Source organism: Eubalaena glacialis, chromosome 6 (assembly GCF_028564815.1).
Source record: "Eubalaena glacialis isolate mEubGla1 chromosome 6, mEubGla1.1.hap2.+ XY, whole genome shotgun sequence".
NCBI classification, from domain to species: domain Eukaryota; kingdom Metazoa; phylum Chordata; class Mammalia; order Artiodactyla; family Balaenidae; genus Eubalaena; species Eubalaena glacialis.
The window spans coordinates 91,072,720-91,216,898 of record NC_083721.1 but is presented as its reverse complement, the minus strand read 5'-3'; positions in this window follow the sequence as shown (position 1 = coordinate 91,216,898).

Below are 144,179 nucleotides of genomic sequence, written 5' to 3'. Positions count from 1 at the left end.
ATCAACACTGTGAAAATGACTATACTACCCAAAGCAATCTACAGATTCAGTGCAATCCCTATCAAACTACCAATGGCATTTTTCACAGAACTAGAACAAAAAATTTCACAACTTGTATAGAAACACAAAAACCCCGAATAGTCAAAGCAATGTTGAGAAAGAGAAACAGAGCTGGAGGAATCAGGCTTCCTGACTTCGGACTATACTACAAAGGTATGGTAATCAAGACAGTATGGTACTGGCACAAGAACAGAAATATAGATCAATGGAACAGGACAGAAAACCCAGAGATAAACCCACACACATATGGTCACCTTACCTTTAATAAAGGAGGAAGAAGTATACAATGAATAAAAGACAGCCTCTTCAATAAGTGGTGCTGGGTAAACTGGACAGCTACAGGTAAAAGAATGAAATTAGAACACTCCCTAACAGCATACACAAAAATAAACTCAAAATGGATTAAAGACCTAAATGTAAGGCCAGACACTATAAAACTCTTAGAAGAAAACATAGGCAGAACACTCTGTGACATAAATCACAGCAAGATGCTTTTTGACCCACTTCCTAGAGAAATGGAAATTAAAACAAAATTAAACAAATGGGACCTAATGAAACTTAAAAGCTTTTGCACAGCAAAGGAAACCATAAACAAGACCAAAAGACAACCCTCAGAATGGGAGAAAATATTTGCAAATGAAGCAACTGACAAAGGATTAATCTCCAAAATTTACAAGCAGCTCATGCAGCTCAATAACAAAAAAACAAACAACCCAATCCAAAAATGGGCAGAAGACCTAAATAGACATTTCTCCAAAGAAGATATACAGATTGCCAACAAACACATGAAAGGATGCTCAACATCACTAATCATTAGAGAAATGCAAATCAAAACTACAGTGAGGTATCACCTCACACTGGTTGGAATGGCCATCATCAAAAAATCTACAAACAATAAATGCTGGAGAGGGTGAGGAGAAAAGGGAACCCTCTTGCACTGTTGGTGGGAATGTAAATTGATACAGCCACTATGGAGAACAGTATGGAGGTTCATTAAAAAACTAAAAATAGAATTACCATACGGCCCAGCAATCCCACTACTGGGCATATACCCTTAGAAAACCATAATTCAAAAAGAGTCATGTACCACAATATTCATTGCATCTCTGTTTACAATAGCCAGGACATGGAAGCAACCTAGGTGTCCGTCGAGAAATGAAAGGATAAAGACGATGTGGCACACATATACAATGGAATATTACTCAGCCATAAAAAGAAACAAAATTGAGTTATCTGTAGTGAGGTGGATGGACCCAGAGTCTGTCGTACAGAGTGAAGTAAGTCAGAAAGAGAAAAACAAATACTGTATGCTAACACATATATATGGAATCCAAAAACAAAAAAAAATGATTCTGAAGAACCTATGGGCAGGACAGGAATAAAGACGCAGATGTAGAGAATGGACCTGAGGACACAGGGAGGGGGAAGGGTAAGCTGGGACGTAGTGAGAGAGTAGCACTGACATACATACACTACCAAATGTAAGATAGATAGCTAGTGGGAAGCAGCCGCATAGCACAGAGAGATATGCTCAGTGCTTTGTGACCACCTAGAGGGGTGGGATAGGGAGGGTGGGAGGGAGATGCAAGAGGGAGGGGATATGGGATTACATGTATACATATAGCTGATTCACTTTGTTATACAGCAGAAACCAACACACCATTGTAAAGCAATTATACTCCAATAAAGATGTTATTAAAAAAAAGAATCTATAGGAAAATTACTAATAAAGCTAACCCTTGAGTTCCTCACATGTACAGGTGAATGATAACAGTAGCTGTTTGGGGGCTAGTACGTATAAATCCTTTAGCATGATACCCAGCATATAATAAGTGTTTGATAAATGACTAGACAGTCTTAATATTTAGTATGCTACCTTGTATTTTTATAATAGAATTGGGATCATCACATATATGATTTTATAGCCCACACCTTTTAACATTATTACCATCACTTTCCCATGTTATTAACAATTCCTCAAAAGCATTATTTGTAATCGTTGCATAATATTCCATCCTGCAGATACACCACATATTATATCATCATTTTCTTACTTTGGATATTTAAATTGTTTCCAATTTATAATTGTAATAATGTGGTAATGAACATCACCAAATACAAAATTTTTTCTACATTTTTAATTAAAATTAAGATGGATTGGCAGAGGTATAATCATAGGGACCAATGGTATGAAAATTTTGAATTTCTTAGTATGTATTACGAAACTGCTATCCACAAAGGTGGTGTATGTGTCATTTCTACCAGCAAGGTTCACGTTTATACCAACATGGAGGTAATTTTACTGTCTTACCCTTTCAACAAACAGCTCTTTGAAGGAATTTGCCAGGCCAGCCATCTGAAGGAAATTAGGATTTGGCTGAGCACCTATTAAGTGCCATGCCTGAAACATCTTATCCAATTACATTCCCACAGTAGCCCTGTGAGACGATTAGCATTGGCCCTATTTTGCACCTGGCAGGCTGAGTTGAATTAGGAAAGCAGGTTATGTAGCACCCAGCACCACACTGCTGTCAGCCTACTACCTCCATCCCTCCACTGCATCCCAAATGCCTTGAGATGTGTTCCCACACTTCCTGAGACTGACCTCCCAGTGTCCCAACTCTCCATAGAGACTATGACCACAAATTACTCTCTGTAGCTCATCCTGAAATAAGAACAAGTATACAAATATATGTTTTGATACGTTCTATATGGAAAATTATGATGTTTGAGATAGTGCAAAAGGGAGACCAATTCTGATGGGGAGACTAGAGAATACTTTCTGAAAAAGTGATATTTGTCCTGAACCTGCCTTTGTCCAGCAGGTTCAATGGCTCTGAGACCATTCAAGGAACAGAAAAAAGGCCAGTACAGAAAGGATCAAGTGAGCAGGTAGAAATTTATGAGTAGTTTGCAAAGTAAGAAAACACCAGGTCATACTGGCTTTGCAGGTCATACTACAGAACTTGGATTTTTCCTTATTTGCAAAAGAGTGATTACACTAGCTCCAATATATCTGTAGTCTCCTCGTTTGTATCTAGAGAACAACAGGGGAAAAAATGAAAAATTCTTCAAGAAAATATCTGCATAATAATAATGTTTCCCCTAATCTTCACTCAATAGAGCAGTTCTTGACCTTGGAAAAAGATAAGGAGAACTCATTATTTTACTGGTCCATCCTATAGCAACATCCTGCCAGCACCCATTTAAAATGAGCTCATTTATGGATTCTCTAAAGAAAACTTTTCTCTACCAATTATTTCATGTGATGTCCCAAAGTGGCTTAGCTTCCCTGAATTTTTATTAATACCTGCAATAATTTTTAGATTGCATATGCCTGCCAGCAAAATTCCTTTCCCAACCTGGTGCCAGAAAGAAACTAAATCATTAGTCAAGCAACATTTCCAGAAGGCCTACTGTGTACAGAGCACTGAATTTCTCTCTTCAAGGCAGATAAATAGGCTAACAAATTGCTAAACCTCAAGGCCACACATGCAGTGAGAGTAACAACAGAATTTTCCTGCCTTTGCCCACACCTGTCTGGAGGAAAATAAGACTGAATTGCCAAAGAGAGTCTACTTTTCATTCAGAGAAGCACCCTGTGGATCACAGAAAATATCTCACCACAGAATCAAGTTCCCAAGATCATTCAGTGGTTCTGATTGCAAGAGTCCTCCTTGATACGTGCAGGAATTCCACGAGCTTTCCCTTGGGAAGACCCCTCTCGGCAGCCACCGGCTCTCATACAGACTCAAAGGGAATCTTACTGTTTTTTTTTCTTTTTTTTTTTTAAATGGGAATTATTTATTTATTTATTTATGGCTGTGTTGGGTCTTCGTTTCTGTGCGAGGGCTTTCTCTAGTTGCGGCAAGTGGGGGCCACTCTTCATCGCGGTGCACAGGCCTCTCACTATCGCGGCCTCTCTTGTTGCGGAGCACAGGCTCCAGACGCGCAGGCTCAGCAATTGTGGCTTACGGGCCTAGTTGCTCCGCGGCATGTGGGATCTTCCCAGACCAGGGCTCGAACCCGTGTCCCCTGCATTGGCAGGCAGATTCTCAACCACTGCACCACCAGGGAAGCCCCTTACTGTTGTTTTTACCAGCCACGAAAACTTGACATAACCTTCCTACTTCAACTCTGCTCCAACACGTTGACAGGTTCATTAGCTGGACATGCTAAATTATCAGAATTTAGGAAGCATGAAATGTATGCCTAAATGAAGGCAAAGAAGACCAAAAATAGCTTTCTAATCAGCTTTTAGAGGGGGTGTGGGTCAGAAGATCAGTACACGTGCTAATGATTCACACTTCAACATCTTGCCAATAAGACACTTTAATTGACCAACTTCCAGCTGCTCTGCCCAGCAGACACCGCAGTCCTAAAGAGCAGAACTGAATCTCAGCCACAAGTCCTGCATACACAGGATTAGGAGACAGCTCTGCATGCTCCTCCTCTTGATGCAGAAAAAACGTAGACCCCCTACGGAATCCTATGTGGAAGGAAGAGTTGGAAATAAAAATGTATTTGCAGCCTGACAAGCGCGTAGCAAAATATTGATTCTAGCTTCTTAAAACAAGTAAAATATGTGGACTTGGGAAAGAACCATGTGTGGGAGGGAATCTTATCTCACAAGATGAAAGAAGATAAAAGCAAGCAAGTTGAGAGGGGGAAAAGCCAGCAGCATCCTCATCACCAGCTCCGAGGCTGTTAGGTGTAGCTGAGCTGGGTGGGAAGCCCTGGGAGCACCCGCTAGGAATCCCATGGCAGGGAGCCATCCTGCTCCCCGGGGTGCACATTAGATGCAAACAGAGAGGTCACGTGGCCCAGTGGAGCTCCCCAGGCACCTGGGATTTCCAGGAGGAAATATTCTAATGTTGGTCTTCATATTCTCCGTGTCTCAGGATCATACAAAACAGGCACAAAACCTGCCTATCTCATAAGAAAAGGGGTTTTATAAGCCTCGGAAAGGAAAATGCAGCCCTAGTGGCAGTCTGTGCTCTCTGTAAAAGTGTGGCAGCCTAGAGGCCGGAGGAGGCCGGGACTTGGGGGCAGAGATTCAGGAACTTCCCATCAATTCTTCAGTTGCCGCGACCTTCAGAGACGTCACTGTTAGCTCTCAGCCTAGGGGCAACGGCCTGCCCTGCCTCCTGCTCTGGGTTACTGTGAAAAACAGAAAGTATAAAGGTGCGTCATTAATGTGATGTGCCATAAAGGGAAACCAAGATGAACATGAGCCTGGTGCTGTGTACCTGGTGCTACTTTGAGGAAGACAGTGTAACCAGAGGCCAGCCTTGGCATGTCTTCACTGAGGTGGCAGATAGATGTGAAACCTAACAGCCTTCCCCTAGGGCCTCTAGCTGCTTAGGGGACAAACAGTACTGGGACATACTGAATACTGGGCAGGGGCAGGGGGACACACTCAAAGTTTTTCGCACAGCCCCAAGATCCTACAATACAGAAGAGACCTCAGGATAGGTAAATCCCTAAGGTCTTTTGACTGGTTGGTTGGTGTTTGTTTCACTGTTTTTAACCTAAAACAAGTTAATCACAGACTCCCCATAGAGCAGCTTCTGAAACTACAATAGGCAGAGGAATCAGCCAGCAAACTCGGTAAAAGTACATCTGGGACAGGACCTGACAGTCAACCTTTCTGACAAGCTCCGAGGTGATGCCTATTCTGCTGGTTCAAGGATGATATTTGAGGTAGCTAGGCTGTCCATGACTTCTGAGAGAAGCCTAGGAAGGATTTAAGATGTAATGTACTTTTATAGAAGAAAGGACCCAAATTTAAAACCCTAAACCTGTGTATGAGGACACTGATGCCAAGAGTTCACTGACTTGTGCAGCATCACCAGGAGGCAGAATTTCCACTGCCCACCTACCCTCCCCCACCATTCTTCCCTCCACCAGCCTGACTTTTACACACTTGGCCCTTTTGGCTTTGGGTTTCTCTTCCTGTCTCTCTTTCTGCTCCTTCTGCAAGTACAGGAGGGAAGACTATGACTGTGGTACATGAAATGTACCACATCTGAATCATGGAATCTCTTACCAAAAGAAGATAAGGAAAGCAGTGAGGATGAGTTTCCAGAGAGAAAAAGGCTAACCACATCCCAGTTCTTTAAGTCCCACAATGGCTTCAACTTCAAGTGATTAGTTCTTTGTTTCCGAGGATGGGCCGTGGTGCCTGTGCGTGCACCAGTAGACAAGGCTAGGCCCATTTCTACCTGCGTTACATCAAGGGGAGGCCATGTTTACTAAAGCATTAGATACCTAACTTACTCATCTTATTAGGACCCTCAGAACAAAAATGTCTAGATCTAAGGAGGGGAAAAGATTTTCAAGAAAACATTTTGAAACCGAAGGTAATCCCCAACACACCTTCTACTCATGGGCTACGTTCCAAAAGTGAAAAGGAGGAGAGATACAATTTGCATTGAATGAACTTAAGCTCTGCTCCCAATCACACGGATTTATGAAAGTCATGCTTTAAAAGCTACATTGAAGTTTCAGTTCTTTTTGATGCCAATTATCCAACCAAAAGCATAAAATCGGAAACCGTTTCTTTGTTCCATCTTTTCTGTCCACCTAAGGATATGAACTGAACAGGGGGAAAGGAGGCTGAAAAAGTAAAAAGAATTGCTCTTGGGGGGTAAATAAAAAAACATTGAAACTCAACAAATACTTTTAAATACACGTAGAATTTGCCCTTTTAGAGAATTGCTGCATTTCCACCTACAATTTCACAAATAGAGTATCTGAAGAAAGGTTTGGCTCTAAATGAGGCTTAACACATACAAGGGAATATTTGTTCCCAAGTGCTTCCATTAGGCCAGTAAATACTGAACAGCAATGGGTATACCTCACCCACTGAGAACTTTCCTCTTCAGTCAGCCCTGTACTCAGCGCCTCTCCCGGTATAAGCATTAAAGTTTCACAAGAAAAGCTGCCCACAGTGACTATGCTGCTAGAACTCCATAGGACTCTCCCTAGGTTATTTGGATTTCATTATTAACACGTACTTTTAACCACCCTTGTTAAGATCAGAGTCCTTTCAAAATTAAGATTAAAATACCCTAGCTTTGTGTGCATAGAGACCCCTTTCATTGGGGACTTCTTATATATAATAAACAATGAGACAGACTTAAGGGTTCAAAAATTTTTTTGCTAAATTCTAAATGGCTTCTTTCAATTCAATGAGGTGCCATTAACTAAATAACCCCTACAGGGACCTATAGGATACCTAAGAGCTTACAGCATTAATGTCACCTTAAGGATTTAGCCCCCCCCTCCTCCAAAGCTGGGTTTCTTATTTATTAAATCTCATAATAAATAAGAAAGTTCACTGATCATATTTAGATCCATGGATTAAAGAACAATGTTAGGTCATTTACATAAAGTGAAACCAAAAGAAATGTGCTTTCATATTGCAGAACAGATATGTGTTCACTCAGTCTTTGTTTCTGCATGGGTTACCAGGCACTCTAGGACAGGGGTCCCCAACCCCCGAGGTGTGGACCGGTACTGGTCCGCAGCCTGTTAGGAAGCAGGCTGCACAGCAGGAGGTGAGCGGCGGGCAAGCGAAGCTTCATCTGCTGCCCCCCATCGCTCCCCATCGTTCGTTCACAGTACCGCCTGAACCATCGTTCGCAGTACCGCCTGAACCACCGTTCGCAGTACCGCCTGAACCACCGTTCGCAGTACCGCCTGAACCATCCTCCGCCCCCCCGGTCCATGGAAAAATTGTCTTCCACAAAACCGGTTCTTGGTGCCAGAAAGGTTGGGGACTGCTGCTCTAGGAGACTGAAGAGGTGAGAGCTGAAGAATGGGAAGTATGGTAAGTATGAGCTCCAAGGATAAAAGACATTTAGGCTCTGCACCCAAATGAATCTTCCTGGCAGCAGTCACTGGCTTAGAGCTCATCAACCAAATAGCTTTTGTTACCCCTTCACCCATATGTCCAGCCCTTTGCAACATACCTCTCCCTTCCCCTAACCTCTACCCAACTCTTCCTCTAGGCAGATCTGACAAAACATCTTTTAAACCCCCAGTAACCTGAAGAGGTGAGAAGGGTTGGGGTCGGTAGATACAATAAGCAAAAAGCTGAAGTGATCTCAGGGTATTTTCAGGATGTAAAGGGCTATAAAAATAGAAAATTAAGGATGACAGGAATTCTCCAAGAACCGCAGGTTACCACATGACAAAATACAAATGGGGGCAATACTTCTTTCTAATTTAGGAAACTAGGACAGGCAAAAGACTAAAGTTGCAAACAATTTCTTCCAAGATTAAGCGGCTGACATTAAAAGAAAGCTAAGCTAGCCAAGTACTGTCCTGAGTGAACTAACAGAAAAGTCACCAGATCTGTGAAACGATAGGACAGGTCAATGGACATATGTGCCATATTTAAGAATCCAGTGTTTGAGGACAGGAAGATAAAATAATCTTAAAGACGTCAGCTCTTCCAATATTGATCTATACATTCAGTGCATCTCCAATCAAAGCATCAACAAGGTTTCTCATGGAATATTACAGATTATTCTAAAATGTATATAGAAGTACAGTGATCCAAGAATAGCTAAGGATCTCATAAAGAAGAATGAAGAGGGGAACTCATCCTAGATATAGAAAAGTTATAAAGCTATAGTAATAAAAAACAATGTGATATTGCTATAGGAATGAAAAACAGACCAGTAAAATGAAGAGCTCATAAATATCCAGCATATATGGGAACAATATCTAATAATGATAGTCAATATTAAAGTATAACTTACCTGATAGCATGATGGTTTAGAGTATGAACTTTAGAGCCAGAATGCCTGCATTCAAATCACAGTTCTACCACTTATTAGTTGTGCCACAGTTTACTTATCTATAAAGCAGGATGATAATAATTTATATCTCATAGACATAAAAACCTCCTAGTATTAATACCCTGGTACAGGGCCCTCCCCCATGGAATCATGCCCTGTGTAACCAATAGAATACTGAGAAAGTGACAACATATGGTGTTCAATGCTAGGCATATCAAACACTGCAGCTTCTGTCTTGATCACTCTCTTGGATCACTCTCTCTGGGGGTAGCCAGCTGCCACATTGTAAGGCCATTCAAGTAGCCCCATGGAGAGGCCCAGCAGACAGGAGCAGAGGTCCTTGTCCAGTAACAAGCCAAATTTGCCAGACATGCAAGTGAATCACCTTGAAAGTAGAACCTCCATCTTGAATCCTGGCTTCAGATAACTACAGCAGTAATGTCGGCAAAGGTCTATTAGAGTTGCTGGTATATATATTTTTTAATATTTATTTATTTATTTGGTTGCACCGGGTCTTAGTTGCAGCAGGCGGGTTCCTTAGTTACGGCATGAGAACTCTTAGTTGTGGCATGCATGAGGGATCTAGTTCCCTGGCCAGTGATCGAACCCAGACCCCTATATTAGAAGCTCAGAGTCTTAACCACTGCATCACCAAGGAAGCCCCGAGTTGCCAGTATATTGCAGGCAATGAATAAACTAGAAATTTCATTAGTATTACCATTGTACAATACTAGAGATTTAGCAGAAAGTCATGGTACAGGGAGGTTAATTCTGTGCCCACAAGGATAGTGTGTGAATTATCTTTGCAGTCTCATGGCCCAGTATGAACTCCACAAATTGTGTGTTTATGAAATGCCAACTATGTGCCAAGTACTGTTATTGGAAGTGAATGATGAATAAAGGCCTAAAAACCTCTCCAACTCTTCAATCACAGCAATGCAAAGCACAGTGAATAAAATCCTTGTGAAAGGAAAGAAGGAAGGGAGGAAGAAGAAAATGAAAACTCCAGGACTTAGACAAATGATCTCTTAGACCAGTTCAAATTCCCCCTCCTTCAAGGAACCTAGCTCCCCTAGTCTGCCTGACCACTTTGTCCATTTTATTCATGGAGAAAAAACATCATGGGAAGAAGGCTAGAGTAGAACAGATCTTAAATACTCAAATGTTAACATAGTCCTCATATATTCCATCCAACCTTTAAATGATCTCTACAGGTTGATGTAAGTTACACTGAATTTAAAAAAAAACCCAAGTTTATAGATCTCTCTCTTTCTCCCTCTCTCTCTCCCTCTCTCTAATACATTATATATTTAAGCTATATTAGAATGTGTCTGTCAGTTTTCCTTGATTTAATCAGTTGTTCTGGAGGCCAAAGAAAGAAAGTTGTTTCTTTAAACAACTTAGAAAATATTGGGGGGGTACTATTTTACAATGGATGGCTTCAAAATTATACACATATTTTTCATCCAGTATGCAGATAAACTTTTCCTACTTCAGGCAATTCTCACATTGCACAGTTCCAATAAGCATGCAATTTATTTACCATGGTTTAGTTAAATAATATTAATAGCATGGCTCAAATTTCAAACATAGTATATTAACTGTGAGCATAGTAATTGCATAAAGTCCAAACTCCACTGCTAGCTTTTCAGTCCACAAATCGTTGCATAGAAACCAATGCACATCATGATCAATGACTCACTGCATCACTTCTTCCACATTCTGTCAATTATTCGTCAAGCCACATCTGTTATTCAGGTCACGCACAGACAGAAAAGCATGTGGTTGTGTTGCCTCCTTGTTGACAAGCAACAAACCCACATGACATTTTGCAAAAATGGATACTCAAAAGAAGGAATTGGCAGACAAAGATGAAAGTGCAGCAAACGAAAAGTAAAGTAAAATTGTACATGATTAGGAAATGTTGATGAAGACATACTGAGACCTAGGCCTGCAAGAAGATAAAGTATAAGGCACATTGAAATGGTCTAATGAATATAAAAAACAAGGTAAACTCATATCAACATCTTTTAGTTAAACTGCATTAGGAACAGAAAGCCGCTTATGTCATTGAAGTGGGGCATTTACTTCTATTTTGGATTGAAGACTGTAATCAAAAACAAATCCCAATTAGTTTGGCTACCATTCAGGCCAAAGCAATGAACTTAGTTGCCACACAGAAAGAAAACTATAACTACTAGGAGCCTGAAGAAGGACCTTTAGCTGCCAGTAAAGGCTGGTTTCACTGTCTCATAAATTGGCATGAATTGATTAATCTTAAATCATCTGGTGAAGCTGTAGCTCAGATAAAGATGCTTTTGTGAAATTTACACCCAGATTCCAAAGAGATATAGAAGAAATAGCTGACCATGGGAATGTTGACACTGTCACCACTTAAAAGACTCTAGCTATGCAGCCAGAGAAACTTAATGAAGGAGAATTTATCAATATAAATGAGGAAATGGTTGAGATGAAAGGATGAAGATACCCCATGAGGAAGTAACACCAGCAAAACACTTCACATCAAAAGAACTCTCAGAGTTATTTTACAATGTCGAAAGCGCCAAGGATAAAATGTTGGAAACTGATCCAAACTTAGAAAGGAATATGATGATTTTCCAAGGCATAGAAAAGATGCACACTCCATACTAAGTTATATGATAAGGACTGTTCAAACTATGCCTGATAAGTTACTTACAAAGAAATAAAACAATTCTCAATTGAATAATTCTAAGACTTTCTAATGTTCCAAGTTGCAACGTATTAAATGAATATTAGTCATTTTTTGTGTACATAAGATTTTATTTTATTTTTTTATACAGTAGGTTCTTATTAGTTATCTATTTTATACATATTAGTGTATAAACATGTCAATCCCAATCTCCCAATTCATCCCACCACCACCCTCGCTTCCCCCCTTTTGAATGTTAGTCATATTTTAAGTTTTCTTATACATTTATACATTCATAACTGATAGTAAGAGAATACTTAATGTTTTGACATGTAACCTTCCCCACTGATTATTACAATCACTTTTTATGGTTTCAGCTTGAACAAACATTTCTACTGTCCTGAAATACTATGCAAAGCATTTCGTAAAGCCGTCACAATGAAAGAGAAAAGAATAAACGTTTAAGACATGACTGATCTGTTGTACGTCAGTGGTTAACAGTATAGTTCAAAACGAATTTTAATCACATTGGCTAGTTAGTTTTGTAAACCCGGGATTTCAGGATAAAACAGAAAAACTAATACCTTTTCTCAAGTACGAAAGTAAATTTGCTTTTCGATTTATATACCCAAAAGTAGAAAAGCACTAGACTGAGATTTAAGGAGTCCAGGTTCAAAACTGAGCTCTACCATGAACTCCCTGTGTGACTCCAGAGTCATCCTTCTATTCATGCTACAAACATTTATTCCCAGACCCCTGCTATGCTTTTGAGGATAGAAAATTGAGTATGATATGGAATCTGGCCTCAAAGAACTCACAGCCTATTAAAAAAGAAAAACTAGAAATGGTTACAGTACAGTCCTCATCTATAAATCAGATCTAATAACGCCTACCTCCCAGGGTTACCAGAGGATAAAATGAGACTATGTGAGAAAGCATTTTGCTATCAAGTACTATATAAGTACTAGCTAGTACTAGTGTCATTGTAGCACCTGACAAAAATTAGACTGGATTCCTCTTATCCAATGGTTCTCACAGTATGGACCAGCAGCATCAACATCACCTGTAACCCTGTTCAAAATGCATTCTTGCCCACGCACCTGCAGATCTAGTGAATTAGAAACTCTGGAGGGTGGGGCCCAGAAATCTGTGCTTTAACAAGCTTTCCAGATGATTATGATGCAATTGAAGTTTGACGACAACTGCTTAGTGTTATCTATATAAGATTAAAACACAGGTAATATGACTCCTAGTAGGTCCTAGATAGTTATTTCCCAATTATCAATGAGAAAATTAAAGCAGAATATAACCAGTTCTTCTAATCGGCCAGGAAAGTTAGCAAAAGTCCTAATGAGCTATTAATCACATTTTTACTTCGTCCAAAGTCATCTGCTTCTCAAATCCTTTCACTAAGATAAAAATCGGAGTAGAGTCCCTGTCTATAGCAATTTCACCGATGGTATAAGCTGTGTGTTTGTGTCTGAGTTTTAAATAAACAACACAGGTTATAGAAATATAACACAAATTATAGAAAAATTTGCTCAAAATAACAAGTAAAAGGCTATTATTTCAATAAGAGGGTCATGACTAATCCAATTTGAGAATTCACCTTGGAGAACTCTAGTATCCATGGCATGTTCAAGCTAATATTCTCAGTATTATTAAAGGTTGATTCTTTGAAGATGAAAGTCATTTTATACACTTCCAAGAGTCCTTTGGGATAATGAATTATAGGAGCATCCAAACATGCTAATATTTGTCATATTTTGAAAACTTTTACCAATTCCACTGGTTTCATAAAATAATATCTTCCTGGACTAAATATTAAAACCATCTTCATTTTCATATATGTTCATTGATTATCACTTAGAGGACAAAGTAGTGTAGAATAGATGTTTATGACAAAGCCATCCAGAACCCATACAGAGCCTAGCATATAATGAGCACTCAAAAAATGTTTGTTGAGTGAATGAATCCCCAAAATTGGATAACATGAATAATAATGGCTATAATTTTTTAGTACCTTCCATATATCATAATCAATCCTCACAATAGCTCTGTAAAATGAGCATGAATATATTTTTTAATATAAAAAAGACGAAGGAGCTGAGGCTTAGATAAGTTTTAAATTTAAAAGAGTCAATAGAGAGTGATGTAGGCATCAAGGTGGAGTGAAATGTTTCCACTGTCTCTCCCCTTCCATCTACAACCAGTAAAACATCCACAACTCAACAAAGGTGTCCCTGCCAAATACACCACAATGCCAGAGAATTCCACACATCTGTACCTCTAAAGGTGGGTGGACTAGACCACATACAGGAGGCAGAAGGGGGCAAAAAATGGAGGCAGTACTTGCAATCCCAGCCCTCCAGCTATAGCAGCTGAGCCCCCAGGCCCAGAGAAGCCAGTAGCAGCAGAGGAGGTGGCACACGTAACTCTGGCTTCCCAGCCACAGCAGCATATGTGGACAAAGGTAACTGGGCAGCAGGTACAGTGGGACCTGTGACCCCGTACTTCTAACCAAGGAGGCACCAATGACTCTGGCTCCTCACACCTCCCACCCACAGCAGCAGGAAATACTGGATGCAGCAGAAATGCCCACCATTCAGTACCTCAGGCCATGATGTCAGGGACACCAAGTACAAGCAACAATGACAGCACCCAATAGACACTTCTGCAGAAGCAGTGGAGTGTGGAAATATATATATTTCTCAAATATAACCAGAGGCTCAGGTAAGAGAAACCAAAAACTTGTGCTATAGGGTCACCTACTAGAAAACAAAACAAACAAACAAAAAAGGCCTCTAATTTCTAACCTGTTGAATCATTAGAATCAATTTAAAAAAAAATTTTGCCTAAAAAAGAAAGGTGTTTGCTACTTCAAGTGCACCAGCAGAGGAACAAGTCATCAAGCACCATGAAGAACTAGAGTGATACCATATCTCAAAAAGTAAACGACAGTTCTCCAGAAACCAAATTTAAAGTCATGGAATATTGCAATCTAGCTAACAGAGAATACAAAATAACTGTAATAAAATAACTTAATGAGCTATAAGAAAACTCAGAAAGGCAATTCAATGAGCTCAGGAATAAAATTAATGAACGGAAATGATACTTTACCAAAGAGATTGAAACTCTAAAGAAGAACCAAATAGAAATACTGGAGCTGAAGAACTCAATAAACAAGATGAAGAATGAATGAGAAAGCACTGAAAATAGAGCAGACCATATGGAAGAAAGAATCAGTGAGCTTGAAGACAGAAAAACAGAAATGATACTGGTAGAAGAGGAAAGAGAATTAAGATCTTAAAAATCTGAGGAAATTCTACAAGAACTATCTGTTTCTTTTAGGAAGGGCAACATTAGGATAATGGGTATCACAGAAGGAGAAGAGAGGGAGGTTGAGTGGAGGGTTTATTTAAAGAAAGAGTAGCTAAAAACTTCCCAAACGTGGGGAATAAACTAGATATTTAAATCCATGAAACTAAGAGAACACCTAATTAGCTCAGTGCAAAAAAGACCTTCTCCAAGACTCATATTAAAACCATCAAACATCAGTGATAAAGAAAGAATTTTAAAGGCAGCCAGAGAAAAAGGATGGTAACTTAAAAGGATCCCCCATTAGGCTATCAGCAGATTTCTTTTTTTGTTGTTTTTGAAATTTATTTATTTATTTTTCATACAGCAGGTTCTTATTAGTTATCTATTTTATACATATTAGTGTATATATGTCAATCCCAATCTCCCAATTCATCACACCACCACCACCACCCCTGCCACTTTCCCTTCTTGGTGTCCATACATTTGTTCTCTACATCTGTGCCTTTATTTCCGCCCTGCAAACCAGTTCATCTGTACCATTTTTCCAGATTCCACATATATGCATTAATATATGATATTTGTTTTTCTCTTTCTTACTTCACTCTGTATGACAGTCTCTAGGTCCATCCATGTCTCTACAAATACCCAATTTCGTTCCTTTTTATGGTTGAGTAATATTCCATTGTATATATGTACCACCTCTTCTTCATCCATTCATCTGTCGATGGATATTTAGGTTGCTTCCATGACCTGGCTATTGTAAACAGTGCTGCAAAGAACATTGGTGTGCATGTGTCTTTTTGCATTATGGTTGTCTCAAAAAACTAAAAATAGAACTACCATATGACCCAGTGGTTCCACTTCTGGTTATATATCCAAAAGGAACAAAAACACTAATTTGAAAAGATACATGCACCCCAATGTTCATAGCAGCATTATTTCCAATTGCCAAGATATGGAAGCAACCCAAGGGTCCATCAACAGATGAATGAATAAAGATGTGGTACATATATACAATGGACTACTCCTTAGCCGTAAAAAATAAAATTTTGCCATTTGCAGAATATGGATAGACTTGGAGGGTATTATGCTAAGTGAAGTAAGTCAGAGAAAAACAAATACTGTATGATATCACTTACATGTGGAATCTAAAAACACAACAAACTAGCTAATATAACAAAAAAGAAACAGACACAGATATAGAGAACAAACTAGTGGTTACATGTAAGGAGAGGGAAGTGGGTAGGGGCAATATAGGGAGAGGGGATTAAGAGGTACAAACTATTATGCATAAAGTAAGTTACAAGGAAATATTGTACTACACAGGGAATATAGCCAATATTTTACAGTAACTATAAATAGAGTATAACCTTTAAAAACTCAATCATATTGTACACCTGTAACTTATATAACATTGTACATCAACAACACTTCAATGAAAGAAAGATTGCCTGGATAATTTGTATCAGGCAAAAATATGCTGAGTATATAAATAATAGTTATATTTAAGTCATAATAAAGAATCAGTGTAATATGAAGCATTTCTAGAATAAAGTATTAAATGTTTAATAAAGAAAAAAATTAAAGCTGAAAAATTAAAGTTTACTATTATTCAAAACAAAAATAAATAAAAACAAAAATTTTAAGAGTCAGTATCATTCATTTACTGAGTGGCAAATTAAAAATTTGAACAGAGGAGCCTCTGACTCACAATTCCTTTCAATGAAACTACTCTGAAGTGACAGGCCACTGCCACCTTCTTTAATCATGAAAGACAGTACATTATATGTACCAGCACAGATTCTTTTACAAGCCAAAATAGAGATATCCAAATTGATAGAGAATACCTGTTATTCATTTACATTACTACCCAAAAATCTGGCAGCTTTCTTCACTTTCTGAGCTATTTTTCTTTGTGATTTCACTTGAGATATTCATTTCTCTGTTAATAGAACTTGTCCTTGTTTTGATTTAGTTTATTTAGAGTAGCAGGATTTCTGGAGCACTTGAAGGCATTTTGCCACTGAAAATTACCTGGCCCAAGGCCACATATCGGTTCCTTTATTTTATTTTTAACAGAACCACAGGTGCTAATTAGGTGCTCTTTCAAGCTGCCAAAGTAAGATTCTGAGGTCCCAAACTGCTGTCGGTCTCATCATCTTTAGCCCTGTACTGCTCCTCTATGAGTCACTTTTCACACTTGACATGTCCCTGCTCTTTGCAAATTATTTTAAATGACTTCTTAATTAGAAGTACTGCCTTGCCCATTGCTAATGAAGCAGGCCAGAGCTGCAGAGCAGTCAGAAAATAGAAATGGTTCTGATACCCCTTTTTCCTTTCTCAGGACCCCTGTTTCTAACTGAAGTAATTGTGCTTACTCTTTAGCCAGTGTTGTGTCTCTTTACAATAAAATGTGAATTCTTTATCTCTGGGTTGCAGATTTTTGCAGGCACCATAAAACTCAGATTTAGTTAACCTTATTTTAATGATTTTCCTCTTCCACCAGTGACTTCTGAAGGACATAGAGAAAACATATTTCTTTCAGGAAGAAGTATCTATGTAGTGTACATCTCTAACCCAGGCAGTGATTCCTGTATGTTTTGCAAAGGCATTGAGCTGTCTGTCAAAGGAAATGTTCTCTCATTAGGAAGACTTGCCAGAGAGATCTCAATAAGAAGGCGTCACCAAATTCAAAGAAATCCTTTTTCCCCACACCAGTTAGGAAAATATACAGTGGTTCCTTGGTATCTGCAGGGGGATTTGTTCCAGGACCGGCCAAGGATACCAAAATCCACAGATGCTTAAGTCCCATTGTCTGCCCTCCCTTAACCTTGGTTTCATATCCATAGACCAGGAATTGTGTAGTACATTGACCCTTGAACAACTCAGTGGTTAGGGGCAATGACCCCTGCACAGTCAAAAATCTGTAACTTTACAGTCAACCCTCCATATTGGCAGGTCTGCATCCATGGATTCAACCAACCGTGGATTGTGTAGTACTGTAGTATTTATTTATTGAAAAAAATCTGCATGTAAGTGGAAAAACACAAACCTGTTCAAGGGTGTTGAACAGGGTGTTGTTCAAGGGTCAACTGTATAACACTGATTAGCTTTGTTAAGAATTTGTTTTGCTCTTTTATTCCCAATGATTGTTCATATGTTTGGTTAATAAATTTCTTAAACAAATAAAAGGAGAAGGATCATCCTTCAATTTTATTTTAAAAACATTTTGTTGGTTATCCAACCCTTAGACAGTGAAAATCATAACAGATTATGAAACGTATTACAACTTAGAATTTATAAAGGAACTACTGAAAGCTCCCCAGTATGCCCTTTTTTATAACCCTGCACCAGGGTTTATTCAGAACTGAGAGGATTCATCAGCCCTGGTTTGGAATTGAGGCTAGACACTCCCAGAATCAAGGATGCCGAATTCTTCCTTCCCTTTCTCATAGTTTCCAAGCCCTCATCTTAGCCGAAGTCCTACCAAAGCTAGCCTGTACATCCCCTTTGAGGTCATCTTCATATTCACCTCCTCTTTTCGTGTAACCTAATCCTGCCACATCAGAGTACTTTGTTCATAGCACACAAATAATTAATAGATACCTGAAGAATATATTAAAAACTTAAGGGTAAATTTTACTAAAAATTGATTACTAAGCTTCACCTGTTGCCTTCAACAACAGTAACATTTATTTAGCATTACTACTATACTTCCTGGCACTCTGTTTATTGCTTTGTATGCACTGTCTTACATATTTATTGTAACAACATTATGAAAATGTTTCATACCACCCCTCTTAGAGATAAGATGTTTCCATGGGAAGATAGCTTGCCTCACATCACATACAGAGCCAGATGTCTAGAAGGAATCTCCAGACCACTCACCCTTAACCAGAGCTAAATGATACAACATAGCCTCTCAGGGCTGTACCCTCTATCTGGAGCTAAACTTCATCCAAAAGCACACCCAGCAGAAATTCAACCAATTACTAAGCTCAAAATCTGCCAAGCTTCTGGAAACTTGTGGGGAAATTTGTGTCTTATCAACTGGTAGCTTCAGGGTGCTTATCTGTTCCATCCATAGCCATAGAGCCTTTAAAGCAGTGGCTCCCAAAATATCAGACCCAACTGGGTATTTGCTGAATATGAAGGTTACTAAACCTCACCCCAGACCTTACAAATCAAAATCTCTATAAGGGAACCCAGGAGTATGTCATTTTTAGTAAGTTCTTCAGAAAATAGATTTTGGGGCACAGTAAAGTCTCAGAATTATTATTCCAGAGCCCCAAAGCCAAGGTTTCTTTTGTACACAGTCCTTCTGTCCCTTTCTTTAAGTGCAGGGAGAAAGGCATACATCACATTCCCAGTGCAGCTTCTTTCCCCAGCCACACTTTGAGGAAAAGAGTTTGGCTTACTGCATTTATATTCAAGCTCTTTATTTTATAAGTGGGGAAACAAAAATGGAGATAAATTAAATGATTTCCCCAAAATCAGACTTGAAGGCAAGCTTCCTAATTCTCAGTCTTGGCTTTTTCTCAAGCTCAACTAGCATCATTAGAAGTAAACAGTGCACTACTATTAGATCACACTTTGCAAAGTGTCTGGAAAGATGTATCATAGACCAGCTGATCAGATAGGGCAGGTCCTGAGATAAATTTAAGGAGATGGGCAATAATTCTATAATATTTTCCACTCTATACACATAAATTTCCTAAAACAATAAAAGGTAGAATTATGTCACCTTTTATTGCAAAGTCCTATATTTATGATTTTATGGTGCAATATGGAGCACAAGTTATTTCATGGTTTCTTTTGTTTTAACAACAGCACATAAAAATTCTTGCTGATATTTTGTTTTTGTTTTTGTTTGTAAAGAAGAGCCCACTACAAGTAACCCTTAATGTATGCTACTGCTCAGGACACACTTTTTACTCAGATTCACCTTTGATGATGAAATGTTAGATTTTACCTTTCTAAATTCCTTAAAATCTTTTTATTCAAGATACAGAAAAAAAGTCTTAAAATAGCTGACTAAAAAGAAATTTTCAATAATAATCTTTCTCTCATTTGAAAAATTATCAACAAGTTACATTCACTGAAGTAAGAGTTGCCTCTTCAGAACAAAGCCAGCAAATTGAATCCTTAGAAAAAAATAAGTATGTTTTAAAAATCCAGATATAGTAACTCAGACATAGAAAAAAATAAAAAAACATAAATCTAAAGTACTACTCTCATTCCTATCCTGTGACTTGAATCCATGGTCAGCCATGGTGGTTTGAGGAAGACAGCAAAAGTTTCCAACTATCCTGAGATCTTTCTTCTATGCTTACACAATGGCTTTTAATGTTTCCAACATGAAAGTCTCACCAAAAGTACCAATTCCAAAAACTCAGCTGTGACCTGGGAAGCCCCTTTACGAGCCAGGCTCAGGTCTTCAAGCACCTCCTATCAAAAAGCAGAGAGCAGAACAGGACGACTACCCCAGATCCACCAGCAAATCCATGGGTAGTTTTAGGGCACCCGGCATCATGACTGGGGAAACAAGGAAGTGACTGCTTAGATCCCTAAAGTTTGAGGAGCCTCAAGACCCTCCATGAAGGCTGAATTCCATCCACCTAACAACCCCAAAGCTACGGTAAGACCTACTGCACTCAGTACCATGGAAGTTCTTCTCTGACAAAAATGACAAAATGATTTTGTCCTCTAATCCTTGTTTGGAAAGACGTGAGCATGGAGAAAATGGTGGATACAGAGCACAGCAGGCTAGTAATTTTGTCCAAGGCTACAACCTTGGACAAATGCCAAAGAGGACCAAGAAGATCCAAAGCAAAGCTAAGTCCATGTAAGCATTCAGCTTGCAAAACAGTCAGAGATAAAAGTATTAGTGTCAGTACCAGTCACTGAGAAGCCAAAGGTATTAACAAATTAATCCTCAGAGTGTTTGAAATAGAATTTGGTCATTTCCACTGGTCTGGCTAAGTTTGACCTCTTGAGAGGTCAAAATAAATGGACCCAAGGAAAAAAAGAAAATTCCCTCTTTTTTACCATATCACAAGGGGAAAATCTTGTACTGGCCACATGACCACACAGACTGTGGCCATCAGTAAAGAGTAGTAATCAACCAAGCATACAAGTGCCCATGTCTACACCTGTGTCTATACCTGTGTCTGTCTATATTTCCATCTATATCTCCTGATCACGGGTAGGTTTTCGAAGAGACACATGACAAAGTAGGGTTCTTAAACTGAGCAGAAAATGGAGCAATGATAAAGAGTGCAGAGACAAATACTACAAGAAACAGCAGATGGCAGCGGCTCTGGGCATGGTAAAAGATGCTAACAGAAAGAAAGGGTAGAAAAGTAAAACTCAACATGGATACTCCAGCCTCCCAGAGTTAAAATTCTCAAAATTTCCCATGTTAAAAAAAAAAAAAAAAAAAAAGAACTCACATACAGGACCAAAAGTCTAACTATGTAAAGGATTCAAATACTAGACTGGATATTATTTCCACAGACATAGTCATGTCATGACTCCACCTTTGTTACCTGTCCCTTGACCCCAGGAACACACAATTGTGTACACAAAATGCCTTGTCTCCAAAAGACAAACATTAAACTCATAGTCAAACATGCATCTCCCTTTTGTTACTTTTGTGACAAGCAACGTATCTCACAATAACTTCTCTTATGACTGATTTCCTTATCTATAAAAATGGAAATTATTGTTTCTCCCCTATCTATCTCACTGGATTGTTTTTCAGATGAAATTACATCTCATAAAGGAAAACCTTTTATAAGGCAAAAGCACAGTGTACCCAGAAAATATTGTTATTGATATTGATGAACATTTACACAAGTCATTCAGGCAATACCAAACAAGTGATGCTTCAGTGAATGGAAGCTTATGACAGTGGAGAGCTGATAGCTGTCACTGGAGCAGTTAGTCCTCTGTCCCACTTTGGTTTTTGTTTTTGCTCACTATGCCTGTACAATCTATTATCTATTCAGCCACTCCTTTTGGGGGGTGCTTTGCACTAAGCTGCTAATGTGTCACAATAAATTCAGGTTTTTTTCTTAACCATTGTGTTCACAAAGCACGGGTCTTTCAAGAATCAGAATTAAATTGTGAATTGGCCCATGGGCTGAACACATAAACATTTTCTATACCCAAGAATGACTTCAAATTTCAATTCCTTTCCAAAAATTGCATGGCAGTGTGAGGCTATAGATTATTAGACTATGATGAACCATATTTTTTAATTAAAATTAAATTCCAATGATCTGTCAGGCAACACAAGTGAAATACACAGTGTAATAAATTCCAGAACGTATTCTCTCCATCCATAAGAAAATGGCACTAAATTCCTTCATACCACATTTCTACAGCTATGCAAAAATGCTTTTTAAAACCCCTTTTCAAAAAATCATTATTCAGGGAAGTACAAATATCTACAAACGTTTATGTATTTTCACATTAACTCATGGAAGTAGAGGATAAAACATCTTTGAGATTCTTTGGGAATGTTTTATGTGTTAATAAACATAATTTGCACACCAGTGGTCCAATTTGGTCAGTATTTTTTTTTTCACCAGTAGCAGCAACGCTGTCAAACTAAACTGATGAGGTAGAAAAAGCACAGGCCTGGAGGTCAAATAAACTGGTTTCTAGGCTTTCTGTGCCACCAACTCGTGTGTAACCTTAGCTAATGTGCGTAGTCTCTCTGGAACTTAGAATGCTCACTAAAATGAGACAGGTAGATTCTAGTATATGAGAAGTCTCTCTGACAATCCTTAACTTACTTCCAAAAACCATTCTTCCCTTTTATTCATAATAATAGAACCCCCAAGATTTATCGATTCTCATAGCTATTCAGAATAAGCCTTCATTTTCCATCTTCCTTTACAACTAGGCATGATCATATGGGTAAGTTCAAGTCAATGGCATATGAGTAAAAGTGACTGTGCTCTTCCAGGGAAGCAGCAAGCCCTCCCTCCCCTCCTCCATCTCCCCAACCCCTTTCCCCTAAGGCTAAGGGCAGACATGGTCATGAGTCCTCTTGAACCATATGGACAAAGACAACATACCCCTGTAATGGCAGAGCAACTCGACAGAAAGAACGTAAGTCCGCAATACCGTGGAGTTGCCATACAGATCCTGGCATGTCAATCTGGACTATAACAAAAAAAGAGAAATAAACACTAATCACTGTAGCTTGGGGTGTTTTGGAATAGCTGAACTTAACTACTATATTTCCTCTCAGTTTAGAAGGCAATGTGAGGTAGTGAAACATCATGAGATTTTGAAAAACTGTAGACCTGGATTCAATCCTGACTCTACTGTATGACTTTGGGAAAATTCCTAAAAATCTCTGAGCATCTGTTTTCTCATCAGCAGATAATGTAAGTAAATTGAAGCTAGTAGAATATCTAGTAGTTGGTCAATAAATGGTAACGTTGTGATGGGTTTCTATTAACTGGTAACATGGTAATCATTCTGGGAAGAATCTGGGGTCATTCAGTTATATGGCTTTGGGATGACTTATAGTTCCCAAGATATCAAACTATTACCATGTAATGGGCTGGACATTTAATCAGCTTAAAACTCTAAGACTCCTTAGCGTGTTTTATACATAAAGCCTATATTCCAGGCTCTAACCTTCAATCAGGAAAAAGTGCTGTGGCCCAGTACAGACTAGAAAATTAAAGTCTCTAAGTCCTAATGCCCTGGTCAGCCTATAACATTTTGAACAGCCATTGAGTTTGCACATGTCCTATGATTATATAAAGACACTAGATATTATGTACAATATAATAATATAATTTGATGAACAATATGACATATAAATAAATATTTCCTTTGTGGAGAATTTTTTTTTACATATGCAGTCCTGACATCATAACTGTCAAGAAACAGTTGAAACCATCTTGTTCCTTCATATGCCATGTTCTACTGTCACAAACTCAGCCAAGTCAGGTGGTAAGAAAGGTAATATAAACCTTCCCTCAGGGGAAAATGCCTTTTGTCCCCAACAGGCAAATTTTAAAACCAATTTACTGAACACCGTGGAGATTTTATTCACCTTTCTCCTGAAATTCCAGACATTGGCTCAGAACAGAATTAAATTACAAAACTGGTTGCTTTTACCTGGGAAAAAAAATTGTAATTTGTTCTGAAATGCTTTCCTTCCTCCGTAGGAATAGAGGTTTATCATCATTACAAGCCTTCATCAAGAGGAGTCGCGAGGACTTCCCTGGTGGCGTAGTGGTTAAGAATCTGCCTGCCAATGCAGGGGACATGGGTTCAAGCCCTGGTCCAGGAAGATCCCACATGCCGCAGAGCAACTAAGCCCGTGTGCCACAATTACTGAGCCTGCACTCTAGAGCCCACGAGCCACAACTACTGAGCCCGTGTGCCGCAACTACTGAAGCCCGCACGCCTAGAGCCCATGCTCCGCAACAAGAGGAGCTACCACAATGAGAAGCCTGTGCACTGCAACAAAGAGTAGCCCCCTCTCGCCGCAACTAGAGAAAGCCCTTATGCAGCAACAAAGACCCAACGCAGCCAAAAATAAATAAATTAATTAATTAATTAATTTTTTTAAAAAAAGTCACAGCACAAAAACATTTCCTCAGAAAGTCTCCAACTATACATCTCTTCCATATTATGACTTATGTGGTTGAAAATCTGTAATCTTTTTCATTTTTTAATAAATACCTGCCTTAACCTTCAGAGGATTGATATGGAGTTTTGAATTATACTTCAAGCAGAAAAAAATTAATGGATAAATGTTAAAATCATTAAATAGATTTTGTCTAAGAAATGAAAAGAAAATGACTCAACCCAGGCCATTGTTATATGATGTATCTTTTTTTGGTAGTTTTTTTCTTCAGCTAGCATGCATAAGTCTTTTCTGTCTACCTGCCTGTCATCTTTCTGTCAAAAGATTTCTCACATCATATTCTTTTTAGCTCTCAAAACACTTCACTTTAAAATTTTATCACAGGATTTTCTAAGTTTTTCTTAGGTTATGTCACATAGCACAAAATATAAAAAGCTCCTATTTTCAAAAAGTCGGCTTCAATAATAAGAAAAAAAGATATAACTGACTATCCAGAGTATCTTTTTTGAATTGAATCTATAATCATTCTCCTTAAAATTTCTCATATAGTTCTAAAGCTTGATAGACATTTTGCCTCATTAAAGTTAACGTGACATAACTATAAAAACAGAGAATAAAATGGTAGATGAGGGCTTCTTTTTCAGTCCTAAATCCTTTCCCTGAGGCTCTCTTGCTTTTTACCAAGAGAATTTCAGCTGGAAGAGTCAGTTTATACTGGAGTTAAAAGTTCATTCATTTTGACAAACCTGTGCCATTGTAAAGAAGAATCACATCTTCGCAGTAAGTTCCATCCTTCTCTCTGAATACTCTTTACTGACCCCTTATTGGTTTTCTTACAATTTAAATCAAGAATTAAATGCATTTCACATAGGACCAAAAACCATCTACAAAAAACGTTTTTCCTGTCTTTGTTCCTTTCCTACTGCCATAATCCCTCTCTAAGGTCTCACAGCACTCCATCATCAGATGGGGGAGAGCAAGATGATCAAGTTACCTGCCTGGAACTCTGTAGATAGCAGGTGATGAGCGTTAACACAGAGGTTGCTTCCCAGAAACCAGGCCAACTGTTCGGGCGAAGGAAGGAAAGAGGAGAAAGTAAAGCATCCCATAAAGTTTTAGTCTCATGATCTGCAATAGCTAGAAACCAGATCCACATCTCATCCTACAAAATTTGATAGGAAAAGAACTCTTTGTCTCCCATCTGTGAGGACTCCGTCCCACATCTTTCACTATGGATATGTTTTCTTTTTCAAATCACTCAGATTTTACCATATCCCTGAACACTTTCTCTGGAGCTCCATGTTCAGTAGAAATGGAATGGGGAATAAAGTTTACACATAAAAACACTTATCTCAGATTGAAAATAGAATTGCTTTTCCGAATGTAAATAACAAAAGTGTGTGTGTATATGTGTTTTAGCAAATTTCTCTAAGAGAGTTGGGGTTAAATCACCATGTTACATTTCTGCATTTTATAGCCTCATCAGGTCAAAGGTGAAGTAGATTATATATCCAGCTCAGTTGAAATCAAGCACTGAAAAACTCATTTTTTAAAAAAATATAATTAACCTGTTGAGCCTAAAGAGGGAAAACCAGTGATGTGGAAGACGTGACTGTCTGAGAATACTAATGAGTTAGTACCTCTGGGTCTCTTTCTCACCAATGACTTTAATACGACCCCGGCGCCCCAGTAATCAGAGCCTAGAACTGGAATTGAGGTAGTCGGATAGTCCAGCTCAGTGCAGAGTTATACTGACAAATCTGTACTAATTCTGGGCACTGGGCTTTCATTTCTTCATTCACCACCAGTGATTAATTTAATTCTGTTTATACGACTTAGGCATGAGGAAACCAAAAGAACTAGAGAATAAGGGAAGAACTCCAAACTGTTTTTGAATACCTGCTATATATGCTTCATTTGTACTAACCCATAAAACTTAAATTAACCCAATTTTACAAATAAGGAAACTGAGTCAGCTAAGCTGTGTAACCAGCCAAGACTGCCTAATTAGCAAGTGACAAACTGAAGATTAGAACGCAGATCTTTCTTATTTTAAGACCAATGTTCTTTTCATGATACCGGGACTCTTCCCAGAGGTTGCCTTTGTATTTGACTGCTGTCTTGCTTAGAACTTAAAACCAATAGTCCTAACTGGCTCTGAACACAAATAAATGATGACCGTTTCCAATATCCTCCAAAAAAACCTTGAAGTCAACTTAGCTTTTCAATAAGAATCACAGAATTCACTTTCTGGTCTGACAAATGGGTTAGGGTAGAGGGTACGGTCTCACTATAAATGACCTAGGAGTGTGAAAAAGACAGACTGAAAAAATGCCAACCCACACTCTGGTGTACTGGCTACCAAACAGGAATCAAGAATGCAGTCACAAAGGCCTGGAGGGGGACTTTCACGGACCAGGGCTTCTTTCCAATGACATGCAAAACAATTTCTATATATTCATACTTGTCAGATCAGAACATGTCCAGCCAGCGTGACAACAAGAAACTACTAGCTAAACTTTCTAATTCATATTTCTTAACAGCTTACCAAAAATGGCTTTTTTCTTTTCTTCCCTACCTCTAGAAGTACCTTAATTCTGCAATGCTTACTCAGTGTTTGCCAATGGAAAAAAAAAAAAATTGCCTGAAGGGACAGATCCTTCTTAATTATTTTCCCCAAACCTGCAGTTTCTGTGTTTTTATTGCATGTCCAGAATGGACCTATCATTCATCGAGTGCAGTGTGTAAGAGCTCAGGGAAGGCTGTGACCCAGGGGCAGCTCCACAGTGCAAGGAACTACAGACTCCTGCTTGACTGTCTGCACCCAGTCTTCAAAACTGATTCCTATACACAGTGCTCTCTCAACTTTCCAATTAACACCCTAATTATCTTTCAGCTTCTATCAAAAACTGACAAACTGTCCCTAAAGCCCAACTTTCAGCAATTTGGGCTACTTGTCACTAGGAGACCAGCAGAAAAATATTAAACCACCTGATTCTGCTGCTTTAACTGGCAATTCTGTGCTCATTAAAATGCATACAAGCAAGTAGGAATTAAATATTTGGGTCTACCTTAATAATAACCTGAACTATTTCAGTGTCAGACAACAGCGATTTTGATAGGATAAAAATGGTAGCTGGGAATAATTTTTCATATCGTGGTTGATAGCTACATGAAGTGGGGGCAATGGGATCAGTAGATTATTTATTTCACATTGTCAGCTAGCTGATTAACAGTGACATTTTCATTTCATCCTTAACTTGCTTTCTCTTGGTTATTTCCTAGAAGTCTGTTCTCCTTCAAATTTTGGTATATGGTATATAAGCATCATAAAAGTTAGCCTAAGGAAAACATTAGGAAAATACACGGCTACAACCATAAAAGAAAATTTTTTTTACTGTATATTTCAAAGTCAAATTTAATCAATTTTGAAGTAATCTCTAATTTGGGTGTATTATACTCATTTATCTAAGCTATCTTTCATTCAGCAAACAAATATACCTTCTCTATGCTAGGTATTGGGGAAGAAAAAGGATGAATCTTACATAATCTCTACTCTCAGAAAACTCACTAATCTAATGGAGGAAACAGAAGGGATATTATTTATTTCGACAAAATAGCTACCGGACATCTAACCCCAAACCCAGTGTCATAAAGTGATAAGCATATATTTAGTAAAGCAATAAGCATGTATTTAGTAAAGCAATGAGCTGCAGGTCAGTCTGGACTGTATATGAGGCAGTTTTTCTGTACTTGGCTGGGCTTGCTCAAATGTCTAGGGATCAGCTGGTGTACACTGATCTAGGCTGGCTTTGGCTGGTATCATCGGGCCAAACTGGCCTGCTCCACGTGTTACTCATCCCCCAAGGAGCTAGCCAGGGCATATCCTCACAGCCATGCAAGAAGCATAAGAACACAACGAGAAATACTCAAGTACTCTTTCTAGACTCTGTGTCATTTGCTAACATCCCCTTGGCCAAAGCAAGTCATACAACCAAATTCAGAATCAAAGAGCAAGGAAATAAACTCTGCCTCTTGGTGGGAAGACCCTTAAAGTCACATGGTAATGGGCACAGATATAAGAAGAGGTAAAGAATCAAAGCCATCATTACAATCCACCAGAGAAGAATGAACAAACAAGAAGATATTCTTATTCTAAAGCACTAAATCTAAAGGGGGTAAGTGCTATAATGGAGGTATAAAAGAATACAGTGGGAACTCAGTGGAAGGTCTGAATATCTGTTTCCAGAAAACCAACAAAGTTTTAACCAAAGAAGTGATTTTGGACTGGTTCTTAGCGGTTGCCTGTCTGAAAAGGCAGAAAAGGGGTCACTTATGGAAGAAAACACACATATAAGGATACAGGGATGTTATTAGGCATAGTGTGTTAAGAGCATATGAAGACAGTGTGGCTGGAACCGAGAAGAAAAAGTGAGAAATGGTGTTGGTGATTTAGGTTGAACCAGATAGAGAGGCACTATGTATGTCGATGATTTTATCTAGTGTACTTGATTGTAAACCTCTGAGGGACAAGAGCTACATCTTCAGTCATGTCGGTATTACCCATAATGCCTTACACATAGAAAGTGCTCAATAAATGTTAGCTAGATTGACTTCCACTGCACTGGTGGAAAAAAGTTACAAACTGACCACATCATGGAGATGAAGTGTGATATACAAAGACGTCTCTACAAGCAAGTACAAGTCTAGAAGTCATCTCTATGTCAAGTTCAAAACTGTCAAATCTTATCTACTGAAGTCCTTAAGCAAATTTTTAGTCTTCAGCGAATTTGAACTTTATTTTAAAAACAAGAGAATTTTATTTTTGTGCTTTTATTTCTCCCTAGGAACTCAGTAGTGAAAATAGGATTGTATTCAAATTGGGGGCATCTCCATAGGTCAGTTTTGTTTGTTTGGGTTTATGTCACAACCTTGGACAAGATGATAGAATGCAATTTAAGAAGAGATATAAAATAGGAAGCACATTTTAGCCTAAGTCCCTACTCTAACCCACTTCAAAGGCCATCTAATAACCCAGACTAAACTTTCTGTCAGTGGTCTCAGGAAGATACCCAAAATGAAATAGGAACTAGTACTGGGGGAGTTGCATGGCAAAGGCTAGAGCATGGATTCCCTGCTGTACTGATGATCTCTTCTGCTGAGAGGGACAAATACACTGTCATTTTACCATAAACTTAAAGATTAAGCCCATGAGTTAGGGAAAAAAAGCTGGAGAATATTAAGTGGAGATCTTTATTCCCCAACCTCAAAAGTTCCATGAGGTCCTTCCACTGATGTAACACTCTGGGTCTCACTCCACAGTGCTCCTATTCATTTCTCCTAATGAAAGAAGACATAAGTTACCTGATTATTAGGGGCTATGAATCTTACAAAGTAGAGCTAATCAATTAAAAAGCTACCAGTTTTGGCCCAAAAGGCAAGATGAGTTGGACAATAATGATTCTAAGTCAGTGTTTCCACTCTGCAGATGCAAACTCTTCTTAGAATGGGCTGTCCTAAGGTCTACCATTGGCAAGTCCATTTGTCCATGTCCTCCAATCAGCTTTATCAATAATAACGCTACTATTCTGATCACCAGATGATGGGTATCTTATTTTCAATTGGTTTCAAAGATAAAAAGGGAAGAAAAGAGTGTTATTTTCTGTTCTTCTAAACACAAAAGCAGATACTCTCTTATCCACCTTAGTGTTCCTCACAGTGCTAGAATGATGCCAAGCACACAGTGGATGCTCAAAAAAAACTGTTCTGTGAATGAGAATAGGAATTATATAACATCAAAATCTAGTCTGTTCTTTAATCTGAGATCTCTCGAGTTCCTTTTGAGAAAAGTAGAGTCCCTCCTAGGGTCACTAGTCAACATTTTTCTTCTCTACACAGTTGTTCAATTTCTCAAGTGCTAATGGTCCATGCAATTCTTTTATCTCCCAACTGGACACTGTGTAGCATGGTAACCACAATGACTTTGTCAAGTGCTTCCTCATCCTTTGTAATGACAAGGTCTGTATGGATTTAAAATACTACCATCTGTGCTCAGTTTGGGAATTTCACAGAAATAACCAAAGCCCATTTCAATGAAACACTAAAACTTTATCACTCTGTTGTCTCTGGTAGCTCACTGGAAGCTTCCTGAATGCTGCTCTTTTCTCTCAAAAATATCTGATATTGCAGGCCTATGATTTCTCCAACTCTCCCTAGAATTTCTGGTAGTTCTCAATTCCTGAAATGATAACCTCAAAATAACCAGAGTTCTCAAGTCCTTGCAGGGTTTTCTAACTGTACATACAGGAGAAAATGCAGTATGTTGGAAAGAGCTCTTTGTAATAAAGTTCGAGGCCAACGATACGAAATAGAGAGTTGGGACTTCCCTGGTGGCTCAGTGATAATCTGCCTGCCAATGCAGGAGACACGGGTTCGAGCCCTGGTCCGGGAGGATCTCACATGCCACGGAGCAACTAAGCCCGTGCGCCACAACTACTGAGCCCGCATGCCACAACTACTGAAGCCTGTGCACCTAGAGCCCGTGCTCCACAACAAGAGAAGCCACCGCAATGAGAAGCCCACACACCGTAACAAAGAGTAGCCCCTGCTCACCGCAACTAGAGAAAGCCTGTGCACAGCAACAAAGACCCAATGCAGCCATAAATAAATACATACATACATAAATAAATAAATAAAAATATTTTTTAAAAGTGGAGAGTTAACAAAGCTAGGTGATGGTGAAATTCAATGCGTAATAAAAAGGAAGCTACTGAAGGATTTGGAGCAAGGAAAGATGAGGATAAGAGGAAGGACAGGAAACATGATACACATGCCTAACCTTCCAAAAGTATAGATTCAGGGTTGGCCTCTGCTGAGAAATTCTGAATGAGAACCGTGTGTATTCTGTGTGGCCCATCCCTTGCTATCAGCCCATTGTAATGCTTGGGAAGTTAGTCCATACACATAAATTAGAGTTGATAGAAACATAAACATTTAGGGAAATGCCAAAAACCACTTCTTTATTAGTCCAAGCAAGTCTATAGCTCTGGTAACTACACATGTAAAAAAAACTGAAAAAGTCAATCAGTTGATATACATTGAGTTAATTGCTGGGGGTTAAGAATTCTGTTCTGTCATAAAAATGAGTGAAATACAGACACCTGTCTTCAAGTTATACAACATGCATTTGTGGTGAGACAAACACATGTTGTCAAGCAAGTTTATAGCCATATACAAACTTATCTGAAATATGCAGATATTAGATTGAAGGTATCTTTTTCATGTTTATCTGCATAAATCCTTATTTTTTATTCGCGAGAAAATGTCAGAGTCATAGAAAAGAGTTCCCTTTGAAGTATTTCAAGTAGTAACAACCAAGATTCTTGTGGTTGTAGGGTTAAAAGTAATCAGTTATAGACACATAGAACATTTGGGTTGGAATGAATTTCAGAGAAATTCTGGTCCAAGTTCTTCCTTCTTTCCAATTAAGAAACGAAGAGCTTGAGAAATGAGGTGACTTGCCCAAAATCACACACTAATTTGTGGAACTAAAACTTCAGTCACCGGTCCACAGGTCGAGGGGAACTGACAGCCTACAGGGGAATTTACAGCCTACTGTGAATCGACTGATAGCCTACTATGAATCCACTGAATTTATTTTCCTTGAATTTGTAATATACCCTTCAAAGGTCATTGTAATAGACGTTAAATTCTGCATTTTACACCTGAGGAAATAGGTTCAGGGAGGTTCGTTCACTTTTCCAAGGCCATACAGCTTGTGGGTGGCAGAGCCAGTATGGGAACCCAAGTCTTTCCAACTTTCGCATCACAGGCAGCCCCACTCTGCACAATGCAGTAAGTTAACTCAGTGGTACACAACTTCATCTCCAGGCAGGATTCCAATATAAATCTATTTCTTTTCCCTGGAGTCTGAAGAGGCAAACAATTCTCAAGATTTAAATCGAAATGTAACAGCTACTTTTCCTACCCATGGGACTAAGAAGCCAGATTTCCTTTCATGTGTCTCCTTTGATCTTCTTAAAAGGTTGTTTCCTTTGGGCCATTAAAACGAGTGCTGTCTGCGGGGGCAGAGCACTCCTAAGGCTGCAGCAGTGGACTGATCAAGTGCAATGTCTTTGTAAACACCGCGCTTCAGTTTATTTCACAAGGCCTATAAAAGAAAGGCTTTTATCGCCATGCTTCGTGATAAAACAGTGGAAGAACACAAGTGCGTTCTGCAACGGCGAGTCAAAACGTCCAGAGTTAGGATGTGACTGGGCCAAGGCACTGCGACTGCAAGCCAGCATCTCTGCCTGGGACACCAGGTCAGCCATTCTCCAATGTGCTATCCATCCTGTAGGTGAATAACGCCGCAGGCCTGCCAATGGCAAATGAGACCCCTGGGTTCTTCTGAGAGGTGGGACAGCCACCCACTCAAGAGCAGGGGTCTAGTCCTCAGAAGAAACTGGGTGCAAATCAACTCTTTCTTCTTACCAGGTGGCCACATGGCCAACTGAGTAACCTGATCCTCAAATTCTGTCTGTAAAATTAATGACACACACTTCACAGAGTTGTTGTAGGAATTACATGCACCATGTATAAAGCACCTTTACACAGAGCCTTGAACATGGAAGAGAAGCTTCAGAGTAGATCTTCACCAGCCAGCTTGTTTCTTTTTTATTCACGCTAATAAATAATGTTACGGAATTTCTGAATAATCACCTATTAAAACTAGAGTTCACAAAATCCTTTCTTCTGCATTACAATGTACAATATAGTATACACTCTTTATGACGACCTTGTAAGGCAGGCAGGGCAGCTGTGGCAACGCCACTTATCACATAAGAGGGGGGCTTCAGACAGCAAACAACTTGCCTAAAGACAAAGAGGAGTAAGTGACACAACCAGGGTGTGACCCCAGATCTTTTGTCTCCTAGTTTAGTGCTCTTTTCTCAGAAGTGTCTCGATGTGGCCTGTGTTAGGACAGAACCCAAATCAGTATTACATTTTACTCTAAATAAATCAAGAATTAGCCAGCTCAGTCTGCCAATCTAAAGAGACCACATTTCCTCTTTAGGGTGTCCGCATGTCACAGCTATTATTATTAGCAAAGCAAGTAGCTATGCGGCTGTCTGTTTTATAAATAATTATGAGCCTCTAGGATGAAATAACTTACTGTGAAAGTTTTCTGGCTACTGAGGAGAACCACAGATTTTCTCACACACCCACTCAGCAGTATTGTTATTTGTTGTTATTGTTGTTGATTGTAGTTAATAAGAAACGATATTGCAGTGTGTCTTGCGCTACCTCATCAATGGTGGGAGACTTCATGCTGACATGGAGGCCCCTGAGTTAGGAGATAAGATGTCTGGGTTCCTGCGCTGGTTCTGTCTCAAACCAGCCTTCTGGCCATCGTCAAGTCACGTCATCTCCTAGGCTCCACCTTCCTCATCTCTAACCTGAGAAACATGCAGATGATCTCCTTGGTTTCTTTCAAATCTAACATTCTCAGATCACAGCGATATTTTAGAGACCATATGAAATGTTCCCTGAGGGGCGATGACTCTGATAAGGCACACAAGCTACTAACACAAAGACTTTTTTTTCTCACATTTAAAAGCACTCCGTTTTACTGCAATGTGCTATATTAGCATCAGCCCCATGTGAAAGAAAAAACTTGGATCTAGAGTCAGACACTGTGGGTCCCAGGCCTCAACTTGTACTTACTACCTATGTGACTCCGGTAAAGTAACTCGACTTCTCTGAGTTTCTCTTCCCTCAACCTTAAGATGGGACGAAAGCCCTCCTGGCTCTTTGTGAATCATGGCTATAACATGTGAATATTCTTAGTAAAATAACTGTGCTATATCTATCTGTAGTGTGTATAATTTCCACAAATCTAGATGTAAAAAACGTCCATTCCTTTAGGTCCCTAAATCACATTTAATCTCTAAACTCTAACCTGCAAAGCGGAGAGGAAATGTGATGACTCCAGTCATTACTGGAGCTCCATCACTTTCAAACTCCTTCCAGAACCCTACAATATCAAGGGTCACAAATAGTTTGGAATAATCATAGAAGGGCTCTCGGCACTCCACCAGTTACTCCAGAAATGACCATTGCTCTGGTCTGTACGGCCTCCAGAGGACAGGCAGCTCCTCGACCCCTTACCAGTTCAGGTGTAAGGCATTCACGTGTCAGTTCCCCGCCAGCCCCCCTCCTCCACCTTCGTTCAGAAACAAGCAAGCCCCCATCACATGTGTTTTCATGCACAGACTGGCTTTTGTCTACAGAAAGGCATTTAAGAACACCCCTGGGAACATACCTGCCCTCAACATGACTTCCCTAACTCTAGTTTATCTTACTCCAGTTCCTCATCCCTGAAGATTTCCTAGCAACAATGCCTCCTTGACGAGCCTAGGTTTCACCAGCAAGAGCCATGAGGGAATGGCAAATTCCGCCATACCACACAAGGGCTCCTGGTGCCGAGGAAGACAATTGGCAAGGGATGTCTTCTTGAGATAGGGAAGGGAAAATATCCATGATGCTACAACAAATCACAAATTTATTGTATATATGCACATATGATGTATAATATATGATATGTATGAATAAATTATCCCCACACCTATTTTCTTATTTATTTTTTGTCATACATAAATAGCACTTGGGAAGTCTAAATCATAAAAAGCCACTCTCAACATCGACGGTTTTGCAAATATGAGAGAACTTCTTGAAAGATTTGGGCCATTTTATTAGAGATCCATATACCCCAAATGCCTAGTATTTTGCTTTTAAGTTGATATATTTCTGTTACAAGCATTGTAAAATGAGCCTTTTTTCTTCAGGGTAAGTCGACAGAAGTGCCTCTGTGCCACGCTCATAGCCCAACTTCCCACCTTCACAGAGGCCTATCGGTTGGCCTGTCCCTCCCATGGCCACATCAGGGACCATGACAAGGGACAAAATTTTGCAATTATGGTCAAAGATCAATCATCCATGTGGATTATTCTGGCAAATTTTAACACCACCCCACACCCCTACGTCCTGGCAAGCCCTGGGCAGCCTACTCCAGTTTTTCTTTGGGGTGTGCTTGGGGGTTGTACATGTTCTTTGTGTCTTTTGGAGCCAATCTTCCTTAGAAGGGAAGGGTTTCTGTAATGAGTGCTCAGAGAGCCTCACCCTGCACTAGGCCCACAAAGGGACCCACTTCACTTTGGAAAACAGGCACCGTGTGGCCAGATCAACATATGTACGCAGCCGACTTGTCAAAGAAAAGCCTGAGAACTGGCCATCAGCTGTGCTGCATGAAAGTTAGTGGACACTTGTCACGCCCCTTGCCCTTATTTTTTTTCTTTTAGAGGAGGGGAACGGGACAGAGAATAGAGTATTGAAAAATTTATAAAAGTGGCTCAAGGCATACTCTGAAGATTTGAACTTCTTAAGGTGAGCTGAGAGAGTCCTTTGTTGCTTTCTCAGCCCTCAGCACAGACTTAAGAGTACTGCAGAGTCCCTGTCACTCTTTAGGTTGTGCAGAGATTAAGCCTCATGTGGTTCAGATGTGGACAGTTGCACAGTTAGCCTAAATGTACAAGCTCCAGGATGGACACCCTGATATTCAGGTCATTGAGCCATTGCCTCTGACCCCCAAGACAGGATCACTCCTTGGCAGGTTTCAAGTATGAAACAGGCCCTCTCTGCCAAAGGTAAGGAACTTTCTCTAAATAGGAATGTGGGCGCCGGGAGGGAGCACTGTGGTAATGGCGCCAGACTTTGAGATAACAAGGGAAGCCATTAGGTCACATTTTCAATGATCTTCAAGAGGGAGATGACACATAGTTCACAGAGGAAGATGAAGTTTGTAGGACATTTCAAGGATTATATCCTCCCTACCTCAAAGCTACAACCAGCTGAAGTCCCCAAATTCAAGACGGCCACTGTGGCAGATACTGTCTCCCAAACAACAAAGAGTGGAGGGTCATAGGCTCACAGAACCCCACTGCGATGCCAGCTGGGTCCCTCTACAGATTTATAGGCCAATTTGCACTGTCCACCATCTCCATCTGATGGCCCAAGCAACTGAAAAATTACCTCATTAAATTTACAAATTAATAGAACTCATACCTATTCAGGCTGTGCTGTAAATAGTCAAAACTGAAATCATTAAATACACATTACAAAGAGGATCTACAATATGTTTATTGGCAACATCCAAAATAACAACTGAAAAATATAAGTAAGACATTGAATTTGGATTATTTTTTTAAAGTTCTCTAAAATCTTATATGTATACTTATAGGAGAAAAAAGCAATCAGTTTAACAACTGTATTATCAACTGTTTGAAAGGCATGGTGGTAACTTTGGAAACTTTTTGAGTTTTCATGTATGTGATGTCTTACACACTTCACTCACCTACTTCAAAAACTTCAATGGCTTCCAGTTACCAGAGGAACAAAGTTGATGCATTATTCAAGTTTCTCAGTGTTTTGGCATCAACCATTCTCCTAGTCTTCTCTCTCACAGCTCCTGCTACACTGCAAATAAACAGTGCACTGTCTGTTGCCAAAAATACCTTTCCTCTCCCACTACTCTGCCATTCCGTCTCATACACACCTTAAGCTAGAGCTACGTCAAACTACTCTCCTTTCCCCAAAGGAGTCACATCACTTCATTTGGACCAGCAATTTTCAACCTTTATCAAGTTCAGAAATATGCTTAGAAGGCAAATTCTGGCTTCCATTCAGAGAGATTGCAATTCAGTAGATCTGGGGAGGGGCTAGGAATAGGTATACCTTATAAGCATACTAGTTGATTCTGATAGAGGAGCTTCAAAGAATCACATTATGAGAAACCCTGGCTTAGACAATTTGCATATGATCTTTCCTCTCTTTGAAATACCATTCTCCCTCTCCTCCACCATAAAATTCCTACTTATTCCCCAAGGCCCCGGTCAAATGTAATCGCCTTCCCCTTCTAGTCAGAATAAATTGCTTCCTTCTCTGTGTTCCCATTATGCTCAGTACATACCACTTTTCCCAAATTTATCACATCCCATTGTGTTTATTAGGTAAATGTCTTTCTTCTCAGCTGGATCGCAAGTTACTTGTGGACTGCAAATACGCACTGTAAGTGCTCAATAAATGTTTGATTAATAAAGAAACAAATGACCTTTGATGATAAGGTTTACCTTACCTTGAATTGCCTCCACTCTTATTTCTAACTGAATAAACCCTAAAGAGTCTCAGTTTCAAGACCAGTATTTCTTCTTTCATAAATCCTTCTCTGATAAACCCCAAAATATATCTCCTTTCCACCATGTGACAACAGGTATTGTTTTTTCCTTCTCTGAAAGCATTTATCACATTGTCTTGTATTATGGGTATCTATAAACATTCTTATTCCCCCTATTTAACTGTTTCCTGTCTCGTCCATTTTTGTATTCCTCAGAGAACACAGCAGAGTGCCTTGTCCATAAGAGACAGTCAAAAAATATTTGAGAATTGGAATGTACATAGTCAACTTGCCTGTTAAAAGTATAAACCCTTTGGACAACTGAAAGACACTATTTCCTCCTCCTATGTTATAGTAGAACAAAATCAGAATACAAAAATCATAAAGATGCCAAGAACAATGCTTTGCTTTTCTGGATATATCCTAAGTAAGAATTTGAAGTTTGCAGCAGACAGGTAAGTGACAGCTTCAACTTTCTAAAGGTAAAAGTTTACAGCTCTGAAAACAGTGTTTACCTGTACAGGTCTCTGTCTTGTAAGACTATTTCTACCATTTATTGTTGCTGTTGTTATTATTATTATTTCTGATTCTGTGGATGGATAAACTCAGATGACGATATAATGTAGAAGTTGCTACCATCTTATGTAGAAGCTCTGATCCACTTATGCTAAAAGAATACTCAACATTTCTCCTCCCCCAATATTCAAACTCTTGATTACCAGAAAGAAAAAGAAAAAAAGAGTTATTCATTCATTCATCCATTTATTCCATGAACATTGAGGTATGCTTAAACGCAAAGACCATGACTTCATCTTCTCTGCAGGCTAAGACAGGCAGAGTTCCTGCCTAGTGCATTTCCATTTAGAACTTGTAGATTGATGAATGAAAGAATGAATGAACAAACGAGCAATAAGGAAGATGGTTTTATCCTTTCCCTAACCAAAGGGACATGCTGACAGAGGTCTTCCAAGCTGTTAGGATAATTTAAATTGAATTATTACTGATTTGTAAACAGGGTAAACTATTTTTAAACTCTGAAATAGTTTTTATTCCCTCCATATGCTTAACTTGTAGAGAGAAGGGATAGAGTTTTGTCACCCAAGGAACCCCTTTTCTATACAAAGGATACATTTAACGTTGTAATATTTTATTTCAAAAGAACCATTTACTTTTCCTCTACACATGATCTTAAATTGGGAAGACCACTCACATGTTTCATGCACCTTCAACAAGTGTGAGATTTTCAAATAAGGTGACAGTGGGTAAGTTGACGGAAATGTATCTGTAATTAACAGTTATCTTTGGCAATCGGCATTCAGTCAGTTGGTCATGGTCATGAAGTGTAGTCAGACTTTTAGTAGAAAGAAGACAGAAAACTAAAAGAATAACCAAGAAGTCACTTACTGTCAAAATAGTGTTGCGGGTACTCTACTGACAGTAGGACAGGCAGATGCCCATCAGCATGGCAGCTACTGGAAACAGCCCCAGAGGCAGCCACACCACCGTGCAGTGTTCAATGATGACTGCAGATTGCTTGGGGTAAAGTCTTCACGCAGCTCTCTACATGTCTGAGCTCCAAAGAGCAAAACTGTGTTAACTACAGGCACCATGGCCACTGCAGCTAAGCAGATGGCTGTGCTGCCTCAGGGAGCCTGGCTATACTGCTTGAAAAGACTTCCGGTTTCACCATAGCCAGTTAGGTATTCTCACATGCAGGAAAGGAAACTCCCCCAGTTACAGGTCTATATTCATAACCTGTGACAAAACACACTCCAGGAACTAGCTAAACCAGGACTAGTGAACTGTTGTCTCTTGGGCTTTTATTCTAATGCTACAATGGCAGGAAATTAGGCTTGCAGGTGAACATTTACAAGAACTGTCCAGAGCCCTTTTATGCTCTGTAAAAGGAGTCTGCATTATCATCCCATTCTCAAAAACATAGGGAAATAGATAACAGCTAAGTCAGGAATTGTCAAACCCAAGCAATTGTCAGGAATTAAATAGTGGTTCTGAATACAAGTCCATAACTGAAATGCACAAAACTCTCTTAAGCAATGTGGAAAACTTCATGACATTGCAGAGTTGTCCTGAGCCCTCTATATGGCAGTAGGATTGAAGAGAATGCACCAAAAATGTCAATTATAAAGTTTGTCTTGTACCTCATTACCTGGAAATACCGTTGGGGTTTTTACACTCTTCTGAATAACTATTTACAGCTCACACCCTGACCTTGAGCATTACTGTTGCATTAGTGCAAACCATTCAGGGAAACAGGAATAACAAAATATGAGGTTAGAATAAGCACAAAATGCATTGGAGGAAAATACAAAGGAGGAAAGATACGGGGAAAACTTCTGGTATGTTTAAAACTGAAGATGAACTATCTGTTCACATTAAACCAGGAATTTACTCCCAGACACAGCAATAATGGTTTTGCTTATCAGAGCATCATTCTAGAGTTACCTAATCTTTCCTAAGATCTCTAGGATTTTAATAAGATTCCATACGTTGTCAAGTTCTAGAAAGCAAAGAATATTTTTAAAATACTTTAAGAGATACACCAAAATACTAAAAATGCAAAGCACTAATGAATGAATATTGGAAAACAAAACTCTGCAAGAGCTAACTAATGAAGAGATATGAGGTGGGCAGACGAAGAAAGGAAATATGAACAGAGCAAGGTCAAAGGACTAAGTTAAGTATGTTCCTGAAACATCTCTTTTCTGGAACTAAGTCACTTCTTGAAAAACATGGGCTTTGGACTCAGATATACTTCAGTTTACATCCCACCTTCAGCACCCATAACTTTTGCAAGTTTTAACCTATCTGAGCTTCATTTTCCTCATCTGTATGTGAGGCTATAAAAAATTTTTTTATTTTTTTGCAGGGTTAGGGATGTCTGAGCAAATTTTACTGAACTTGGAACCTAGGCTAAAAGCAATCATTGGAAGGTAATTTATGATTGATTAGCTAGAGAAAACTCCAGAGAGACTTACCTCTCAGAGGTATGCGTTTACGCTTCAAGAGAAGCCAAGATCTGGGACCAGGGAGACATCCTTTGTTGTAAAGTTGGAAACAATAGTTAACTTTTCCTCAGAGATTTCTTTACATTCTTAAGAAGGGAAGAACTCAGAGTCCTTCTAGAGAAGCATAGGTTTTTTCTGCTTCATTTTAGGAAGAGAGGGAGACAGCATGTATGTAAGCACCCAGATTCATTTTTGGGGGATTCCTCACCTACAATACAGACTGTGTATATAGGTTTGTGTATCCAGCTCTCATCGTGTTGCTCCAGGGGTAAGAACTAGAGCACAGGGGAACCACAGGGGTATTATTATTTACTTTACAGCAAATCACAATCTGCTCCGCTCCAGAAACTTCATGTGTGCATTCAGGATCCATAAAACAAAGATAAATATTAAAAAATAGCACTGTTCTCTTTGTTGGAGTGGGTAGTTGCAAACATGCAAGGAGAACAGGCTAGAGCTATCTATGTGGTATTAAATTAACCACATGGTTAACAGATAGTACCTATAAAAATATTGATAGACACGTGTGATAAACTGGCTAGTAAACACAAATTTTACTTTTTGATTTTCTGTCATCTTAGAAGGCTTAAAAGAAATAAAACTCCGTAGAAATAAGCACACCTAACACCCAGATCTTGGTTTCCTATACCATTCTCCATGAAACAGGACCAGGGCTGATTTTAGGACTGAGGCAAGAATTGTAAAAGATGAGCCCATAGCAACTTGTACTGCCATAAAGTAAGTGTTTAAACACACACACACACACACAAAATGAAATTATACCAAAGGAGTTCAGAAGCCAACTGAAAGAGTTCCCAATGGCCAAAGCTTGAACATTTGAACATCAAAATAAATAAAGTAGTACTGAATTATAAACCAACATAAAAAATAAATATTCATGAGCCCATATTGATTATAAAGAAATGATTTAATAAATAAATGATGGGGAGCAGACAAATCTCTCATGCAGAAAAAAATCCCAATAAACAATGTAGATACTCCATCTTAAAGGTGGGGATAACACCTCTCTCCTTAAGTGCAGGCTACCCATAGTGACTTTCTTCCAAAGAGTGTGGTATGGAAGAAGGGAAAAAAGAGGTGATCAAGGGCAACATCAATACTGATAAATCTTGTTGATAATGTGTATGTACCCTTGATATGATGTGATGAAAATGCACTTCACCTCAACGATCTCCTTCCCAGAGATCCATAACCCCAGCCTAACTGTGAAAAAAATATCAAGTTCCAATAGAGGGCATCCTACAAATACAACTGAATAGTATTATTCAAAAGCTGAAACCTTTAAACTTTTAGGAAGAAAAATTAGAAGGAAAATCTTTATGCGTTTGTAATAGGCAACAATTTTTTAGCTAGAACATAAAAAGCACAAACCATAAAAGAAAACATTTATAAACTGCCCTCTATGAAAATAATTTATGTTCTTCAAAGGATGCTGTTAAGAGAATGAAAAGGCAAACCATAGATTTGGAGAAATCATACGTGATACACATATCTGACAAAGAACTTATATACAGAATACAAAGATCTTTTACAATGCAATAATCACAAGATAAACTTCCCATTTTAAAAAATGTATGAATTGAACGCACAATTCACAAATCATTGCTTATAAGGGAAACGCACATTAAGGCCAAAATTAAATACCAATACACACATACATGCTAGGATGACTAAAATGATAAGACCAACAATATCTAGTTTTGGCAAAGATACGGAGCAACTGGAGTGCTCAAACATCACTGGTGGGAATGTAAAATAGTATTCCACTTTGGAAATCAGTCTGGCTACATCTTATAAAGCTAAACATAAACTTACTATACAACACAGCAAATGCACTCCTGGGTATTCACTCAGGAAAAATGAAAATACCTATCTACCCAAATAAACGTACACAGATGTTCAAAACAGCTTTAGTCATAATAGTCAAAAACTAGAAACAACCCAAAGTTGATTAGGTAAACAAATTATGGCATAGTCATTAACGTGGCATACTATTTAGCAACAAAAAGTAATAAATTACTGAAACATGCAAAAAACAATGAATTTCAAAAACATTATGTGGAGCAAAAGCAGACACAAAAGACAAAACTATGACTCCATTTATAGAAACTCCAGAAAAGAGAAATCTTTGCAGAATAAAATTTTAAAAGAGATGGATGAAGATAAGAGAAAATAATTTCTGTTCAAGAGCCTGATCAGGGAGTAATCCAACTTGGAAGAGCAAACACCAGGATGGCATGGAGGCATTAAGAACAAAGGGTGAAAGAGAGACTAAGGGAAGTTGACTGAAGACACCTTAGAAACATCCAGGGAGCAAAACACCTCTACTTCAAACAGTGGCTAGGTTGTAGTCTTCTAAATATTAAATGGATAATTATTGCTTTAAAACCCCAAAATGTAGAGGGTGACTCTCATCCTCCTTTATCCAACCCCCCAAAGGCTTTAGCTGAGTGTTTCTCCAAATGTCTGAATACCAATATATTGTTAGTGATCATGAGTTCTATGCAAAAACATTTTAATCTAATGTTTTCAATTTGCTCAGCAACTTTTATATACAAACACACACACTCACACACACAGACTCATGCATGTATTCTGGATCATCTGAAGGTCATCTTTCAACTATGGGCTTTCTGTCTTGTGATTTCACTATCCACATTTGCATTTATGTTGACAATCACATCAATGTGAAGTAGTGTTACTTTAATTGCCTTAGGCAAATATGAAACAAATCAATGATGCAATTTGCCAAGTGAAAGTCAAATGACTTCACAATTTACCATATAAACAAAGGATTCACTCTGTTTAGAATAGAAATGTAAAATAACTGAGTCATCAAATAATATAAACACTCCAAACTCAAAAGAATCTGTGCTTGAATGGTCAGGTAAGATTCATATTAGGAGAGAAGAGTAAGTTTCAGCCAAATATTATCTGTCATATTAAATTAATGGTGCTTTGAACTTTATCAGCTTTGGAATTTGTATTTATTTTGCAAATATATTTTTGTTTTTTGGTTGCATAGGAGCTATAAGTACAAAACACAACTAGTTTTAGGCAGTTACATATTTAATCAAGGAAATTTAAATCCACACTAGTGGGGGGACACAAAAATTATTTTTACACTACTTTAAATTTTATTTAATTAACATACATTAAAATTGACTTGTTTTGTATACAGTTCTATAAACTTAACATATGTATAAATTTGTCCAGCCATCACTACAACCAAGATACAACTGTTCCATCACCTCAGAAAACTCCCTTGTGATATAATTTTGTAGTCCCTCTCTCCCCAACCTTTAACTCCCAGCAACCATGGATCTTTTTTCCATCACTACAGCGTTGTCTTTTTGAGATCATCATACTAATGGAATCATACAGTATATAACTTTTTGAGACTGACTTCCTTCCCTCAGAAAAACGCCAAGTTGTTTCATGTTAATAATCTATTCCCTTTTATTGCAAAATAGTTTTCTATCGTAGAGTTGGACCTCAGTTTGTTGATCACATTAGGTTACTCCCTTTTTTTGGAGATCATAAGTAAAGAAGATATGAATATTGATGTCCAGGTTGTTGTATAAAGATGAATTATCATAAGCTAAGCAGGAGTGGCATGCCTGAGCCATACGGCAAATATATGTTTTAAATTGATTTTTTTTAAAAACCTGCCAAATTGTTTTCAGATTGTCTATACTCTTTTGAATTTCTACCAGTAATGTATGGGATTTCCAGTCTCTCTGAATACTCAGCAGCATTTGATATTTTTATTTTAGCCATTCTAACAGGTTGTATAATGGCATCTTGTGGCTTTAATTTCCACTTCGCTGATGGCTAATGATGATGAACATCTTTTTATGTGCTTATTTGTCACCCATATATTTTCTTTGGTTAAACATTTGTTCAATCCTTTTGCCTTCTTTTTGATTGAATTATTTGTTTTCTTATTGTTGAGTTTTGAGAGTTCTTATATATTCTGAATATAAGTACACTGTGAGATAAGTGGTTTTTAAATATTCTTGCAGCCTATAGCTTGCCTCTTCATTCTCTTCATAATATCATTCACAAATTAAATACTTTAATTTTGATAAAGTCCAATTTATTATTTTTATTTGTATTTTATGCTTTTGGTGTCATATCTGAAAACTCTTTTCTATCTCAGGTCATGAATATTTTCTCCTACATTTTCCTCTAAAAGTTTTACGGCCTTAACGTTTTATATCTACATCTACGATCTATTTTGAATTAATTTTTGTTTGAGGTGTGAGGTTTGGGTCAAGTTTCAGTCTTTTGCATATGGATGTTCAGGTGTATCAATACCATTTTTGTTGTGTTTTTCCCAGCTTTATTCAAATATAATGGATAAATAAAAACTGTACATATTTAAGGTATATAATGTGATGATTTGATATACGTATACATTGTGAAATGATTACCATAATCAAGCTATTTAAATTATCTGTGACATTACATAGTTTTCTCTTTTTTGTGGTGTGAACACTTAAAATACATTCTCTTAGAAAACTTGAAATATACAATACAGTAGTATTTGCTATAGTCTCCACGATGCACATTAGACCCCCAGAACTTATTCATTTTATAACGGAAAGTATGTACCCTTTCACATCTCAGTTTTCCTACCCCCTCAGTCTCTGGCAACCACCATTCTACTCTTTGCTTCTGTGAGTTCAACTTTGTTACATTCCACATATAAGTGAGATCATACAGTATTTTTCTCTGATTTATCACCTAGCATAGTGACCTCAAGGTCTATTTATACTGTTAAAAAGGCAGGATTTTGATATTTCTATGGATGAATAATATTCCATTTTACAGTTATGCCACATTTTCTTTACCCTTCCATCCATCTATAGACACTTAGATTACTTCCTTATCTTGGTTATATCGTGAATAGTGTTGCAATGACATGTGAGTGCAACTCTCTCTACGAGATAACTGATTTCCTTTGGATATGTAGCCAAAAGTGGAAGAGCTGTATCATACGGCAGTTCTAATTTTAATTATTTGACAAAAGTTCATACTGTTTTCCATAGTAAGCTGCACTAATTAACATTCCCACCAACAGTACACAAGAGATCCCTTTTCTTCATATCTTTGTCAGCACTTATTATCTTCTTTCTGATAATAGCAATTTAATAGGTGTGAAATGGTAACACTGTGATTTTGATTTGCATTTCATTGATGATTAGTATATTAAGCAACTTTTCAAATACCTGTTGGTTATTTGTAGTCTTCTATGAGAAATGTCTATTCACATCGTTTGTCCATTTTTTAATCAGGTTATCTATTTTTTAGCTATTGAGTTGTATGTGTTTTTTTATATATTTTGGATAGTAACCCCTTATGAGACACATGATTGGCAAATATTGTCTCCCATTCCACAACTGCTTTCTCATTTTGTTGATTATTTCCTTTGCTGTGAGAACCTTTTTAATTTGATGTAGTCACATTTATTTATTTTTGCTTTTGTTGCCTTTGCTTTTTGTGTCAAGTCCGAAAAAACACTGCCAAGACCAATGCCAAGGAGCTTACTCCCAATATTTTCTTCTAGTAGTTGTGTAGTTTCAGGTCTTATGTTCAAGTCTTTAATCCATTTTTGAGTTGATTTTTGTGTATGGTGTAAGATAGAGTTTCAGTTTCATTCTTTTGCATGTGGCTATCCACTCTTCCCAACACCATTTATTAAAGAGACTAATCTTTCCCAATTGTATTCTTGACTCATTTGTCATAACATAATTGACCATATATGTGTGGGTTTATTTCTTGCTCTCTATTCCATCCCATTGATCTATGGGTCTATTTTTATACCAACACAATTCTGTTTTGGTTACTATAGCTTCATAAGATAATTTGAAACCAGGAAATGTGATGCCTCCTGCTTTGTTCTTTTTGCTCAGGATTGCTTTATATATTTGGGATCTTTTGTGCTTCTATACAAATTTTAGAATTGTGTTGTCTATTTCTGTGAAATATGCCATTGGAATTTTGATAGGGATTGAATTGAATCTATAGATGGCTTTGGGTAGTATGGACATTTTAACCACATTAACTCTTACAATAAATGAACACAGATAATTTCCATTTATTTGTATCTTCTATGACTTCTTTCACAATGTCTTAATAATTTTCAGTGACAGATCTTTTACCTCCTTGTTTAAATTTTTTCCTAAGAATTTTTTTTTAGATGTTACTGGAATGGGATTTTTTTCTTTATATCTTTTTCAGATAGTTCATTTTTAATGTATGTAAATGCAACTGATTTTTGTATGTTGGTTTTATATCATGCATGAATTTACTGAACTCATTTATTAGTGCTAACAATTTTTTAGTGACATCTATAGTGTTTTCCATATATAAGACATGTAATCTGCAAACAAAGACAAGATTACTTCTTTCTTTCCTGTTTGGATGACTTTTATTTCTTTTTCTTACCTAATTGCTCTAGCTAGGAATTCCAGTATTATGTTGAATAGAAGTGGTGAGAGTGAACACCTTTTTCTATTACTGATCTTAGAGGAAAAACTTTCAGCTTTTCACCATTGAGAATTGTTACCTGTGGGCTTCTCAGATATGGCCTTTATTATATTAACATACATTCCTACTACACCTAATTTGTTGAGAGTTTTTTATCATGAAAGGATGTTGAATTTTTGTCAGATGCTTTTTCTGCATCTATTGAGATGATCATACGATATTTATCCTTCATTCTGTTCATGTAGTGTATCACATTTATTGATTTGAATATGCTGAGCCATCCTTCTGTCCCAAGTCTAAATCCCACTTGCCTCATTGCGTATGACTCTTTTAATGTGCTGTTGAACTTGGTTTGCTAGCATTTTGTTGAAGATTTTTGCATATATGTTCATCAAGGATAATGGCCTGTATATTTTTTCTTATATTGTCCTTATCTGGCTTTAGTATGAGGATAATTCTGGCCTCATAAGAAAGAGTTTTGAAGTGTTCCATCCTCTTCAATTTTTGGAAGAGTTTGGGAAGAACTGGTCCTAATTCTTGTTTAAATGTTCGGTAGAATTCACCTATGAAGCCATCTGCTTCTGGGCTTTCCTTTGTTGGGAGGTTTTTGATTACTGCTTCAATCTCCTTAATGGTTATTGGTCTGTTCAGATTTTCTATTTCTTCATGATTCAGTCTTGGAAAGTTGTATGCTTCTAAGAACTTATTTCTTCTAGGTTATCCAATTTGTTGGCATATAATTGTTCATAGTAGTCTCTTAATGATTCTTTGTATTTCTGTGGTATCAGTTCAACACTGTTTGAAAAGGCTATACGTTTCAAAAACTTGTTTGAGATGTCTTTGCATCATTGTCAAAAACTGATGGGTCACATGTGTGAGAGTCTAATTATGGATTCTCTATTCTTTTCTATTCTTTTTTGTGCTCATCCTTTTGCCAATGCCACAATGATTTGGTTACTGTAGCGTTATAATTTTTCTTTAAACATGTCTTTGTGATTCTAATTCCTTCTTTCAGGTTATTTTTAACACTCCTTTAGTATTCTCTTTTAAGTTATTTTGTTTCTAACTACATCTCTTACTATGATTTTTAGGGGTTTAATCTACCGATTAAATAATATATACACAACTTTTCACAGGCTACTTAGAATTAATATTCTACCACTTTAAGGGTTCTGTAGAAATCTTACCACCATATATGTCCCTTTACCCTCTCTCATTTATGTTGTAGTTATTTTACATATTACATCTATATACATTAAAAACCCTATCAGAAATGTAATTTTTGCTTAAAACCATCAGACATATTTTAAAGTACTCAATAAGTAAATATTTTGTTATATTTATCCAGATATTTACCATTTCTAGGACTCTTCTTTCATTCCAGATGTTCCAAATTTTCTTCTTGTATCATTTCCCTTTTGTCAGAAGAACTCCTTTTAGTAATTCTTTTAGAGTCTTTGCAGTGTGATTCAGATGTATCCTGAATTTAAGCCATTCAGTAATCAGTGTGTTTCTTGGGCATTGTTATATTTCAGTTCTCAAAGTTTATGTATGTTTTTTAGGATTAAATCAAAAACCATGAATCTCATAGGTGAGCCCAGGAGTTCATTTACAACTTTAAGGGGTCACTTTCTCAAGTTCGCCCTTACCAGGGTTTCCTCAGTACTTTCTGGTTCCCTGTTGTTCCCCTTTTGGTAATCTGGCCAGAACACTGAGGTTTTAGTTACCACACTCTCCCTCATACTCCCCACAGATGTACCCACATCTACAGTCAAGCTATAGAACAGCAGAAAGGGAGAAAAATCCATGGGAGTTCATCCCTCTCTATTATGATCACAGCTCCTCTGACTGGAGAAGAAGGTTTCCTACCTGCAATGGACTGAATGCTTGTATCCCCCCAACCAAAACTTCTATATTGTCCATGTAGTTGACGTAGGCTGAGGTTTACCCCACCCCTTCCCTTATAGACCAACTCCTCTTGAATTAGGACTTTCTTCAAGCCAGAAGCTCAGCAAAAGATAATAAATGATCCTTAATTCCACCATCCTAACTAATACAATCACCCACAGCATTTTGGAACACTTCCTTCTAATCATTTTTCTTCTGTATTGGAATCACTCTGGTAAAATTACATCATCTCGGATTGGAACCAAGATGGCGGAGTAGAAGGACGTGCTCTCACTCCCTCTTGTGAGAACACCAGGATCACAACTAACTGCTGAACAATCATTGACAGGAAGACACTGGACTTCACCAAGGAGGATATACCCCACGTCCAAGGACAGAGGAGAAGCCACAGTGAGACGGTAGGAGGGGTGCAATCACAGTAAAATCAAGTCCCATAACTGCTGGATGGGGGAATCACAGACTGGAGAACATTTATACCACAGAAGTCCACCCACTGGAGTGAAGGTTCTGAGCCCCACGTCAGGCTTCCAAACCTGGGGGTCCGGGAACGGGAGGAGGAATTCCTAGAGAATCAGACATTGAAGGCTACCGGGATTTGATTGCAGGACTTCAACAGAACTGGGGGAAACAGAGACTCCACTTTTGGAGGGCACAAACAAAGTGGTGTGCGCATCGGGACCCAGGGGAAGGAGCAGTGACCCCAGGGGAGACTGAACCAGACCTACCTGCTAGTGTTGGAGGGTCTCCTGCGGAGGCGGGGGGTGGCTGTGGCTCACCGTGGGGACAAGGACACTGGCAGCAGAAGTTCTGGGAAGTACTCCTTGGTGTGAGCCCTCCCAGAGTCCACCATTAGCCCCACCAAAGAGCCCAGGTAGGCTCCAGTTTTGGGTTGTCTCAGGCCAAACAACCAACAGGGAGGAAACCAAGCCCCACCCATTCAGCAGTCAAGCAGATTAAAGTTTTACTGGGCTCCGCCCACCAGAGCAACAGTCAGCTCTACCCACCACCAGTCCCTCCCATCAGAAAACTTGCATAAGACACTTAGATAGCCTCCTCCACCAGAGGGCAGACAGCAGAAGCAAGAAGAACTAGAATCCTGCAGCCTGTGGAACAAAAACCACATTCACAGAAAGATAGACAAGATGAAAAGGCAGAGGGCTATGTACCAGATGAAGGAACAAGATAAAACCCCAGAAAAACAATTAAATGAAGTAGATATAGGTAACCTTCCAGAAAAAGAATTCAGAAAAATGATAGTGAAGATGATCCACGACCTCAGAAAAAGAATGGAGGCAAAGATCGAGAAGATGCAAGAAATGTTCAACAAAGACCTAGAAGAATTAAAGAACAACCAAACAGAGAAGAACAATACAATAACTGAAATGAAAACTACACTAGAAGGAATCAATAGCAGAATAACTGAGGCAGAAGAACGGATAAGTGACACGGAGGACAGAATGGTGGAATTCACTGCTGCGGAACAGAATAAATAAAAAAGAATGAAAAGAAATGAAGACAGCCTAAGAGACCTCTGGGACAACATTAAACGCAACAACATTCGCATTATAGGGGTCCCAGAAGGAGAAGAGAGAGAAAAAGGACCAGAGAAAATATTTGAAGAGATTAGAGTCGAAAACTTCCCTAACATGGGAAAGGAAATAGCCACTCAAGTCCAGGAAGCACAGAGAGATCCATACAGGATAAACCCAAGGAGAAACATGCCAAGACACGTAGTAATCAAACTGGCAAAAATTAAAGACAAAGAAAAATTATTAAAAGCAGCAAGGAAAAAATGACAAATAACATACAAGGGAACTCCCATAAGGTTAACAGCTGATTTCTCAGCAGAAACTCTACAAGCCAGAAGGGAGTGGCATGATATACTTAAAGTGATGAAAGGGAAGACCCTACAACCAAGATTACTCTACCCGGCAAGTATCTCATTCAAATTCGATGGAGAAATCAAAAGCTTTACAGAGAAGCAAAAGCTAAGAGAATTCAGCACCACCAAACCAGCTCTACAACAAATGCTAAAGGAACTTCTCTAAGTGGGAAACACAAGAGAAGAAAAGGACCTACAAAAACAAACCCAAAACAATTAAGAAAATGGTCATAGGAACACACATAACAATAATTACCCTAAAGGTGAATGGATTAAATGCTCCAACCAAAAGACACAGGCTTGCTGAATGGACACAAAAACAAGACCCATATATATGCTGTCTACAAGAGACCCACTTCAGACCTAGCGACACATACAGACTGAAAGTGAGGGGATGGAAAAAGATACTCCATGGCAACGGAAATCAAAAGAAAGCTGGAGTAGCAATACTCATATCAGATAAAATAGACTTTAAAATAAAGAATGTTAAAAGAGACAAGGAAGGACACTACATAATGATCAGGGGATCAATCCAAGAAGAAGATATAACAATTATAAATACATATGCACCCAACATAAGAGCATCTCAATACACAAGGCAACTGCTAACAGCTATAAAAGAGGAAATCGACAGTAACACAATAATAGTGGGGGACTTTAACACCTCACTTACACCAATGGACAGATCATCCAAAATGAAAATAAATAAGGAAACAGAAGCTTTAAATGTCACAACAGACCAGACAGATTTCATTGATATTTATAGGACATTCCATCCAAAAACAGCAGATTACACTTTCTTCACAAGTGCGCATGGAACATTCTCCAGGATAGATCACATCTTGGGTCACAAATCAAGCCTCAGTAAATCTATGAAAATTGAAATCATATCAAGCATCTTTTCTGACCACAACGCTATGAGATTAGAAATGAATTACAGGGAAAAAAACGTAAAAAACACAAACACATGGAGGCTAAACAAGACTTTACTAAATAACCAAGAGATCACTGAAGAAATCAAAGAGGAAATCAAAAAATACCTAGAGACAAATGACAATGAAAACACGACAATCCAAAACCTATGGGATGCAGCAAAAGCAGTTCTAAGAGGGAAGTTTATAGCTATACAAGCCTACCTCAAGAAACAAGAAAAATCTCAAATAAACAATCTAACCTTACACCTAACGGAACTAGAGAAGGAAGAACAAACAAAACCCAAAGATAGCAGAAGGAAAGAAATCACAAAGATCAGAGAAGAAATAAATGAAATAGAAACAAAGAAAACAATAGCAAAGATCAATAAAACTAAAAGCTGGTTCTTTGAGAAGATAAACAAAATTGATCAACCATTAGCCAGACTCATCAAGAAAAAGAGGGAGAGGACTCAAATCAATAAAATTAGAAATGAAAAAGGAGAAGTTACAACAGACACTGCAGAAATACAAAGCATCCTAAGAGATTACTACAAGCAACTGTATGCCAATAAAATGGACAACCTGGAAGAAATGGACAATTTCTTAGAAAGGTATAACCTCCCAAGACTGAACCAGGAATAGATAATATGAACAGACCAATCACAAGTACTGAAATTGAAACTGTGATTAAAAATCTTCCAACAAACAAAAGTCCAGGACCAGATGGCTTCACAGGTGAATTCTATCAAATATTGAGAGAAGAGCTAACACCCATCCTTCTCAAACTCTTCCAAAAAATTGCAGAGGAAGGAACACTCCCAAACTCATTCTATGAGGCCACCATCACCCTGATACCAAGACCAGACAAAGATACTACAAAAAAAGAAAATTACAGACCAATATCACTGATGAATACAGATGCAAAAATCCTCAACAAAATACTAGCAAACAGAAGCCAACAGCACATTAAAAGGATCATACACCATGACCAGGTGGGATTTATCCCAGGGATGCAAGAATTCTTCAAAATACGCAAATCAATCAATGTGATACACCATATTAACAAATTGAAGAATAAAAACCATACGATCATCTCAATAGATGCAGAAAAAGTTTTTGACAAAATTCAACACCCAGTTATGACAAAAACTCTCCAGAAAGTGGGCATAGAGGGAACCTACCTCAACATAATAAAGGCCATATATGACAAACCCACAGCAAACATCATTCTCAATGGTGAAAAACTGAAAGCATTTCCTCTAAGATCAGGAACAAGACAAGGATGTCCACTCTCACCACTATTATTCAACATAGTTTTGGAAGTCCTAGCCACAGCAGTCAGAGAAGAAAAAGAAATAAATGGAATACAAATTGGAAAAGAAGAAGTAAAACTGTCACTGTTTGCAGATGACATGATACTATACACAGAGAATCCTAAAGATGCCACCAGAAAACTACTAGAGCTAATCAATGAATTTGGTAAAGTTGCAGGATACAAAATTAATGCACAGAAATCTCTTGCATTCCTATACACTAATGATGAAACATCTGAAAGAGAAATTAAGGAAACACTCCCATTTACCACTGCAACAAAAACAATAAAATACCTAGGAATAAACCTACCTAGGGAGACAAAAGACCTGTATGCAGAAAACTATAAGACACTGATGAAAGAAATTAAAGATTACCAACAGATGGAGAGATATACCAGTTTCTTGGATTGGAAGAATCAATATTGTGAAAATGACTATACTACCCAAAGCAATCTACAGATTCAATGTAATCCCTATCAAATTACCAATGGCATTTTTTACAGAACTAGAACAAAAAGTCTTAAAATTTGTATGGAGACACAAAAGATCCCGAATAGCCAAAGCAGTCTTGAGGGAAAAAAACGGAGCTGGAGGAATCAGACTCCCTGACTTCAGACTATACTACAAAGCTACAGGAATCAAGAAAATATGGTACTGGCACAAAAACAGAAACATAGATCAATGGAACAAGATAGAAAGCCCAGAGATAAACCCACACACCTATGGTCAACTAATCTATGACAAAGGAGGCAAGGACATACAATGGAGAAAAGACAGTCTCTTCAATAAGTGGTGCTGGGAAAACTGGACAGCTACAGGTAAAAGAATGAAATTAGAACACTCTCTGACACCATACACAAAAATAAACTCAAAATGGATTAGAGACCTAAATGTAAGACCAGACACTATAAAACTCTTAGAGGAAAACATAGGAAGAACACTCTTGGACATAAATCACAGCAAGATCTTTTTTGATCCACCTCCTAGAGTAATGGAAATAAAAACAAAAATAAACAAATGGGACCTAATGAAACTTCAAAGCTTTTGCACAGCAAAGGAATCCATACACAAGACGAAAAGACAACCCTCAGAATGGGAGAAAATATTTGCAAACGAATCAACGGACAAAGGATTAATCTCCAAAATATATAAACAGCTCATGCAGCTCAATATTAGAAAAACAAACAACCCAATCCATAAATGGGCAGAAGACCTAAATAGACATTTCTCCAAAGAAGACATACAGATGGCCAAGAAGCACATGAAAAGCTGCTCAACATCACTAATAGAGTAATGCAAATCAAAACGACAATGAGGTATCACCTCACACCAGTTAGAATGGGCATCATCAGAAAATCTACAAACTACAAATGCTGGAGAGGGTGTGGAGAAAAGGGAACACTCTTGCACTGTTGGTGGGAATGTAAATTGATACAGCCACTATGGAGAACAGTATGGAGGTTCCTTAAAAACCTAAAAATAGAATTACCATATGACCCAGCAATCCCACTACTGGGCATACACCCAGAGGAAACCATAATTCAAAAAGACACATGCACCCAAATGTTCATTGCAGCACTATTTACAATAGCCAGTACATGGAAGCAACCTAAATGCCCATCGAGAGATGAATGGATAAAGAAGATGTGGTACATATATACAATGGAATTCTGCTCAGCCATAAAAAGGAACGAAATTGGGTCATTTGTTGAGACGTGGATGGATCTAGAGACTGTCATACAGAGTGAAGTAAGTCAGAAAGAGAAAAACAAGTATCATATATTAACGCATATATGTGGAACCTAGAAAAATGCTACAGATGAACCGGTTTGCAGGGCAGAAATTGAGACACAGATGTAGAGAACAAACCTATGGACACCAAGGGGGGAAAGCGGTGTGGGGTGGGGTGGTGATGTGATGAATTGGGCGATTGGGATTGACATGTATACACTGATGTGTAAAAAATTGATGACTAATAAGAACCTGCTGATTAAAAATTATATATATATATTATTCAAGTCATCCAAAAAAAAATTACATCATCTCGGTGTGTACTACTATATTAAAGATAATAGTTCCCACATCATTAAATATTGCTAGTGATGCAGCTAACATTAAAAATTCTAACAATGTGGTCATAGGCTTCCTCAGTGAAGAATCCAGCCTGGGATATAAATTCACTGAAATTATGATATGCTCGGGTAGGAGATTTTGCAAGCAAATGAGGCAACAGCTTTTGGAGGCATCTTCAAAAGATAGTACAAAAGGCCATTGGTGAGAAAGAACACTTATAGTTCAACCCTCTTTGAATCCTGTGTATTAAAATTTTTAAATTAAAATGTATCTTAATGTAAGCATAAAAAAAAAAAAAACACTTCTATATTGAAACTCTAACGCTTAATGTGATGCTATTAGGAGGTGGGGCCTTTGGGATGTGATTAGATTTAGGTAAATTCATGAGGGTGGAGCCCCCATGATCAGATTAGTGTCCTTAGAAGAAAAGAAAGAAACTAGAACTCTCTTTCTCTCTCAGTCATAGAAGGATCAGCAAGAAGGCAGGCAGCCATCTGTAAACCAGGTGCCCTCATCAGACACCAAATCTATCAACATCTTGATCTTAGACTTTACAGTCTCCAGAACTATGAGAAATAAATACTGTTTAAGCCACCCAGTCGATGGTAGTTTGTAATAGTAGCTTGAACTAAGACACTACCTTTAGTATTATATTTTGGCTTCTGCAGGTTTTTGTTGGCTTTACCATGCCACTACCACAGGATTGCTTGAAGGCTAAGGACCAAGAAGTGAAGAAAAGGTAGACAAATAAATAAATACATATATAAATAAGAGGGAGAGGTTCCAGCACTCTTTATTAGCTTTAGCAAAACCCTTTACTACTTCTTTAGCCAGAACTAGAGGGCTTCTCCTAGAGTTCTCTCTGCCCGTACTAATGCTCATTTCTAAGTTTTTGGCTGCATTAAGTTCCGCTCAGGAGATACTTAAACTAAATGGTAAATGTACTGCCGATTTGGTGGTATTTTGAATTCTGGTATTCTTCCCAGTTCTTATTTTTCTCAATGCTATTTACTTTTTATAGCCTCCAAATAGCTGCTCTATGAATCCTGTCCATATCTCATAGCTGCCTTTCATTGGGAGAGACAGAGTAGCAAATGCTTTCTCCATCTTGCCCAGAACCAGACTACCCCATACAATTATTCATAATTTAGGGACCTATACATTCCTCAAATTTGATGTGCCTGAATAAAGTTGGACTCCTAAAAGTCTGGCATTCATTCCCACAAAATTGAGCCCCTTGAGAATTGCTTTTATGCCACATTACAGTTGTTAATATTCTCTTGGCTCCTATCAAAGGTTACTGCCAGAAGCATACATGTGATATTTGTAACTGCAATCAATATAAAAATGTTAAGGCCATCACGCACTATATTACTCAATGACCATTTATAAAGTTCCATATGAGGTTTTGTTTTTTTTAATTAATACAGTGATAGGAAAAAATTTTTGTTTTCCTTAAGAAACTAAAATGCTTTCCAATAACAAGAGCTCTATCAGTGATTATATACCTCATTTGTTTCTGGCTACCAGGAAGCTCAGAGACAAATCAGAAGCCTTATGATCGTTGTCATAATTTTCTCTGCTCCTAATTTTCTATTTCTCCCTTCTACTTTTTATTATTTCATTGTATGTGCATTTGTTATATGCCTCATCAAATTCTTTGCAGAATGAGGCAGAGAATGAATGAATAAATAAATAAATATATATATGTATATAAATATAATGAGTAACTAAAGCTTTAATTGGTACTTTTCTAGGACTTTATACCCATTCAATGGAAACTAATTATTTTCTTCTTAATTTTTTTTTTTTTTTTTTTACAAGCAGCAAGATACCCAGGGTCTTGCCTGATTATTTCATGTCCTAAAGTATTTTCCTCCTACATTTACAGTGACATCTGCAAATGCTAATGGAGTTTCTCTCTGGGATGGGGATCATTAAGTCAAAGAACTGAAAGAAAATGGGTAATGAAAGGTGGAATTTGCTCATGCCCATAACAATAGGCAGTGATGCTAATGTACATGGCAATTTTATTGAATTTATGCAGCACATTGCAGCATCTGGAAACTCTTTGCTTGATTTGGGGATGTAATCAGTTCAAAACCTTAAATGTACTCCTCAGGGCTTATTCTCCTATTGATTCAAATTAAAAGAAGTTGCCCACATGAAAGCCTGGGGCACTGATAGGAAGTTAGGGACACCAAGTATTTTCCTCAGTGATGAAAATAAAAAGCAATTACAGTAATACTCACTTCCCAAGAGAAGTGAAAAGGAAAGCCTCCATTTGCGCACTTGCAGCACAATGTCACAAAATTGGAAGATAAGATTTTTCTAGAAAATTAGGTTAATGTCAGCACCAGATTGGAATGGATGGAGTTCTATTTATTACCTCACTGTGACCCTCACTCCAGATAGTGTCCCAGTCTCCAGGGCTGAAGCCCTGAAGCGGTATCTCCGCAACCCTGCCAGCACCCTCTGCCTCTTTCTAGGGTCTCTCTGTAAATAAACTATCCTTTCTGCATGGTGAACATTGCTGTCCTGCCTCCAAATCAATCCTGCTCCTGCCCTCCAGTCAATTCCCTCTGTCCTCCATTTTCTCTTCCCAGACAGCCACCAGAAAGAAACCTCCCTACAACTCATTTATGTTCTCTCTTGTCCTCCCATCTATTTCCTTTTCAAAGCTTATTCTCACTTTCATTAGCTGCCATGGTTCTCCTTATTTTGAGGTCTGGATACACTGACCATATCCAGCAATGTCCTGACAGGCTCCCTGCATCCATCTCTCCTTCAGAGGCTCTGTACCTTCCCAATATTGCCAAGTTGGACAGGTATCCTTATCATTATATGTCACACTGGGGATCAATGTCAGAATCAAGCAAAAAAACCCATACAGGTCAGTAAGTCTACTAATAAAGAAAAAGCCTCAAGGCTTGGAATCGTCAGCTGGTATGAGACTGATTCTCACAGTGGGCAGCCCACACACCAAGGTACTATACCCTCTGCTGCTGTGATTGGATAAAAACATCAACTGCCAGTGCCTTATACTCAACTCAGGAGTCATCCCCTATCTATCGTCTCTGGCTTCCTTCCAGTATCCAAAATATAGAACGGCTGAAGAAATGGGCCTAGTCTCCACAGTGATGAACTGGAAGGGATGTTAAAGCTCCTCTGGTCCAAAACCCACATTTTTTTCTAACAATTGTAGAAATTGAGACCCTGAAAGGTGACTTGACCAAGGTCAAAGCAGGAATTCAAACCCAGGATTCCAAGTCACAGCCACCATTTTTCTGTGAGACCTTCCTGCTTGTTTTCTAACTGAGAAAACTTCCTCCCCTAAACATCCCTACTACTGATTCCTCTATTGCTACTAATATCACCAGTGCCTCATGACGTTTTCAATATTTGTCCTTCTCTTGTTTCTCCTTTAAAATAATTTTCGATTCTATCGATAAAGCATGTTACATTTCTTTACATTCCTCACTTTCCTTTATATTCCTCACTTTTTCTGCCATAATTCAGGCCATTTTAACCACCTAGCATGACTCCATTTCAGCCTCTGAATTGCTGGCATACTAATATTTCTAAATTACACTCCAGTATTGTCACTTCCCTGTGCAAAATCCTTTTGCAATGCCTCATTCCCTACAAACTAAGTGTGAGCTTAATGTTCTCCCTAGCACGGCCCCAGTCTCCCTTGATGGTTTTATCTCACACTACTCTCCCTCAGATCATCAGGCAGAAACTTATTTCTTGCACAACTAAAATAATAAACCATGTATCAAAGGTGAAATACTTAATTTACCATGAATCAAGAAACTCAGTATCTTTGAGGAGTTTTCTCTGGGGAAGATTAGAGTTCTGAGGCAGAACTGGCCATCAGCAAAATTAATGTTTTTCTCCTAATGCAGCACTGAATACCTAAAATATTTCTATGTACTCTACCAAGGTCTGGGAATAAAGGTGATAAGAGACATTGTGCCTGACCTCAAGGAATTCATCATTCTATAAAGAACACAAAACCATGCCCAGCTAATCCAAACTCAGTAAGATGCATGCCATACCAGAGGCAGGAGTAGACTGTTACGGTAGCTCTTTGACGTAGGTTCCCCCACCTGCCCTTTTGAACTTCCATTTCTCTGTTATCCTCCACCTCTTTTCCAGTATCCCTTCCTCTCTCTCATTGTATCACCCTCAAGAAGTTCCCTCATGGGTCCCTACTTAGATATGCCATATACCAGATCACTTTCTAACAGACCTTCTCCCACCACCTCTCCTTGCCACCCTCTGAAAACACATTTTTCTGCATATCCTCTTTCCTCACTCTTATTCAAGATGCTGGCTGGATAATCCAGCATAATTCTAGCTCAAGTGTTGAAACCTGATGATGATTTCATGAATCACTCCTTTCAGATAACACTGCATTTTAAAGGGGGCACAGAGCAATGAGGGAATTGCAGTCAGGAAGATATTGGGGGAAATGTTCTGATCCTCTGTCACTGAGACTGGAGCTAAGGCAGAATCCAAGAGGTCATGAAGGACTGGGCCAAGTAGTGCCTTAAGTGCCTGGAAGGTAGATGTATCTAAGGGATGAGTTCATATGGTAGTTGAGGAGCAGTGCTAATTAGAATGGTGCCATAATAGCATTAGGGATCATGAGTCACCCTAGTGCACTCAGAAACATGAAGGCCAAGCTAGAGGTCAGGAGACAAGACTGGCAAATATGATGCAAAGCAGAGTGAGGCATCAAGCTGCAGACTGTGAGCACCAGTAGCCTGATGATCCCGGCTGTTCAACAAAAGGTTAGACAGACTCTGGCTTTAAGTGTGGAATCAGGATGGACAAGGAAAGAGATAATGTCTTCATATTTAATGTCTTCAAATAATGTCTTCATTATTAATCATAACAACCTCTGATACTTGTTTAGGATTTAAAGTGTAAACAGTATTTTGCACATGTGAAGTCCTCATAGTCCCATTAAGATAAGCAGAGAAGGGACTTCCCCGGTGGCACAGTGGTTAAAAATCCGCCTGCCAATTCAGGGGACATGGGTTTGATCCCTGGTCGGGGAAGATCCCACATGCCACGGAGCAACTAAGCCCGTGTGCCACAACTACTGAGCCTGCGCCCTAGAGCCCCCGAGCCGCAACTACTGAGCCCACATGCCACAACTACTGAAGCCCACGGGTCTAGAGCCCGTGCTCCGCAACAGGAGAAGCCACCGCAATGAGAAGCCCGCTCACCCTAACAAAGAGTAGCCTCCGCTCACCGCAACTAGAGAAAGCCGGCGCGCAGCAACCAAGACCCAATGCAGCCAAAAATAAATAGATTTTTTTTTAAAAAAAAGATAAGCAGAGAAGAAACACATTATTCCTGGTTTATTAATGACACACAAGAGATGCCTTATAAATATCTGTGGGGTGGTTAACTTGTTGATTGCGTGATTAATTGTTTCATTGATTGATCAATGATCCATAAGAAGAATGACAGTTCTTCCTTCCCAATAAGGTGGGGCAGGGGAAGCTGTAACCATTTTTTTTTTAAGATTTTCTTGATGTGGCCCATTTTTAAAGTCTTTATTGAATTTGTTACAATATAGCTTCTGTTTTATGTTTTGGTTTTTTTGGCCGCGAGGCATGTGGGATCTTAGCTCCCCGACCAGCCTGCAGCCCCTGCATTGGAAAGCGAAGTCTTAACCACTGGACTGTCAGGGAAATCCCTGTAATCATTTTATCAATGAGGAACTAAAACTTAAAGAGATGAGGTGGCTAGATCCCTAACACATAACTTGCAAGTCAGCCTAGAGTTTGAATTTGAGTTTTCTGACAACATGTTGAGGATTATTTTTATTATACTCTGTTTATTTACAGGTCAGCCTTTCTGGACCCTTGATGGTATCATGTGATACCATCATCAATTTCCTGAATATTAAGCTAGCTCTACACCTGATAACACAGGGTCCCAAATATCTACCTCGGCTGCAAGGGTATATCTAACCAGCACTATACCAGCATCAAGAGCAAGAAAAACCATGTCTTGTGACTTATTCCTTTCTGAACCACCAGATTCTGGTTATTATATACACATATATATACATATGTACAAACTATAAAGAGTGGTAAGGGTCGTATTAAATAATAAGGTAGAAAAAAAAATGATTTAAATTTCTCTCCAGAAATGTGAAGCAGAAGTTCTAAATTCTTTCTTCTTCCTTGGTATTTATTCCGGAGTAGTTTACTCATTCTCTTTTAATATCAACCTTTTGTAATCTAGATGCATGTTAATAGAAATTTTATTTCTTCTTTTATGTTTTTTCTTGTCAGTGAATGGGACAGCTGGGTGAAAAATAATTCTGAGAATAGATGAAAGGAAAGCAGTTTTTTCACCCACACTAGACCTTAAAAGTTAGCTAAGCAATTTGTATAACATGGGCATTAAATAGGATCCAAAAACAGTGTGGAAGGAGAAATCTCTCATTTGCAGATGGGTGTCAGGATTTTGGAAGTAATGGAATATATAATTCAGTGTAAACAGGCACCAATTGCTAAAATGATCTGCTTGATGAGTATAAATGAAGTTGGTAGAAAAGATGTTTTAAATGACAGTGGGGGTGGATCTGTAGGTGGTCCTAAAATTCAGAATGAGAAGGCTGAATCAGATGCAAAACAAAAAAAAAGAAAAAGAAAACAATGATATTTAAATGAATCACATTTAAACACCTATTCTATGAGAAAATACTTGGAAACAGAATTTTAAATTCAGTTAATGACACCAATTTAAAATAACTTAAAATGCTCTATGTCAACAGAATTGCTGAAATATGGAATAAAATGTCATCTATCATCACCTTCAAAAAGTGTACTTGCAAAAAACAACTATACCACAATAAAAAAAATGTATTTGCTAAAGCTTCACACATGCATAGGACCAATATCCAGCAAGTCACTGGGTATTTTCTTTGATCTTATAATTTTTTAAGTATTAATGTGAGAAAATAAGTTTTTAAAATTCCGTTTTTTTAAAAAATAACAAGCAAATCTATGATAAACATATGATTAATATATACATGTATATGTATATATATAGTGGCAGAAATATGAAGCAACTTTTTGATGGTGTTTAGAGGTAAGGAAAATGTTGTCAACCTGATCAGCTAGTTCCTGATCACACATTTGCAAGAAGACTACAAAATACATTTTGTGACTATGGTGAGTTTTCCCCTGTGCTCAACTAATTGGCCTAAATCAATCTTTCACCATGGAAAGAAAGGAGGAAGGAAGGAATGGGGGGAGGGAGGGAGGAAGAGAGGGAGGGGACGTCTAATGGGGAGGCAGACAGACAAGAAAGAAGTAGAGGGAGTTGGAAAACTAGGAGAGGCATAAGAGAAGAATGTCACAGCAACAAACTTTGCCCACTAGGAACTTACACATCACAAACTCATTTCATCAACACAACCCTGCTTTGTGACTATTACCATTTTCTTGATGAGAAAAGCCATGCTACCCAAGAGGTAGAGTAACTTGTTAACAAATAACAAATGATGGAGCCAGATGTTCAAGCTAGCGCAGTACCCCACACGAAACCACTTCCTTAACCCTAGGCTCTACCTTGGGCTCTCCAGAGTTTCTGTCGCAGTGCTGTGGGGCCGTGGAGGTGCTTGCTCTCCCTTGGAGGTGCATGCAGGGCATGTGTGTGATTTACAACCTCTACCGGCCACATCTTTGGACCCATGGCAGATTCACCCCATACCTCTCCCAGCTGTTCCCAGCCAATGAATGAGCAGAAAGGTATATGAACCAGGCAATTTCTGTCAACATAGGATTCCTCTAACAGGCACATTTAGCTCAGGGACTCACCACTGGAGAAACTGAAACTTCCTCAGAACTGTGCTGGGGTCTGAGGCTCATACCCAATCCTTTCTTCTCTCTCCCTTTTCACAGATGGCAGACCTGCATTGCAGTCAAAGGATTCTTGCCTTCTCCTAATCCTTCACCTTCATCCTTCATCCTTCACAGGTGTTTTTTTTGTTTTTTGTTCTTTGTTTTTAACATCTTTATTGGAGTATAATTGCTTTACAATGTTGTGTTAGCTTCTGCTGTGTAACAAAGTGAATCAGCTATACATATACATATATCCCTATATCTCCTCCCTCTTGCTTCTCCCTCCCACCCTCCCTATCCCACCCCTCTACGTGGACACAAAGCACGGAGCTGATCTCCCTGTGCTATGTGGCTGCTTCCTACTAGCCATCTATTTTACATTTGGTAGTGTATATATGTCCATGCCACTCTCTCACTTTGTCCCAGCTTACCCTTCCCCCTCCCCATGTCCTCAAGTCCATTCTCTACGTCTGCGTCTTTATTCTTGCCCTGCCCATAGGTTTTTCAGAACCGTTTTTTTTTTTTTTAGATTCCATATATATGTGTTAGCATACGGTATGTTTTTCTCTTTCTGACTTACTTCACTCTGTATGACAGACTCTAGGTCCATCCACCTCACTACAAATAACTCAATTTCGTTTCTTTTTATGGCTGAGTAATATTCCATTGTATAAATGTGCCACATCTTCTTTACCCATTCATCTGTTGTTGGACACTTAGGTTGCTTCCATGTCCTGGCTATTGTAAATAGAGCTGCAATGAACATTGTGGTACATGACTCCTCTTGAATTATGGTTTTCTCAGGGTATATGCCCAGTAGTGGGATCGCTGGGTCATATGGTAGTTCTATTTTTAGTTTTTTAAGGAACCTCCATACTGTTCTCCATAGTGGCTGTATCAATTTACATTCCCACCAACAGTGCAAGAGTGTTCCCTTTTCTCCACACCCTCTCCAGCATTTACTGTTTGTAGACTTTTTGATGATGGTCATTCTGACCAGTGTGAGGTGATACCTCATTGTAGTTTTGATTTGCATTTCTCTAATGATTAGTGATGTTGAGCATCCTTTCATGTGTTTGTTGGCAATCTGTATATCTTCTTTGGAGAAATGTCTATTTAGGTCTTCTGCCCATTTTTGGATTAGGTTGTTTTTTTGATATTGAGCTGCATGAGCTGCTTGTATATTTTGGAGATTAATCCTTTGTTGGTTGTTTGTTTTATCCAATAAACCTCTTGCAAGTCTAATCCCATCTTAGTGTTTACTCTTTAAAGGACCTGAATGGACAAAAATGCACATTCACATGCATAGCAATGCCCTGGGTAGATCCAGATTTTTAGAGTCAGGCTGCAGCCTAGATCAGACAGGGTATGGATTTATGTACAATTCTCAGCACATTCACTGTAATCTCCAGGAAGAAAGATGGTAGACCATGAAACTCTCTCCCAACACCACTGCTACTGATGATTAATCAAAACCACCAGAAGATATCATGCTCCCCATTGGGAAACCATGATTCCAACTAGAATTGAAGGCACACAGGACTCTGCTTGGTATGAGTTAGGCTCTGCAGACATAGAGAGCATGGAGTTCATTCAAGTCAGTCTAGATCAGAGGTTTTGAATCAGAATGAGCTGCTTAAGAGGTAATTAAAAAAAAAAAAACTACCCCCCTTTAGAGTATCACTGTCACTCCGAAGTTTCTTTAAAAGATTCTGGGATTTTCCTACACCTCTGAGAAGGAAGAGGCATTGTCACAGACATATAAATCTATACTTTCACTTCAGAATTCATTCCTTCAGTGATGGAAGATTTCTTCTATTATCATCAATGTCTAATTCACTTATGCATGCATCTTGGAGGAGTGAATGTATTTTAAGTTACAGACGGGAAAGAACAGCAAATCACAATGTTCTAATAATAATCACCAGGGAACTCACTGTTTTCACAGCACTTTTCTTATTATTTGTATAAGATTGACAAAGTAATATCCCAGGCACAAGAATAAAATAAACACAATACAATGAAATGTCCATATCCTATATTAGAATGTGGATGAATCAAATATTGTATACCGTAAACACAGAAAGGTGACTGATTAGAATTTCAAAACTTTTCCCTTTACTTTTTTAGACAAATCAAATATGCTGACCACATTTGTATGTGGATTTGGTCAGATCACTCTATGCCTCAGTTATTACTATCTCCTAACATACAGTCTCCACCTCCATCTAAAAATTTTTTTCTACCTTCTTCCCCTATACACACACACACACACACACACACACACACCCTTTTCCTCAAAAGGCAATCATGTAACAAAAAATGGTGGTGGAGAGGAGTCAGGGGAGCCATTCTCCTTTCAAAACCCAGCTTGACACTTCGAAAGCTGGTGATGAGGACATGCTGTACTTGGAGCCCCAGAAAAGAAAGTAAATAACAACTTAGGCCAAATCTGTATACCCTCAAAAGTCCTTTGTGAGATAAGCAGAGGATGGAACTCCATTCCAGAAATAAGGAAGTTTAGGCACTGCTCAACAGATTCCCTGTTCCAAATCACACAGTAAGTAGAATTCGAGGGAACCAGGCTCTTAATTCTGAATTCTACTTTTTAATTTGAAGAAGTCCCACATGTCAAAGACAATTAAATAACTAGCACAGATCTGAAATATAAACAATTAGTTGAAGTTTTATTCAGTATTGTATGCCAAAAACAAAATCTTTAAACTGAATTTAGGCCAAAATCTTAAATGTTAACAATCACCATTTTGCAATAGTAACTATAGATTTTCTTTTCTAAAAAGAACTTAAAAAATAAATACATTTTGTATGGCTGAAATTACTTCACTCTGTTGAAGCTCTTGAAATGAATTCCCAAGGACTAAAGTAGAAGTAACTCTTACATTCAACTTGACATTTTCCATTTATTGCTTTCAGCTTTAAATGGCAAAACATTATTTTTATTATTAGTAATAGCACTGAGCTACAGAAACTTTAAGTAATGTATGGATATTGGTTACAAGAATTCTGACTCACTGTAAGAAAACATAATATATTTTATAAAAACTTATTTATAAAGAATTGGGACTGCATATTAATATTACCAAAGCATTCCTTGCCTTCAGAAACTATTTACTACAGAGTATTTTAAATTGTATTATGTAACTTATTTAATATTAAGCAGTAACTGATTAAATAGTGATCTTTGGGCTACTGTTACCTGGAGAACATTTAATAGCATTGGGTAGGAAGTGTCACTGGGCAGTACAAATGGGAGATTCTTTTCTAATAAGATCTTCAGACATAAAAGTCTTTACCTACCAAATGGCCATAGAAATCTTCCCATAAGCACAGCGCACAAACTGAATGGATTCACAAGGAAGAACGAATGATGTGCTACTATAGAGCCATTAAAAAGTCAACTTGTAGAAGAAAATTAAATGTCACAGGAAATATTTTACTACTAGCGAGTGAAGAAAGAAGTAGATCACAGAAGAATATTTAGAGCAAAAGCCCTATTTTTAAAAGTTATGCAAACAAGCACATATATAAACTTATAAAATTCCAGGGGATATAGACTAAGGCACTAGGATAATAGTTGACATATTTTTCATTTTTACATAATTCTGTGTTTTCCAATTTTTTTAATGACCACATTTATCTTTCATAATCCATTATATCAGTCAGCACAGACTACATTATACTGTGGTAACAAATAGTCCCATGATCTTAGTGGTGTCACCCAAGACAAGTTTACTCTCACCTATTGATTTACATAGGCAGGGATGCGCTGCCCATGGAGTCAATCAGGGGCCCATACCGATAGCAGCCTCGCCTCATACACCCTCCCTGATCAGCGAGACCACAGAGAGGACTTCGACGAGTCCTGCACAGCTCTGCAAACTTCTGCCTGGAAGTGACACATGTCCCTACCACTCACGATTCATTGGAAACGCAAATCACGTGGCCAAACTAACTTCAAGGAGGGTAGGCAAGTGGAATCCTGCCATATGCCCAGGACTGGCTAAAAATCCTAGATAGATACTAAATCACAAGGATAATAGTTAATATTTTTTAACATATTTTTAGGTTTTTCAAATTTTCTAAAATATCATGTATTTTTGCAATGCCTCTGAAAAAACTCACAACAAATACTATTCTTAAAAGAGAAAAACTTATCACAACATGCAGAGGTAAATAAATGTTATCTTCCAAATAGAGAAGATAATACCAGCAGAGGAGAGTATCCATTTGAACAATGACAAAATAAAGTAAGTTTATATTAGAGAGAAAATAAAATTCAACATGATGTCAGTGATCCTAGAGTCAAAGTAAAGATCGCTTAGTACAAAAACATGAGCAAAGGCTAGGATTTAGTGGCATGGCCCTGAAGAAGCGGCCCCCTCCATCCTGACGAAATTACTGATTAAAGGCTGTCACCCAGTGGGAAGGAGTCAGAGTAATATGAGAACACACTCTGCAGCCAGGATGGCCCATTGTTCACAGTAAATTCTAGCTGCTAGTCAGTCGTTACAGAGCCTGAGGGAGGTCATAATGTCATTCTTAGTTAACCCTGTTGTTGTTTATTCATTCATCATATATTTATTCTGTACTTAACTGTATGCTAGACACCATTATAGGTCTTGAGACCAAACAATGAACAAAACAAGTGTACTCCCTGCTCTCATGGAGCTTACAGTCTAATGTGGGGGAGGGAGACAGACCATAAGCAGAATATGTGCAGATGACAGTAAGTGCATCCTCACACACAGAATGAGGGGATAGAGAGGGACAGGGTGCTGCTTGAGATAGAGTGGTCAGCTAAGACCTCTAGATCAAAGTGACACTGAAGCAGAAACCTGAAGGAACTGGAAGAAAAAGCCATGCAGTCGTCTGGGAAAAGAGCATTCCAGGCAGAATAGCATTGCCAAGGCCCAGAGGGTGGAACAGAAATTGTGTGTTCAGGGAACAGCCAGGGAGCTGGTGGGGCTGGAGCAGGGTGAGCAAGGGGGGAGTCGTAAGAAATGGGATCAGGGAGGTAGCCAGGTGTGAAATGATGGCGCCTTGGGGTCATGATAGGAAAAGACTCTGAATTTTATTCTTTGTGCAAACGAAAGCCATTGGCAAGTTTTGAGCAGAGAAGTGACATAATCTTACTAACATTTTAAATGAATTATTCCAGTTACTGCGGAATATAGACAGTCTAGGGCAGAACCAGGCTGATCTGTAAGGAGGCTGCTGCAATAATCTAGATGAGATAGCTTGAGTACAGTGAGACTGGTGGAGGTGATGAAAAGATTGAGGATATCATTTCAAGGAGAACCAACAGCATCTGCTGATGGATTGGATTTTGTATGTGAGAGAGAGGAGTCAAAGAATATTCTGATATCACTTCATGATGAAGTACAGATTCTAATGACCCCCTTCTAGGTATTATTCTATAAGAATACCTAGAATGGATGAGCCCTACATAACAACTATATACTAGTTGTTATACAGAAGGGGTTAAAAAATTATGAAGTATACTGCCACCTCATACAGAATTTTTCTTAAAAACGAAGCATACTTCTGTCTAGTTGGGTTACATGTTACAATTTCAAAATGGGCTCTACTTTATTAAAAAACCTGATATGCATACAACTTTTCATATCTAAGTTTAAGTACTATACCCCTGTTAAGTGATTGTTACATGGAGTGTACAAAGGATCCTTTCTGGTTCATCTGTGGATTTAAAAGGTAGGTCTTGAGAAGCAGTGTAAATAAAACAAGGATAGAATTGAATATATCATAGCTGCAGAGCCCTCTTTCAAAAGTATCCTTGTTTGCTAGTTTCTTCCCAACACTTTTATTTAATACATAGAAGAGGATCAACCTTTTTTCCTCAACAATTCACTATATCCTGGACAGAGTTTTCCCATGGTATAATTTGAGCTATCTGTCCAATACCAGTATGACTTAAGGCTGAGGGGTATATTAAAATAAATATGACATTTTTTAAAATTTAAATATCTTAGGGGGAAAAGTGGAAAAAAAAGTACATATCTAAATTTTGTGAAACACAGATTTAAACATGAATCCTGGGAAGACTTAACATCAAAAGTAAAACATACAAGAACTATGGAAACTTTTGACAGCAAAGAAGGCCTGGAGGAAAAAACAGCTTTAGTAATGGAACCATGAAAAAGAATACAGAAATTATATTAAGTTGATAAATCATCACCAAAAAATCCCTATGAGAGAAGAGAGGGTGGTTAAGAGTTGCTATGCGTAGCATCCCTTAGAGAGAAACACAGGGTGACACAGAGTTATAATGTAGATTGTCTCTTTCTTCCTTTCACCATCATCCCGTTCCAACTGAGGAATCCTCTCAGCCCTCCCTCCCCAGTTATCCACTCGTTAAAACTAAAATCTTATCTAGTATATAAAGCCTTTCTAGACTTACTTATGAAGATGGTATTTTTTATATCAAGTTAGAAAAATATAACTTCCACAACAGACAGAAAGAAACTTTTTTAAACAAAGTTTAGTGAGCATTTTATAAGGCAAAACCAATTCCCATGTTTAAAAAGAAAAACCAAAAATCCTCATGCCAAAGCTCTATGAAAAACATTCCTAAAATAACCCAGGAGTGATTTGTACAAATCCTGTCTTACTCTTTAATTTCTCTGGCATAATTGTGTGCCCATTTGGGGCTAGAGCCAAATATGCTTTGTTCCCTCTGTATAACAATAAGTCTACAGACAAAGGTATGGACTCCACCATAATCAATAAAAGACCACTTCCATCATCACAAAATTTTCCTATGTTCCTTTATAGTCAATCTCCCCCTTGTCCACCCATGGCGCTAGACATTGATGTAGTTTCTATTACTATAATTTTACCTTTTTAAGAATTTGACATATGTGAAATAACATTGCATGTATTCTTTTCGTCCGGATTCTTACTCTCAGCGTAATGTTTTTGAGATTCATCCATTTGTTAGTATCTCCTTATAGTAGTTGAATATTATTCCATTTTACGGATATATTACTGTTTGTTTATCCATCCACTTATTGATAGACATCTGGGCTGTTTCCAAGTTTGGGGCTATTATTAATAAATCTATAACATTCATGTAAAAAAAATAAGTCTACAGAAGGTGAAGGAAAAGCACTATTTTTTAAATATAATGATTAAATTGAGTGGGAAAAAGGCAAATGTCACATACGTCCAACATGACATCTTTGTCTTAATTATTTGCATGTTTAAAAACACGTATTTACTCCTTAATTCATAGATAATGGTCTCCGTTCTGTCATTCATTTTATTAGGTAGAACAAGTATCTAGACTAGTGGTTCTCACCTCTGGTTTGAGGGAGAGGGAGGAAGAAATAAACTAATTATTAGAATCTTCATGGGGGAATAATTTATAACCCTCCCAACAGGTGAATCAAACGCCAAGACTCCCTCTCCTTAACCTTTTACCCCCAGTTGAGAACTATTATACTAGTCTATACATAAATTGTTTGAAGAAAAACAACTCTATCCCCTTCTAAACATCCCACACCAGAGAGGGATAATTCCCCTATTTTCAGTCAAATACAACCAACTCAGACCTACCTAATGAACACCATCAATACAGTTAGGCTGCATCATAGATGGTATTTACCTAGCTTACCTATTGACTTCCCAAAGGACCTCCATGAAACCTGTTGATCAAAGAATGCTAAGTGTTATTAGGTAGACCTACTTTAGTAATACCATCTTTTTTAGTGAACATTCTTTCTTTATTTCCTTTACATTCAGTGCTTTTACTAGCACATTATTAGGACTATAATAGGTGCTCACAGTAACACCATCTTGACAGAGGCTGAGTAATGTCTCAGAAAAGAGTGGAATGGGATGGATATTTACCGATCTTGGGGTGTGGGCTCAAATGAGTTAAGAAAGGTGTTCAAGGCACAAAGCAGAAAGGGATTAGACAAATTTGTGACCTGATTTCTATCAGTGGACACAGTGAAGGCAAGTGCCTAGAAGGGAGTCTTGGTAAGCAGGCTGGTGCTGGAGGTGCAGGCTGCTTGCTGTGCTGAGCAGCGCGTTACCCAGAAGGGAGAGCTGTTTACCCAGATGAGCAAATTATTTTGCCTGAACAAATTAGTCTTTGAAATTTCCTGAAGTAAACAAGGAGATTATTTATTGGCTTACAGTCTTATCTTCCTGAATAAGAACTTCCTGCCACAAACAGGGAAGTCTTGATGACACAGGTGGCCTTGGTTATTAGTCCTGAGAGTTTGGATATGTAGATACAGGTGGTCTCCTTCTCACTGAAAAGGCCAGCAGATTACTAGAAGTTGAATTCATAATAAATAAGGGAGGCAAACATTTAATAGGGTTAAAAGCAAACAAAAATTTAGCTGGAGCTGTCGGCAGAAAAATTGTGTCACAAGATCAGAACTTGGGAAGACAGGCACTAGGTGGGGAAGCAGAATGAGAGGTCGTGTTAAGTCATCACAGAGACCAGGAAAATTGAGAAGCGTCTGTTTGTTTGCATGTGGTGGCTACATAATGCAACAGGTACGGAGCTGATTATTTAAGGCACCAGACAGGGTGGAGGCGTCAACCACACCCTTCTTCCTCCCTTCATTCCCTGTCTAGAGAACGACCAGGACCAGAAGGTGGAACCTCTAAGTAGGGTGGCTAAAAGTGAACACCGGGGGAAAAATGGATGAGCTTCAAAAAGATCTGTAGTGCAGTTAATACTATTACTGTATATCAATGCTAAGTTCCTGACTGTAATCATTGTACTGTGATTATATAAAACATTAACCTTAGGGGAAACTCAGTAAAGGATATACAAGAAGGTTTTGTTTTACAACTTTTCTGTTAAGTCTAAAAATATTTCCAAAAATTTTTTTAATTTATTTATAGGTTTTTATACTTATTGTTTGGTAATGGATAAGGGTCTAATCAGAGGTTATTTGGTCTACCTCTCTGGATGCATCTTAACTGAGACAACCAAGTAAGGAGGTGTATTTAGGGGGAGAGTGCCTTTTGTTTGGGTTATCTTGACTCTGGAGAACCACATAGCAAACCAACCACAGAGGAAGAGAGGTGGGCAGAGAAAGCCTCCCCAAAGAGGAGATGAGTTGTGTGCTAAAGAGCCCAGGGCTTAGAATGCAGAGAGATGGCTGCCTTGGGCTATTCCTGGCAAAGAATCATAAATTCAGATCCTACAGGTGCCAGGCTAGCAATCTAAATATAAGCCCATGAAAGACAATAGGAAATGAGAGGATCTGAGAAGAAAATAACACACATCCATCTAAAGGTTGGTTGGTTGGTTTTTTTAACTGGAAAGCACCTGGAGTTACGTCTTTGGGCCACTAGTTTTCAATCCACGATAGGCTCAAGAGTTTAAGAGGGAAAAGTAAAAGGATTTTGAGGTGTCCGTCTAGCCCAGCATCAGATGGAAAAGTAGACCAGAGTTTATGACAAAAGCCCTATGGACTAAAGAGCTAGTGTTCGATGTACTTTGGAAACAAGACCATAGGCCTAGAATATTTTCAAATACAGTTTTTCCGTGTAAATGAAAGTTTGCATGCAGGGGCAAAAGAGGGTAGCAACTATCAAACTGCCAGCGAATGTCTCACCCCAAAACTTAATACATCACTGTATGTGCTATTTTTTTATGCATAAGCACATCCCACAATTCTCTCCATTCCACAGCTTTCCAGGAATTATTCCTGGACCAACAGAGGAGGGAGCCTCAAAAGTAAATAAATTTCAAAAAGCTAAAGTATTCATTTGAGAAGTGGTTTGAGTACCTAGTGTGAAAACAAGAAGAGTAACAGTAAAGAGGTCAAATACATTTTTGACAAGAGACTCAGATATGCACCTTGAAAACAAGGGCATTACTGTAAACAAGGTACACTATACATCTGAAAAAAGATTTCGATAAACATTTAGAATGCTGTGTCTCTCCTTCATTACATCAGTAAAACAAAATTTGATATTGAGTATCTACCAAAGATTCCAGGTTTGTTCCAGAGAATAAAGCATTAAAATTCCTTTTGGGGGGGAATTTAAGCAAATATGTGGTTTGGGGCTTCCTCTCTCTTTGGTCAGTCTGTTATCTCTCTCTCAGGAATCTGACTGCTGTAGTAATTGCCAAGAGAGGAAGCCCCAAACACTCACAATTTTTCATAATAAAAGTATTTCGCAGAGAAAAACAAAATTATTCTTTTATATTAAAATACCACAAAAGGTTTCATAAACTCAAATACCAAAGGGTATAAGAGCTTAGAAATGGAACCATTATGTTAACGTGATTTCAGCAGTTTACTTCAACTGTTCAAGTCTAACAACATCCCCCCCAAAAAAAGAAGGAAAAAAGGTATGTTTCTAAATAATGTAAATACATTGAAAATAATGATACTTTCTGTTGCAAAGGTCCTCCATTCTCTCCTACTCGTAAGAACATGTATATTACACTTTCATCATCTCTAAAGCAAGATAATGAAAACCAGAGTCTATATCTGTGAAAAACAATTTCCTGACCACCTCATTCCACACTTACTTGTCTTTGTTTCCTGCCCATGAAATATCATTTGAACAAACTTAAACATCTCCAAAGAGGAAAAAATCAGGCTGCACAGCCTATTATAGGGGATGCTTGTGCGTTACAAGAACTGGCATAATGACGTCCTGCTTCGTAATGACTATTCCCAGGTATAGAAATTACAGGCATCTTTTAAAACCAGGCAGATTTCTGACCATCTTGGCTGCATCTATTTTCTATCTTTCAAGCTTGATAGTTATTCCTTTCATAAGGATAATGAGCGTCACACTGGATTATACAACCCAGCTACATCTGTTCTCCCTTGTTTTCTAGATATTACATTCATTGTATTTCACAGCATGAGCCTTCAGTCAAGATCCTGAATACTGCTCCATGATAAATGTCACAGATGAAAAAATGGTCCAGTGCCAAAGTCATTATCACAGCTCTGGCCCATCTCCTTGAACAATGCCTCTCATTGCTCACATTTTTTCTTGGACAAAGGTACTATAGAACCTGCCTTTTCAAACTTAGAAACTTTCTGTCCAATATTTGTGTAAATATGTCAGTTGAGAATTGGCTGATATGTCTTTCCTGTGTACTTCACTATTTGAATTCATTCTGTTGTTCTATTTAGCCCTCATAGTACTCACCATCCGACAGCACCTCACCCTTTAGGGTAAGAAAACACGTGACAGAGGGCACATAACACGGGACTGGGTTGCAATGACAGAGCAGGGTCTAGGAGATTCACAACACCAGCTGGAAAAGAGATTTCTGAGACAGCCTGAAATCTCGATTAACCAGAATGCCCAGGATATGGTGTATTCCACAATCAGACCTTTTAAAAAGCGTCAGGGACCTTAGAGTTCACCTAATTGAACCCCTTATATCATGCATTAGAATACTGAGGCTCAGACAGGTTAAATAAGTTATATGTTAACCACATAGCTGCTTGGCCACAAAGACTTGAAACCAGAACTCAGCTTTCCAGCACACTCTCCAGGATGCCACAAGTGCTGCTATTATTCACAGTAAATAGAACTTTCTATTGTCTCATAATCAGAATTTTTCCTGTTATATTAGACTTTCTTTAATCCTATTTCTGAAAACATTTCTCAAAATATGAATTCAATTTCTATCCTTATACATTAAATACATTAACAATGACTGAACTTTGCTTTGATGGTTGATCTGCCTAAAACATGGCATTTTGCAGGTGAGTGATCATGAAAGAGTGAGGTAGAGATGAAAACTTAAAAGTTGTAGGTGGCTAGATAAAACTATACTGACTTGAATCAGGCCACTTTAAATACATACTGATTATTTGCTTATAGTTTTCTTCTTTTCCCTAAGGTTAAGGGAAAAAATAATTTGGGCGAGTTAATGGTTTCACGTAATTGAGGCTTTTCTGCATTTATCTCGGGATTTAAATAACAGTATAGTCCCTAATATAAAAGTTAGCCCCGGGCTTCCCTGGTGGCGCAGTGGTTGAGAATCTGCCTGCCAATGCAGGGGACACGGGTTCGAGCCCTGGTCTGGGAAGATCCCACATGCCGCGGAGCAACTAGGCCCGTGAGCCACAATTACTGAGCCTGCGCGTCTGGAGCCTGTGCTCCGCAACGGGAGAGGCCGCGATAGTGAGAGGCCCGCGCAACGCGATGAAGAGTGGCCCCCGATTGCCACAACTAGAGAAAGCCCTCACACAGAAACGAAGACCCAACACAACCAAAAATAAATAAATAAATAAAATTTTAAAAAGTTAGCCCCATTTTCCAACTCCAAACAATTTTGTTCATTTATCTCAACAGAATCCATATCCAGTTTAATTTTTCAGTTCTTGTGGTATGGTTTGGGATAAGGGGAAGAGAGAAATCAAAATAATACAAGGTACAGCCCTTTCCTTCTATATTCTTTCCTTTTCCCTCAACAGATATAGAAGCTCTAAGTTGTATTTCTCTTTTTTTAGGTATTACCCTTAAATTTTAAAATAGTGTCAACTTCCCGACCAAGACCTTACCATGTTTCTGGACTCTGACCCCTTCCCTTTTTTTTAAAAAACATCAACCTCTTTGCTTTTAGGTTAATTTCTTCTTATGTGGTTCTTTCAATAATGGGCCCTGGGTAACAAATGCGCTTCTTTGTCTTCACAGGTTTGCAGTATCTTTATTTCTCCCTCTCTTGTGAATGATAGTTTAGCTAGGTATTGAGTCCCAGAATGATATCTGTTTCCCTCAGACATATGAAGATACTACTGCACTGGCCTCTGCCATCTACTCTTGTAACTTATTAGTCTAATTTTCCATTTTTGAGGTAATCTTTTCCCCAGTAGCAGCGCTTAAGATTTTCAATTTTTCTGTATCTCTTGCTGTTTCATTATAATACACCTAGATATGCCTTTATTTTTGTTTGTTCTACTTAGTTCTTGAGATGCACTTTTATCTGAGGATGTAGGCTTTTTAATAATCCTTGTAAAACTCAGCTCTTTTCTTGTTAAATTTTCTTCTGCCATCCCCTCTAGTCTCTAATTCTAGAAAGCCTATTAAACATGTAATGAAGCCTCTCAATCATGTTTCCATATCCCTTAACTGCTCTTTCAGATTTTTATAAATCTTTCTATATCACTGTGCTATGTTCTGGGAGCATTCCTGAATACCAACTTCTAATTAGCTGATTATCTTTCAACTGTAACCAATCTTGAGTTTACAATAAATGCTGATTTTTTGTTTCAATAATTACTTTTTTTCATTTTCAAAATTTCAAAGTGGTTCTTTCCCGTACCTACAGGGTCCTCTTTCATTCATGCCCAAATATGTTTTATTACTTCTCTTTTTTATGTTATTTTTTCTTTTATCTCTGTGAAGCTCCTAAATAAACTTAAAAATATTTCCAACAATTCTGTTTGTTTTTTTAACAACTTGAGTTAATTCATCTTCTAATTGCTGATTTTCTTGGATATTTTAGCATTAGTTTTCTTTGAGTGATTTAAACTTTGGGGTTTGGAGACACATCTTGAATATGGGGTATTTTTCCTCACTCTCTGTAGGCTTACATACCTCTAAGTGTTTTGCTACTGCTTCTAATACCAATTCTTCAAGGGACCCTTAAATAGATCCAATAGGATCCTTGATCTATGAAGATGAGATACCACTGATAGGGTCACTGTGCTATAGTAGGTGGCTTATCTCAAATCCTGGTTACTGGGCTGTTTCAGGCATATTTTTTTCTTCCCTAAGCACACAAGTTTATAGCCTTTTACGGACATTTTTACCCCAACAGAATTGAACACCTAATTCTTCCTGCCTGCCTCTGGCCCTGGAGTCTGAAACTATTCTCTGCTTACCACTCCTCATTTCTGTTCTGTCTTGGGGCCCAGATAGTATTGATTTCAACATGGCTATTATAATAACAATGAGTTCTACTTATCAAATATTTCTACTTTTTCTTCCAGGCACTCCAGGAACTTAGTAGTCTCTGTCATGGACATAGCCTTGTGATTTGGTGAATGAAATATGAGTGGATGTGGCTTGTGTCTCCTCTAGATGGACACTGTAAGGAGCTAGTGTATGACTCATCATGCTCTCTTTCACTCTCCCATAGCACCTCGCAATGCCCCAAGTGGCAGTCCTTCCATCCACCTGCATGTCGAAGTGAGGACATGATGGGGCAAAACCCCGAGTCCAACTCACAATGAAAATGTAGCACAAGCAAGAAATAAACCTTTCTGTTTTAAGCCACTAAGATGCTGGTGTTGTTTTCTACTGCAGCCTAACCTGAACCATCCTGAGAGGTGTAATTACGTTAGTCTTCAATTTTTTTCTTTTTAAAGTTTTTGCATATTACGGCTATGTATTCAGAGCAGAGAGAAGCACCAAAGCATGAGTTTACAGTGCAATCTTGCTGGAAGTCCAATCTCCAGGGAACTTTAAATATTGTGATACAAACAAAATAACATGCATGAAACACTAAGCGAAGAATACAAGTATGTATTTATGTGTCAAAACATGTGACTTCACTAATAAAGTGCTATAAATTGCTAAACTGAACATACTCAAGTTCTTCCTCAATTGTTTCAAAATAAAAATGTATATTTTTTATACATGGAGAAAGACTTTCAGTCCCTTTTCTTCTCTGTTAAATACATTATCAGTAAGTTTATCTCTGTTATTACTCAGTAAATTTCACCACATGTTTTCAAAAAGTCTCTGACCAGGAGCTTCAGTAGATAAAGCTGTGAATAGGTAAATTTCCCTCTTTCCTTTGTTTCTTTGTTCCTTTGTTTCTTTTTTTGTTCTTTACTCTGTAACACACCTTTTCTCCCCTCTTCAGAATCTCTGCCTTATGGCTCTCCACTGATCAGTTCCCATTCAAAAAGCTTTCTCTCAGCTTAGAATCTGATATCAATAATGTGTCATAATTTGAAGAAGTACGAATCAACTGTTCTAGCTGTAGGGGTTAACTGCATTTTAATCATTTATTCATTCTTTCAACAAATATTTATTAAGGATTTACTATATTAAGCATTATTACATTAGAAACAAAAGGTGAAAACAATATGGTTTTCTGACCTTGAAGAGTTGAAAATCTAGAAAGGGCAAGGATAAGTAATGATAGAAATGATAACATAAATAGTAAAAAAAAAAAAAAAAAAAAAGTAACATTTTCTGAAAGTCTGCAAGTACAGAGAAGATGAATTTATTCATTTGGGTTTAACTGTAGAGCGAAAGGCCTTGTTCCTCATTTGAGGACTACTGTACTCCAGGAGCAAAGAAGAGAGTTATTTTTGAACTGGACAACCTTCCTAGTGACACAGAAATCATGGTGAATGGGCAACCAGATTTCTTTTTTTGGCCACGCCATGCAGCGTGTAAGATCCTAGTTCCCTGACCAGGGATCGAACCAGTGCCCCCTGCACTGGAAGCGCAGAGTCCCAACCACTGGACCGCCAGGGAAGTCCTATGACCAGATTTTTATTTCTTTGTAACGTGAGTTCTGCCTATGATTCTTCAACCCAAATTTATAGTTGGACAAAACTGTTCCTCCACCCTTGGCAATGAAAATGGGATTGAATTTCTCAGCATATAACTGTCTACTAAGTGTTTCTCTATCAATTATTCTGGAAGGTAGTCTCATTTTCAGAATGAGCAGACCAAAGTTTGCTTTAATCTTATTGTTGATCTCTCAAGAGAAAGTTTTCTAATAAGTATAAATCTCATGCCAAGTGATAGCCATGTAAGAGATCTAGAAAGCTCTTTCCTTCTAACTCGACTCTGGATTTATGAAACTATATAGTATTTATGTAGTGCATTATAGTTTTCAGAGTGCTACACAGTTTATCTAATTCTCTCCTCAGAGCAACCTTGTGAGGGATTCAGATCAGATCTGAATCTAGGTCTGTGATAGTTCATCTACACTCTGTAATGTACCAAAGAGGTCCATTCTATTTTGTCTTGATGGGCAGCAGCAAATTCCTACCAGAATTCCTTTCACTTTTATTGTTTTGATCTTTAAGAACTTTATAAGGCCAAAAGGAATGCATCCTCAAGATACTGTTTGAAAATCAACCGACTATAGTGCGGAAAAAAATTTTTTTTTTTTTTTTTTTTTTTACTGTGGCATGTATCAAATAATTTCTATATTCAAAACATTGGACTAGGAAGGGGTCACGGGTTGCAGTTGAAGGCAGAGTAGAAAGAAAGGGAAAATTCCTCATTTGGCCCTGATGACAATCTTTCTGTTCTTTGTTTCATCACAAGTTTCTTTATTTCTAGTAGTGGAGAGCAATAGATTTTACTGTTTTTTCTCTCTCTCCGCATTTAATAAACAATATTAGAGTAATAGCCAGAAGCTAGGGACCTAATCAAAGGACTAGCTGTACTGCAATTCCAAATTGACAAGGGGGAGAAATGATGAAGAAATTATAACAAAGTCACTCAGCAATTTTGAAATAAGAGGGCCTACTTTCCCACCTCCAGTGAGAAACTTCGTTTTCCTTTCACTATCAACTCTCTTTACCTCTTCTTCTGACTCAATATCCATCTAAATTTTTTTTTTTTTAAAAGAAAAATGTATTTGTGTTTAAAAAAAAAAACCGTAGCATGTTCAATAGCATGGACTTCTGGGAGAACCTGCTGTGTTTAGAGAATAATCAGCATTTCAGTACAGCTTAAGTACCAAGGGCTTCATGAGGTATCTTGTCTCCTATAACAAGAAAGTTAGGCAGAGACTAGAGCTTGAGTTAATCTGTAGACCATACTAAGATGTTTGGATAATTCTGATCACAAGATTTTGTCCAATATTATACCATATCATATGCCTAGCCCCACTTTATTAAAATTCTTCATAAATACTATTTCAAAGACCATATATTCCTTCAAATTGATATATTATGATTTGTTTAAATATAACCTGGATGCTTGGCATTTAAGTGTTTTTTTTCACTATTACAAACATCACAACAGTAAACATGTTTATAAATCTTTGTTTGTTATAGTTCATCACTGATTGTTTCCTAGAACAGGTTCTTCTGAGGTAAGACTAGAAACCTATTCAGCTCAAAGAAACCAGACATACTCACGGCCCTTTTCCAGGTTCTCATCTTTTCTTAGATTAGAAAAATGTTGGCATCTAAATCTTTTTAGACCATGTGCAAATTGTGCTCTGTATATGGGCATAGCTACATGACTCGGTGCATAGAAGTAAGATGGACAAAGGCAGTGCCAGTTTTAAAAGCATATGCTAAATAATACTTCACATTTTTGTCTTAATTAGAGTACACTAATTTTCATGAATTTAATGTTCTCTAGGGAGAAAAAATAGAATTTTTCTATTTCATCTCTCACTCTGACATTCGCATGAGTCTCCATGTTTTCATTGGTTCCTCTGGAGAACAAGATAGTCTGTCACATCTCACCCTTTGACTCGGAATACCCCATTTTTATGGAAATGATTTAGGAGGATTTCTGAGGCCAGGTGGCTCTTCTGAAATGTACACCAGAAACACATTCTCTTAAATAACTTAATCATGGACTTTCCGAAGCAGGAAAAGACCCCCAGAATCAGCTAGGCCAATGTTTCCCAAAATATGATATGCCTTCTTCTGTTTGTGGTACATATTATAAACTGCATAAATGATGTAAACTACATAATCATGGAAATATTGTTCCTGGTATGATTTTTCGCCAGTGGTCCACAAGCATACTAACTTTAAATTGGTATTTATTCATTTTAAGGTTCCATTTATTGCTAGTGGTAGTGCTTGTATGTTTGTCATTTATTTTTAATTTCTTTTTCAAATATATATATCCATATGTAGTTGTGGTTTTTTGGTGGGTTTTTTTCGGTTTTTGTTTTTTTTTTTTTTTTAACTATTTGACACAGTGAAATATTGTAGGTACAAAAGTGGACGGTTAGTATGTAAATGTGTAAAAGGCCTTGAAGAAGAGATACATAAATGACAGAAGTCTGTGAAACAACTATTCTAGGCCGCGCTTCTCATTTGATATTTAAGAACCAGGGAGATGAGGTGATTTGCACAAAATCATCCAGTCTAAAAGCAGCATCCAGACCTCATGCTTCTACTCCTGTTCCTTGTTTTTATCTTCCCTACTGCCTCTGTAATGCTCTCGTTCAATAAGAATATTCACTCCTATGTTTAGAATAGGACGAAGCCAGATCTTGTGAATGAGAAATGCGGCAAAATTAAGTGAATGTATTAAAAGTTTCTTCTTTTTAAGAAGAAGCTGTCATTCTCATCAGAGGTAGGGAAATTAAGTTGCTGTCCTTCACTCTCCCAAAGATGATTATTATGCCATTTCTTGTGGATGCACTGAGCCAGAACTGCAGAGATAATAGGTTATTATAGGAAAATTTCGCTTTGACATTTGTATGATGTTTCCAGTCAATTAGATGAAAAATACTCCATTAGATAAAGTGAGTGTACCAATTATTGTGAAGATAGCCTACTGCTAATAATATAATTGAAATTTAGAGACAGGAGGGCTCAGCTCTCCAGAAACTCACAGCATCGAGGACAGTAATACAGTCTTAGAAACATTTATGCTCTCAGTCATTTTCAGTTCTCAAAGTTTTCAAATTTTCAAACCGAATGTCATTTTCATGTATATATGAAAATCCTGCTCTGTAATTAGCTCCAAGATGTTTCAGCTCTTTGCCATAAAATGTTTAAAAAATAACAAAACAGCTTCACATTGTTCCATTACAATGCAAGACATGGAGACACGTAGCATTGGTAACCCAAAGATGATATTTTTGAGATAAAATCCAAGCCTGTAGCTAGGTAAGTAACGATTGCTTTTTAGTTTATCTTGGAAGGGGAATATTTTAGACTTGGGGACAGGGGAAAAGAAGCTCATCCACGGAGTGTGCTCTCTACAGCTGTGAAGTAGCTGTCAGTGGCCAGCAGCCGAGGTGCTTCAATCTCAATTGAACAAAAAGGGAACAAGTGTGCTCTAAGAAACAATCCTGCAAAGGAATGGCCTAGTATTGAATTCTTTTTCATCTTCAGTGATCTTGGGGCCCATATGAATTTAAAATGTAAAATGAAATATTTATCAACAATCAAAAACAGACATGTCCGACTGCATTATCTGAATTCAATGCCTCTTTCATCTCGAAGAATAGAAGGCTGCTTCAGAGGAGTGCTCACCCTGCCTCAGTAAAGCCTCCTTTCAGAGGAGACACTATGAAATTTTAACCCTCTCTGTCCAAAGGAGCTTCTCTGGAGAATGTTACTTCAAATTCAAGTGAGAATTAAATACAAGGTGCCCACCATCTTTACTCCAGGATTTAACATTACTTTTTCATTGGTAAAATATAGTCGTTACGGCTACCATTTTAAGCCCTATTGTGTGTTATAAACAGTAATAAATATTTTTGCACTTTTAAACTTAGTTTACCTTTATAAGCCTTGCAAAGTGGATTTAATATTTACCATTTTATAAGTGAGGAAAATAAGCCTTAGATATGATAAATATCAGCTACTAAGGAGTAGAAACTACATTTGCACTGAGATCTGTTTGTCTCTTAAATACTGATGTCTCTGCATTACTGTGAGACCCATCCTTTATTTTCAAAATTTCTCCTTTCAGTAATTCCCTGCCTTGGTACCTAGACAGGCCTCTCCTCATCACTCTGCACTGCAGGCAGGGTTCCATTTCCTATTGGTCTTGCCATCTTTTATTGGTCATAATGGTGAATTTTAGACCCTAATATCTCAATGCCCTTTTCTTCTGTTTCCCTGCACATGGTGTCCTTTGCCATTTCCAGATTCTAATTCTTTAATACCACCTGCTGCCTGGATCTCCCAGCCATACCTGAGTCATTTCTACAAGACTCTCATGGACACCTGGTCCTCGGTAGTTTCCAGAGATACCCTAGTTATCTCACTCCTTAGTACTAAGTTTGGACTTACGTACTCAACTAATCTAGCTAGTTTTTTTTTTCCTGATTAATTGACTAGGAACTTCAATCAAACTAATGAAATCAATTTGACCTAAAATCTGAAAGTGAACTGAAAATTACAGCTCTCCTCAAAACCACCTAGCAAACACTTGGGTATTCTTTGTGATTGTCAAATTCTGTAGTATTCCATTTCTTTCAAAAACTTTCCCAAAATCTAGAGCAAAGGGGCACAGGCACAAATAATAGAGAAAGGTGCTGATTTCCTAACACTCTTAGGTTGACAGTTTCTCCAAACTTTCAAATCGTCATTCCCCAGTCCCTTTCAGTAAAATATTATGGGATAGAGATGTACCACGTGCTCACGTGCATGTGCACACATATGCACACACACAGTCTGGGGTGGGGATAGGCAAAGTACAAAAGATTCAGGTTGCCATAACTGCAGTTTTCAAATTTGTTTTCCTACTTGCAAAGCACAGGTAACGAAAACATCCATTTTCAATCCACCATGTCTTTCATAGGATGTTTGTGGATGGATACTTGGGTCACACTACTCATTTCTGTTAAAACAAAGAGACTTGTCTTAAGACTTTAATTATTTTTGACAACTTCACTCAGTATTCCTCTAAGTATCCTATTTAAACTTCAGTAAGTGTTAGAAATATGCCATATTTGCCAGAAATATATTCTCTGTTGGGCATACTTTCTGGCTTAATCCTCATGACCCCATGGAAAGAGCTATATTGTCCCCCATTGTAAAGTAAGAAAACCAGAACACAGAATGTCACCATCCAAGTCTATCTCTAAAGCCCATACTCTGTTTTATCTCAGTCTCCTCATTCCCAATCCATTTATTCCTTTTGTGACATTGCCCTTTGGCCCATATATTGTTTTGCCTAGATGGCGGCAAGGAGATTTTCTTTTCTCTTGGTCACATCATTAATGAGCTAGGATAACTTGCCTTACGTGTGTCACAGGGAGTTGCCATACAGAATTTCAATTTTTTCAACCAGGCGGAGCTGCATGTTTTTAAAACCCAAAGCAAATGCCATGGTGTGCACTGCCAGTGGGCTCCTCTTTGTTAGCAACATAAAAAGAAGTCCATTTCACTCCAGGAATAGCAGCCTCTTCTCCTTTTTTCAGCACAGCACACAAGACAGCAAAGACTCCGTCGCACTATTTATGGAAAGCATTTATGATTGCACTTGGACCTTCAGGCAGTTCTACCTGGGCTCCGTTCAACCACCTCCAGGAACCCTGCCAGCCAGGCGCACTCACATCAGATACATTAAGACTGCATTTTTTATTGTCCTACTGGTATCCTATCACTATTGCTGCAATAAAGAGTTTTATTTCAGAACCAAACAATTATTTGCTGGGATATATTGAAGCTAGAAAATTGGTTTGTACCTCAAGGAGAAGTGAGAATGCAGGAAAATCTGCTCTCTTGCTGCTCCATTGATTCCTGGATGTAGAAAGGAATGGATAAGAATTAAAATGCCCTCCACCCAGACAATTGTTCAAACGGGTTTTGATTAAGCACAGAATCCTTTCAAAAGGGCTGCCAAAATTGTAGGCCTAGTTTTAAGTCAAAGAAGCAAACATATAAATTGACGCTTAAGACCAAATATTCATATACAGAGGCCTATATTTTTATCTGCTATGAATTCAGAAGGAAAAAGAAAAATAAGCCCCCTTACTGCTCACATTCTTGACAGTTTGCTGGATATTTCTACTTAAGTTTATTCATTCATCATTCAATAAGTAATTTATTAACTGCCTTCTATGGGTTATATATGCACTCTGCTTGGTACTAGAGAGTTCCCAGTCCTCTGAGGGAAAAAGGCAACAGGTAATTCTAATATACGGTGATGAGTATTCTGGTGGAGGTTTAATTAGGACTTCATTGGATAACACAAGAGGCACATCTAGCACTGGCTGGGAAGCAGGAGCATAAAAGATTTTATTATGGCTCCTAAATTGAGTTTTGCAAAATGAGCATAAATTAGCTAGCAAAGAGTAAAGGAAAGGACATGAGAACAGAGAGAATATGGTGTGTGGGAAACTACAAAGATTTCCAGATAACCAACAAAGCTATATAGACCCACCCAGCTGTCCTGCCATCACTTTGTTCACATACTAAAAATTAAATTTGTTGCCCCCTCCTGAACCCAAACCTTCCACTCTGCTTGAATCTACATCCTGACTCAATACCTTGGATTCTCTGTTAATTTTTCCTTTTGCCTCACCCTCTCATTCAATCACCAAATTTTCTCTCTTCTACCTGTGTACCACATTTGACCTTAATCTCCTCTGTTTTAATACCATTGCCAATATACTAGGCCAAATCCTTTGTATCTTATTCCTAGACCATGGCAATAGCTGCCTTCTCTTTCTGTTCCCCAACACATTCCACAAACTGTTATTACACTGATTTCTTGAACGTGATCCAATTGCTCCCTCCTCAAAAATCTTTGATGTACTTACAAGATAAAGCACACTCTCTTGGCCTAACAGGCTAGTGATCCTTAATCTGGCCCCATACTGCTTTTCTAATCACAGCTCCCATTGTGCATCTACGTGACCCCCTCCCTTCAGTCAAATGGTTCTGCTCATTCATTATATTTCCCTACTCAAAGTCTTTGTATCTACCCTAGGCCATGCTTAAAATTCCCCCAAACTGAATCCTGCATATTCTTAAACAGCCTCATCCCTTCCATGCAGCCTTCTAACACCAAACCATGGTTATTTCTTCTTCCTAAGAATCAGTGTGATTTGATGTTTTAATAACAATTCTAGTAAAGAAATGGAAATGAATGTTCATTGAGAACTAACTAAATATCAGGTCATTTAAAGCTCTAGGAGTTAAGTGTTATTTCACAAATAAGGGAATTGCAGTTAAAACAAGCTAAGTAATAAGGCCAGGATCATGCAGCTATTATATTTAGACCCAGGTCAGTGTAACTCCAAAGTTCTTGATCTTTTACTGATGACATATAGCCATTTCTAAATTAATCATTATTGTTATCATTATCATTGTCACCAACAATCTAGCACTTACTATGTATAATATATGCACTAATATTTTGACATGATCCAACAGATGTCTAATAGGAGTTCCAGAAGAGAATAGAAAAAATTGGGGAAGGATAATATTTAAAGAGATAATAACTCAGAATTTCCTAGAATGATTGAAAGACATGAACACCCAAATACAAGAAAGTCCACAAATCCAAGCAGACTAAATAAAAATGAATTCACCCCAGAACAAACTGCAAAAGACAAAAAGTTGAATTTCTTTTTACTGTACCTTACCTTCCAAGTATTCTCTTTTCAAAGAGTGCATATACCACTGAGAGGGAAAGTATTCAGTCATTTATGGATAAATGGGAATTAATTCATTGGTTTGTTTCTACTTAGATCACTTGCATGGGAATGCTCTGAGTTTTCTTGGAAGGAAGATCATTTTGGAACATGAATATTCGCTCAGAAAAATAGCTTTCGATAAATTTTGCAGAAAGGGTCTTTGGATATAAAAGAAGGAACAGAATATGACTACTTGACACTGTGTAAGAAGAAGGGAAACCCAAAGGGCAAAGAAAAACGAAGCAAGATATATGATAACAAATTATCCACTTCATATTTGGCTTTAGGCCAATTCTACAGCAAATAGGAATTTTCAGAAAATTATCATATTCCACACTCACCTCTGAAAGCCCTAAGAACAAATTGGGCTAATCCTGTAACAAATTATACCTGGCAAAATCATACAACAATAACATTATATAATAGAGAAGGCACCAAAAAGCTGAACTGCAGCCCTAGTTCCAACATACTCTGACTGTGTGATCTTGGAAACTGTGCTCCAGCATCAGGAACTATAACAAAATATAATGCTACCTGCTCTATTTATCTCATTTATGAGAACAAAATGAGTCAACAAATGTAAACATCTTATTTGTCTGTAACATGTGAAAACATGTAAAAGATTACAGTTGTCAAATGAGCCACACTATAGCTGGCAGTAAACATCTATTTACATTCTGTAAAACTAAAGACCATCGTGAGCCCCCTAAGAAAGGTCTTACATAATGACCCTTAGAAAGTATTTAAACAGACATTCTCCATCCCCTAAAAGTGAATAATTCTCAAGCTTAAAATACAGAACTCAAAGTAGATTCAAAGTTCACACAGTCACCCACGAGGTGCATGATGGTAACATTTTCAGTTCATTCCAAACGATCAGAATCAAGTTGTCTTGTTATCTACAGGTGGCCCACACTTATGTTTTTCTCTCTCTCCCTGCATCCTTTCTTTCAAAAAGCTTTGGAGCATATAATTACTTGATTTTCACACAAATGGTCAATTGTCTCAAATAACAGAGAGATGAGGCAAATTTAATTCTGAGACCACAATTTCTATGCCTGTCATTGGAAATGTATCCATTTGATTTATTTTGTTTGATTCAAATGAACACATTTTAAAAAGTTAAAATGGCCTGATTTGCTTATTTAAGAAATTCTCTTTACTGACAAGCCCATATTTGCATTGTTTCTTAGATTTGCCCTGAGTTACCATGTTGGAATAGAATCAGGCTGGATACAGTGAGAATGAGTAAATTTAAAGAACTGTCTTGCATGTATTTCAGATTGAAACACGTCATTGCTCATTCTAAAGACCAAATGAAGGAGACAAGGGTAACATTTAGGAAACACTTTCACTACAATCACGTTGAAAATCTCTATACTGTGAATGTTGAATAAAGCCTGTGAGTTGACATGGGCATTAGGTAAGGTGCTGAAAGATGAATCAGCTTCTCTACAGTTCAGACCCTCTAGCTACAGAAATATTCTAATGCCAACACTTAAGCTACTAGAAATAGTGAAATAAATCCCTACTCTCAAAGGAATCTTGGTGACACTATATATAATTTGTTGATGCTAAATGGCATTAGGCCTTCCCTAGGCATTTTTTTTCATTATCCTGTGTCTCACATTACCCTGGAAGAAAATATTAACAACTCGAAAACCTCACTGGTCCCTCATCTTCAAAATTCCAGTTACATAATTTTATCTTTAAAGATAGAGATTAAAAGCATTGACTCTAGACACAGGCATCCCTGGGTTTGAGTCACAGCTCTGCCTCTCTTACTGGCTTTGTAACACGGCACCACTTCCTTGACTTCACTAACTCCAACTTCAGATGTGTAAACTGGGGATAATTATACCTATGTCATAGGGGTAGATATGGGAGATAGCACTGTAGTTAACAACTTTCCCTGAGGTCAGTCTACCTGGATTTAAACCCTGGTTCACACTTACTAGTTGTGTGACCCTGGGCAAGTTACACAGCCTTTCATACCTCAGTGCTGTCATTTATAAAATGTGTCTCTTAGGATTGTTGTATTATTAAGATAATTGCTATGACAATGTTTGCATCCCTCCCCCAAAATTCATATGTTGAAAACATAACCTCCAACGTGAGAGTATTAGGAGGGGGGACTTCGGGAAGTAATTAGGTCATGAGAGTGGAGCCCTCATAGACGGGATTAATGCCCTTATAAAAGAAACTCGGGGGGCTCCCTTACCCTTCCACTATGTGAGGACACAGAGCGAACAAGGAAGCAGGCCCTCACCAGACACTGAATCTGTTGGCACCTTGATCTTGAATTTCCCAATCTCCAGAACTATGAGAAATAAATTTCTATTATTTATAAGCCACCCATATGTCTGTGGTATTTTGTTATAGCAGCCTGAACAGACTAATACAATAGTGCATATGACTAGGGTTGCCAGATTTAGAAAATAAAATTACAGGATGCTCAGTTTAATTTGAATTCCAGGGAAAAAATCCCATACTTGTACTAAAAATCGTTCATTTTTCATCTGAAATTCAAATTTAACAGGGCATCCCACATTTTATCTTTGTGCCTTACACATAATACACTTAGAAAAATGTTAGCAAATACTGGGTAATCAATATATAATAATATTATACTAGGATTTAAATTTGTTAATACAAAGCTTAGCATACACTAACTGCTCAACAAACAAGAAGCAGTGATAGAATTTCACCACCCACTATCCCTCTCTTAGTTTTGACTGCCAGGAGGCCCAAAGCTTAATTCAAATATCAATTTCAAATAAAATTTGTCTCTAAAACACCGCCCCCTCCATTTACATTGAAATAATCAGAAGTCATCCCTCCGACTACTTATTTATCCAATAAATGCTAAACATTCATTAAATTGTTACTAAGTGTTAACCACAGCAACAGGTTCTGAAAGCATGAAAAGGCTACCAGAGAAAAGTAGGCAGTGTTCCCCTGTGAAGCAGGAGGTTACCAGAAAACCCCTCCCATATCTCCAAAATTCATTATCAGGATTAAATAAGAAACTATAGGCAAATTTCTTTGCACTCTGCAAGGTACCCGCTACACATTCAGAAGTGAAATTGTTGTTCTTAGTACTATTTATATTATTTTTGTCAAACTTAGCAGATAAAACTAAACCAGCTCATATTTTACATATACCTATTCTCTATTTACCTATTTTATTTAGGAAAACCAACTCTCCTATGCAACTTTACATCTTACTGAGCAAGGAATATCTTCCTTGTAACATGGTTCGTTTTGTAACAAATGTTAAATAAGTGTTATGCAGTAATGTGCATTATAATGAGGTAGTCCAGTATGATTTTCAGACAATAATCAAAATTCTTTCTACAGTACCCAAAATGATCACAGGTATCTAAAGGTACATTTACAATTACAATTTCTCACACAGCATTTTATTGATGCTATCAGAACACTTTTAACTTCACTGGGAAGCCAGAAATTAATGAACTGTTTATCAACTTCTGAAGTTTTTACAAGTTTCACAAGGTTTTCTTATTATAAAATTTAAGACAGCAGAGCCCAAGAACCTTATTACACATAATCGGTGGTCTTCATCTGTGCAGAAATTGCCAAATGAATGGAACAAATGAAATACTGTATAACAAGAGTCATAAAGTAAAGATATTAGAAAAGTCCTGAGGAAACCTAACATTCAAAGACCTGTTCATAGTCACACAGCTGTCACAGCACAGTCACACAAGGAACATTCATTGAGCTTTTCATAGTCATATGGCTAAATGGCAGAGTCCAACTTCTGAAATCCAAAAGCAGGTGCCTTGAGGTGTTTGCTGCAATGGAATGTGATGGGAATAGGAACTGCCTGTGTGGCAGCATTCTAAGTCCTAGTAACCATCACCACACAACCACAATCCTGGACAACAGAACTATTAAAATCACGATTTGAATAAACTGGCTTTCAAAATGCAGTCATTCCTTCCAATCCTAGGAAACAGTATCTGGATCTCAGCATTGTTGGAGCTGGATATGTCAGGGTGAAAGAAAAGAGGACTTTGGCATTCTAGAGTGGATACTGAAATATATATCATTCTAGAAATGTTGACAAACACTGATGAGGCTTTCTGGTCAACCAATAAAAGGCAACAACCTACCTATAATTGGGGAGAATGCTTGAGCTAGTAGATTTATTCCAAATGTAGGAGATTCATAATGAGATGTTTAATATTCTAACACAGAAAATATTTGGCTATACTGCAGGCAGATACATTGCTCAAGAGATATTATATTAATTGAATTTGGCTCCCTCTGGATGGGCTGGAGAGGAGAAAGTGGGTTAGACGCAGAGGAGTGGGAACAGGGCAAGTGAGAAGGCAGGATGGTATCAGGCTCCCGTCTGAGAAGTCTGCCTGCCAACAGGGGGCCCTCCTGTGAAGGAGGACAGCGAAGGGACTAAGAAAAGTGACACTTAGCATTGTGGCACTTATGTTGCCCTCATTTCTTCAATAAAGCATTAAAACAAGGTGAAGGGTGGCCCTCTTGGAGAGAGCTGTAGCAACAGAGAACGGGGCTAGAAGGGATCAATGGAGAAGCCCAGAGCAGACACCTGAAGAGAGAAACAACAACATCCAAGACAGATTGGTGGACCATGTCAGGGCTGCCCAGTGATTTCTGGTAATTTTCAAGGCAAAACCAGACCGCCCGTGATTATGCAGGATACGGGGTTAGACAGTATTAGCTGGTACTTAAGGGAAACGCAGCCTGATCCTTCAATCCACCTCCACCCCTGCCTCACAAAGGCTGGAGATCCTGTGAATGTCTGAACCATCTCTGATTTATCTCCCAAAATCATCTCACCAAGAAAACATTCACATTGAAACAAGCTCTGTGCACTCTCCTTATAAATTCTACTTTCTCTTTATTCTACCCACAAACTCAAATCATTCCTGCTGTCTCCAAATTACCACTTTTGCTCACTTACATGTTTATAGATGGCTTCACTCTGCTATTCCTTCATTTATTCCTATCTGATTGTTGGAGCTGTTTCCAATCCACGTGTCCCCTGTTTTGTTTGGGCCTTTTCTTCCCCCAGTGGGGAGGGCAGTGGGAAAGGCAGCAAGGAGCAGGTGCTTGGGGAAAAGTCCCAAATGTATTCAAACTGAAGCTGCAGTGAAAGAAAATATGCACTCCCAGCCTTCTGCATTTTTAATACTTCATTCAAGAGAAGAGAGATGTTTTTGTTATGCCATTTGCTTAGGCTCCTTTCACTATTTGTCTTGCATAACAAGTTATCTCACTTCCTTCTTCTTCTCACACAGAAGTGCTGCCGTTTCCATTTAGTGGTCCTCCAGGACTCTGTATAATACACTGTGTTGCCTTCCAGCCAGCCTCTGTGTAATCATCGCTAGATGAATTGCCCAGGCTACAGATGTTTCACTAATTATCTTTTCATCATAGTGATATGCAGTCCTACTTGTATCCCTCCACACCCTCACTCATTATAATAATAATGTCCTGTTCCCCTTCTACAGCATCTCCATTCTGCAGGACCCCAGAGGGCTCAAGGAAAACAAGAATTGTTCCCTACCTCCCCTGAAATTAGTTAAACATTCCTGATGCTAAATAATCCCTTGCAAAGTTAAACAACTGAAGAGCCAGAAGTGAGAAGAATTTATTTGATCAAAGCCTCAGGAGACCACCATGACACTAAGAGCAGCTCCGCCCAAGACGGACTTCATCAAACCCAAGCATGAGTGACACTGATTGCAAGCAAAGTCTAAGATTTTGTTTCAAGGACTTCAAGGGCACAGATTCCTTCAGGTAAGACATAACTTCTAAGAAAACTCCAAACCTTGCACACAAATTGAACATGATTAATTCTGTACAGTGATAGATAAACTGACAAGGCTGGCTCGTCATAGAGAGAAGGATGAACTATGAGTCATGGGGGTCACTGTGACATTAAGAATGAAATAGGAACCTATCCACTTAATTTCTCCCATTTAAAAAAGTTACTTCAGTTGTTTTCTTTTCTACATCACAGGAAAATCAAGAAGTTTTTGAGTGAGAGATCAACTTTCATTACATTTCTTGCTGTCCCTCAACTACTCCATAAGATCTTTTCTCCCCACCCTTTCACATCCTAGTTCATCTGCCCTTACTGCACCTATATGCCCACTCATCCTACAAGACTCATTGTAAAATCACCAAGCCTTTACTTAGCATTCATTGTAAAGGGTTCCAGAAATATAAAAACTGAAATAGTTTCTTCCGTCAAGGAGCGTATAATATAGTTAGGGGGAAAACACACATAAGCAAGCAAGCAAGCATTACAAAACGTGCAACCCAAAGATAACTGGAGCACCACAGTATCTGCTCTCTGTGTCCTGCTGATTCAAAGAAAGCGCAGTCTAACAGAACAAGGCAATTGAAAGGAATTCCAATTATTATGAGATCTCCTGAGAAATTATCTAATCCCCAAGAAGTGTAGAAGGAGTAACTCCTTGAGGAATATCTTCCAACATACTTTCTCATTTACTTATTACATTTATTGTTCACTGTCTCCTTCACAACTTCTGTGGAAGAAGAGATTTATTTTGTTCACTGAGGTATCTCAAGAGCGGGAATGATGCTGAGCTCACAACAGTCACACAGTAAATGTTCGTTGAATTAAAAAATTGCCTTACCTTTTATATTCCATATATAAATGGAATGGCAGATAGAAGCCATTCCTCAGAACTTACCAGAAAATTTTCCCCAGGACCAGCCTTCAGATGCCTCTCCTCACTGAATCACAGTTACAATGAATCTCTTTCATATTCTTCTGCGAGGCCGACGCCGTGTATGAGGTGCTGGAAAATGAAGCAGGAAAGACTTCTGCAACTCTTCCAGAGTCTTTGCTTCAAAACACTGGACTTATACCTATGGAACAGAGCATATCATATCATTATAATTACTTACATTTTATTTCTAGTCAACTTCCCCACTAGAATGTAAGATCCTCAAGATACTTTATTCATTTTTGTAGCACCCAATGCATATCTTTGTTTGGAAAAATAGGAGGTGGTCAAGAAGTATTTGCTGAAAAAAATTTAGTGAATGAATAAGCTATATTCATTTGGGGCCAAATTTTCAAGACCTAGAGCCTCTCACATTCTAAGAGTAGACTCTAAACCTGAACATGGGAAGGCCTTTGAACAACTAAGAAGATGGGTGTGATACATCCTGCATGGGAATTATTGCGTTATTTCTAGTATTATTGGACTTGATTTCCTTGAAAGTCAGGCATTTTTACGGATGGAGATAGAGAGAAAGCTGATAATGCTACTGCTAAGAAATGTTTGTTTTCTTAATCTAATACTTAAAATACAGAAAAACAACCTACACACAACTCAACACATAGGACTTCTGTCAATTATCCATATGGTACAATAAGATGTGTGTGTGAATGTATGTACATACCTGTGTATATATATATTTTAAAATGCTGTGTCGAGTATAAATGAATAAAAGATATCTCACAGTATGTGGGGGTCTCAGGTTTATTGGTTTTATAAGTAAAACAACATTTTATTTGATATTAACAGGCAATGCTCTGAATTCTTCTTTACTTTTTCAGGCCACAAGTTAACAAGAAAATAAAAGAGAATCTCTACTCAACCTGAAAGGCCGTTTCATGGGTTCGGTGCCAGTAGTGCTTTCCTCAAGCAAATGGAAAGGAATGGACGGGAAGTTTTAGTTAAAAAAAAAAAAAAAAGATACAAATTTCTATAACAGAAGGAAATGCACGGCAGGTAGGAAGTGAGAGCCAGCAAGTGGGGACTATCGAAACACCAGAAGCTCTAGACGACCAGGGGCGAGTTCAAAAACTCACATCCGCTAGTTACAAAATACCACCTACTTACCGTAACTTGAAGCAGTAAACCAAGACTTAGCAATGTAAAGCAAATATGAGTAGGTTGTACCATACAGAGCACGTTAAAACTGGATATGAATCTTTATTAAAGTCCTTTATAAAAGCCTTAGCTTTAGACTTAATTTGACGAATTCCTGTCTGGTAGATTGCATTGTTTTTTCAAAAACTTTCACTCCTTCTTCTATCCTCACCTTTTACAATAATGACTTTGCAGTTCCTCCACTAGAGAAGTATATTTCCAGGCCCACTGATGTTGGGTTTGGCCAAATGACTTGCTTTGTCCAATGAACATGGGCAGAAGCGACATGTGCCTGTTCTGAAACTCGGCTTTAAGAGGCGTCCCATGTTTCTACTTGCCCTTCCTGCACTTCCGCTATCAACATGAAAAGTACCTGCCTTGTCTTGCTGTTGGACCAAGGCAAATGAGAATACCTGGAGCTGACCTTGCCCTAATCAGCGATCTGGAGCCACACCCCACTGGTCCCTGCCTTGCTCAGAGCCCAGCCTACCTGCAGATATGGGAAGAGGGATAAAATTATGTGAACTGAATTTTATCCCTGATTTTGACTCCAAAAATCTTCAATAAATTTCCAAAAATTATATTTTGTTTTATGTGGCCAGATTCTTTGTCAAAGATGGGAAAGATAATGAGATTGTGAACAGGTTAGCATAGAGTTGAAAGAAAAGCAGCTCACAAGGATGAAAGGAACAGCCAAAGCCAGGTGACAAAGGGAAACATAAATCTACCTATGATTTTGTATAAATATATTTTAAGGTGTATACATAAAAATGTAATTTGGTGACAGTTTAGTGTCTCAGTGAAGTCTGGTTGTAATTTATAATCTGATATTGCTGAATGACAATTGAGAATTCTTATTTCTTTCTGAAAAATACATTCACTGACTTTCATAATTGTACTGCTGGGAAAAATATTAGACAATTAGATTTGGTGACAATAGGGCAATGAGAAGCCTGTGCACCGCAACGAAGAGTAGCCCCCGCTCGTCACAACTAGAGAAAGCCCACGCGCAGCAACAAAGACCCAATGTAGCCAAATAAATAAATAATAATATTAAAAAAAGAAAAAAATATGAACATTGTATACCCCAAAATACAAGCAGGATGAAAAAAGGAAAAAAAAAAAAAAACAAGCAGGATGGTCCTTCCACCCATTTTCACCTTACCCTAAGTGTGTTAACTTATGCCATCTTTCCCCTTGCTTCTCACCATTTTAAATTTATTCAATGAGCCAGTAAATCAAGATTCAAGCATCTTAACTTTGTCTGTGAGCTTTTCTGTTGTTCTGTGACTTCTGGGATACCCTGACTGGTAATGTGCTTGGAGGTTACTTTCGCATGAAGGTAATTTCCCACACAACAAAGCCATGTCTGATACGTTCACTATTTGGCACAAGAGGAGCCCATCCATGCATGTGTGTTTGTGTATATATATATCCCTCCTTTGCGTGTCCAGCAGGAGGTTGCTTCCACATACTTAGCTGAAACTCCTTACTATGGCTAAAAATGCCCTCTCCCTTTGAGCACTGATTAATATGCCACCGTCCACTGCTAACCCCACCTGCTCCATACAAGTTACACACCAACCATACTAAGGTACTGAGGTTGTCTCAGTCATGCCCTATACTCTCACTCCTCAAGATCTTTGAATGCGGAGTTCCTCTATATAAAATATCCCTCTGCCTATTGAAAGACTGTCATAAGTGGCCCAATGATGGCCTCTACAGGGGGGCCCCTAGGTTGTTTACTTCTTTACAGCAAGGCTAAGACCCATTAGCTCAAAAGCTTGCCATGCCAAACTCAAATTTTTACATATCCAAGTTTTTAAAATATAGCCCATAAAAGCAGATTTTTAGCCATTTAGAGCCTGCCGTTTTGTACACCCTGCAAAACTGTGTCCACCATCTGCTAACCACAGATAAGGTAAACCCTGTGTTTATAAAGACCCAAGGCCTCGCTGACCTTTGGAGCTCTCAGACCCAGGGACTCCCTGCTGTGCAGCTGAGCAAATATCACCTGGACACACATGTCTCCTCTCCAACACTCCTCTTTCCCAGGAGTTCCCTTCCCTCTGGATGGTTGCCACCATCCTACTCCATCCTACACCCACCCACCCCATTCCCCTCTAACTCACCCACCACCTCCAGGACCCCACCACCGCTGTGCCATAGCCTCTGATGGACTCCCCCTGTGAGCAACTTCCGCTGATGCAAACCTGTCCAAGTATTGCCTGAATACGCTTTTCTGTGGTACTGCCACCTTGTGGTCATCTCTTTTTCCTTGATCAGCCCTGAAAACCTTCAAACCTCCTGTAAATATCATTTACGTATTTTACGACTCACGGACAAATGTGTGAAGCCTTTATTGACATCCCTAAATAGTCCCTTCCTCCCTTGTGCTTCCATAGTACAACATAATCTCTTTATAATAGTACTTGCTCCATTATAATGTAACTGACCTCTTTCCAGACTAAGTTCTAGAGGTCATAAACAATGCTTATTTTGTATCTTCCCTGCTCCTAGAACAGGGCTTAGCATACAGTGTATGCTCAGTAAATATTTTTTTCAAAATGATTGAATGTTAATTTACTATACATAATCAATATTATGGTGGGAGATTAATCAATATGTAATATATAATATATAGTACAATATGTAATACATAACACAATGTGTAATCAGCATGGGTAAGGATGGAGTTGTCTCTGCAACCAGCTTATGCTTACCCTCCACAAATAAATCTGGACAGCTACAGCCCATGAGAAGGGAGTCAATCTCTCACCTCACTCCTACTCTTTATCACCCAAACATCCACCATTGAGCGAAAACTCTAAGCTGGGTAGATGCAGTGAGTTAGTTAAGGACAGAAGAGAGTTCAACATAGTATATTAAAAAGATACACTCAGGCCTGATATATGGGAGTGGAAAGCCTCAAAAAGAATACCCATCACCTGCATGGTATGTATGACAGGAATATAGTAAATATGGTAGCACAGCCTACTGGATGTGCACTCCTAAAGGACCCTCAGCCCTACAGAGTTCTTCATAACACCATAGCACAGGACAGAAGATCTGGAACTCTTGGAGGACCCCAAGCTCTATGGAATTCCTCATAGCACCATGCATGGTATAGAATAGGAGATCTGGAGCGCCAAAAGGACACCAAGTCCTATTTAATTTCCTATGGTACCACCCCACAGCATAGAAGAGTGTAGATGGTTACATAGGGTTCTGTGACAGGTGAGTCTGTACTAGCTTCACAGGGAACCTCAGGCATCCCCAAAAAGGAACTAAAATTTTCCCACAATTGCAAGAGTCGAGTGAATATGCTCTTGAACATAGGGGTTCCATAAGGGTTTTGTTGTCTCCATAAGGCACCATGGATGTTGATGTGACATGGACCATGTGATTTTGATATTAACTGGGTTCCCAGTCTTCAGGGGCTACCAGTTAGGATTAACACTAAGACAACCAAGTGCTGCACATTAGCAGCAGATGCCAGCAAAGACAGGTGCTAACTAATGAAGACCAGATACCACCATTTCTTATCAAGAGGGTAGCACTACATAAGTTGCTCCCTCAAGTCTCCATCTTCTCAGGGGTGGGGGAGTGGGGTTGAGTTGACTGAGAAAACCCAGAAGTGACTGACATTAATCTGAGTTGTGTAAGATTAAGTTTCTGCCACTAGACCAAATAGCCATTAACACAGATATTAACTTCAGTTACATGAAAATAAATAAGGTATTTTGACATGCTTAAGTGACTTGTAAAGTCCATACCCTTTATATGTATATCAAGCACCCACCATATGCAAAGCACTGTGCTAGGTGCTTTGATGACACCATTCTTAAGGACTCCATCCTTAAGGACACCATCCTTAAATGAGACTAGTTTGGGAAAAAATGTGATCACATAAAGTGATTCTGTCAACCTGAGATGATTTACACAGAGAATCCAAGAGCTCTAAAAGGAACAGGTTCAAGAAAGGGAAGAAATCATGTTGACATGGCGTGTTCAAGGAAGTTTCATGAAGGAGACTGGATTTAGGGGGACAGAGACAAAATTCCAATATCCTGAGTGCTCCTTTGAGAATGTAACAAAGCATTTGAACTTACAGGGATCCAATTTGTGCAAATATGTGGCAGATAAATAATCTGTTAATTAATTTTGCTTTTTCTCGCGTACTGTCACCTACTTGTTGACTTGAAGTCACTGTGAAAGCAGCATTTTTGGTGTTTACATAATGACACATGAGTGTCAGAAATAGTATTTTGAGTCCAAGGACTTGAAGTGAAAGTGGTAGCACCAACAAATCAAGCGAAAATCTGAACATAAATATTTTAGTGCTTTCACCTCAGCTTTTATTATTCCCTTCCTCTCTACTGCAGCACCAGAAGTAACTAAGAGACCATTACATCCCTGTAACCATGGAAGCTCTTACCACCTGACTGATTCCTGAAACAGGCCCAGCAAGCGAAGAGGCTTACTCTGCAAAGGCCACAGTGCAGGTCAGATAAGGAGCTAGGAATAAGCCAGGAAAATATGAGCCCACAGGCTCAGGGGATCCTCAAAGGTATTAGTCATAAGAATAGAGACAAGAAAGAAAACATACACCAGGCAAACCAGTTGAGAATGTTCTCTGAAAGGGATTCAGTGTTTAATTGATTCTCTGGACCACTTGGCTACCAAAATGAACAACAAAGAGAGGAAAATGAAAACCGGAGACAAAAGATGAAACTTCTCAGCGTTATTCTGAGACAAGTTAAATGTAAGATCATGAACAAGTGGCTATGTTTTTCTGGGTCTGTTTCCTTATTGATCCAAGGAAAATTAACTGGATGATTTTCAAGGTCCGTTCCAGCTATGGAAATTTAACAGACTCCCAGTACAAATAAAAAGTTAAAAAAAAAAAAAATCTAGAATAGGACGAGAAGGAAAGCAGCAAGAAAAGAAAGAAAAGGATGAAGGAGGTGAGGGAGAAATAATTTTCTTTGAATTTTTTAAAGTGAACACATATTGCCTGTATCTATATTTTAGTTATAACATGTAGTTTGCTGTGCTTTCTTAACCCCATGATGCATTCTTGATCCCACTGTCTAAGACCCTAAACCTGTGTCTTGTAACCCCACTCACACTGACAAAATGTGGTTGGTAGAGTGGAGAAGAACCCAGATATTTCTTGTCAAGGTGGTTATTTTATCTCAAAGGAAGGCTGGAGTCAGAAAGTTGAGTCATGCTCATAGTATTCCGGAGAAATACGTGCAATGATTTTTTATCAAACCTGCATTATTCCCTGTGGTTTTGCTTTCTCTGGGCCATTAATCTTAACTACATTTGGTCCTAAGCACATAAAAGTTGCCCTCTGCTACTTGCACGTCTCATTTTATTCACAAAGTAGCACATTGCTACATACCGATGTCTTCTCCTTTAGAAAATTCCCAGATGCTCAGAAAAGACAATAAAATATATCTTTGTTTAAAATTTCCAAAATATTTGTGTTGTATCTGAACACCATTACTGAACCACGTACAGACCATACAGGCATTCTTTTATTCACCAAATGGGCAAGCACTAAAACAGATATAAAAGAACTCTAAAGTCAAAAATTATTATATTAGCCTGAGGTTAGGGGGCCAACTTACCATGAAGTCCCACTGGATTCATGAGTTTGAAGGAGACCTATCATATTCTCCTCACACAGGAGCTCATATTCAATGACAAATTTCTCATGCAAATGAAAAAAAAGATCTCCAAATATATGTGTTCAATTTACCATGCACAATTTAAAATATATATATTACATATATATTTATATATAATACATAAATGTTCTAAAAATAAATTGTTTGACTATTACGCCAGAAACTATAAAGAATACCAGATTAAATAAGGCACAATTCCCATAGTCAATAAACTTACAAACTGGTTAAAGAAACAAGACTATCACTTTTTTATATGAAGTATTACTAAAGAAAATTAACATTTATTGACTATTCACTATACACCAGCCATTTTTGCATGACTTTAGATGTACTGAGTTATTTAATTGACACAATAACCTTATAAAGTAAAAGCCATTATTAAATCCATTTTATAAATAAGAAAAAATGAAGCTTAAACTCACAGCTAACATCATACCAAATGGTGAAAGACTGAAAACTTTCCCACTAAGACCAGGAGCAAGAAAAAGGTGTTCACTCTCACACTTCTATTCAATAGAGCACTGGAAGTCCAAGCCAGATCAATTAGGCAAGAAAATGCAACAAAAAGGCATCCCAGTCAGAAAGGAAGAGGTAATACTGTCTCTGAATGTGATATAATCTTATATTCAGAAATTGCTAAAGACACCACCAAAAAACTATTAGAGCAAATGAATTCAGTAAAATTGCAGGATACAAAAATCAGTTGTGTTTCTATATACTAACAATGAACTGTCTGAAAAAGAAGGAAACAATCCCATTTACAATAGCATCAAAAATTAATTAAATTCTTGGGAATAAATTTAACCAAGTTGGTGAACCATATACACACTGAAAATTACAAGACATTCATGAAAGAAATTGAAGAAGACGAATGGAAAGATATCCTGTGTCCATGGATTAGAGGAATTAGTATAATTAAAATGACCATGCTACCCAAAGCCATCTACAGATTCAGTGCAATTGCTATCAAAATTCCAGCGGCCTTTTTCACAAAAATAGAAAAAACAAAATTAAAATTAAAATTCACATGGAGTCACAAAAGACCCAAATAACCCAAGCAACCTTGAGAAAGATGAACGAAGCTAGAGGAATCACACTTCCGGATTTCAAACTTTACTACAAAGTTACAGTAATCAAAGCAGTATGATATTTGCATAAAAAACAGACACATAGACCAATGGGACAGAATAGAGAGCCCAGAAATAAACCCATGCATGGATGGCCAACTAATATTTAACAAGGAAGCCAAGAACATGCAATGGATAAAGAATAGTGTCTTCAATAAGTGGTGCTGGGAAAACTCAATATTCACATACAAACGAATGAAACTGGATCCTTATACTGTACACAGAAAATTAACTCAAAATGGATTAAAGAAGAGTGTAAAAGCCAAAACTGAAAAATCATTAGAAAAAAATATAGGGATAAAGCTCTTCGACACTGATCTTGACAACAAATTTTTGTATATGACATCAAAAGCACAGGCAACAAAGCAAAAATAAGCAAGTGAGATTACATCAAACTAAAAAGCTTCTGCACAGCAAAAGAGAAAAATCAGAAAAATGAAAAGACTACACAATGGGAGGAAATATTTGCAATCAATTTGTCTGATAAGGAGCTAATATTCAAAACACATATGGAATGCATACAACTCAAAATTTATAAAAACAATGATTAAAAAATGGGCAGAGGACTTGAATAGATATTTTTCCAAAAAATACATGCAAATTGCCAACAGGTATATGAAAAGATGCTCAACATCACTGATAATCAGGGAAATGCATATTAAAACCACAAAAATATATCACTTCACAACTGTTAGAATGGCTACTATCAGAAAAACAAGAGATTACAAGTATTGGCAAGTATGTGGAGAACAAGAACTCTTGTACACTGTCTGTGGGAACATAAATTGTAGCAGCCACTACAGAAAACAGTATGGAGGTTCCTTAAAAAATTAAAAACAGAACTACTATATGAACCAGCAAGCCCACTTCTGGGTATACATCCAAAGGAAATAAAAATCACTATATCAGAGAGATATCTGCACCTCCATGTTCACTGCAGCATTATTCACAACAGCCAAGACATGAAAACAACCTAAGTGTCCACTGATAGATGAACAAATAAAGAAAATGTGGTGTATATGTACAATAGAATATTTTTTTAACATCTTTATTGGAGTATAATTGCTTTACAATGCTGTGTTAGTTTCTGCTGTATAACAAAGTGAGTCAGCTATATGTATACATATATCCCCATATCCCCTCCCTCTTGCGTCTCCCTCCCATCCTCCTTATCCCACCCCTCTAGGTGGTCACATAGCACCGAGCTGATCTCCCCGTGCAATGCAGCTGATTCCCACTAGCTATCTATTTTACATTTGGTAGTGTATATATGTCCATGCCACTCTCTTACTTCATCCCAGCTTACCCTTCCCCCTCCCCGTGTCCTCAAGTCTGTTCTCTATGTCTGCATCTTTATTCCCATACAATGGAATATTATTCAGCCACAAAAAAGAAGGAAATCCTACCTTTTGCAACAACATAGATGGACCTTGAGGGCATTATGCTAAGTGAAGTAACTCAGACAGTGAAATACAAATAGTATATGTTCTCATTCATATACGGAATCTAAAAATGCCAAATTCACAGAAACCGAGAGTAGAATGGTGATTGCCAGAGGATAGGGGGTGGTGGAAATGGGGAGTTGTTGGCCAAAGGGTACAAACTTCCACCTATAAGACAAATAAGTTCTGAGATCTCATGTGTAGAATGGTGACTATAGTTAACAATACTATATTATGTACCCAAAAGTTGCTGAGAAAGTAGATCTTAAATGCTATCACTACACACAAAAAAACTGGTAATTATATAAAGGGATGGAGGTGTTAACCAACCTTATTGTAGGAATCATTTCATGATATATATGCATATCAAATCATCACATTGTACACCTTAAACTTACAAATGTTATGGGAAAATAATATCTCAATAAAGCTGGAAAAAATAAATAAGAAAAATGGGATGTAGAAAGGTTATATAAATCACACAGCACATAAAAGTCAGTCAGAATTCTAAGCAGGCATACATTAACCACTTTGCAATACTGCTTCAGCAAAACACAATAAGACAGGATCAACAAGGGCACAAGACAGCCGATGATTAATTGGCAAGTGAGTGGTGCAAAGAATATACACTTGAGAATCTAACATTTGATGAGCCCCTGCTACATCCCAGGCTTTGTGCAATCCAAAACCAAGAAGCTGAATATTCATGCCTTATGCTGTGGGTTTTACACCAATGGTTTAATGTTTGATTACCACCTACTTTATGCAGAGCCTCAACACCTTTCTTCATAAAATAAATCCCATGTGTGTCAATTGTCAGGGACCTAATATTTAGGTCACTGCTCATTAACACAAGGATTTTATCAAAAATATTCTCTTAAAGGTTTCTGTGTCTCAAAAGGGGAAAAAAATGAATCTATTCAGAGCACAGTTCCCCTGCTTAGATCCACCTTGAACTATCTACATAATAGTTCATCCTAAAACAGTACTCACAGAGGAGTTTATGCCACATATACCCACTGAGATCTACAACTGAAGCAGCAAACCCTGTCTGTTATTTTCTTCTGTTATTTTCAAGCAAATCTACCATTTCTTCAAAGCCAAGTATTTGACTTGATGAAGATCTTAATAAACTGAATCTTTATATTGTTCTTAGGAGAAAAGCAAGGACTGAAAACATGCAGTGAGCTTTAGTCCTGAAGTACTCCAAGATATTGAAATTGCAATTATTTAAATACTCTCACTTGTCTAATATGAAATAGGGTATATAGGGAAATGAAAAATTTAATTTGCTGTGAAGAGCCTAATTAGCTTTGCAGATAAGAACTAAAGGTCTGTGTGGATTTCACCAGCCTGCCCTAATCTCCCAGGCTACTCGGGCAGATCATTAAATAAATCCATTGGCAGTTGGCTTTTTTGGCCCCATAAAAGTGACTGGTGGCCCTGCCCTGGCTAAACCCGTAAATAATTAACTGTGAGATTGACACAATTCCTAGGAGCCACTATCTCATCACAACATTTCCAGCAACCTCCATTACCTAAGAGGGCTCTGCACACTTTTCTCTAGTGTCCAAGCATATTCCCTCCTGTAGGGACTAATTCAAGCCCCACCTCATACATAGAGGGGTCCATAACTACCCCATTTCAGGGGATTCACGCTACTCTGGATCACTGGGATATTTTTTTTCTGCATCTCCTACCCTGGTTCTGAGCATGGGGTTCCTGTCTTCTTGTACTGGTCACATTGTCATGTGCACATGTTTTATTTCCTAACTAGATATGGGGAGGCAGCATGAGGCAGTGAAAGCATATGACAGTGTGAAGAACATGGGCTTTGAGGATGCACAGAGCTGAGTCCAATCTCAACCTCACAACCGTGCACATTTCTTAACTTAGATGAGCACTAGTTTTCTATAATTAGGCTGAGAAGGGCTGTTGGAAAGGAAAGGAAAAATAAGAACTGTAAAGTACCTTGTGTAGTATCTCCCCATAGCACAAGCAGGTGTACACACATGTGCACTACTGTTGTTCTATATTAACAACAGAATATGCTCTTGCTGAGCACAAGATATTTTTAAGTTTCTTTGTGACCTTAAGCTCACTTAGGACAGTGATTTACACATTGTAGATATTCACCACATCATAGTATTCTTCTTTAAGCAGAATTTGTTGAATCTGGTTTGTTGAAAGCCTAATGACTCTAGGCAGTATACTTAAAGAACTTCATTAGAATATGATACCACATCTCAGGAGGTATGATTGCAAGGTCTCAGTATGCTTCAGGAGCTCTGGAGGAATTTTCTGGGTTAAACTGGCAAACATAGCATTCTCCAGGTAGGCAGGTTCATAGACAACACTTTCATTCTGAAATTTCACAGACTTCACATCCCTTCTCTAAAGATATGTTTTACTTCCCCTACAGCCTTCTTTCGTTTATTTCCTAAGCTCCTTCTCTAGAACAAAGAAATAAAATTTTTTTTAAAAAATAAGACCAAAAAATAACAGAAGGATCTAGATGAGAATTTTTCCAAGGAAAAGGGCAGGCAGAGTTTTAAGAGTTAGGATGACTTTGATTTCAAGCAACAGAAAACTGATTTGAACCAAATAAAGTGGCGGGAGGGAACTTTTATAATAAGGATCCTTAGTATTCTCATGAGAGCCAAGGTCTGTGGAGTAGCTCAAATCAGTTATTTAAGTGCCAGTTATTTAATATCTCTCTTCATTTCTCATAGCTCATCGCTGCTAACCCGTGTATCTGTTTCATTCCCTCTCTCTCTTGTTGTTCAGTCTCTCACCCTCACTTTCACACTCTCTCTCGACTGCTTTCTCTCCTTCTCTTGTCCATATGGCAGTAAACGTGGCCACCAGCAGCCCTGAAGTAGCATCTCTTATGGCTTCGATTATCAGTCAGTCATCAAAGGTATCTCTCAGCTTTAGTCCAAAGTCTTAGAACAAGATGCTAATTGGCCCTACTTTGATCAGGTACCCAAGTCTGGGACGATGGACTGTGGCCAGGTTATAAAGTCATATTGTCCAAAATGGCTTCCTCATGATAACCAGAGAAGTGGGAATAAATCAGAAAAAGGGGGGAGGGAATCAAAGTAGAAGAATCAAAGTATTCTGTGTGGTAGATTGGACCTTAGGTAGTTATCATACCTCCAATAGGGTGTGCTTTCGGTAGTCCCTTGTCTGTTACATTTTGCAAGGAAACAGGATACCAAAATGTCTTCACCAGTACAAAAGGGAGTTTCAGTCACCCTAAGTGAATATGATGGTCATATGTTCATGTAGATATATTCAATGATAAGGCACAGTGAGGAAGTTCTGATTCTATAAAAGAATATTATCAGTAAATAACTGATTAAAGTCAAGTGATAGTTACATAAATTTATAGTAGTTCAACAAAACACTCCACAGCCACTAAGATCACGTTTTTAAAGAAGTTTTTAAAGAAGCTCATGATAGGAATTTCACTGAAAGAGCAAAGTGTACAAGTTATATAGAGTAATTCCAAATATGCAATATTTTGAAAATATACCAATACAGCAATAATTATATCTGGATGTGAGGATTATAAGTTTTATTTCCTTCCTTACATCCCTCCCATATTTTCTAGACTTATTTAACCAAAAAAAATTCTATAATCAGAAAATTAAAGGTTTAAAAGTCTTAGTAAAGAGTTAGACACATTAAAGGGTTAGACACAGACACAGTCGGTTAAAAGATGGGTTACACCATACGCATCCAGGGAGCTGCAGTTCAGGAGTCCTGCCATTCTTTTTAGTTTTCCTGGTTGTCAGTAAGGTTAGCCTGCAGTGAATCCAGAGGAGATTTGCCAGAAAATACACTAAGCTGTTGGGGGTAAAGGGAAATTCCTCTACTGAAAAAAAAATTTTTCTTTTTAATATTCAGCTGCTTTCCTTTTCCAGGAGCCATTACTGCCCCACTCAAGCCCCTGATCATAGAACAGGATCAAGGCAACCACTTTCAGACCAGCAACAGTGAAGACAAAGGGCCAGGCGTGGCTCCAGCCAGGTTTAGAGGACGTTTACAACTGACCTAACAATTCCCTAACCTTAAAAATCCTGAGGATCAAACACTTTTCTATGAACTGATCTGACACTTAGACTGGCAGTATCATCTTAACTTTTAACAAGAAAAAATAAAATTAAAGCTATGAGTTTACAAATTCTGTGAGTCTCTAAAGTTTAAGGGAACTCTCTAAATTTATTAGCCAAGTCAGTTTTGATAGAGTCCTACACCCTGATCGAGGAATAAACATTTAAATGATGAAGACTCTTTCTTCCTGTTTACCAAGATGGACATTCTGGCCACCTCTGTTTTTTCCCCAGTCTTTCAAACTGGAAAGCATTTGAACACCAGGTCAATTACACTCTTCCCCGGGAGGCTAAAGCAGCTTTAAAAAATATTGTTGTCACTGCGTCAGATCAAGTGGAGAAGAGCAGAAATACGGCTTGGGAGTCTCAAAAGGTATTAGACAGCAGGTTAGGTAAAAATTCAATTCCATTTGCTAGGATTCCATATAACACCCTGAGAGGGCAAAAATGTTGAATTCTTTTTATTAGTGCTGGATTTATAATTCAAAAGGAAGATTAAATTAAGAAAAAAAAATCAAACTTCATGTTCTAAACAGCTCTTTAAATTCAAGATCCTCAGTTATGTGCTTCAACATCCAATCTGTCCTCCCTGGTTCCAGAGCCTCTCTGGAAGTAATCCGTTGAGCTCATTGCTACAGACCCAGTTTTTGTGAGGCTAAATTCATCATGCCAGCCCTTTGCTTTGAAAGCCATAATAGCTTTTGAACATCCATAAAACAAGTCTGGATTCCCCTGTCCAATCCCCAGGGACCTCCAAAATTCAGGTTAACCTGCCTCTCTACCAGCTGCTCCAACACAGCTTTTCCCTCAACCTGGGATGGAGCTTCCTTGTCCTGCAGACTTGCTCTGCCTTACCCCAGCATCTGGCCTTTCTTTGTGCTGGACCCCCCACTCTGAGCATGGAAATATCCTCAATGCCTCATCAAACTCTCTCTCACCATCAAGCCTTCCTTGACTTCTCCAGTCCACACGAGTCTCACCCTTTTCTGAATTAGTGCCACACTGATGGGCCCAGCAATTAACATTCACCGAAAGTCCACTACAGGCTGGTCTCTGAACATGTTATTTTGGAAATACTATTTTATTCCATCTTCAGAAAAAACCCTGTAAGCCAATCACTATTACCTTATTTCATTGTCAATGAGGGAAATGGGATGTTCATGCAATTTAGTTCCTCTGAAAGCATGAGCTCCACGGAAACAGAACCATGTCATTTTCTTCCCTTGCTCCCTACGGACTGGTACCCAATAAATAGTTTGTTTCACTCACAAAATACTACACAGTTTTTAAGTGGAAGGGCTGACATTCCAACCTAAATCAGTCTCCAAACACCATGGCTTTATGTACATATCCAGACACAGACAGGCAGTGATGTTTCACATGGGTGAGAATTCACTAAATACTGGTTGATCATTTGCTATCACTCAGGGCAAAGCACGCCAAGACTGCACCTTCACTGAACAGCGTTGTAGCAAGGTGAGGAGAGAGAGGAGCTTTGTCACACACTCCCTAACGACAGTCTCCCTAACCACACAATGTAAGAGCACTGCGCTAGCTGTGCAAATGCTACTTCAGGGCTCATCTCTCAGCCACCATCACCCCCTTCCCATTGCACTGCCACTCTCAAGCCCCTCCTACATGGGGATTGCCACTGTAAAATGAGCATAGCCCAGTTAGCTAAAGGAGCCTCTGCAACCTTCGCAAATCGATTCAGGCAATGAATATAATTTGCTCAGCTTTATTTATCCATTTATTCATTTATTTTTGGCTGCGTTGGGTCTTTGTTGCTGCGCACGGGCTTTCTCTAGTTGTGGCAACCCGGGGCTACTCTTCGTTGTGGTGCACAGGCTTCTCACTGCAGTGGCTTCTCTTGTCGCAGAGCACGGGCTCTAGGCACGCGGGCTTCAGTAGTTGCAGCATGTGGACTCAGTAGTTGTGGCTCGCAGGCTCTAGAGCACAGGCTCAGAAGTTGTGGCACTCGGGCTTAGTTGCTCCATGGCATGTGGGATCTTCCTGGACCAGGGATCGAACCTGTGTCCCCTGCATTGGCAGGCAGATTCTTACCCACTGTGCCACCAGGGAAGTCCTGCTCAACTTTAAAATCTCCATCAAGCCACATGTGTGACTGAATTTGCTTCTAATATACCAAAGCTATTGAGGATTCATATTAAGTGAGACCTACTTGTTTTCACTGGCATTGACCAATAGTGACAAACTATATATTGATATATAGCTTTTTGCTCTTTGAGGATCTGGATTACCAGGTGTTCTGATAAAAGGCATGGATACTCATGTAGCTCCCAAATCATGACATCTTAATGGTCTCCATGTGAAATTAAATTTAGAAAAATTAATGTTGTATTTAACTTCTCTAATCAAAGGGTAAATCAGAATCATGCCTGTTTTTTACAACTCAACACACTAAGACTCAGGCCCTGTATTTTAATTTAACATGTTCATGATACCTGTGGGCTCCAAGAACATTTTACCTGGTTCCTTGGTTCACGGTCCTCACCTTAATATATAAAGATTTTTTTATTAAAAACAATGACTCACCCAAGAAAGTTTAATATAGCAGGATTCATGAATTAATTAATTAAGCATCGTTGCTTAAGTACATGGAAGCATTGTATTAGGCACCGTGAAAGATGAAAAACTGTGTCAGGCTTAGTCGCTGCTCCTCAGCATTTGGGATTTAAGAGGGCTGTAACCACAAGGCATTGGTTGGTAGAACCCCAAGAGAACCCAAAACTGAGAGGTGTTCAAACGAGAAGGGAAAGAAGACACTCCTGCCCGCCTGATACACAGGAGCAGAGCTCCTCTGAGCTTAAATCAAACTGCTTCCTCATTGACATTCAGTCATAAAGGCTCCCCTCATTGTGTTATTTATTCTACTTTATCTGAAGTTCTGTATTTCTCTCTCCCCCACTACCAGACTATGTGCTAACTGGGAGCTGAGATGAGGCTTTATTCACCTCCGTATCTTCTAATTCCCAGCACTGTGCTAGGACCATGCTGTGTGCCTCCCAGTCGTTCAGACTGGGAAACTGAATTTCTGAAAATAAAAAATATGACAGGAATCTCATTTGGTTAAATACACAGGGCCTTTACTGGGGCCTAAACTGCGCTGAGCACTAGATTAGCTATTTTACATATACTAGTCTAACTCTTCAGGACAACCCTACAAGTTAGGTTTTTTGGACAAATGAGGAAATAGGCTTGAAGAAGTCAAAAAGCAGACCAAGGTCACACAGCTGTCAGTGGTAAAACTAAGACTTGGATCCAGGGATGTCTATCTACACCAGGCTGCTTCCTTGAAGATATAAATCAAGGACCAGGGGGCTTCCCTGGTGGCGCAGTGGTTGAGAATCCTCCTGCCAATGCAGGGGACACGGGTTCGAGCCCTGGTCTGGGAAGATCCCACATGCCGCGGAGCAGCTGGGCCCGTGAGCCACAATTACTGAGCCTGCGTGTCTGGAGCCTGTGCTCCGCAACAAGAGAGGCCGCGATAGTGAGAGGCCCGCGCACCGCGATGAAGAGTGGCCCCCGCTTGCCACAACTAGAGAAAGCCCTCGCACAGAAACGAAGACCCAACACAGCCATAAATTAAATCAATCAATCAATCAAGGACCAGTAGCCCCTCACAGAAATCAGCACAGAACCCTCTCTCCACATCCCCCAATCAAACCTACGATCCTCAGTGCCACTCACAGCCCTTTTCCATAAAGAGCCTGCTATCCTGCCTGCCACGGATCAGCATTCATGCTCCCTCAGAAGAGCACTTAGAGGTCAGCTGCTGCAACTTCAGCTGTCAAAGTTTTTGAAAAGGAAAAGAAATTAAAGTGGAAATTTGGGAATTCCCGCACCACGTGGCCTCTGCAGTGCTCCATATGTCAGGACTCAGGGAAAGCTGGTTGTACAGACTTCAGAAACTGTCATCCATTTGACGGCTTTGTATTATCAATATTTCTTCTGGGAAAATCCATTGCCAGGCTCAAGGCACTGTCAATTTCACCTTCTCCTTGCCCTAAACTTCCCAGCAAAAAGCCTTACTGTCAGACTTCCTGCAGAAACATAATTAAAAATTCCATCCCTAGACCATCTTTACTTTTAAACCTTCAAACCATATTTACAAACTGGAAAAGTATTTGCTTTTTTTTCTTGAATTTAAGTTATGCCTGTAATAGTCCCAAAGAGATGCTGAAGTCTGGAAAGTAAACTGATTTTGCCAAGATTTTTGCAAAGACATTAATGGGGACTTTAAGTAAGGGTCAGCCTAGCAGGAATAATCCCATAATCCTACTCTCTCAGCCCCAGCAGAGCTCTCGTGAGCCTTTCTAACTTAATAATAAAAACCACTAAAATCCATATGCCTCCAGTGGAACAATTTAGTTGTTGCCAAGGCTACAAGGCTACTCAGTTTTCATTATTTCAACTTATACTAATAGGGGAAAGAGGTTACTTCAGATCATTTCTCTCAACTTTTGCAGGATCCTAATGATTGTCTGTATCTATGTTTTATCCAAGTAAAGAATGGTTCAGTGCACATATGTCTTAAAATTACCCTTGGTGTTGTAATTACTTTTTCTCCCCGCCCCTTAAATACAAACATAAAAGAACTCATAGAATACAGGCTCTCTGAAATTCTCTATAATGTGAAATAAAAGGCATTGCAAGTGTTTGTGATATAATTACAAATTTTGGATTCATTGTTTAATGTTGTGACCATATTTACTAAATGGATCTCTGTAAAACTCCCCAGTTTGTTTCCTTTTCTTTCCCAGATGCACAAATTTCAAAGCACAGATTTTATGGTCTAACAGACCTTGGTTTTAGTTTGATGGGTCCACACCTTTCCCAGCTTCATCAAACTCTATGAAATTACTAAACTTCCTGGAATATCAGTTTCTTCATTCATATAACAAAGACAATTAGACTTAACTGCAAGTGATACTGTGAAGGTAAAATGAGAAAATATGAATAAAATCCCATGCATAGTATCTGGTTTATTCTAGTCTCAATAAGTAGAATTTTCCCTTCCTAAAACTATAGTACAGTAGTTCACTCCTGCATTTCTGTTTCATTTGAACATGGCAGGTTTTTTTTTTAAGTGACACAAAGCAAAGACATATTTAATCTTTTTCTGTTTTTTCTCTTTGAAATCTTCATTTTATGAAGAAAGATCCTGTGATGCATGCCTGTCATGTTCCCTTTCATGTAATAACTTAATGTGTGATTTTCTCCACAATAATCATGTCAAAATATGAATAACTGCCATGATTCTGTATGTTGACAGATTTAAATAAAATGTTCACATGAATATAAAGTCACTTTTCATATCTTCTGGTGAATGATGCTGCGATGAGGATAGGCTTTCAAATAATACAAGGGAAAAAGAATACAAAATTGCTTACTTTTAATTTCTGCCTTCTTCTAAGAAGAGAAAGGCATTAATCAAAGTATTAAACATAAGAAAAAACCTGAGTCAATGCCTGAATGTCTACAGTTGCATCACTGCTTAGTTATGTGCTGAAGGGAACCTTACCTTCAAGTTTATTAATAAAAAGGTATACAGGATGAACTGGGAAGAAACTGGGATTTGGTCCTGCTTCTGCCATTAAGTGATTTTATTATTTTGAGGAAATCATTCATCTTGCTGAGCCTCAAGATGGAGTTTGTGTCAAACTAGAGCAAGTGTTAGCTTACTACAGCTCATGAGCCCTGCACACTGCCTGTTTTTGTAAATAAAGTTTTATTGGAACACGACCACCCCCATCCATTACATAACTTCTATGTTTTCCATTGCATTACAATGGCAGAGTTGAGATGTTGCAACAGAGACCATGAGGTTTACAGAGCTTAAAATATTTAACTCCTGGCCCTTATAGAAATTTTCAATTTGATGAATTTCAATTTGACGATTTTTTTATGGTTTGTGACTTCTGTATTCTGTTTAATAAATAGCCTACCCCAGGGTCAGAAAGATTTCTCTGTTTACTTCTAGAAGTCTTAGCGTTTTAGCCTTTACATTTATTTCTATAATTCATTTCAAGTCCATTTGTGTGAGTTAAGAATTTAGTTTAACTCTTTTGAATGTGGACATCCAGTTTTTCCAACAACATTTACTGAAAATATTTTGCTTTCTCATTGGATTATTTTGGCACCCTTGCTAAAAATTAATTGGCCATATATTTGTGGTCCATTTCTCAACTCTCTATTCTGTTCCACTAATCTGTATGTTTCACCATATGACAATACTACATGGCAGTGGTTATTGTAGAATTAGAGAAATCCTTGAAATCAGGTAGGGTAAGTTCTACAACTTTGCTCTTTTTCAGAATTGTTTTGGCTATTAGAAGTTCTTTGAATTATCATATAAATTTCAGAATCAGCTTATCAAATTATAAAACTAAACTTGCTGGGATACCCGTGAAAATTGCACTGAGTCTATAGATTCATTAGACTGACACCTTAATAATATTGATTCAAGAACATGATATAAATCACCATTTATTTATCTTCTTTAAATTATGTTAACAATACTTTTGGTCTTCAGTGCACAGAAATATTTTAAATATTTTGTTACATTTTCCCCTAGTATTTTTATTTTTTGGATGCTATTGCAAATGGTTTTTTGTTTGTTTCTCATTTTCAAATAGATCTTGGTCAGTCGATAGAGATACAATTTTTTGGTACACTGACCTTGTATTCTGTGACCTTGCTTTTTTGTAAATCACTTAGGAATTTCTATGTATACAATGTTATCCTTTAATAAAGGCAAATTTAATTCTTCCTTTCCAATCTGAATGTGTTTTCTTTCTTCCTCTTGCCTTATTTCACTGACTAGGACCTCTAGTACAACAGAGTTGTACTATCATGTTATCATGTACTATCATGTACTATCATTATATCATGTTAAACAAGCCACTGTCTATTGCCAAACATACTCTTTACTATGTTACTAATATGCCACACACTCTCATACACATTTATACTTTAGCCACACCAATCTATTATATGTTTTTCAATTTTTCATTTGTTTTCAGTGGGAGGGAAAGTCTCATAGCAGCTACTCCTTCATAGGTAAAAATGGCAATTATTGCTTATTGTTTGCAACAGAGTCTTTTCATCCACCATACTTAATTGCAGTGTAGCAGTTTGTTTCTACACTAGGGTTGAGAACAACTCAACTGTGTTTTCTGAGGTTTCTTTCACCTCAAAAATTTTGTAATTCTATGGTTCTATAATATTTTGCATGTGACCAAAACCTTTTAAATTTCAAAGGGCATCCACATCAATCACCCCATTGATCCTCACACTAATCTGTGAAAAAATATAGATCGGATACAACGATGCCTATTTTACAGATAAGGAAATTGATGCCAAAGAGTTAAGTGAACTTTTCCGAAATCATGCAATAAATTTAGACCCAGAATGAATACTAGATGCCAAATATTCAGATTTTTATTCTACTACTCTTTTTACAACATCAAAAATTATATTACTTTCTTCTTAACTATTTGTTTCCTTGACTACGTTCTGATTAGATTTTTACTGAAGCATTGTCTATTGTCTAAAGCTAATCAAAGCACATGAAGGAACTAGTAATAGCAAAAAAAATACGTATAAAGAAAGTGACAAAGCAGTCAATGTGAAGGTGAGCAGTGCATATAAATATTTAATAATGCATTGCTAATAAATTTTCTTGTATATCATGATATATATCACATTCTCCACAGGTTTGTATAAATCATCTAAAGCAAACTCAGCAACAAGCAAAGCTGAAATCTGTCCTCAAACTCTAGCCTTCCTCACCCCAGAAGATCAATGTCAAGGATTTCCTATTGGAATAACATGACACCCAATACAATCTACTAGAGTTTCAAACACAGAACACTGGCCTTGGTCAAGGAAAACAGTTTCTGGGCAGACTGTCTGGCAGCTCGCAGATAATAATTTAGTATTTGAGAATCAACCATTCAAAACACTATAATTCCTTGGCACGCACATTAACATTGTAGACAGTAAGTCTTGGAGCATACAGAACCCTCAGCTTAGCCACCATTTCATTATCAGACCAGGAAAACTGTCACAGTTCTCACCATGGAAGGGTTGGCATAAACTTTAGTTATGTAGGGTTTGGTTAACAGATTAGTTATTAGTCATTGCCATTCCATCGTTATCTTCTTTTCTTGCTATGACAAGGTTACCTTCAACAACTGTAAAGATGGTGCATTCTGTCTTAACCTCAAGGATACAGTTGCTAGTTATTCAGAATTACATCAACCCTGAAGTCATGAGGGCCTGAGGGAAACAAGAAATGTTAAAGATGGGAAATCTACTAGAGACTCCTCATTCAGCAGATAAGGAAACTGAAGCTCAGAGAAAATTTTGTGACTTGCCCAAGGTCACACAGCCAGAGACTAGCAGAGCCAGAAGTTCAACTCAGGTCTCCAAATTATGAGGCCAGAGTTTTTTCCTGAAAATACTGTAAGACTTCTAGATTCAGTTCAAACTCCTGTCAGTTTAAAGCCAAAATTTCATTCTACTTATAAATGTGCGTAGGTATTGCAGTACTTTGAAATATTTCAGGAGATTTTACAAAATAAGTTTAAAAGTACATGTATTTCCATACAAAGAAACATAAAGGCTCTAAGAATCTTACAAAGTTTTTCTTTGTATGAAAATATAATGAGTTTATCCTATTTTTGTAGAGAACCCTATACACCTTTTTGGATGTATTTCTTCTTGGCTCCTGAGCCCCTTATCTATTAAAATTCAAACCTCTATTTATCTAGGCTAGCACTTTTGTTGTTGTTATTATTATTGTTTTCTTTCTTTCGGTCTGATAGCAGGTGGTATAGAATCCGATTAAGTATACCTAGGAGATTTAGATTATGTGTTTGATTTTCCTGGTCACTAACATATAGCAATGAAAATCCACCATTGGAGTCTTACATATCAGAAAGATATACATAACGGAACTATAACTTAAAGTCAAAAGATTGAATTCTCTTCAATCACAAGAAAGGCATTGGGTATCATCTTGGCCTGGGTTTTTAAGAAATTCTGGGTCCTCTGAGGCAAGAATTAAAATGTTAACACTTTATTTAGGAGGCATAGGTAAACGGTGAGAGTAAAGAAAAAAAGAGAAGGAAGACAAGGGAAGACACAAAGGGATACAATATGCTATCATTCTGGCTACATTTCATAGCTAAATAAGGAGACACATGTATTTTCCCTTAGCACATGGGACTTCTCTGAAAAGGTACAAGGAAGACCTGAACAGGGGTAAGTTCCATTTTTTAAACACCTACTAGTAAAAGAAGTTGATATCTGTATTGTCTCAAAGGAAATATAAAGGAAGTTCAGGAACTTCTAAAGTTAACAGTTCTCTCTAATATATTTCTCAATAGATTACACTATTCAATGAGTTAATGATGACATAATAGAAAGCAAACGGACCAATAAAAATCTCAAAGAAATTCTTTTTAATTATGAAAGGAAGATTATATGATTGATTTGATATTCAAAGACGATTTCAAGGAAATTAGTATTTTTTGAACTTCAGCTCAGAAAACTTCAAGACATGAAATATGTAAGGAAAAATACCGCCAAGGAATTTCAAATTGAAACCCTTCCTTTTGATCTTGATTATAGTAATAAATATTCATGAGCACTGGAAAGCCTAATATTTACTGGGTTAATTTTTTTAACAAGTGGACACTTTTGGAGGAGTTTTCTTTGCCCCTGCTTCCTTCTTTTAAACTACCTACCACACATACATATCTTCAAAGAAATGGCCCTTGATCTCAAACATGTTTCTATTATATGACCTCTCCCCACCACGCATCACCACTGATTGGATTAAAAAAAAAAAACATAGAGCTATCACATGAGGAATTAATCTGGAGACAGATTTGAGCCAATCTCATTTTCTTCCCTAGGGAATTAGAATTGGCACACTGAGAAAATGGGTCAATTAGACTCAGGTACTAGACTTCTCAGATTCAAGTATATTTGGAGCCAGGAAATCTTGTTGGGGAGGTCTGGCAAATTAAGTAAAGAAAGTCTGTTCCACTAAGAGAAGGAAGAACAAAGCAGAGATGCAGAGAGGAGTGACTATGACAGCCTGCAAGGAGTAAGAGATGGGAACAGATAACTTTCAAGCTCTGGGAAAGTAGAGTAACCACACAACTTATCTTCCAACCCAGATGTATTAGTTTCTTAGGGCTGCCAAATTACTGCAAACTCAGTGGCTTAAAACAACAGAAATGTATTTTCTCACAGTTCCAGAGCTCAGAAGTCTGAAATCAGCATCATTGGGCCAAAATCATGGTAGCAGCAAGGCCACCTTCCCTCTGGAGACCCTAAGGGAGAATCAGTTTCTTGCCTCTTCCAGCTTCTGGTGGCCCCCAGCATTCCTTGGCTTGTGGCCACATGACACCCACCTCTGTGTGCCAAGGCTCCCTTTGCCTGTCTTCTAAGGAGACTCATGATTGCATGCAGGGCCCACTGAAATAATCCAGAATAGCCTCTTCATATGAAGATGCTTAATAACTTACATCTGCAAAGACCCTTTTTCCTCATAAAGTAACATTTACAGGTTCTAAAGTTAGGACCTACATGAAGTTTTAGGGAGACCACTATTACCTACCATACCAGGACTTCTTTGAGAGTAAAAGAAGGAACTAATATAATTCCTCAAGGATAAAAGACAAAATTGAGGTCTGTCCCAGGCAAACTGGATATATGTTCTCCCTCAAGTCTATACACGAGCTAGAGATGAACTTCTAGCCCCTAGGCCATAATAAATCCCATTATTTTGCCTCTGTACTAATTATATTTAAATGCTGTCCCTGAAACTACCATAGCAAGTAAATCCCAAATTTACTTCCTATCCCTGAGTTCTACAAGAGACTGCCCTATCTTTCTGATACATCCTCTTTTATTATTATAAAACTAGTTAGAGAAGATTATGTGCTTTGCAATCAAGTGATCCCTGATTAAGACACAGGACAAAATTCTGCAGAGTCAAGGTTCATTGCCTCTCCCACTTTTCAACATACGGCTCCCTCCTTGAAGGAACCCACATTTTAAGCCTTTCCTACATAAATGTTAAATGACAGGCTTGAATGAATCTCTGTTTAATAAATGAATGAATAAATAAATAAATCCTCCAGGTTTCAGCAAACAAGTGAGGGGAAATACTGCAGTGACAAACAGACTTTCTGATGTTTCATAAAATGATACCATCCAGACATCTGCCCTCTTGCCACCCAAAGCTAAGGTTATCTTCATTGTACTACATGCAAAGTCAGTAACTTTCCCGTCAGTATCTATAACATGGTAAAAAGGAAGCAACTGTTCTGTGCCACATTGCTTATTTTCACAATGATTCAATTATCGGGTACCAGAGACCATCACCAATAAGCGTCGAAAGATGCTGGAACAAATAGCACTCTCTGGAAAAACTTGAAACAGATTTATATATAAATAAAATATATAATAAACCTCAGAACAGACAGAAATCAAAATAAAGCTTTCGTCTATGTTACCACAGTTTTTAAAGCTAAAGTTCCTGAATATTTTCATTAATGACACAATTGTATATCCACCGAATACAGTACTTGCATGGTCATTAAAAAGACTGCCTTTAATTCAAAGAGCCATTCCAATAAAGCCTTCTCATTAAGATGACTCTGCTTCTATTGGTTTGTTTCATTTTTAGGGTCATTGCATGGAAAGGAGGTACCACTTCCCTCTTCCTAATAACAGACTTTTCATTTGTTTGATATAAAGCACTGTTCATGACTCATCTTTCTGCTTTTTTCCCATTCCATCCTTTGCAATAACAAAGGTTAGGACTGTTGGGTAATTAAAAATAGTTTCAAAGTACTAAATCAATGCTACAGTTACCACTGAACCACCCAAAAGTTTTCATTATTTGAAAGCCACATTAAACTAATAAAGTCAAGAAATCTTCAAAGAAAAATAAAATAGGTGCTGGGGAGAAAAAACCTACTTCTTTTCTTGAGGCTATAATTTGACACCTATTGCTTGAGCCTACTCAATGGAGAGACTTATCTCTTGTCCTACTTTAAGATAAGAGATAAGTCTCTCCCCATGAGGCACTTGCAAAAACTTAGAGGAAACAGGATAATCTTAGAAAAATAAAATAAAATTTATTGCGTTATCAAATCTCCATAACAGGAGAACACGTGGTTCTTAAGTACCAACGACTCCTCAGTATTTAAAACATAATAAGGACTCAATGAGTAGTTGCCAAACTAATGAAAGTTAAGTAATACACCATGTACAATGTCACATGACAATTGCCTTTAGAATGACTTAGAAATGCTTATGAGAGATGAGCGGTGGGAAAACTTAAGTTGGGTTGGGGAGGTTCGGACAGGTGACAGAGGGGTCAAAATTGGATTCTAAATGACAGGTGGAATTTGTATAGTGATACAGAAGAACCAGGAGAAATACACAAGTTGCAGTCAATAAGTTGAGGAGAGGCTAGTTGTGCTAAAGCCAGGGATGGAATATAAAATTAATGGATGCTAAGAGTGGAAACCCCAGTTGGAGAGAGAGCACACAGTCTTTCCAAGTACACGTAAAAGTTAGGACTTTATTCTGTAACAATAAAACTATCAGCCAGGCTAGGATTAAGAAGACCTGGGTTCAAGTCCCTATTTATTCACCAACTAGATATAGAACTTGAACCACTTCATTCAACCATGCTTTCCATACCTGCATTAAGTTGGACTAGAAATCAGCCTAGGGCATTGTTTCCCAGTCTTGTTGACTATGGAAAAACACTTTTTAGAGTAAAAAATAAAATTAACTACTTGAATGGTTATCATTGTACTTTTCAACAACCTTTGAAAAATAATAAAAAGCTGTTATGAATTTAACAATGCTTATAACTTATTTCTACTTTAGTGTCCAAAACAGCATCCATACAATCATTTCTAAAAACAACTCTGATAAGTATAAGGCTTATCACATTATGTTTTTAATTGGCAATTCCCTGATTACTAATGAGACTGGGCATCCTTCCGTGCATTTATAGGTCTTTTTAAGCTTTCTATAAAATGCCTGCTAAGGTCTTTTGCCCATTTGTCTATGACTGACTTGAAGGATACTTTGTGTATTCTGCATACAAAATCCTTTTCAATTTTTTCCTTTGCAAATGTTTTTTTCTCAGTTTTTGGATTTCTACTTTCTTTATAGTGTTTTTACAATGACGAAAAATACTTTAATGGAGTTAAATTTACCATTCATTTCTTTAATGGTGTGTACTTTTTGTTTCCTTAAGTAATCTTTCCTATCCCAGGATCATAAAGGAATTCTACATTTTCTACTTAAATATAAAAGGTAAATTTTTAAATCTTAAGTCTATCTGGTATGTGTTAGTTGTAGTATGAAACGTGTATATAAGTTGATTCTTTCACATGAATAATTATCCTAGTTTTTGAATATTCCATCTTTCCCTCAATGATTAGCAAAGTGACCCATGTCCTTTTTTTTTTTTTTTTAACAAGTTTCCCTCTTTGCATGGATGTATTTCAGCATTCTTTATTCTTTTCTATTGGTCTAGTTATTTATTTATTTATTTATTTTGACATCTTTATTGGACTGTAATTGCTTTACAATGGTGGGTCAGTTTCCGCTTTATAAGAAAGTGAATCAGCTATACATATACATATATCCTCATATCCCCTCCCTCTTGCGTCTCCCTCCCACCCTCCCTATCCCACCCCTCTAGGGGGTCACAAAGCACCGAGCTGATCTCCCTGTGCTATGCGGCTGCTTCCCGTTAGCTATCTATTTTACATTTGGTAGTGTATATATGTCCATGCCACTCTCTCATTTCGTCCCAGCTTACCCTTCCCCCTCCCCATATCCTCAGGTACATCCTCTACGTTTGCATCTTTACTCCTGTCCTGCTCCTAAGTTCTTCAGAACTAATTTTTTTTTTTTTTTTTGGATTCCATATATATATGTTAACATACGGCATTTGTTTCTCTCTTTCAGACTTACGTCACTCTGTATGACAGACTCTTGGTCCATCCACCTCACTACAAATAACTCAATTTCGTTTCCTTTTATGGCTGAGTAACATTCCATTGTATATATGTGCCACATCTTCTTTATCCATTCATCTGGCAATGGACACTTAGGTTGCTTCCATGTCCTGGCTATTGTAAATAGTACTGCAATGAACACTGTGGTACATGACTCTTTTTGAATTATGGTTTTCTCAGGGTATATGCCTAGTAATGGGACTGCTGGGTTGTATGGTACTTCTATTTTTACTTTTTTAAGGAACCTCCATACTGTTCTCCACAGTGGCTGTATCAATTTACATTCCCACCAACAGTGCAAGAGGGTTCCCCTTTTCTCCACACCCACTCAAGCATTTATTGTTTGTAGATTTTTTTGATGATGGCCATTTTGACTGGTGTGAGGTGACACCTCATTGTATTCTTGATTTGCATTTCTCTAATGATTAGTGCTGTTGAGCATCCTTTCATGTGTTTGTTGGCAATCTATATATCTTCTTTGGATAAATGTCTATTTAGGTCTTCTGCCCATTTTTTACTTGGGTTTTTTGTTTTTCAGATATTGAGCTGCATGAGCTGCTTGTAAATTTTGGAGATTAATCTTCTGTCACTTGCTTCAATTGCAAATATTTTCTCCCATTCTGAGACTTGTCTTTTTGTCATGTGTATGGGTATGGTTTCCGTTGCTGTGCAAAAGCGTTTAAGTTTCATTAGGTCCCATTTGTTTATTTTTGTTTTTATTTCCATATCTCCAGGAAGTGGGTCAAAAAGGATCTTGCTGTGATGTATGTCATAGAGTGTTCTGCCTATGTGTTCCTCTAAGATTTTTAGTGCCTGGCCTTAAATTTAGGTCCTTAATCCATTTTGAGTTTATTTTTGCTTATGGTGTTATGGAGTGCTCTAATTTCATTCTTTTACATGTAGCTGCCCAGTCTTCCCAGCACCACTTATTGAAGGGGCTGTCTTTTCTCCATTGTATATTCTTGCCTCCTTTATCAAAAATAAGGTAACCATATGTGCATGAGTATATCTCTGAGCTTCCTATCCTGTTCCATTGATCTATGTTTCTATTTTTGTGCCAGTACCATACTGTCTTGATTACTGTAGTTTTGTACTATAGTCTAAAATCCAGGAGCCTGATTCCTCCTGAGCCTAATAGGGATTGCACTGAATCTGTAGATTGCTTCGAGTAGTAGAGTCATTTTCACAATGTTGATTCTTCCAATACAAGAACATGGTATATCTCTCCATCTGTTTGTATCATCTTTAATTTCTTTCATCAGTGTGTTATAGTTTTCTGCATACAGGTCTTTTGTCTCCTTAGGTAGGTTTATTCCTAGGTATTTTATTCTTTTTGTTGCAGTGGTAAATGGGAGTGTTTCCTTAATTTGTCTTTCAGATTTTTCATCATTAATGTATAGGAATGCAAGAGATTTCTCTGCATTAATTTTGTATCCTGCTACTTTACCTAATTCATTGATTAGCTCTAGTAGTTTCTGGTAGCATCTTTCGGATTCTTTACGCCTAGTATCATGTCATACGCAAACAGTGACAGCTTTACTTCTTCTTTTCCAATTTGGATTCCTTTTATTTCTTTTTCTTCTCTGATTGCTGTGGCTAAAACTTCCAAAACTATGTTGAATAAAAGTGGTGAGAGTGGACAACCTTGCCTTGCTCCTGATCTTAGAGGAAATGGTTTTAGTTTTTCAACACTGAGAACGAAGTTGGCTGTGGGTTTGTCATATATGGTGTTTATTATGTTGAAGTAAGTTCCCTCTATGCCTACTTTCTGGAGGGTTTTTATCATAAATGGGTGTTGAATTTTGTCAAAAGCTTTTTCTGCATCTGTTGAGATGATCATATGGCTTTTCTCCTTCAATTTGTTAATATGGTTTATCACCTTGTTTGATTTGCGTATATTGAAGAATCCTTGCATTCCTGGGATAAACCCCACTTGATCATGGTGTATGATCTTTTTAATGTGCTGTTGGATTCTGTTTGCTACTATTTTGTTGAGGATTTTTGCATCTATGTTCATCAGTGATATTGGCCTGTAGTTTTCTTTCTTTGTGACATCTTTGTCTGGCTTTGGTATCAGGGTGATGGTGGCCTCGTAGAATGAGTTGGGGAGTGTTCCTCTCTCTGTTATATTTTGGAAGAGTTTGAGAAGGATAGGTGTTAGCTCTTCTCTAAATGTTTGATAGAATTCGCCTGTAAAGCCATCTGGTCCTGGGCTTTTGTTTGTTGGAAGATTTTTAATCACAGTCTCAATTTCATTGCTTGTGATTGGTCTGTTTATATTTTCTATTTCTTCCTGGTTCAGTCTCGGAAGGTTGTGCTTTTCTAAGAATTTGTCCATTTCTTTCAGGTTGTCCATTTTATTGGCATATACTTGCTTGTAGTAATCTCTCATCATCCTTTGTATTTCTGCAGTGTCAGTTGTTACTTCTCCTTTTTCATTTCTAATTCTATTGATTTGAATCTTCTCCCTTTTTTTCTTGATGAATCTGGCTAATGGTTTATCAACTTTATCTTCTCAAAGAACCAGCTTTTAGTTTTATTGATCTTTGCTATTGTTTCCTTCATTTCTTTTTCATTTATTTCTGATCTGATCTTTATGATTTCTTTCCTTCTGCTAATTTTGGGGGTTTTTTGTTCTTCTTTCTCTAATTGCTTTAGGTGTAAGGTTAGGTTGTTTATTTGAGAGGTTTCTTGTTTCCTGGATAGGATTGTATTGCTAGAAAGTTCCCTCTTAGAACAGCTTTTGCTGCATCCCATAGGTTTTGGGTCGTCATGTTTTCATTGTCATTTGTTTCTAGGTGTTTTTTGATTTTCTCTTTGGTTTCTTCAGTGATCTCTTGGTTATTTAGTAGTGTATTGTTTAGCCCCCATGTGTTTGTTTTTTTTTACAGATTTTTTTCCTGTAACTGATATCTAGTCTCAGAGCATTGTGGTCGGAAGAGATACTTGATACGATTTCAATTTTCTTAAATTTACCAAGGCTTGACTTGTGACCCAAGATATGATCTATCCTGGAGAATGTTCCATGGGCACTTGAAAACAAAGTGTAATCTGCTGTTTTTAGATGGAATGTCTTATACATATCAATTAAGTCCATCTTGTTTAATGTATCATTTAAATCTCGTGTTTCCTTATTTCTTTTCATTTTGGATGATCTGTCCATTGGTGAAAGTGGGGTGTTAAAGTCCCCTACTACGATTGTGTTACTGTCGGTTTTCCCTTTTATGGCTGTTAGCATTTGCCTTATGTATTGAGGTGCTCCTATGTTGGGTGCATAAATATTTACAGTTGTCATATCTTCTTCTTGGATTGATCCCTTGATCATTATGTAGTGTCCTTCTTTGTCTCTTGTGATAGTCTTTATTTTAAAGTCTATTTTGTCTGATATGAAAATTGCTACTCCAGCTTTCTTTTGATTTCCATTTGCATGGAATATCTTTTTCCATCCCCTCACTTTCAGTCTGTATGTGTCCCTAGGTCTGAAGTGGGTCTCTGGTAGACAGCATATATACGGGTCTTGTTTTTGTATCCATTCAGCCAGTCTATGTCTTTTGGTTGGAGCATTTAATCCATTTACATTTAAGGTAATCATTGATATGTATGTTCCTATTACCATTTTCAAATTGTTTGGGTTTGTTATTGTAGGTCTTTTCCTTCTCTTGTGTTTCCTGCCTAGAGAAGTTCCTTTAGCATTTGTTGTAAAGCTGGTTTGGTGGTGCTGAATTCTCTTAGCTTTTGTTTGTCTGTAAGGGTTTTAATTTCTCCGTCGAATCTGAATGAGATCCTTGCTGGGTACAGTAATCTTGGTTTTAGGTTTTTCCCTTTCATCACTTTAAATATGTCCTGCCACTCCCTTCTGGCTTGCAGAGTTTCTGCTGAAAGATCAGCTGTTAACCTTATGGGGATTCCCTTGTATGCTGTTTTTTTTCTCTTGCTGCTTTTAATATATTTTCTTTGTATTTAATTTTTGATAGGTTGATTAATATGTGTCTCTGCGTGTTTCTCCTTGAATTTATCCTGTATGGGACTCTGTGCACTTCCTGGACTTGATTGACTATTTCCTTTCCCATAGTAAGGAAGTTTTCAACTATAATCTCTTGAAATATTTTCTCAGTCCCTTTCTTTTTCTCTTCTTTTTCTGGGACCCCTATAATTTCAATGTTGGTGCGTTTAATGTTGTCCCAGAGGTCTCTGAGACTGTCCTCAATTCTTTTCATTCCTTTTTCTTTATTCTGCTCTGCAGTAGTTATTTCCACTATTTTATCTTCCAGGTCACTTATCCATTCTTCTGCCTCAGTTATTCTGCTATTGATTCCTTCTAGAGAATTCTTAATTACATTTATTGTGCAGTACATCATTGTTTGTTTGCTCTTTAGTTCTTCTAGGACCTTGTTAAACATTTCTTGTATTTTCTCCATTCTATTTCCAAGATTTTAGAGCATCTTTACTATCATTACTCTGAATTCTTTTTCAGGTAGACTGCCTATATTCTCTTCATTTGTTTGGTCTGATGGGTTTTTTCCTTGCTCCTTCATCTACTGTGTGTTTCTCTGTCTTCTCATTTTGCTTAACTTACTGTGTTTGGGGTCTCCTTTTCGCAGGCTGCAGGTTTGTAGTTCCCATTGTTTTTGGTGTCTGCCCCCAGTGGCTAAGGTTGTTCAGTGGGTAGTGTAGGCTTCCTGGTGGAGGGGACTGGTGCCTGTGTTCTGGTGGATGAGGCTGGATCTTGTCTTTCTGGTGGGCAGGACCGCGTCCAGTGGTGTCTTTTGGGGTGCCTGTGACCTTATTATGATTTTAAGCAGCCTCTCTGCTAATGGGTGAGGCTGTGTTCCTGTCTTGCTAGTTGTTTGGCATAGGGTGTCCAGCACTGTAGCTTGCTGGTCGTTGAGTGGAGCTGGGTCTTCGCATTGAGATGGAGATCTCTGGGAGAGCTTTCACCATTTGATATTACTTGGTGCTGGGAGGTCTCTGGTGAACCAATGTCCTGAACTCGGCCCTCCCACCTCAGAGGCACAGGCCTGACATGCGGCCGGAGCACCAAGACCCTGTCGGCCACACGGCTCGGAAGAAAAGGGAGAAAAAAGGAAAGAAAGAAAGAAAAAAATAAAATAAAATAAAAAATTTTTTTAATTTAAAAATTTTAAAAATTAAACAGTAAAATGGACAGACAGAACCCTAAGACAAATGGTAAAAGCAAAGCTATACAGACAAAATCACACAAAGAAGCATACACATACACAGTCACAAAAAGAGAAAAAGGAAAAAATATATTTCTATATATTAAAAAAAAAGGGAAGAGAGCAACCAAGTCAATAAACAAGTCTACCAGTGATAAGCTCTAAATACTAAACTAAGATAAACATAAAACCAGAAACAAATTAGATGCAGAAAGCAAACGCCAAGTCTACAGTTGCTCCCAAAGTCCACTGCCTCAATTTTGGGATGATTCTTTGTCTATTCAGGTATTCCACAGATGCAGGGTACATCAAGTTGACTGTGGAGATTTAATCCGCTGCTCCTGAGGCTGCTGGGAGAAATTTCCCTTTCTCTTCTTTGTTCGCACAGCTCCTGGGGTTCAGCTTTGGATTTGGCCCCGCCTGCGTGTGTAGGTCGCTTGAGGACCTCTGTTCTTTTCTCAGACCGGATGGGGTTAAAGGAGCAGCTGATTAGGGAGCTCTGGCTAACTCAGGCCAGGAGGAGGAAGGGGTATGGAATGCGAGGCGAGCCTGCGGCAGCAGAAGCCAACATTATGTTGCAACAGCCAGAGGCGTGCTGTGTGTTCTACCGGGGAAGTTGTCCCTGGATCACGGGACCCTGGCAGTGGCAGGCTGCACAGGTTCCTGGGAGAGGAGGTGCAGATAGTGACCTGTGCTTGCACACAGGCTTCTTGGTGGCTGCAGCAGCAGCCTTAGCATTTCATGCCTATCTCTGGTGTCCGCGCTGATAGCTGCGGCTTGTGCCTGTCTCTGGAGCTCATTTAGGCAGTGCTCTGAATCCCCTCTCCTCACGCACCCGAAAACAATGGTCTCTTGCCTCTTAGGCAGTTCCAGACTTTATCCCGGACTCCCTCCTGGCTAGCTGTGGTGCAGTAGCCCCTTCAGGCTGTGTTCACGCGGCCAACCCCAGTCCTCTCCCTGGGATCTGACCTCCAATGCCCGAGCCTCAGCTCCCAGCCCCCACCCACCCCAGCCAGTGAGCAGACAAGCCTCTCAGGCTGGTGAGTGCTGGTCGGCACCGATCCTCTGCACGGGAATCTCTCCACTTTGCCCTCCGCACCCGTTGCTGCGCTCTCCTCTGTGGCTCCGAAGCTTCCCCCCCACCTCCACCACCCACAGTTTCCACCAGTGAAGAGGCTTTCTAGTGTGTGGAAACTTTTCCTCCTTCACAGCTCCCTCCCAGAGGTGCAGGTCCCATCCCTATTCTTTTGTCTCTGTTTTTTCTTTTTTCTTTTGCCCTACCCAGGTACGTGGGGATTTTCTTGCCTTTTGGGAAGTCTGAGGTCTTCTGCCAGCGTTCAGTAGGTGTTCTGTAGGAGTCGTTCCACATGTAGATGTATTTCTGATATATTTGTGGGGAGGAAGGTGATCTCCACGTCTTACTCCTCCGCCATCTTGAAGGTCTCTTGGTCTAGTTATTTAAATCTCTGCCAATGCCACACTGTTTTAATCACTATAGCTTTGTAATAAATTTTGATACCTGTTGGGGAAAATCCCTTAATTTCATCACGTTCCATTAAATGTTGTTCAAAATGCAGAAATGTTTAGAAACCCATTATATTCACACTAATAAACATGATACACAGCTTCTCTCTTAGCTTAAACATTGGCAGAGGGGATGTGGAAATGAACCAAATTACTTAATTTAAACATACAAGCACTTATAACTGGAAATTGATTTTAGTGTATCTCTGGGCTCATATTCTGAGTATGCTTTTGCCACCTATCTAATAGAAAGAGAAAAGCAAATGCCAGATTACCTGGATATATCTCAGCCACCTACATGAGAGACATTCCAAATAATTACTCTAAACCATGTTGAAGTATATCACCTTTGGGGACAAGAAAAGCCTTTATTTACTTTCCCATAAAGGTGATGAGTTCAAAGGTGGTGAGAAAATTTTAAAATAACTGACATCTCAAGAAGATTCTATCAAAAAAAACACAAAAAACTGCCCGAGGATAACACACAGACTGAGTTGCTAAAGATACAAATGTGCATGAGTTCTTTTTGACCATGTCATTTACAAAAATATGTATGAAGGATATTATTTGAAAATAAAACCTTGAATAAGTTTCTGGTTTACTCTAATTACCTCATACTCTTTCAGTCCTTCTGGTGTACATTTTTTTTTCAGATATTATGCCTCTCTACTCATTCATGGGCCACATTTTTTCTAAAGATTACAGAATGAAAGGAATTATAGTTGAACACATAATTCTACTTGAATAATCAAGCTCATTTGGAAAGTCAGTTCTAATATCTGCAGCTGGGCTGTAAAGGCATCACTGGGCTCTTAGCTATAAGAGTGTAAATGTCAGCAGGAGAGCACTTGGAAAATGGGTAACATCTTCCCTTCACAGCAGCGCTCTTGGTTAAATGGAATATTGTGCTCTAAACTAAATTACTTCAAGTCTATTTGTGAAACTCAGTTGGATACATGTTTCTTATATAAACAACGGCTGGAGATAAATCTGCCAAAACCGGCACGGTGATTTGTATTTTTAGTATGTAAAAATTTTAGACCCAGAAATGGAATCCAAAAAAATATGTTATTTTAGCCCCCAAATTTCCTGGATACTTTATTGAATACATCATAAAGTTTAATACATATATTTACTATTGGTCTCTTGGTAGCACAGAAATTATACTCATTTCTCTGAACTGTCCCCCAGTGACCAAACTTATTTTCAGGGCATTTCAGCTGCTACCGAGTAGAAATTGGTAGCAAGGGAATTTAAATAAGTTGCCAAAAATTTTCAATATTAAAGACAACGAATAAGACACAACAATGCCTTTCCTCAAGGGATTAAGACTTCAACACACTTAGAAACAGAGGAAATTCCTTTCTAACATTTTCACACGTTTGAGGGAAGGGCAGAGTTCAAGAGTCAGTTATCTACAAATAGGCAAAGCACCACCATGCTTCCCCTACGAAGAGGTAGAGATTTAAGGATACAAATTTGAAAAATAATCAAATAATGTTTTTTTCCATTTAAAGGATGAAGAAGTATGCAAAATTGTGGCAGGGAGAACTGAGGTCTAAAGAATGCCAAAGGGCAATGGTACAGGGTAGATCATTTCATTACCCTCAGATAATTTTTTTAAAACCTCACTCCATTAGCCTCCAGTGTATTTATCTCAGAGTCTCCATCATTTATGCCCTTACTGTCCATCTCTAAAGCAACTTCATTAGAGAGCCCCAAGTGCTGTTCAGAGAGAAAAGAAAATCCCACACCAGTATAAGCAAGATTGAAATCAGGAGTTGTACACATTTTAGGAAACAACTTTCTGTTCAGGTCCTAAATAACAGGAGAAAATTAGAGTATTTGCTATGAGGTATAACATTCTCTGCTGGTTATAGGTAATCCTGTCAGCTTAGCATATGATTTGCTAGCTAGGAAAACAGAGATATGAGTGCATGGGCCACTCCTCACATCCTTTTGTTTGCTTGTTTGCTGGTTCAGGACCTGTTCCAACCTTCCAGCATAGCAAAGCGGGCAAGCTGGAAAATTATATTTCCCAAGCTCCCCTGCAGCTGGCATTCTGCATGTTATTCAGCTGCCACCAATCAGGTATTCTTGTGCAGGACCTTGTCAGAACTGAGTCACTTTGAAATAAAAGCACTCACTTCAGACTTCCATGACCTGGAATGGATTTACACAAAGCAAGTAAAGCAAGATGCAAGACATATTTTCCTGCACTGAGGCTGGCCGAGTTGGTGAGTTCTGTGCTGATAACTACGGTTACAGCTGCCTGAGTAGCAGCTTTATGCCCCCCCAGCAGAGGCAGCAGCTCCTTTGGGAGCCTGGTCTTACACTGTGGGTCTGGAAGTAGTTCAGCCAGGGCCTGTTTCTTCAGACTTTTCAATGAAACGTTGAGCTCTTTATTTACTTCTCTAAATAAGTACTCTGCTGACTCGACAAGCCACAGTGGATTTTGATGTGTGTATATAAGAACTGTGACTGCTAATGTATCTTATAAATCTATAAAATATTCTAGGGCTAAACAGAAAACAATCATTGAATGAAACCATCCACTAACACTCTGAAAATTAATAGTGAATTAAGAATTAAGCCCTTCGGGAGACTGGGATTGACATATACACACTACCGTACATAAAATAGATAACTAATAAGGACCTACTGTATAGCACAGGGAACTCTACTCAATACTCTGTAATAGCCTATATGGGAAAAGAATCTAAAAAAGAGTACACATAAATATATGTATAACTGATTCACTTTGCTGTACACCTGAAACTAACACAACATTGTAAATCAGGTATACTCCAATAAAAATTAAAAAAAAAAAAAAAATTGGGACTTCCCTGGTGGTCCAGTGGTTAAGAATCCGCCTTCCAATGCCAGGGACGCAGGTTCGATCCCTCATTGGGGAACTAAGATCCCATATGCCGTGGGGCAACCAAGCCCGCGTACCTCAACTAGAGAGGCCATGTGCCGCAACTACAGAGCCCACGCGCTCTGGAGCCCATGCACCACAACTAGAGAGAAGTCCACGCGCCACAATGAAAGAGGCCGCACGCTGCAACTGAGACCCAATGCAGCCAAAAATAAATAAATAAATATTAAAAAAAAAAAAAAAGAATTAAGCCTTGTTTTTAACAAATGGTTTACATAGCTATGTAAAACTATAAGTCAAAGAGACTTTGCCTCAGACATTTGTATTTCAGAAAATACAAGCAGTCTTTACATATATAAAGCAAATTATATCCCTAAATTAATTTGCATTGGCATGATTGTGACCTTGATTGTATTTGTATAGAATGTTGGTGTTCTAATTGTATAGAACATTGGTGTTCTAAGTGGTGACTGAGTTCCTAAGTCATCTCGAAAACATTACATAAGCTTTACTGGAGCAGAAATACCACAAAACTGCCATTAAAAAAAGAGATAAAAAACTATCATATTATGAAACTGGTGATTATACAAAATAGAAAGAAATTAAGTAAGAAAAATTGAATTTAGAATGAATGCTGGTTCTTGCGGGGACAAATGAGTTTCATTATATGAAGAAAACTTAGAAATTGTTATTGAGCTTCTCAACAGAATATTAGAAGTGATGATACTGATTCATTTATATGTCTAATTTTTCTTCAGAAAACCATGGCATCCCTTTTCTAAGAAATACATGTACCGCTAATATTATGCACAGCTTTTCCGCTATAATTAGTGACATTTTGAGGACTCACAAGTACAACAGAGAAGGGAGGGCCAAAGAGATAAAGAGAGAACACTTTTTCTTAAGCAACTGTTAATTAGAAGAAGAATGAGCATATTTGTGTAAATGTGCATTAAAGGGTTAACTCAGTGGGCTTGGGATGCCTCAAGCCCTTTACATTCCAAGGAAAGAATTGGCCCTTAACTAGTTCCTGGGAGATAACCCCTAAACCCTTCCTGTCTGATAAGATTGTCCTTTTATACCTGAAACCTTGAATTACATCAGATAGTTTAAGCCAACTAGATTTATGGTGAATGTCTATTTTTGTTCTCCTGGGCCCCTAGGACATGCTACATTAGTTTGACTTCCAGGGGTGGGAGGAGATAGGTAGAAACTGAATAGGTGCTCCTGGCCTACATGACTGACACCCAATAAAACCCTAAACACCAAGGCTCAGATGAGCTTCACTGGTAGGCAATACATCAGCCATGTTGTCACACACATGTTGCCAGGAGAATTAAGAGCTATTCAAGTGAGTTCCCTGGGAGAAAACAGCTAGAAGCCGGAGCCCGCCTTCTCCTGGACTCTGCCCTATGCACCTTTTTCATTTGCTGATTTTAATCTGTATTCTTTCCCTGTAATAAGACATAACCCTGAGTATAACAGCTTTCTAAGTTCTGTGAGTCCTAGTGGATCATAAAAAACTGACAGTGGTTTAGGGACCCCCAGCACAGTTAATTTGAAAAGGATATTGCATGGGGTGGAGTTAACAGAAGACAGATCATGGGCGAGAATAGCATGGGCCCATTTTTTCCAGAGATGGAGAAAGAAATTTATTTATATATTCATATGGCCTCAAAATTTATCACAAAGGGGTAATGTGGGTCTATAATGGAGAGCTCTGGTGGTCACCGCCTTAAGAAGTGATCAAGCTCAGCATCACCAACAGTGAGAAGACATGAGAGGTGATGTGTAGAATTTAGACACATGTACACACACAAACCATATTCATACACACACCTGTCATTTATATGTGTACAATATTTGCAATTCAATTATTCATAACATGAAAATTGGATTTAGTGTAGAAGAAATGTGGGAATTTTGGAAGGATGATTTTGCATGTATAGTATTCTTGCATATAAACATAATTGAGTTTCTGAAATGGAATGACAGTGTATATAAAATAAATCTTTTTCATTGTATAGACCCATAGAATTATAAGGTCTTGGAGCTAAATGAAAATTTGGACGTTAGTATCACTGGCAAATTAACATCCAAATAACTCTCTCTTTGGGTAGGATACCATGCTAGAAACTATTGTTGGGATGTGGATGAGATAGATACAAAGAAACAAAACAGCCTAACCCATACTCTTGAGAAACTCCGATTCCTGTTGGAAAGATCTGACACATTGCCTTTGTCAAGGCTGTGATTTTCATTTCCATAAACATCTTTGAAACTCTCCTACTGAAAGATCATTGGAATCCTGGAATAAGCCAAACAAAAGGGTTATGTAAAGTCTCCTTCGAAAGACTAAATTATTCACTTTTCAATCCCAGTGCCCAAGGGCCCAATAAAATGCTCCAGAGAAATACCATGAGAGTTGAAATGCTGTTATCTTTGGAGAGTCTCCACACTGGAAATGTGACAACTGAGAGAGAGGAAAGAACTCTGGGCTAGGAGTCTTCAGACGTTGGCCAGGTCCCAGGCTCCGAAGTGTGCCGGGTGTGTCACATGGGGAAAATTACCTAACACCACTGAGCCTCAGTTTTCATTATATAATGATGACAGTGATAACACTGAGGGCTATTGTAAAAACAAAATGGCTGAAAAACATGAAAGTGTTTGTCAATTCAGCACTCTGCAAATACTAGGCAAGGAGAGTTGAAGGAGGCTTTAAGGGGTTGATTCCCAGACACTCACTCCCCCTCCTCTACCTTTCCCTTTTCTTCCCAGTTTCCACCTCCTTTCATTCAGAGTAGAAAGTCTGAAGGTCTCATGCTAATATTTATTAAAGCAGGACTTCATCAAGGAAAGTTCTAGAGGCTCCAACAGGAGAGACAGACCTGACACTCTCACATTAAACATGACTTTGGTAAGAACAAAATACACACCTATACTAAATTCGACTGCTTGAACAAGGAACTACTTTGTTCTGGCAGGTTGCAAGGACCATCTTATATGCTAGGTACTTTCCAAAAAGTCAAGAAATTATTTGTTATGAAGAGTTTCTTAAAATGATGAGGCATATTCCTATAAGTTTTCTGGAAAAAATACACTTTCCCAAGTTGACTTGTTATTTTATAAGGGTGCTTGAATATTAAGGAGAAGCATAGCTCTCTATTTAGATAAATTCTCCTGAATCCAAGAGATAACTGGATAGAAGCTATCAAAAAAACTCTCAAGGCAGATAAAAATCAAAGCCACTGGCCCAAGATAAGAAAATTTTAGAAGTGCATGTACTTTCATTCTTACTGGGAAATCAGGTCTCTGGTGACAGAAGGAATATTGGACAAGGAGTCAGTTCACTGGGGTTCAGCCAAGCCTTGGCCACGGACTCATTTGGCTTTAGACAAATCACGTGACTTTTAGAGCCCCAGTTTTCTCTGGGTAAATTAGATGCATGTAAAGTGTTTTTCATATTATTTTAATCTCCTATTCTAACCTATATTTCATTTATAATTCTCCCTTTTCTAAAACTGAGAAATTGTGAGTTGGTCCTACGATATAATTATTTCCAATCTACTCGACTGAAATGGATTTTAACTTCAGAATGAAATGCTTTTATGCTTAACCCCTGACATGAAGTGCAGTAATATTTCTCATCAGACCACCGATGAGCCAAGCACATACTGAGTTTAGCCCCCAAAATGTACTTATCACTGAATACTAATTTCACCATTCAACAGAAACTACTATGAATTGAAAGTATAAATAAATGCGTTTTTTCCAACTGCTGGGGAACCTCTGAAATGACTCCTTTACTGACTTTATTGTGGATTAATTTATCTTCTCTAAAACCAGTATGTCTCTCAACACACCTGTCTTAATCACCATGGCACTTTTCCTCTGCTTTAGCCTAACAATACTGCACTCACAGCTCTGCCCCATCTCTCTTACCTGTGGACAACCTGAAGGGAAAACAAAAACAGAGGACTTGATTTCTGTATCAACCTCTCTGAGGCTCTATTTATTCTTCTCTAAAGGGGGGATATTAATGCCTGCAGCACACATTACATCAAATACAAGTCAAACATGTTTTTACCTTTCAATATTTTAGCAAACAATTCACTCAACACTGACTTAAAAAAAATACACATGGTCTGTTTCTTGATAGTTAGATTTTTTTTCAGCAATTTCTGCCCATATTCTAAACAGGAGAATGTTCATCCAATGCACAGTACCTTTTGCTAAATTCAATTTGACAGAAAGGTTTCAAATCCCTACCATGTGGCCTAGTTCCAAGCATTGTACTAAACTCTGGAGATGTAAAAATGAAAACAATACTAAGATGCTGTCTCTATGTTCACAGTGTTCCTATTTATTGGAGAGAGCACTCCCATAAGTGAAAATAGCTAAAATCACATATACACACATATGTATAATATTTGTTTGTTCATTATAATAAGTGCTACAACGACATGCTCAAAAATACTGTGGCAGCAACAAGGAAGGGACAGGTACTAATTCCTGCTAGGGGGTTCCAGGGAAGTTTCACAAGGAAGGTGACATTTGAATAATAAAGAAGTTACCCAGTCAAAGAAGGAAGAAGAAGGAACAAATGGTAGAGGAATCACCATGAGCAAAACCACAGAGGGCAGCAAGTGTGTAGAGAATGGGGAAGACCAGCATCATCAGAGTGAATGATTCACGGGCAAAGTAACAAGAGATGACTAGGATGTTAAATGTCATGCCAAGGATCTTAAACACCATCAGGTAGAAAATGTATAATGAACCAAGTTTTTTAGCCGTTGTTGAATGACCAAATTTCTCTTTGTTTTGAAATAACTCTGATGACAATATTGTTGATGAACTCTGGGTGGATAAACTGAAGATGAGGTTTAAATGAGGGAGATATGGGAGATATCCTCTTGGGAAAAGATAGGAATAGAGAAGTCAGATTCTAGAGACATTGAAGAGGCAGACCCAATTTCACTTGGTGATCAGATGAGTATAGAGATGAAGGTAGAAGGAATTAGAAAGAGGGAAGAGTCTGAACTGATTCCAAGAGATCTAGTTTGAATATGTCTCCTCAGGCAAGAGGAAAAAAAGGCAAAAATAAACAAATGCGACTACATCAAACTAAAAAGTTTTGCACACCAAAGGAAACTATCAATAAAATGAAAAGGCCACCTACTGACAGAGAGAAGATATTTGCAAATACCTGATAAGGGGCTAATATACAAAATATACAAAGAATTCATACACATCAACATCAAAAAACTAAACAACCCAATTAAAAAATGGGCAGAGGACCTGAATAGTCATCTTGCCAAAGACATACAAATGGCCAACAAGCACATGAAAAGAAGCTCAACGTCATTAATCAGGGAAATGCACATCAAAACCACAATGAGATATCACCTCACGCCTGTCAGAATGGTTATTATCAAAAAGACAATAAATAGCAAGTGTCAGCGAGGATGTGGAGAAAAGGGAACCCTTGTGCAATGTTTGTAGGAATGTAAATTGGTGCAGCCACTATGCAAAACAGAATGGAGGTTCCTCAAAAAATTAAAAATAGAACTACCATACGATTTAGCAATTCCACTCCTGGGTATTTACCTGAAGAAAACAAAAACATTAATTTGAAAAAACATGCACCTCTATGTTCATTGCAGTATTATTTACAGTAGCCAAGATATGGAAGCAACCCAAGTGTCCATAAACTGATGAATGGATAAAGAAGATGTGGTACATATATACAATTGAATATTAGCCATAAAAAAGAATGAAATCTTGCCATTTGTGAAAACATGAGTGGACCTAGAAGGTATTGTGCTAAGTGAAATAAGTCAGACAAAGAAAGATAGGTATTGTATGATTTCACTTATATATGGAATCTAAAAAACAAAACAAATGAACAAACATAACAAAACATAGTTATAGACGCAGAGAACAAGCAGGTGGTTGCCAGAGAAGAGGGAGTAAAAAGAAATAGGTAAGAGAGATTAAGAGGTACAAACTTCTAGTTGCAAAATAAAGGAGTCTGAAGTATGAAATGTACAGTGTGGGGAATATAGTCAATAACTATTTAATTTCTTTGTATGGTGATGGATCAAAATTAGACTTATTACGGTGATCATTTTGAAACGTATGCATGTGTACATATGGTCATCATTTTGAAATGTACTACACTGTGTGACAGGAACTAACATAGTGTTGTAGGTCAATTACACTTCGAAAACAAGCAAACTCATAGAAAAAGAGATCAAATTTGAGGTTACCAGAGGTGGGTGGGGGGAGGGAGGAGTGGGCAAAAGGTACACACCTCCAGTTATAAGATAAATAAGCACTAGGGATGTAACGTACAACATGATAAATATAATTAACTCTGCTTTATGTTATATATGAAAATTAAGAGAATAAATCCTAAGAGTTCTCATCACAAGGAAAGATATTTTTTATTTAATTCTCTATCTATATGAGATAATGGATGTTCTCTAAACTTACTGTGATAATCCTTTCATGTAATGTATGTAAGTCAAGTCATTTTGTTGAACACCCTTAACTTATACAGTGTTGTATATTAATGTCAATAAACTGGAAGAAAAAAAAAGATCTAGCTTGGGGAATAAAGGAAAAGAAGCAGTGCTAATGGGAGAAGAAATGTGGAGGTCGACATTAGATATACAGAATAGAAGGTGTCTTCCACACATCCAAGTGAAACGTTCAGTTGTTTCTTAGAAAAATGCAACTGAGCTCAAGTGAGAGGAGGATGCTAGACAGAGAGGATAAAAGGTCTCAGACTCACTGGTGCCTAAGTAGCAGCAGAGGTCACGAGGGTAGACGTGATAACCTAGGGGAAGTTTATACGGGAAGAAAAGAATAGAAATAACAACAGGGCCCTGAGGAGTACCTACATAGCAGGGACAGAGAAAGAAGAGGAACCTAACAAAGAAGGAGAAGAAGTGGTGGGAGATATTGGAGCAGACCTAAGAGTCACTGTACGAAAGAGGAGAGAACAGAGTAAACCCAAACACACAAGAGCGCAGAGAAAACCTATTCGGGGAGGCAGTGAGGACAACATGTGTGGTTGATTGTTCTGTTAACCAAGAAATTACCGGAAACACACACCAAAGGGAGAAACAGAGTGCTGCGCCCATCCAGCAAATCATAAGGCCTGAACTAACTCTTGGGAAGCAGGGTTAGCAAAAATGACTAGGTACCATGGAGGGAACCCAGCCTGGTCAGAGAGAGGGTCTGGGAAAGATTTCCCTGAGGAGGTGTTGATGGAGCTGAGATCTGGTGGGGAAATGAGAGTTAGCTGAGTGAGAAGGAAATGAAACAATATTACAAAAAGAGAGATATTCAGGTACAAATTCTCTATGGCAGGAGGGACAAGGGCCTGGAAGAAAGTCAGTGAGGTCTGAGGTCTGAGCTCTGAGCCTGCGGGAAAGAACAAGCGTACGAAGTTGGGAGGTGGCAGGGAACCAGACCAGAAAGGACCCCACACAGCATAGTAATGAGAGGCCACTGAATGGTTTCAGGTTGGGAGAGAGACAATCAGATTTTGCATTTTGAAATGATCCAGTCAAGAGATTCAGTGGCTAAATGTAGGAGACCCTATAAATAGAAGGAATGTGATTTTCAAAGATGTCTAATCACTAAGAGTGATTCATCCTAAGACATATCTTTGAGGCTAATGTGCTCAGGATTCACACCTGCTTAATGAAAAACAGTGGGAAGGATTTTTATCTGCCCTTCTATTCATCCCAGGAGATAGACCCTTGTTTGCCAAAGAGCAATACCTGTTTGAGATACAGAGGTAGATCGTTGGTATCAGGAACCACAAATTTCCTGAAGGACGAGGAAATTATGTCCTTGCTTCTTTTAGAATAAATGCAAACTCTTTAGCAAAGTAAACTGAAACTGGAAAAGATCCTTTACAATCTGGCTCTGCCTACTTCTCCAACCTCACCTGCCCCTCCTCCCCCTCTTTACCTTTTGCTGCAGCCGTACTAAACCACTTGTGGTTCTCCATTCACATCAGTCTCTCTCATTTTTGGATCTTTGTCCCTGCTTTTGCTCTACCTGGGTAATGCTTATGCATCCATCCTTCAGTTCAGAAGATGCTTCTCCCAGGAAGTCTTTTCTGAGTCCTCAACACTGAAGTAAATTGATACCCTATCCTGATGTCCATGTGGTGCAAGGCGCACCACCTGTTTCCAACCTGAAGGCTCACCAGATTTCAAAATTTGAAAATCCACCTCCTAGATGTCATTCAACTGGCAGCTGTCAGGAAGGCAGAGGAAATCTGAGAGGCTGTGGCCAAGTAGAGGTCCACATAGTGGAAAGAAAATGGTCAGAAAGCAAGGAGATCGGGAACAAGTCAGCGAGTAAAATCTATTATTCTGTTGCTCAGAGAAATTATAAGGGATTATTTCGTGAACATGATGCTCATCTATTTTTTAAAAGCACTTAGAAACAAGAGTAACACAGTGGGAGATCATCACCAAGCCTCTTCCAACATCCAACAAGAGGATTCACTAAAAATCTTTCTCATTCCTTTAAAAATTTGATTTGCAAAATAGAAGTGCATTTAGTCATGTAATTGAAGTTCAGAGATTTCAAGGAGAGTGAAATAATTTATAAAACAAAGAAAGGGATTTTTGTTTCTAGGAGATTCAGTGAGGGTTGCCTGAAGGAAACAAAGACTACGGAGGGAATGAAATATTGCCTCTCCTCTAATAAACATAGAATTTGGGGTATAGCACTGTGGTTTATTCCAACTTTTTGATACTGAGCTGGACTGTGGCTTTTGCCGTCACTTCTCTCGGTAACATAATTATTTTTGCTTTATTTGCATGCCACATCACACAACCAGGAACCAACCCGAACAACAGTATTATCATTTTTGGCAAATTCTTACACTTAAAGAAATTGGAAGAGATAGTGAAGGCAGATTCTCTAGCAATTCCCAGTAATGTGACCATGCAATTTATCAAGAGAGACACAGACTGCCAGTGGTATTTAAAAATCAGTTTCAGGACTTGGAGGGTTTTACTAACATTACAGAGAAGTCTGAACAGCCAAAGTCCCCAACGACTGCAATGTAAGCTCAACCGTTGGTCCAAATGCTATCATTTTCGCCCTGCTCTGGAAATTAAGCAGCTCTGAGTTGATAAAGCCCATAATTTAACATGTAGGGCAAATTGCTAAAGCACTTGACCAGTGAGGTACTAATCTTCCTTTCCTATGTGAACTCAAACTGACTCCTGACAGCAAAATCAATTGAAGAGATTTACCCTAGGGATAGCTTCTAAACAGCAGTGTAATCAGGAGATAAGGAAATTGATGGAGAGTGCGTTATCACAGCCCTCCACCAACACGCCACCAGCTGCCAAAGGCTTCCCACAGTCCTGAGCCTAGAGTTGCATCAGAGATCCTCTCAAGCAAATCGCATTGAACTCAAGGTATTTAGAGGTCAAGAAACCTTTTCCCATATTGATTTAATCTCCTCACCTGAAACACTTGTGCTCGAGCAAATTTGTCACATTGGTTTCCAGAGGCAGCAATAGAATTGTTTTTTTAAAAAACAAAAACAAACAAACAAAATAAACAACCTCTGCTTTTCCATGTTTTACAGAATGCTTTGAGCTACGGGCTCCATGTATTTGATGGCTGACAAATTTGCAACTGCTTTATGGCTTCTTAAAATAAACTGCTTTGAAGTCAAGAGGGTTCCAGAAATCCAATATTTTAATCTTGTGACTTTTCCATTTAAAGCAAATAACCATTTGTTGCTTAAATTGATGAAAAGAGGGACTTCCTGGCAGTCCAGCGGTTAAGACTCCGCACTTCAGCTGCAGGGGGCACGGATTCAATCCCTGGTTGGGGAACTAAGATCCCACATGCCTCGCAGTGCGGCCAAGAAGTAGGAAAAAAAGATTGATGAAAAGATACTTACAGCCTCATTGCCCCATTGCTACATGTTACGTCTTGAGACCCCCGCCTCCATCCCTACAGCAGAGAATGCAGTGTGGGCCGTAGAAAACGCAAGCATATCTCAGTGTGAACCGCCATTCTATAGCTTGCTAGCTGTGTATACTTGAGCAAGTGTTTAACCTCCTGGACTGTTTCCTTACCTGTATTTTTTTTATCACCTGCCTCCAAGGGTTGTTATGAGAATTGAATGAAATAACATAGATAAAGTACTTACACAGGCCATGACACAAAAGAATGTAAACACTATTTTCCTTTATTCTTTTCTTAGTACTAATGTTTGGTCTGAGTGTTGAATAAATTTAAATCTCCTGTCTAAATATCAGAGCACGCTTGGAGTAATACCAGGAAAGGACACTCATCCCAAAGCTGAAATTCCCATTATTTTCTCTCTACACATTCTTTAAGCAACCGATCCATTACATAAATTCCCCCAAATCCTACTAACATTGCCTCCACATATGCCAGCTTATCACTACTTGTGTTTGCCACCGTTACCCTCCCACAAGCCAAGTGAGTTTCAAAATAAATTCACTTTATACATAAAAGGATTTTAATATAATTGTGGCGATTCTGTCTAGAGTTAAATTATGGCTATTTTGTAACCTTATAAATGTATAAAGACTGAGTTTTCACAGAAAGTTCTTTAGCCGGTCAAATGTAATAACCTAGGAGAGGAAGAGCTAGAATATTCATTGGGTCTTACGGAGGGCCTGTCATCAAATTCCTGCCAATCAAATGTCAGAGCCTTTCCATCAGACCAGAATGAGAAATTGGAAAAATACAGGTGATCTGGATACCTGTGCTGTGAAAGGGGCATAAGTTTAAAGGAGGAAGGAATTTTCCAGGAAGACAGGATAGCAGCCAGAGGCCACTTGAATGTTGATTAGGAAGAAAGTTAAGAATAAAGGAAGCTAAGCAAGACCCCTATTAAGTGGCACCATCCCTTTGCGGTTAAAACAAAATTATCTTGGATTGGATTACTAGAAAATGGGCCTCTTTGAAGTCAAGCAAGCTGAAAACAGCTTCACAGAATACTAAAAATTCAAGCATGAAAAAAGACTAAGTGTCACCTAATCATCCAAAGCTTAGATGCCTGTTATAACATCCCAAGAAATGATGCATCTATTCTGGAATACCTCCAATGACTTAAGAAATAAATCACACACATTCCAACTTTAGATGGCTGTGACCATTGGAAACTTCTTCCATATCTTGAGCCAAAAATCTCTCTCCCTGGACTTTCTATTACTGGTTAAAATGCTAACATTCAAGTCTTCATAGAAAGTCTAATTATATGTTCAAATGACAACCTTTCAAATATCAGAAGACAGTTATCACATCACCCAAGTTTTCTCTTCCCCAGAATATTTATTTATTCTCACTTCATTCAGTACATTATTTACATGACATGGCTTAACCACATTGGTTACTCTCTTTTATATCTCTTGGCTACTTCGTCTGTCTAAATCCTCTTAAACTGACCTACCAGAGCAGAGAAGGAACAAACATATAACTACTCTCTTGTATGAGTATTCCTACAATCTCAAATCATATTCTCTTTTCTTTGAAAGCCTCATCACACACTAAGTCAATTGTGTACTTACTGCCAACGGAAACCTTTCTCTAGAGTAGATCTGGAAATTAATAATGGACCATATATTCAGATCTGTTAAATTATAGCCTATTGGATTCAGTCTACCCTCCAGATAAAAAATACTATTTGGTTAATGATTCTTTTATCCACAACAAGAATGAATAGACTTTCTATATCTTCTTCAAAGTCATGGGCAAAAATATCAGAAATGACAAAGCTAAGAATAGAAACTTCCTCCAATTGAACAGAAATCCATTATTTCAATAGAATATTGGAATTCAATTTGTGTATCTCCATCTTGTCCACAAATTAAGGAGACCTTGTCAAATTCCTCGATTAAGTTCAGATATACAGTATCATTTTGTATCATTTCCTTGACAAGAAATCCTATCAAAGAAAGTCAGTCAGTCTAGGATGAACTTGTGTCAACCCAATATATATCCTAGTGATTGTTCTCTACTTATGGTAGATGACAACTCTTTTAAATAAGTCACCTCTACTGGTACCATGGTTATGTATAAAAATAACTTTTTTAAATTTTCTAAATGAATACTGAGATATTTAGAGATAAAATTACATGATATCTGGCATTGTGGTAAAATTATCAGCAAAAAAAAGGGGGAAGGGTTGTAATAGATTAACAACACATATGGCTAAATATTGACAGAAAAGTGTACTGTGTTTATAGAGATCACCTTTTATTTAAAAACTCTTAAGATAACTGTCAACTGGGCAACATCCCACATCTTGCCCAGTTTCCACAATTTCTCTGCAATAACAAATAGCGATTCAGTTAATTTGTTTGAATTGTCTGAGTACCCGAAGGTGTCATTCATTTGCTTCATAAGATTTGGATTCACCTGAACTGCTAATGTTCTCTCACCTCTGTATTTGTATTGAGTTTGCATTTTCCCATTCTAATGTCTGCCCCACTTTTTAGTATGATGATCAAGCTGATACAAGGAAATCTACTGGATTATATGTAATATAGCATCTTCTTCCCAACTTTGTTACCTTGCCTCTTCCTTGATCTTTTTCTTCCTCTGAATATATTGGAGAAATTCCATTTTATTTTTATTATCAGTGACAATTTCTGCAAAACTGTGTATACTTGAGTGTTACAGACTAATGTCCATTTATACATGTAGATCATCCTCACATATTTTTTAATTGACTTGTATCACTTATACATATCTTTCGAAAGTCTGAGTTCACTAGAGATCTCTCTAATGCGATGACCTTAATTTCGTTTTGGAATTCCCCCTAATTGTTATCAGATGGATGGTTTACAATATGGAGAATCAGAACTGTATTTGTAAGAAGCTCCTAAACCTGTTGTCATCTTCCCTTGGATATAGCATGCCATGAAGTCATGCCCATGTTTTCCTTGATCTTTTTTGAAAACTGCCCTCTTGAAGTCTGTAGCACATGACCAACCATGCCAGGTTTCCCCTCTGTGGTTATCACAAACTCTAAGAAGTCACAGGACTTTCCCCAAAGCTTCTGCCCCTTTCACTTTGGCAATAAATTTTTGCTAGATGTCACAGACAGACCCAGAGGGAGTGTTCTGTTACTAGCCTATCTTTCGGGAGACGTCGTCAACTTCTCAAATAACTTCATGAGCTTGCAAGCACTCAGCTTCATAGCAGGTTGGGAATTCCAGCAGGTTTCTTGATAACTAAAATCCCTCAATCATGACTGCATCTCGACACAGATCATCTTTTGGATCTCCATCAAAAGCGTATTATCTTTTCTGTCATCTGGCCAGCTCGAAAAACCCTCCTCCAACAATATAATTTCTGATTCCCTTTTCTGTTTTCCTCAGTGACAGTCCATACCATTGTGAGTTTTCTACACTTGTCTATGTCTCCTTGATACATAACTACTTCTCTAATCTCTTATTACAAAATGTCTGTTCCTTTTAAAGACATGCTGTCATAATCGTTCAGTTTTGAATCACATCTCAATGAATTTCAATAATAATTATGAAAGTATTTAAACCTCTTGCCATGTGTTAAATCTCACTATGTCTTGTTCACTTCTCAGGTTCTGCAGAGGTATATAAGAATTGGAG